General features: G+C 35.9%; 3 protein-coding genes across 9 annotated transcripts; 1 reads left to right on the forward strand and 2 right to left on the reverse strand.

Moving 5' to 3' along the window:
• Window positions 1–1,922: 1,922 nt before the first annotated feature.
• On the reverse strand, window positions 1,923–77,851 carry TOGARAM1 (TOG array regulator of axonemal microtubules 1). Of its 6 annotated transcripts, none has more exons than XM_055309089.1 (21): window positions 75,572–77,851; window positions 59,252–59,408; window positions 57,744–57,878; window positions 51,226–51,519; window positions 49,818–50,080; window positions 47,009–47,241; window positions 44,221–44,318; window positions 39,794–39,946; window positions 35,338–35,436; window positions 33,946–34,121; window positions 33,071–33,224; window positions 29,939–30,092; window positions 23,918–24,023; window positions 23,062–23,297; window positions 22,500–22,658; window positions 18,632–18,758; window positions 17,675–17,793; window positions 8,588–8,777; window positions 6,336–6,555; window positions 3,904–3,990; window positions 1,923–3,068 (listed from the first exon to the last, which is right to left on the reverse strand). In XM_055309089.1, the coding sequence occupies exons 1-21, from the start codon at window positions 77,615–77,617 to the stop codon at window positions 2,815–2,817; spliced, it is 5,460 nt and encodes a 1,819-aa protein (XP_055165064.1). In that variant the 5' UTR covers window positions 77,618–77,851; the 3' UTR covers window positions 1,923–2,814. The 6 variants fall into 6 exon arrangements, with proteins under 6 accessions (XP_055165064.1, XP_055165063.1, XP_055165066.1 ...); XM_055309088.1 differs by having other exon boundaries at window positions 51,214–51,519; XM_055309091.1 differs by lacking the exon at window positions 39,794–39,946 and having other exon boundaries at window positions 51,214–51,519.
• Window positions 77,852–78,071: 220 nt separating this feature from the next.
• On the forward strand, window positions 78,072–111,337 carry KLHL28 (kelch like family member 28). 2 transcript variants are annotated; one of them, XM_055309094.1, is made up of 6 exons: window positions 78,072–78,201; window positions 80,380–80,542; window positions 93,916–94,814; window positions 102,961–103,404; window positions 105,335–105,543; window positions 106,781–111,337. In XM_055309094.1, the coding sequence occupies exons 3-6, from the start codon at window positions 93,916–93,918 to the stop codon at window positions 106,942–106,944; spliced, it is 1,716 nt and encodes a 571-aa protein (XP_055165069.1). In that variant the 5' UTR covers window positions 78,072–78,201; window positions 80,380–80,542; the 3' UTR covers window positions 106,945–111,337. The 2 variants fall into 2 exon arrangements, with proteins under 2 accessions (XP_055165069.1, XP_055165071.1); XM_055309096.1 differs by lacking the exon at window positions 80,380–80,542.
• Window positions 111,338–122,056: 10,719 nt separating this feature from the next.
• On the reverse strand, window positions 122,057–131,937 carry CUNH14orf28 (chromosome unknown C14orf28 homolog). Its single transcript, XM_055309009.1, has 5 exons — window positions 131,660–131,937; window positions 128,363–128,887; window positions 126,403–126,492; window positions 124,902–125,036; window positions 122,057–123,955 (listed from the first exon to the last, which is right to left on the reverse strand). Exons 2-5 carry the CDS (start codon window positions 128,884–128,886, stop codon window positions 123,772–123,774), a joined length of 933 nt encoding a protein of 310 aa, XP_055164984.1. The 5' UTR covers window position 128,887; window positions 131,660–131,937; the 3' UTR covers window positions 122,057–123,771.
• Window positions 131,938–144,179: the final 12,242 nt, after the last annotated feature.

Below are 144,179 nucleotides of genomic sequence, written 5' to 3' on the forward strand. Positions count from 1 at the left end.
CGCATTACCTTTTCTTCAGATTCTCTTCAGACTTTCACTTATTGTAATTTAAATTATATTACATAAGCAATACAGTTGCTCATTTCTGAAAAAATAGAAACTGCCTAATAGTAAACTAAAAAAATTAACTTCTTTACTCATAGTTTACTATAGTTTAACATGTTGTTAGAGGTATATAATTCCAGTTCTATTTCTGTGTGCATATGTTAGAGAAACTGTATTTATTTTGAGGTCAGGCTTCTTTTTTTTAACACACTATGGATATTGCCCTGTGATTATTTAACATTTTCAACAACTGTATGATATGGATTCCACTGGTTATTTATGCCATTTAAATTTTTTTAGTTTTTAGTTGCACTGATGATGGGGATAAACTTTTTTATTATTATTGCTTGTACAAAGAATTCCTTCATTCCAATTTATTCAGTCTTTCGGCTCCTTTAGTTCTTTCAATCAGTGATCAGTCCCCCAAATTCTTTGTTGACTTCTGGATTGATAACAATTCTTGATAACAGAGTGCTAGATTTCTGAGTGTTCAATAAGTTACTAAAATAGAGGAAATCTTTAAGGCTTGGGACTGTTACACAATGAGTATTTTCTATGTAAAGTACTATTAGTAGTAGTGATTATATTTATTGTACTTTTATTTTTAAGATTTTATTGATTTTTTTTTTTTGAGAGAGAGAAAGATTGTGCACATATGAGCAGGGGGCATGGATTGAGGGAGAGTAAAAAGAAGACTTCCCGCTGAGCAGGGAAGCCCAACACAGGGCTCAATCCCAGGACCCTGCTATCATGACCTGAGAAGAAGGCCTACCTGACTGAGCCACCAGGCGCCCCTTTACTGTACTTTTTCAATGGAAAATTCGTAGTATACATATTTTTTTAAAGGGATAATTAAGCTTATACATAAAGTAATGGTCTTTTGCCTTTGAAATTTAAAATTTACCTTCAATATATCCAACAACCAATCAATGCAAATTTAGTAGGCACATTTACAATGACACAAGGACAATGGTCAAAATTAACAATACTTGGAATCTGTGACTATTGTTTCAATGGTGCATACCATTGAGAGCTAAAGCAAAATTTAATGATGATTTCAGATTTACAACTGACGTCAAAAGAGTCTAAACCAGGTGCTGACAAACTATGCCAGAGATCTATTTTTGTTTGATTTGAACTAAGAATGTTTTTACATTTTTAAAGGGCTATAAAAAACAAAAACAAAAACCAAAACAAAACAAAAAAAAATATCACAATCTCCTTGCCAAAAATATTTACTTTTTGGTCCTTGACTGAAGGTTTGTCAACTTCAGACCTAAATTATAGAAACATAAAATACACTTAGAAGAAAAGATAAACCATTTTTAAAAAGCATATATGTAACTATGAATATATATAACAATACCTACAAACAGAAAAGGTAACAAGTCTTTACTTTCCATTCAGCTTAGCTTCAAATTGCTGTAAAACCCCTTTTTTTCCCTCAGCAGTCATGGAGTAATACAAAGAATCACAATTTAAAAGGCAGCCAAATACATTAGAAAACCAGTCAATGACATAAGAAGTAAAAAAGAACGAGGATAGCTCACAATTCTAATAAAGTGATCACCAAGTAATCTACAACAGAAGCACAGAATTTTAGAACAAGATAGAACCTTAAAAATCACCTAATCCAGCCCTCACATTTTAGAAGTGAGAAAACTGGACCTAGACCTGGCAAGTGACTTGACCAAGGTCACACGGATCATTTCCTCTAAAGCTGGAATTATAACCCAGGTCTATTGTTAGGTCAATAGAAATAGGTCAGTATTATTATCAATTATACCAAGTGAAAGTAATAAGTCAATATTAAAATATATATATTTTTAATTTTAACATATCTGGAAGGTGGAAAAATAGGACACCTCTCACACATCTACAGAAATAAATCCTTTTATTTTTATAACATCCTTTTCTTTTTCAGATGCATACAGTACTTATAGCCCAAGAATTCTGAGAAAAGCTATAGAAGACCTGGCACTATTTTTGAGAATTACACAACTGGGCAGCAAAATAACACCTTTATAAATGTTGGGACATATAGAAATAAAATTTAGTGTTTGCACACAAAAATAGGGAAGTTACATTCAACACGTTTTCTTTAACGTGCATTTAAAATGTTTTAAGTGTTTTCTAAAACTTTGGTCATCATGCTTCATTATAACTTGTTAAATTTCACAATTATGTAGATGATTTAACCCAAATGGTAAGCAAATATATCACATTAACACAGCAGCAAAAGCAAGCTAATACTGCACAATCATATTAGCGAACTGATTTTAGAAATACATGTTTTTCACAAATAGCACACAAAAGTTAGTTTGTATTAACATAGTTCAATGACTTTTCTTTCACTTCATTAAATAAGGCTGAGTAATGAGACATAGCAGAACATGATTACATAATAAAAAGTATATTTTTAATTACAAATCTAATTGTACATATAGGGCAATGAATTGTGATTTCTATAGAATAGTGCAAATGAGCAGGACTTTCCTCAAAAATAATATAATTGGATTCATTCTATGTGCCTCAGATTTCATGAATATTAGGGTTATATTAATTACTTTAGGTTTTTACGTGATGGGTGCAAATGGTAGGGTTGATAGAAGGCAGATGTGTACTCACTGGCTGCAAATACAAATAACCATTGCCTTAATTTACTAGATGAAGTGCAGGCACTGAAAATGTAACTTTAAAAAAGTTCCATTTGTCATTATGTAAACAATTTTCTTCATATTATATTTCATCAAAGATGCATAATTCATTTCATATTGTCATATCAAGCAATTCTTCTAAACTCTTTTTGATATGTGGTGGTTGAGATGCAGCCTGATTTAATAGATTCTGGCCCATTTGTGCAAAAAGTGCTTTTGATAATTTAGCTGTGGCTGTTCGTATATTTCCTCCAGCTCCAGGCAAAGAGCCACTATTTGTCATGTTCCCTAAGAGATGCCATAAAACAACCAACACTTTCTGTTCTGTGGCATGGGGCTTCCTTTGATAAAGTTCCATAACAATATCTGAAATGTAAAAATAAATAGTGATGTTTAAAAAAAATTGAAGTTCTGTTAATTAAAAAGGATACAAAATATACTAAACTTCTTCCCTATGCCATTTGTTCTAAAATGTCAGGGATTTTAAAGAAAAGTAAGGTCAGAAACTTTCCTTCCAAAAATTGGAATCTTTAAATATTAGAATTTCATATATGTCAACTTAATTCAGGCAAAAGTAGTAAGGACAGGAATTAGATCCAAAACTCATCTCATGTAGTTACATAAAATAAAAACATATATATATATATATATTTTTAACTCACTGATCTTTTATAAAACACATCATTTGAAATAGTTTTCTAAGAGCACTAAACTGATTTTAATGTCTTTTTATTTTTCCTGTATTATTGCTACTGACAAGAAGATGAAATAAATACTTACTGGAAAAAAAAAGGTTAAAAACCTTTATAAAAATTTTTTTTGTTAAGTCTTAAAAGTTTCTCATACGGATCATTATGCAATTTATTTCTACACTGTGAGTGGTGATACTGAATTTGGTAGTTATCCCAAAACTAAATTGAAATGCCTATCAGTTTATCCTTAGTTAATAAAATATTTCTTTAGAAATAGCAATTAGGGATCCCTGGGTGGCGCAGCGGTTTGGCCCCTGCCTTTGGCCCAGGGCGCGATCCTGGAGACCTGGGATCGAATCCCACGTCGGGCTCCCAGTGCATGGAGCCTGCTTCTCTCTCTGCCTGTGTCTCTGCCTCTCTCTTTCTCTCTCTCTCTGAGTGACTATCATAAATAAATAAATTAAAAAAATAAAAAAAAAAAAAAGAAATAGCAATTAAAAAATACTTACCAGCAAGCTTTTCAGTCATATCCTGTTTTGCTTTTCCATTTAAAAACTGAGCTTTTGTGCAAAATGGCTGTAGAAGCAAGTAATTGTCTAAAAAAAAGAATACAGATATATAAAGAATTATGAGATCTTAGTTTCCATTACATAGCACTGAAAGGAAAATATACTCATGCAAAGATTTTAAATTTATGCAATCGCTTTAATATGATCTATAAAACCTTAATAAAATAATATAGCAAATATATAAAAATATCTCACAGAGTATTAAAAGAGATATCATACGGTATAAAAAAGCAAAAGAATTGCCCATCTTCCAGGCATCTTATTCCAAAAAATATTACATAGGTTTATCAAAAACAAACAAAAAAAGCCCCAAAAAACAGAAAAAAAAGGTTTTCTGAGAGTAGTTTTTATCTTTACTGATTTTTTCAAAGTTTTGATTTTGTAATAATTATAGATTCACAGGAAATTGCAAAGATAGTACAAAAAAGGTCCTGTGTACCTTTCACCAAAGTTACATCTTACATGGTCATAGTACACATCAAACAAGGAATTTGACATCAATACAATACATGTACAAAGTTCTAACCTGCGTCATTCACCTTCTTTATTAATTTTTGTTTTTTTTTTTAAAGTAAGGTCTACACACAATGTGGGGCTTGAACTCATGACCCTGAGATCAAAAGTCACATGCTCTAACAAATGAGCCAGCCAGATGCCCCTACATGTGTATGGTTCTGTCATTTTATCACATGTGTAGATTTGTGTAATGATCACTGTAATTAACATACAGAACTATTCTATCCCATAAAGATCTCTCTAGTGTTCTCTTTATTGTCATATCCAATCCCTGCTTCCACCCCTAAACCCTGATAGCCACTAATCTGAGATAAAATTTTGAGATGGAATCCTATGCATGTGAACTTTTGGGACTGTCTTTTTTCACTGAGCATAATGCCCTTTAGATTCATCCAAATTGTTGTGTGTATCCATCATACTACTTTATTATTTAAGTAGTTTTCTATGGTGTGGATGCATCACAATTTTTTTCACTATTAACCCACTGAATTACATTTAAGTTGTCTGCTATTTTTGGCTATTGCAAATAAAGCTGTTATGAACAATAGTGTATAGATTTTTGGATGAAAGTGAGTTTTCATTTCTCTGGAATAAATGCCTAAGGATGCAACTGATGGGTTATATGATAAGTGTAGTTTAGCTTTTCTATGAAATTGCCAAACTCTTTTCTAGAGTGGCTACACCATTCTATTTACATTCTCACTAGCAATGTAGCAGATATTCAGTTTCTCTGAAATCTTGTTAGCATTTGGTGTTATCCCGCTTTTTAATTTTAGCTGTCCTAATACTGTTTTAAACTGAATGTCTGTGTCCTCCAAAATTCATATGTTGAAACCCAATCCCCATTGTTATGGTATTTGGAGGTGAGGCCTTTGGGAGGTGATTAGGTAATGAAGGTGGAACCCTCATGAATGGGATTGGTGCTCTTATTAAAGATGCCCCAGAAAGCTTCAATGTCCCTTCCATCGTGTGAAGACAAAAACAGAAGATGGGGCCATCTAGGAACCAGGAAGTAGGCCCTCACCAGACACTAAAACCATTGGCATCTTGACCTCAAACTTTCCAGCCTCAGAACTGTGAGAAGTAAATGCTTGTTTTCACACCATCCAGTCTGTAGTAGTTTGTTATAGCAGTCAGCAGACTAACATTTGTGTAGTGATCATGATCTTAACTTGCATTTTATATTTCCCTAATGACTAGGGATGTTGAACGGCTTTTCATGTATCTATTCACCACCCATATATTCTCTTCAGTGAAATGTTTCTTCATGTCCTTTGTCCATTTTCTAACTGGATTGTTTGTTTTAATGTTCCATTTTGAGAGTTTTTTATATACTATGAGTTCTTCCCAGATATGTGGTATGCAAATACTTTCTTCCAATCAGTAGTTTGTCTCTTTATGTACTTACTAGGGTCTTTTGCAGAGCAAACATTTTTAATTTTGCTGAGGTCTAATTTATCACCTTTTATGGATCATGCTTTTAGTGTCATCAGTCATGTGTCATGCTAACAACTCTTCACCAAGCCCTCAGGTCCTATGGATTTCTGCCTATGTTATCCTTAAAAGTTCTACAGTTAAGTTTTACATTGAAATCTGATCCATTTAAAGTGAATTTTGCATCAGGTGTGAGACTGAGGTAGACAAAAGGAACTAAAAAGTCAAAAACAAGGGGAGATAAAGTCAATTTAATAGTAAAGCATTTTATCTCTAAAAATAATTTAAAATACTACTGAGACTATTACAACATTAAATGACAAAATATTGACTATGATTTCAACATTATAAAAAAAATCACGTGTAAAATCAGAAAATACAGAACTCAAAATAACTTGAGCGCCAAAGTAAAGATTTCTTACCTACATGCTGACTCAGTGCCTGAATAACACTTGTGGCAGCAGCATAGATGCCTGGATTCTTAGAATTCAGATTGTTATCTACTATTGCTGGAATTAGCATGTTGATTATAGGAGATAAGTTATCTCTAAGCAAAGGAATCATTTTGTGCATTGTTTCTAGAGCCACCAGATTTACTTTACTATTGGAATCATGAAGTCGAGATTTAAAAGCATCAAAGATCTGAAAGTAAATTGGTAAATTACTTAAAGTGAAGTAATGTTTATAATCATTTAAATTCTTTTTGGCATTCTTTAGTATTTATCCTGTTAATATACTGTTAAAAACATACACACAACATTCTATTTAACCTGAACTTAGATAATAGGAATTTTATAAAATAAAAAAATATATAAATATGCACATTTTAATATAATTTTACATACAAAATTAATAATATATAACAAATATAAAAGTTTGGATGCTAAATCTAAGTCTCAAAACTACTTATAGGAAACAGACAAGTCTTCAAAAATCACCCAAAAAGACATACTAATAAATTAAGGTTGAGAAATTTGGCTTAGGAGGAAGATGACTGGCTTACTGTAAATGTGACAAAAATGCTATTTTTTGGAAGGTACAAAGTTAGCCAACTCTAAGAACTCAAGAAAAGTTTCTACTTTTATCCCTATTCATAACAAAATTAGACATGTAAGTTTTACCGCAGAGAGCTGATTTAGTTTCAGTTTAAGTGAGTGTCTTATGAGAATTTTTAAAATAAAAGATTTTTATTTATTTATTCATGAGAGACACAGAGGGAGAGAGAGAGGCAGAGACACAAGGCAGAGGAAGAAGCAGGCTCCATGCAGGGAGTCTGACGTGGGACTCAATCCCGAGTCTCCAGGATCATACCCTGGGCTGAAGGCGGCGCTAAACCACTGAGCCACCTGGGCTGCCCTTAATACCTGATTACTTTAACAATTTGCTCTTTAGAATTCTTAACTTTCATAAGCTTAAGGTATATTAAGGGAATGGTAAGCAAATATTTATAAGCTTAAGGTATATTAAGGGAATGGTAAGCAAATATTTAGTCACATCAAGTGAGTGAAGAGCTAATCTGTGAGGCTAAGATATATACATATACATCTTTCACATAATACATATAAATAAAATTTTTCATGGTACAAATAGGCTTCCCAAAAGATTTATATTTACTCAACAGATATCAGAAAATGTAACTTTCTGGTGCCCATGGCATGATAATATGGTATTTTTCTTCTGAAAATTAAGACACAGCACTACTGGAATTAGTAGTAATGAGGGATGCCTGGGTAGCTCAGTGGTTTAGCATCTGCCTTCTCAGGGCATGATCCTGGGGTTCTGGAATGGAGTCCCACATTGGGCTCCCTGTGAGAAGTCTGCTTCTCCCTCTATGTCTCTGCCTCTCTCATGAATAAATAAATAAAATCTTTAAAAAAAAAAAAAGAGTAGTTACGGTACTTTGGCCAAGTTTAATGAACATAAATACAAATTTAAAATGGAATTCAGTTAATAAATTACTAATGGAATTAACTGAACTAACTCTGAAGAAGCATAAATCATCTACACTCATTTATTACTACCTCCTTTTCTATTTCTTGGTATCTTCCTAAAGGGTTGGTATATAAATTAATGTATACAAGATTTCTAATCTTGGGATGCCTGGGTGGTTCAGTGGTTGAGCGTCTGCCTTCAGCTCAGGGCGTGATCCTCAGGTCCCGCATTGGGCTTCCTGAATGGAGGCTGCTTCTTCCTTTGCCTGTGTCTCTGCCTCTCTCTGTCTCTCTGTGGCTCTCATGCATAAATTAATAAAATCTTAAAAACAACCAACCCCCCCCCACGATTCTAATCTACACATAAAAACTTTAATATCTATTCTTAAATAATATGAGAGCTCTTAAATGCCCTGGATCTTAAAATATTTATTGAAGCACTCAACATATAGTCACTGAATGTCAGGTCCCAAGAGCTCTGAGAATACAGAGCTTTTCAAGAAGTTACCACCTAGTGGGAGAATTTAGATAAATAAGCAGCTATTTTCTTATTTCTCTCCAATTACTTTGAATTGGTCTAGAATGTTTTTAATACAACAAAACCTAAACAATCCATTCTTCTAAGTTTAACATTTAAAAAAAATAATAATATATGTAAGGTACTAAGATTTAGGGCAATTTTTTATACAAATGAGCTGTTAGCCACATATTGAGAATGAAAATTAATTTTTATAGTTCATTACCTTCACAATGTTTCCAACAACAAGCTCTTGATTGTTTTCAGTATCTGATAAAAGCTGCTTAATCCCATTAATACGATCACGGAAGTCTTTTGCATTTAATAAACTGGTTATGACTTTAATATATTCAGCACTTTCTAAGGAATTGCGGGGAACTGATTTTCTGGTGATGTCACGGACTTCAGTTACTTCTCTAAAGTCAAAGAAAGGTAAATTTAATTTCATTATTAAATTCCAATAAGAAATATAAACATAATGATTTTTTTTAATGATAGTCACACACACACAGAGAGAGAGAGAGAGAGAGAGGCAGAAACACAGGCAGAGGGAGAAGCAGGCTCCATGCACCGGGAGCCCGACGTGGGATTCGATCCCGGATCTCCAGGATCGCGCCCTGGGCCAAAGGCAGGCGCCAAACCGCTGCGCCACCCAGGGATCCCTGAACATTTCTTAATACACATTTATTTTTCAATAATTCACAAAGTGATCTAACCGTTAGCCAAATAGCTGTGTTGGTGGCCCCTGAAATCTCCTGAGTTTGGTGATTTACTAGAAGGACTCATAGGATTCAGCACGTAGTTTTTACTCACAGCTAAGATTTATTACAACAGAAGGATACAAAGCAAAATCAGGAAGGGGAAAAAGTGCAAGGGTCAAAGTCTGGCTAAAACTAGATATAAGCTTCCAGGGGTCCTTTCCCAGTGGAGTCATACAGAACAAATTTAATTACTCCAGCAGCAACCCATAACAACACATGGGAAATGTTGTCTACCAATGAAGCTTATTAGAGACTCACTGCTCAGCGTTTTTACTGGGTGTTGGTCATGGTTGGTCCTCTGCCTAGGATATACTGAAATTTCAGGCTCCCAGAAGCAAAGCTGGTCTTCCAGCATAAAACATATTGTTTACCCAAATTATTGTGGTACAGTAAACTACTCTTACTAGTTAAAGAACAGTGGCAATCCTCCTTAAATCCTAGTTCCTGGATGCCAACCAAGGGCTAACATTGTAAGTAGGATTTTCCAAAAATAGTAGTCTCAGGCTTGCTATGTTAACTCAAAATATCCATTTGATTTTGCATGAGAAAACTAGAATCTTGACACTAGCAGGATTGCTATTCCAATGACTTACTATTACTAGTATATGTTTTTTATTGCTATAAAGGGGTGACTCAATACAGCAGAGGAATGATACCTTTGAAACTAAAGTGTCATGCAAATTGACAGATCTTAAAGACAGTGGTAAGAATTGCCAGTTACCATTTTTCTGCAAATTGACAGATCTTAAAGACAATGGTAAGAATTGCCAGTTACCATTTTTCTGACTACTATTATTAAAAATGGCACTAAAGTTGTCTTAAGAGCACTGATTAACGAATGATGCAGAATCATCCTAAAAGTAGGCACAGGATGGTGATCTAGAATGCAGATCTTACATGTATTTACTCATTATTTTTAATTTCCTTAAATAAATTGATCCAGGGATGCCTGCCTGGGTGGTTCAGCAGTTGAGCGTCTGCCTTCAGCTCAGGGCATAGTCCCAGAGTTCTGGGATCTAGTCCCACATTGGGCTCCCTGCAAGGAGCCTGCTTCTCCCTCTGTCTATGTCTCTGCCTTCTCTCTGTGTCTCTCATAAATAGATAAATAAAATCTTTAAAAAAATGATCTGAGGTTAATTTGTGAAATGATTAATTCTATACAATGATAAAAATAGAGGATTAAATTTATATTTAAACTGAGAAGTATGATACATAAAAGGTAAATAAATTAAAAGAGTAAAACAAGAACACCTCAAGAAGCCTTTTAATTACTGAAACTTGTGTTCAAAGATGGCCTTTTGATATTTTAAAACAAAATGAACTTGATAGTAAAATAACAGTGATTATATCTTAGAGGGAAAAGATACAGTAAGAGTGAAATGGAGGCAGGTACTCACTAGGTATTAATATCAATAAAATTTATTAAAAGAGAGTATGCATTAAAAATGATCATGGAGCACAGATGCAAAAACACCAAAATATTAACTGAATCAGCAATACATTAAAAGAATACAGAATGGCCAAGTTGTATTTATTCCAGGGATGCAAGAATGGTTCAACATCTCCAAGTCAATTAATGTGATACATCATATTAACAAAATGAAGGATGAAAATCATATGATCATCTCAACAGATGCAGAAAAAGCATTTGACAAAATTCAATAGCCATCAACAAACTGGATACAGATGGAAGATACCTGAACATAATAAAGACAAGTATGACAAGCCCAGAGCTAACATCATACTCAATGATGAAAAGCTGAAAGCCTTTTCTCTGATAACAGGAATAAGATAAGGATACCCACTCTCTACATTCTTATTCAACACAAGACAGGATGTCTTAACTAGAGTAATTATTCAGGGAAAAAAAAATAGAAGTCTCCAAATTGGAAAGAAAGAGGTAAAATTGCCTCTATACACAGATGACATGATATTATGCAGTCAACCCTTAAACAACATGGATTTGCACCATGCAGGTCCACTTACATGTGGATTTTTCACAGTAGAGTGCTGTAAATACATTTTTTCTTCCTTATGATTTTTATTAACATTTTCTTTTCTCTAGCTTACTTTACTATAAGGGTATAGTATATAAAATATTCAAAACGTGTTAATCAACTCTTTATTGTTTATCAAGTAAAGGCTTCTGGTCAACAGTAGGCTATTAGTAGTTAATTTGGGGGGAAGTAAAAAATTATACGTGGATTTTCAACTGCACGATGGCTGATGCCCTTAACCCCTGCATTGTCCAAGGGTCAACCATATATAGAAAACCCCAAAGACTCTACCAAATAAACTAAGAAACCAGTCAATCAATTCAGAAAGTTTCAGGATACAAAATCAATATACAAAAATCAGTGGCATTTCTACACACTAACAACGAACTTCTGAAAAAGATATTAAGAAACAACTGCATTTAAAATCCATCAAAAAGAGGGATCCCTGGTGGCTCAGCGGTTTAGCGCCTGCCTTTGGCCCAGGGCACGATCCTGGAGTCCCAGGATCGAGTCCCACGTCGGGCTCCTAGCATGGAGCCTGCTTCTCCCTCTGCCTGTGTCTCTGCCTCTCTCTCTCTACGTCTATCATGAATAAATAAAATCTTTAAATGTTTAAAAATAAATAAATCCATCAAAAAGAGATGCCTGGATGGCTCAGTGGTTGAGTATCTGCCTTCTGCTCAGGGCTTGATCCTGGAGCCCCAGGATTAAGTCCCATATCAAGCTCCCTGCATGGAGCCTGCTTCTCCCTCTGCCTATGTCTCTGCTTCTTTCTTTCTCTGTGTCTCTCATGAATAAATAAATTAAATCTTTAAAAAATAAATAAATATAATGTAAGAATCTTACAGCAGTATACTCCTCTTTCATCTTTTAAGCTATTTTTAGAATATTTTATTTATTTATTTTAGAGAGTGTGAGCATGAGGAGGAGCAGAGGGAGAGAGACAAGCAGAATCCGCACTGAGAGTGGAGCCCAATGCAGGGCTTGATCTTAACCCTGAGATCATGATCTGTGCCAAAATGAAGAATCAACTGAGACACCCAGGCATCCCCTTAAGATAATTTTGTCATGCATTTTACTTCTTATATGTATTATAATCCCCACAATATGTTATTGTTATAATGGCTTTTTAAAAAATATTTATTTATTTATTTATTTATTTATTTATTTATTTATTTATTTGGGAGAGAGAGAATGCAGGTAAGTTGGGGGAGAGGCAGAGGATATTCTAAGGAGACTTTGTGCTGAGCACAGAGCCTGACACAGGGCTCAATTTCACAACCCTGAGATCATGACCTGAGCCAAAATCATGATGGTCAACCAACGGAGCCACCCAGGCACCCCTATAATGATTTTTAATAGGCATATAAGGTATATAACTTAATGATTGGATATATTTATATATTGCAAAATGATTACCACAGTAGTTTAGTTAATATCCATCACCTCACAGAGTTATAATTTTTCTTATAATGAGAACTTTAAAGTTTTACACTCTTAGCAACTTTCAAATATACACTACTGTATTATCAACTATAATTACCATGTTGTAAATTACATACCTAGAACTTATTTATTTTATAACTGTAAATTTGTACCTTCTGACTACCTTCACGCATTTTGCCCACCTCTAGCCCCCTGGCTCAGGCAACCACCAGTCCGTTCTCTGTACCTTTGAGTTTGTTTTCTTTAGATTCCACATAAAAGTGAGATTATAGTTTTTGTCTTTGTCTCACTTATTTCATTCAAGGTCCATTCGTATTGTCACAGATGGCATATTATTATTATTTTAGTGACTGAAAAATATTCTATCATGTATATATACACATTCATCTGTCATGGGCACTTAGGTTATTTACATGTCTTAGGTATTATAAATAATGCTGCTAGAAACATGGGTATTTGAATGTAAGACCATAAAATTCATAGAATAAAACATAGGTGGTAAGCTCATTGACAATGGTCTCAGCAATAATCTTTTGGATATGACAATAAAAGCAAAAATAAAAAGTGGGATCATATTCTGCACAGAAGAAACCATCAACAAAATGAGGAGATAACCTACAGAATGAGAGGAAATATTTCCATATCATATACCTGGAAAGTGAAAGAGGCTAATAACCAAAATATATAAAGACCTGATACAACTTAATAGCAAAGCAAACAAACCAACCAGAAAACAAAAAAACCTACAAAAAAGCCCAAACAGAGATGCCTGGGTGTCTCAGTGGTTGAGCGTCTGCCTTCAGCTCAGGGTGTGATCCTGGAGTCCCGGGACTGGGTCCCATATCAGGCGTCCCACTTACATTATATTTAAACTGATTTAATATTATTTGAAAGTAGACTATGAGAAGGTAAAGATGTATATAAAGTATGTTTATTACATAGCCCAGAACAATCACTTAAAAAACAGAAACGGAAACAATGAGATACATAGAATACAACAAAACAATCACACACACACACACACCCCTCAATCAATCAATTCAAAAGAAGGCAGCACAAGAGACTCATTTTAGACATAAAGACACCTGCAGATTGAATGTGAGGGAACAAACATTTATCATGCAATTGGACATCAAAAGAAAGCCCGAGTAGCAATATTTAGACAAACTAGATTTTAAACTGTAGATTGTAACAAGAGATGAAGAAGGGCATTATTTCATAATAAAGGGGTCTATCCAACTAGAGCTAACAATTGTAAATATTTATGCCCCCAACTTGGGAAGATGCAAACATATAAAACACTTCATAACAAACATAAAGGAATGCATTGATAAGAATACAATAATTGTAGGGGACTTTAATACCCCACTTGTAGCAATGAACAGATCACCTAAACAAAAAATAAACAAGGAAACAATGGTTTTGAATAACAGACTGGACCAGAAGGACTTAACAGAAACATTTAGAACATTTCATCCTAAAGCAGCAGAATATATATTCTTTTCAAGTGCACACAGGGCATTCTCCAGAACATACTAGGTCATAAATGAGGCCCAAACAAGAACAAAAAGACTTAAGATTATACCATACATATTTTCCTACCACAATGCTATGAAACTTGAGGTCAGGGACGCCTGGGTGGCTCAGTGGTTAACCATCCACCTTTGCTCAGCATATGATCCTGGAGTCCCAGGATCGAGTCCCATGTCAGGCTCCCTGCATGGAGCCTGCTCCTCCCTCTGCCTATGTCTCTGCCTCTCTCTCTTTCTGTATGTCTCTCATGAATAAATAAAATCTTAAAAAAAACAAAAAAAAAACAAAAAAACAAACGAGGTCAATAACAAGAAAAAAATTGGAAAGACTAAAATACATGGAGGTTAAACCACATGCTACTAAACAAAGAATGGGTCACCAGGAAATCAAAGAAGAAATTAAAAAAAAAAAATACATGGCAACATATGAAAATGAAAACATGAAGGTCCAAAACCTTTGGGATACAGCAAAAGGGGTCCTAAGAGGGAAGCTTGGGTGGATTAGCAGTTCAGTGCTGCCTTCAGCCCAGGGCGTGATCCTGGAGACCCAGGATCGAGTCCCACATCGGGCTCCCTGCATGAAGTCTGCTTCTCCCTCTGCCTGTGTCTCTGCCTCTCTCTCTCTCTCTTTCTGTGTGTGTGTCTCTCATAAAAAAATAAATAAAATCTTAAAAAAAAGGGGGGCCCTAAGAGTGAGGTATATAACAATACAGGCCTACTTCGAGAAGCAAGAAATATCTCAAATAAACAACCTAACCTTAAATCTAAAGGAGCTATAGAAAGAACAACAAAGCCTAAAACTAGCAGAAGGCAAATAATAAGTATCAGAGCAGAAATAATAAGAGAAACTAAAAAAAGAGTTTCTAAAATAAAACTAAAAACACATCAATGAAAGCAGCAGTGGTTCTTGGAAAAAAACTAATACAATTGATAAACCCCTAGTCAGAATTAATAAAAAGAAAAGAGAAAGGACGCAAATAAATAAAACCATGAATGAAAGAGGAACGATCACAACCAACAGAGAAGAAATACAATTATAAGAGAATATTATAAGCAATTATATGCCAACAAATTAGGCAATCTGGAAGACATGGATGCATTCCTAGAAACATGTAAACTACCAAAACTGAAATGAGAAGAAACAGAAAATTTGAAGAAACCCATAACCAGCAAGGAAATTGAATCAGTTATCAAAAATCTCCCAAGATATAAAAGTTAGGACCAGGTGGCTTCACAAGGGAATTCTATCAAACATTTAACGAAGAGTTAATACCTATTCTTCTCAAAAGTTTCCAAATTCATTCTATGAAGCCAGCAATATCCAGATTCTAAAACCAGACAAAGACTGCACTAAAAAAGAGAACTACAGGTCAATATTCCTGATGAACGTGAATGCAAAAGTTTCAATTTGCTGGTATTTTGTTGAGAATTAACAGTACATTAAAAGAATCATTCACTGTGATCAAGTGGGATTTATTCCTGGGCTGCAGTGGTGGTTCAATATTCACAAATCAGTCAACATGATACACCACATTAATAAAAGAAAAGAATCACACGATCCTTTCAATAGATGCAGAAAAGTGATTTGACCAAGTATAGCAATGATTTATGATAAAAACTCTCAAGAAAGTAGGTTTGAAGGGAACATACCTCAACATAATAAAGGCCATAATGAAAAATCCAAAGCTAAAATCATCCTCAATGGGGAAGAATTCAGAACTTTTCTTCTGCGGTCAGGAACAAGACAGGGATGTTCACTCTCACTTAAATAACATAGTACTGGAAGTCTTAGTCTCAGCAAGCAGAAAATAAAAAGAAATAAAAGGCATCTGAATAGGCAAGGAAGAAGTCACACTTTCACTATTTGCAGATGACATGATACTTCAAAAATCTACCAAGAAGTTGCCAACTGACAGATTAATGAATGACAGGATACAAAAATCAATGTACAAAAATCTGTTGCATTTCTATACACCCATAATGAAGCAGCAGAAAGAGAAATTAAGAAAACAATCCCATTTACAATTATATCCAAAACTATAAGATAGTTAGGAATAAATCTAACCAAAGAGGTAAAAGATCTGTACTCTAAAAACTATAACACATTTAAGCAAGAAATTAAAGATGACACAAAGAAAAATATTCCATGCTCATGGGCTAGAAGAGCAAAGATTAATAAAATGTGTGTATCACCCAAAGCAATGTACACATTTAATGCAAATGCTAACAAAATACCAACAGCATTTTTCACGGAGCTAGATCAAACAACCCTTTAATTTGTATGGAACCACCGAAGACCCTGAAGAGTCAAAGCAACCTTGAAAAAAGCAAAGCAAAGCTGGAGGCATCATGATTCCAGACCTTAAGTTATATTACAAAGCTGTAGTGATCAAGACAGTATGGTACGCACAAAAGTCAAAACACAGATCAACAGAACAGAATAGAAAACCCAGAACTGGGAACATCTGGGTGGCTCAGTGGCTGATCCCAGATTCTCGGGATCGAGTTCCACATCAGGTTCCTTGCATGGAACCTGCTTCTCCCTCTGCCTATGTCTCTGCTTCTCTCTCTGTATCTCTCATGAATAAATAAATGAAATAAAAAAAAAAAAGAAAAAGAAAACCCAGAATTGAACCCACAACTATATGATCAACTAATCTTTGACAAAGCCAGAAAGAATATTCCATGGAAAAAAGATGTTCTTTTCAATAACTGGTGTTGGGAAAACTGGGCAGCAACATGCAAAAGAATGAAACTGGACCACTTTCTTACCCCATACAAAAATATAAACTCAAAATGGAGGAAAGAACTAAATATGAGACAGGAAACCATCAAAATCCTAGAGGAGAACACAGGAAGTAACCTTTTTGACATTGGCTGTAGCAACTTCTTATTAGATACGTCTCCTGAGGCAAGGGAAACAAAAGCAAAAAAAAAGCTATTGGGACTTTATGAAAAAAAATCAACAAAGCTAAAGGCATTCTATGGAATGGGAGAGGATATTTGTAAATAAATGACATACCATATATGTCACATGATAAATGTACAGACACATGAAAAGATCACTCATCATCAGGGAAATATAAATCAAAACTACAATGAGATATCACTTAGCACTAGTCAGAATGGCTAAAATGAACAACACTGGTTGGTGGCACCATAGGTGATTGGTTAAATTGGTTAAATTCTTCTTTTAATGTTTGGATTTTCTAAAGTTGGATTTTCTAAATTTTTTTCACTAGTCATAATTATGTACTACTTTTATAATCAAAGGGAAAAAGTAAAGGCTATAAATTAAAATCAAATTAATCAGAATTAGCCAACACAGGTCCAATATTGACAAGTTCAACAGCACAAAAGCTTTAATAATGGTTAGTGCATATAAAAGCCAGTTGCTGTGAGAATATAATTGCTTTATTAAATATAATTACCTCACACTTTCTAAGTTCTTACCATCTTTTAAAACTCCATTAAGTTTTGACAAATACCCCTGGGATAGTTCATAAAAACATCCAAATGAGACTACTATCACTGGGGAGTAATTTTTCTAATGATGTGGAATATCAAATGATCCTACCTTTCAGCTGAATTAAAAGCATCTCTAGAAATAGATGATGACCTTGTATTTCCAACAGTGCCAGTATGAGATCGTCTTCCTTTCGCTGAAGGAGTATCTAGTGGTATCTCTCCCAAGCCCTTTAAAAGTAATATAGAGAAAGGCAGTGTAATAAAACTCTTAAAACTAGTAAAGTGAAATAATTTACACTATGTAATTTTCATAGAAGACATTATTGATCTTTTTATAAATGAATACATTTTAATAATCAGCTATGCTTATGCTTTAATGGGTATCAATATATAAAATAAAAAAATATATAAAATACCTTCTAATTAGTAAATTAAACAAATATGTGATCAACTGATAGGAAAGATATTGGCTGGGTAAAATTTTAAAATTTTAAAAATTAATATGCTATATTTTATAACTATTCTTAAACCTATCTCATAAAAATAAAAAAATTCAGGTTAAAGAAATGATGTATCTAACGTTGTATAGTTGGCTAATTCTCAAATCCAAGTCTTTTTTTTTTTAATATATTTTTTTTAATTTTTATTTATTTATGATAGAGAGAGAGGCAGAGACACAGGCAGAGGGAGAAGCAGGCTCCATGCACCGGGAGCCCGACGTGGGATTCGATCCTGGGTCTCCAGGATCGCGCCCTCGGCCAAAGGCAGGCGCCAAACCACTGCGCCACCCAGGGATCCCTCAAATCCAAGTCTTGATTCAAACCCAAGTCTTGTAACTCCAATAAAGCACATTTATATTCTACTAAATATCAAACTTCTATTCAATAAACACTTAGTGACACTATGAATGTGGATTGCAAGTTGTTCACTTGCAGTTGTTGAAATGCTACTGTAGCTATATTCTGAATGGTTAACAGAGAAATAATCAAAGAAGTTATTACTTCTACCTTTAGCTTCCTGGTACTTGCTTTTAAAGATGTTTACAAAATAAACTTTTTCCACATACCTTTTGCCGTAAGCTTTTAACAGATTCCTTAATATATGGCAAATCTTTGGATGGAACATATTTTTCAAGCATTTTATCAAAGTTTGGATGACACATCATAAGGAAAAGCATCTTCCGACCATAGTACCTATGGATATTTGAGAAATACGCAAATAATTTCATATATCTTAAGCTCAATTTCTGTCCTTAGATGCAATTTTAATAGAAAAAAACCTGTTAATATCGTCATCCCTATCTTAAATAAGCCACTGAAATGTAGTTATACTAACTGAACTAGAGTACAGCATTCTCCTGCCCCTCACTTTTAAAACTACTAAGCTCCAAATCTTCAAATCTCTTTTTGGAGAACCAAAAGTTTGAATTCTACTTTTCAGGTACTGTGGTCCAAATCAGGGCTAATATTTGGCAGAACTGTGAGTTAGGAGAAGCTTGTCTTTGTCCTGGGCTCTCCGCTCAGTGAGCTTTTGCTGCTCACCTATTGGTCAGAGGTGTTCCGACCTAAGTTAACCTTCCCAAGGTCTGTATTTTTTATATTTCTTATCCTCTTTCCTTTTTCCCACTGCCAAAACTTACCTGGGTTCCAATTCTTTAAAAACCTATTCTTTGCTACCAAAAACATACCCAAAGTTACTTGATAAATCATGGATGATACATAATGAATGTGTAATGCTCTCCAAACTAAGTTTTTTTGTTATGGTATATAAACTTTATTTTTTTTAATTTTATTTATTTATTCATGAGAGACACAGAGAGACAGAGGGGCAGAGACACAGGCAGAGGAAGAAGCAGGCTCCATGCAGGGAGCCCGACGTGGGACTCGATCCCGGGACTCCAGGATCATGCCCTGGGCTGAAGGCAGGCGCCAAACCACTGAGCCACCCAGGGATCCCGGTATATAAACTTTAAAATAATTTTTTAAATAATTCTTTTTAGGATAAAACCTTATGCCAAGATACCGTTCTGATGGCAGAACCACAGATCTATCATAGAAGTGCATATTGGAGATATTTTTGGATAGAGAAGTCTTATAGTACCTTGTAATTATACCATATTACAATTCTTCAAAGAGGCTTGGTCCTAAAATTAATTACAGTTATGCTTTTTTCTGCAACTTGTAATATATGGGACTAGAAGAACCAGAGAAGGCAAGGGGATTGGGTGGGGAATACAGAATAATCTCAGGAATATGTGTTATCAACCAGGCCTCTTCGATTGTAATGAAATTACAGAAAGGGAGGTAGTATCAGAAAATAAAAATTACCGTTCTCTCCTCAGAATCAGAATAAGGTTCACACCTTGATAAGCAGTTCCTAATCAGTTATAGTTTCAAAGATGATTATAACTTTTAGCCCAGAACATTAAGGTCTATAGGTCCATTATAGGCCCCATGATAAGAGATTGGCTAAAACAAACAAGTAAACAAACAATAGGGACACTAAATGTGAGAAATAGTAAGACTGGAAAGTTGTAGCCATTCTATAATTTTAAAACTTCAAATAAGAAACCAAGAAATGACAAAATGGATTAGAAGAACTACCATGTCATTAAGGAAAAGTTACACATAACAACTATAAATTGTTTTGAACTTTACTGTGGTATACACAACTTCCAAAATGGCTCCCCAAAGATATCCTACTCTAATTTCTACAATTTATAAACATGAGATATAACTTCTAGGATTGGGGATACCTGGGTGGTGCAGCAGTTTAGCGCCTGCCTTTGGTCCAGGGCGCGATCCTGGAGACCCGGGATCGAATCCCACATCGGGCTCCCAGTGCATGGAGCCTGCTTCTCCCTCTGCCTATGTCTCTGCCTCTCTCTCTCTCTCTCTCTCTCTCTCTCTCTCTCTCTGTGTGTGTGTGACTATCATAAATAAATAAAAATTAAAAAAAAATAACTTCTAGGATTATGTTATGTTATACGATATAGTTGACTCTAAGTTATGGAGATTTCCTGGGTGGACATAATTTAATCAAATAGGCCCTTAAAAGCACAAAGCTTACTATGGCTGGTAGCAGAAGAGGAAATCAGAGATCTTCTAAGCACAAGGGGTAGGTATTCAACATACTATTGCTGGCTTGAAGATGGAGGGGGGGGCTGCACAAGAAGGAATTTGCGTGGCCTTAAGGAGCTGAGTGAGGACCGTGGTTAACAACCAGCAAAGAAACAGAGACCTAAGTCCTTTAACTACAAAGAACTGAATTTGGCGAACAACTAAAATGAGTTTGGAGGCAGATTCTTCTACAGAGCCTCTAGGTAAGAGCTCAGCATTATCATTATCTTGATTTCAGCCCTGGAGACTTCAAGCAGAAAAAGCAGTTGAACCATGCAAGACTTGTACCTTAAAGAACAGTAAGGTAAAAAAAAGTCTGAGTTGCCTTAAACCACCATGTTTGTGGTAATTTGTTACACAGTGACAGAACATGAATACACATTGACTTTATTAGTTTCTGGAATCATGATTTCCTTAAGATTAACTCCAATTACCTAATCATGGATACTTTTGTCTTAAAATGTTAATAATTTGTTATCCTTTACTTTAGTCTCTGAACTCAGGACCCACCCTCCTCCCTTTAATCTATCTTCAAATGTAACTGCCATACATTTTTAGGTTTCATATTAGACATTATCAATCATATTAGACATTTTTAGGTTTCATATTAGACATTATCAATCATGAGGAAACCTAGCCTAACAGACATGTAATTTGCTTAAGGATAAAAAGTGACTGGGGTTATGAATTGAACCTAGGCTCTTGACTATATCCAAAATTTCTGTCACCAATACAGCTAGGGGCACCTTACCCAGTCAGTCAGTAGAGCATATGACTCTTGCTCTTGGAGTAGTGAGTTCAAGCCTACATTGGGCATAGAGTTTACTTAAGAAAAAAAACATGTTATCAATACAGCTAATGTACCATCCACATCTTAATTATTTTGTTATTTTTCTCTGACTGTTCTTGACCTTCATAAAATTGTTCTTCAAGTACAGCAGAGATTTTTTTAAGATTTTATGTATTCATGAGAGACACAGAGAGAGAGGCAGAGACACAGACAGAGAGAGAAGCTGACTCCTCACAGGGAGCCCAGTGAGGGACTCAATCCCCAGACCCAGGATCATGCCCTGAGCTGAAGGCAGATGCTCAACCACTGAGCTACCCAGGCATCTCCAGCAATCAGAAATGTATGGGATTTTCTAAGAGCAGCCATCTCATGTCTCAGGAGACAATACATTATCCATTTTGCTTTCTGTCTTTTCCATGTGTACCTATTTCCTTGATTTCACCTAATTGCTTGGAAAATCTATCATTTCCCATAAATGCCCATAAGGAAGTTCTTCTGCCACTTTTCTGACCACTCCTATAGTCTTGTGTCGTTTTCCTGCAGTTCATCCCTGTGACATGGCATCTCACTACCCAGAAGTATGTAGTGTCATCTGTAAATCTGGAGAATTCACTGTGCACTCCCTCAACATCATTTACGAACTGGTTAAATAAGTCTATCCCCCAGCACCAATCCTTGGGGACCTCACTTGTTTGTTTGTTTGTTTATTTATTTATTTTTATTATTTTAAATATTTTTATTTATTTATTCATGAGAGATACACAGAGAGAGGCAGAGTCATAGGAAGAGGGAGAAGCAGGCTTCATGCAGAGTCCTGAGTTCAGAGACTGAGTCTGACGTGGGACTCGATCCCTGGATTCTGGGATCATGCTCAGAGCCAAAGGCAGATGGCTCAACCACTGAGCCACCCAGGTGTCCCCTCACTGTCCATTTAGAAAAAAATGTTTATTCTTTTTTAATCCTTGCTGCCTACTTTTAAGCCCTTATCCTAACAGACTCAGCAAATATTATTAGCAGCTATTCACCTGGTTTCTTGTGAACTGTCCTGAGCAAACCTGGCAGCAGCTGGTAATATGCGGTCAGCCATATCCTTTGTTCCAGATAAAATACGCTCTGGTTCCATATATTCTACTACATCTGATAAGTGTTGGGCTGTACATCTTCTTACTGCGATGTGTAAATGGCTACAAGGAAACATGATCAATTGAAACAAAGCTAATGTATGAACTACTTACCAAAGATTTAAATTTAAATGATTAAACTACACTTAACCCTCAACAATCATCTTTGAAAGCTAAAATGACATATTACATTAGTCACCACTCCTCAAGAAGTTAAAAACACAACAAAACTCATAATAACTGACATTTATTTAGTTCCAGATCTATGAATATAAATAAAATTATTGGAATAACAATATTATTATTTACATGCTCTGTATCTAATATGATGTTTATTACATAGGAATTGGTTGTTTTTTGACTGAAATAATACTAAAGTATTATTGCTTGTGTTTTTCCTATATCCTAGAGTGCAAACAACTGCATTTCTAGTTTAAGGATATGTCAAGATTATTTTGAACATTACCTTTGTCCTCCATTGATAAGAGAAACAACTGCACGTGCAGGAGTTACATTACTGACCATAGCTCTCAGTGCTTTGTCAACATCTTCTCTTATAAATGTATTTGATTCTCCAGCCTTGTGCAACAAAACTTTTACTGTAGTATCTAATTCTTGATCCATGCTTTTTTTCAGGTAAGTGAAAAGATCACTTAAACAGACCACAGCAGCACGAGAAACTCCAGAGCGTAAATTTTTCACCTAAAAAAAATTTCCAAAATGTACATTTTGCTGATATTCTGAAAGAAAATCAGTAATGACTTTGAAGCCAAATTTACTATTAAATAACATGTTTTAATACATATTTTCTTATGTCCTAAAAATAAATATTTAATAAAAATTTTTAAATGTTGCAAAGTGAGGTATAATCTACTTTTTTGCTTTTAAGTAAAATTTACCCTCAACATGGGGCTTGAACTCATGACCCTGAGATCAAGAGTTGCATGCTCTCCTGACTGAGTCTGCCAGGAGCCCCAAACCTGAGCTACTTTTAACTATATATAAGCCTACTCGTATCAGTTAGTACAGAGGGATTTTGTTTTGTTTTGTTTTTGAGAGAGAGCAGGGTTGGAGCAAGGTACAATGAGGGGCAAAAGGAGAGAAAGAGAATCTTAAGCAAGCTCAATGCTCAGTGCAGTGCCCCATGTGGGGCTTGATCTCATCACCCTGAGATCACAATCTGAGAAAAAATCAAGAGTCAGATGCTCAACCACCTGAGCCACCCAGGCATCCCAGAGGTACTTTTTAAAGGTCAAATAAATGTGGCATATTTCTCCTTTGTTATCCAAACAATACTTAATTCAGCTTAAGAATAAGTTTACCTCTTGAACTACTGCAAAATTTGTTTCATGTAACTTTGTATTCAGTATTTCAGAATGATAAGCAGCTAAGCATCTAATAAAATTCAGTCCTTCAATTTTCTTCTCCCTATGGGTAAAAGAAATAAATGACAAAAATCACTTATTAAATGGGGCCCAACTGGAATAGGATCTCAGATGTCTTCTTTTGTGTGTATAAAAAACTGCCAATGAGGAACTCTTGTTTTTCTCATACCATTTAGGAATTTCAAATAAAAAATATGTAAAATCTTGTTTGTTCAAATAGTTCTCTTTCATGATTCACAAGATTTTAAGAGCTAAAATCACCATTAACAGTCAAACTAAGTTAATGCTTTGTAAATAAAAAGGAATACTTCCTCCCTAGTGATAAGAATGTCATATTCTTTCTAGAGAACAGAAGAGAAAGGAATGACAAGAGGTGAGTGAAGCAATAAAAAAAAAAATGGAAGGAGAAAAGTAACTACCTTATTGGCAAATATATAATCCAACAGCAGAAACCACCAACAGATGGTTCTGTAATTTGTATTTTTCTTTCATTATCTGCCCTAATAAGGCAGATGAAGAGTAGGTGGATACTAACAAGACAGTGGGATTCAAGTGGGATGGATTCGAGTAGGATTTAGATAGAACATTTCTTTGTTTTTTTTTTTTAATTTTTATTTATTTATGATAGTCACACACAGAGAGAGAGAGAGGCAGAGACACAGGCAGAGGGAGAAGCAGGCTCCATGCACCGGGAGCCCGACGTGGGATTCAATCCCGGGTCTCCAGGATCGTGCCCTGGGCCAAAGGCAGGCGCCAAACCGCTGCGCCACCCAGGGATCCCAGATAGAACATTTCTAATGCGATGATTTTCATCTTGTAGGTTTGAAAAATGTGAGCCAAAATGAGTTCCATTAGTAATATTGTTATATTTCCTTACGTAATATTGATGGCAGCCATTTTTTTAAGCATTCAAATTCCCTGAATGACTTATGGAAAACCCAGAGAAAGGACAAGACCTAAGAACCCAAGGAAGCAAGAGTTAACCTATTTAATAGCTGTCTGATTCAAAATTCTTATTTTTTATATAAGCATAAAATAGTTTACAATTATAGAAACAACCTAGTTCTATACAAAAAGTAACAGAAAGTACAGTTAAGAGATAGAGGCAGGAAAAGAAATTAAGAAAAAGTGGTGAAAATTTTTCCAAATTTGATCCAAACTACAAAAACCCCCACAACATGGGATATCATAATCAAATTGCTATGAGAGGTATTAAAATACAAGGTCAGGGAGCAATATTAAAAATACAGCAGTATAAGAGGATAGAGAAAAGAACACTAATTTAGTTAAAGTCATGAGAGAAGACTTTTCTGAGGAGGTGACATTTGGCAGATACCCACATGAAGTGAGAGAGAAAGCACTGGTAGAAGGTTCAAAGAATTAAATACAAAGATCTTGAGGCATAAATGAGCTTAGGTATTCAGGAAATAGCCAGTTGTCTAGAGTAGATAAGTAAAGCAGAGCATGGTAGGGGATGAGTCTACAGAGAGGCAATGGACAGAAAATGAAGGGCTTGGTAAGCTATAGAAAACAGTTAATATTTTTTTTTCTAGTGTTCTAGGGGGACCCTAACATGTTTTAACAGTATCAGTCTGGCTGTTGTTATGAGGCAAGCAATAATAAAAGTATGCCAACCAGTGATGACACTACTACAGCCAGGTGTGACTTGGATTACAGGATCAGCAGCCAAGGTATGTTCTGAAAATAAAAGAATTGATGGAATGTGAAGAAATGAGAAAGTCAACACTGACTTGGTATGAACAACCAAATGTTCATGGCAGAGCTATTAACTAAGATGATGAACACCGAGGGAAAAGAAGATTTGGGATTAGGACGAGAGGAAATAAAAACTTGTTTTAAAGATTTTTACATCTAGCCCATTTGGGATCACATAAATTATTACAGTGTTTATCTTTTCATATAGTTAGCTGATAAAAAGCTTTCATCTGCACCCTGCATACTCATGATAATGGTAATAAAAGTCGAATTGAGACAGTTTTCATCCATAACTGAAACTCAAATCTTGATCAACTGATATCAAATCTCACATAGCCCAGTCACATTTATAAAATGAAGGTTAACCAGTCTATTCACAGCATGGGATTAGTAGAATCAAACATTTTGAAAGTCTGTCCTTGAAGGACTAAGAAAAGTATGTTCTAATCTTTACATGAGGACTCTACATTCTTTATCTCCCATTACCATGTAATGGAGTTATATTTGCAGTTCCCATACTAAAGACCTGAGAATTTATCCCTAAAAGCATGAGCTTAAAATATAAGATTGCCATATTAAAATTTTTGTTGACATTAGTCCCAGCAAAGGCTCTGGAAAAAAGAAACAAAAGCGCTGGCTGTCAATGTCTTCTATTTATCTAAATGTGGATTCCTAAGGAAACTCGACTCTCCATTAAAGGTATTTTTAATGAATTGGGCCAACTTGTAAAATGTATGCCACATTTAAAATCAGGTATACTTTCCTATATTAGTGTTTGCTCCTTTACCTAAGTCAAATAGACTTGAGGGAAGAAGATACTTAAAACTTTGTATTTCAGTATGAGTTATCTGATTTGAATTTTCTTTACAAAACTCGAACTCATTAGAGTCATGTTTATCTGCTTAGCAGTTTAGGGAACAATTTGGCAATTTTTTGGTTTTTTGAGATTATTCTCTTTTTTTTTTTTTTTTTAAAGATTTTATTTATTTATTCATGAGAGACACAGAGACACAGGCAGAGGGAGAAGCAGGCTCCATACAGGAAGCCCAATGTGGGACTTGATCCCGGGATCCTAGGATCACACCCTGGGTTGAAGTCAAGTGCCAAACCACTGAACCACCAAGGAATCCCCAGAGTATTGTTCTCTTAAAGTGCCAGTGTTGTTTTTTTTTTTTAAATTTAATTTATTTATGAGGGGGGGGGGCAGAGACACAGGCAGAGGGAGAAGCAGGCTCCATGCAGGGAGCCCAATGTGGGACTCAATCCCGGGTCTCCAGGATCATGCCCTGGGCTGATGGCAGCACAAACCGCTGGGCCACCGGGGCTGCCCTAACTTCCCTTTTGATTGCTTTCTTAGATCCATGCTTGCTTCTAAGTGTGCTAATTTCAAAACATTTAGAGATTTTCCAGGCATCTATTCCTAATTTCTAATTTAATTCCACTGTAGTCAAAGAACAAAATGTGCATAATCTGAATCCTTTTAAATTACTTATTTTATGTTTCAAAATATTATTCTTGGTTAATGTTCCTTGCGGACTTGAAAAGAATGTAAATTCTGTTGTTTTAAGTGGAGCATTCTCTAAATGCCATTAGGTCAAGCTAGCCAATCATGTCATTCAAGTCTTCTATATCCTCACTGATTTCTTTCTTCTAGTATAGTAATATCAATTAATAAGAGAAAGTTGTTGAAGTTCCAACTATAATTATGAAATTTATTTCTTCTGGCAGTTCTACCAGTTTCTGCTTAATGTACTAATAAAATTCTGTTATATGATATGATAAATAAAATCAGCATCACTTGATGAATTAACCTTTTTATCATTATCATTATAAAGTAATCCTTTTTATTCTCAATGTGAAATACAGAATTCTAAGATGGCACCCATGATTCCTGCCCCCTGATATATACCACCCGATAATACCCTCCCGCCTTGAGTGTGAATATAAGGGGATATTATTTCCCTCAGTCGTGTTATATTATATGGCAAAAGGGATTTTGCAAGTTGTCTGACAGCTGATTCTCTGTCCATGTCTTTCCTGTAGCTTCTTCAACACATGGAAGACAATTATTATTATAGCTATAATGTCCTTGCTAATTCTATCATCTGTATCATTTTTGCATTGGTTTCAATAGTTGGCTTTTTTTTCCTTCTCAGTATGGGTTGTATTTCCCAGCTGCTTTGCATGCCTGGTAATTTTTTTTTAAGCTTTTTAATTTATTTATTCACGACACACACACACACACACACACAGAGAGAGAAAGAGAGAGAGGGAGAGAAAGAGAGGCAGAGACACAGGCAGAGGGAGAAGTAGGCTCCATGCAGGGAGCCTGACATGGGACTCGATCCCAGGTCTCCAGGATCACGCCCTGGGCTGAAGGTGGTGCTAAACTACTGAGCCACCGGGGTTGCCCATGCCTGGTAATTTTTTATTGGATATCAGTCACATAGCATTTCACCTGAGATAGTTTTGTATTCCTAAATCATTTTAGAGCTTTGTTCTGGGATGGAATAAGGTTATTTGATAAATTTGATCCTTTTAGGCCTTGCTTTTATGCTTTGTTAATGAGCAGGGCCAAACCAGCCTTTAGCCTATGGTTTATTTTTCCACACTAAGAAGCAACTCTTCTGAGTTTTCTACTCGACGCCCTGTGAATTATGAAGTTTTCCACTGTGCTGATGGGAATAAGAAGTATTCAGGGATTGTTCCCTGTAATAACTCCATTCTAGCTCTAGCTTCGGGTAATTTATGTACATTTATGCCCTGACTAGCATTCAGCTAATATTTGAGAAGAATCCTCTGAAGGTCTTCAGAGTGTTTTGTGAAGCTTCATCCTCTCTAGCACTCTGCCTTGCAAACTCTAGTTACCTTGGAACCCTCCTAAACTCTCAGCTCCATTTTCAACTCTGTGGTATTTACACAGTTTTCCTTTCTTTGAGCTGTGACCTGGAAACTCTGCAGAAAGTAAGTCAGGGCAATTGTAGAGTTCACCTTGTTTGTTTCCTGTCTCTCAAGGATCACTATTTTTCATTGTCTAGTGAAGAATATTTTGAAAACCACCGTTTCATATATTTTATACAAATTTCTTTAGTTCTTTCAGATATGTAGACAAATCTTATGCCTGTTAACTCACCTTGGCAGGAAGTGGGAAATCAAGAGTTCTATTTTGGATATGTTAAACTTAAAATGTCTATAAGCATCAAAGTGAAACTGTCAAGTAGGCAGATGGATTATAAGCTTAGAGCTCAAGAAGATACCCAGTATCCAGACATACATTCAGCTGAATGTAATCATTTAGGAAAAGGGCTGGCAAACTCTGACTCACAGATCAGATCTGGTTCCATCAGATTTTCTTGTAAGCAAAGTTTTGGAACATAGCTATATCAAACCAACAAAAGGAATAAGAACATACTAAAGCAAGAAAAGAATCAATAGACTCTGATTTTTCCAAGGTGAAATCACAAAGAGTGTGTCGATTGTGTCAAATGTTGCTAAAAGGTTAAGATGGCTGCTAATAAGTAACCAGTATAGATTTAGCAAGATGATCACTTTCATAGTTTTATTGATGGAGTGTCATGGTAGGGAGTGTTAAGAGAGAATTAAACGTTGAGAAGAGAATATGAGAAAAAAGTAGACAATGAGCCAGCCTTTTGGAGGACTTGGCTAAAAAAAAGGGGAATAAAAGAAACGTGAAGATGTGCAGTTTAGGGTGGTTTTATAAAAAATAAGAGATATTACAGCACATTTTAATGTTGATGAATATAGTCTAGTAGAAATAAAAGTGAGGATATGGAGGATGGGGATGCAGAGAGATATTGGAGGAGAAGGAAAGGAAATGGGACAAGTGCAGCCAGTATACACTCCAACTGGGCTGGGTTGAGTGGCTGCTGCAGCTATGCTAGTAACAGATAAGTATTTCCAGGATTGTTACATGATGTATTTCACAAAGAGACACTTGGAGAAATAGTGAGATTTGTATTCTAGTAGCAAAAAGTTTATGTAATCCATAATAAAGCTAAACTATGTCCTTATGGTATATAAATTATAACTGGTAGTAATACAGTGCTATTAGGATCAGAGTTCAGTTACACTAATATGTTGAAACAAACACAGACTGTCTAAGAACTATAATAATCATTTCTAAGACTATTTTAATAGGAAATGTTTCAAAGTTTTAAATAAAAAATTTTCAGAAAACTTCTGGAACTCAGCCTAGTTTTAAGGTAAGGATGGTGAGCTTACCAATCTTCATCAGCTAAAAGCCTAAGGGCTTCTGTCAACGCTATTTCTGGTTTGGAAAACGGCCGTAGTTCCGATGTATCCATTATTTCTGGACTATGAGTGACAGAAGACATCCTTTCTTTATATTGTGGAACAGCTCCAGGAGAGGCTTCACCTAAAACAAACAAAAAAAAACATATTAAATAAAGCATCAGAGAACTCTGATACAAAGGATATTCTGACCAGATTCCATGAATATTTCTTATGGAAACTAAAATTATCAATTTAATCTTTAACAAAAATGTAATACCCTATTTAAAACTTTACTTTTTATATACAAAATTATTAAATTATATCAAATACAAATATGTAAGTGGTTTTTCACAGTCATGAGTCATATAATAAAAGTCTAGCTTTAAGGGATCCCTGGGTGGCGCAGCGGTTTGGCGCCTGCCTTTGGCCCAGGGCACGATCCTGGAGACCCGGGATTGAATCCCACGTCGGGCTCCCGGTGCATGGAGTCTGCTTCTCCCTCTGCCTGTGTCTCTGCCTCTCTCTCTCTCTCTGTGTGACTATCATAAAAAAAAAAAAAAAGTCTAGCTTTAAGAGCCAAAAATCAGTAAGAAGTATTATGGTCCCATTTTTCAAAAACCTGTGGATGTACACTTGTTTTACTATACAACTGACAGCTGAAAATGAAGCTTCATAGCACCCGTGTAAAATTTTTTTTTTAAGATTTTATTAATGAGAGAGAGAGAGAGAGAGAGTGTGTTCCAGCGCAGGCAGAGGAACAGAGGGAGAGGGACAAGCAAGACTCCACATTGAGGATGGAGCCTGCCAGGGGGACTAGATCTCAGGATCCAAAGATCATGACCTGAGCTGACCAAGAGTCAGATGCTTAACCCACTGCGCCACCCAGAAGCCCCAGGGTAAAGAATTCTAGCTGAATTCCAAAAATACCAATTTTTTTGTGTGACCAGTGTTAAATTAATGGTCTATTACAAATCCTAAGACCAGGTGTGGTAATAAGTGATATTTTTTCCATAATCAAACATTTATAAACTATTTTCCAGATGTAAGGCATTGTCTTACACAGTAAGGAAACAAATCATTGTCATTGAGTGCTTAGGGTAATGCCCTCGGGGCACCAAACAATGTAAGACACCTGCAGTAGAGGTGTTAGGAAAAGATAAAAAAGATCACATAAAATGTGAATTAGCATTTTTTAAAAAAGATTTATGTATTTATTTGAAAGAGAGAGAGAGAGCGCGCACCATGTGCAAGTGGGAAGGTGGGGAGAGGGAAGGGAAAGGGAAAGGATCTCAAGGATCTCAAATTCAGAGCAGAGCCCAATGTGAGGCTTGATCCCACAACCCTAAAATCATGACCTGAGGTGAAATCAAGAGTAGGACCTTAACCGACTGAGCCACCCAGGCACTCTTGTATTGGCTTTTGTAAATAGGTAAATATTTATTATTTTTTCATGTTACATTTTTTAAAAAGGTAATATCAGGCACTAGAAAATGACTATCATAAACATATTTATCAATTTGTACTATTTGCTACTATCTGCACTTCTCTTCCTACTGTTAACAGTACTAGCCAGTATTTTTAGGGTTTAGGTAAGAAGTTTGGTGGGTTTTCTCCCCCAAGATTTTATGACATTAATAAATAGTGAAATTATTTAAGAATGTTAGCAAATAGACTTAAACTTCACAAATGCCTACATTTAACTGGTTTTTAAGGATATGTTTAACCAGTAATTTTACAGGTCAATATCTGTCATCAGTCATACTTAACGATTATTAGTTTTGAGAATACAGAATTTTTTAAGAAAATATTTTATTTATTTATTCATGAGAGACAGAGAGAAGGAGAGAGAGGCAGAGACACAGGCAAAGGGAGAAGCAGGCTCCATGCCGGAAGCCCGACGTGGGATTTTGATCCCAGGATTCCAAGACTACACCCTGAGCCAAAGGCAGGCATCCTGAGAATACAGAATTTTAACAAGTTTTCTAAACTTCTTGCATTACAAAAGAAATACAAACTAGGATAAATCAGACAGTCATCTAGTTCAAATCTCTTTTACATTTATCTTTGAGAGCTATTAAGTATGTTGTCCAAGATCACATTTATATATTTATTTTTTTTCTAGATTTTTGTTTTGTTTTTTTGTTGATACCTAGACTTCAGAACCAACATAAATTTTAAAATGTTTATGATAGTTCGGTTTACTCTTCAGTAACATTAAATAAACAAAAATCATAAGCAATAATTCTTAATGTTTATTATAGTTCGTGTGATTTTTTAATTTCAATCTCTCTGATTTTTCCAAGTTGCTACTACACCTAAGACCTATTTAATATTTTTAAAAATAGCTCTGAAAACATGGAAGTCACTCTTCGACAGGTACAGAGAACCCAGTAAGTACAGAACAGCAGGTTGAATAAGTGATAAATACAATGCTTTTTTTAAAATCACGATCTAATATAAATCAACTTCACAATTTCTTTTAACCTCAGCTATAAAATGGGATACCACTCCCTAGTGAAACAGGACTATTTGTAGGGAGTACAGAGGAGACTTTTGAGATAATCTGGATCTTTGAGATAATTTGGATATTTATAGAGGCAGAATATTGAGGCCTATTTCCAGATTACAAAGTTCATTAAAAGGCAGGCCTGATAATTATGAAGCCAGGTCTGTGTACTGACTCCTACTAGTTTAGTGCTCTTTTCATCACAAATGCAATTAACCATATGGTTCTCTTCAGCTTAACCAGCATTTGTGACAGTATTCTTTATATTTAAATAATTTACTTGCCTGAATCTGAAAATACTAAAGATGGTGACCTTTTTAAATAAGTCCCCCCTTTCAATGGAGGCCTGAGGACAATATTTTCTAAAGGGGAACTCTCATTTTTGATATTCCCACCTCATCTCCAAAAATATTTAAGTCTAAAAGGGAGAAAAGGAATCAATCAACTTCCTTTTTATGAGAAATAGTATTTATTATAATAGAAGATACTGGGTCTTGCAAATTTCAGTGTTATAGTTCAACATATTGCATTATTAGCCTTCAGTTAAAGCACAGGTACACGATCTTTAGAATATTATCAGTTAAAAAACACACCAAAAGTTAAATTACACTTACTTTCAGATGTCATTTTCTCAGTTCCTGTATGTTTCATTCGCTCCCAGGAATTCTGTTCCTTCTTTTCACAATCTTTAATGTCAAAAAGTTCTTTTTCCTCTTTTCTCTTTTGTCTCATCTTGTCATAAGTAGATTTTGAAATAGAAATTTTAATCTGAATGAAAAAGTTGAAATATCTGAAAGCATTCAGGGAGTTTGACATTTAAAATAACTATCTTTATCTCAGAAAACTTTATATAAAGTGTCTACATATAAAAAATAAACTATACATTTTTTAGCCCTTATTTCAGGAATTCCAAAATTGAATTACATAGCACTAATATCGTAACTAAATTTGTGCTAAGGATACCAGTCTGTTAGTCCTAGAGTGTCCTAGAAGATTGTTGAATATGTACATACACACACACACACACACACACACACACACACATATATAAAGTACATGTATAGTATAAAATACACTAGATATTTTATACCAGAATGAGAATGTATTTGCTGGAAAGGTGAATAATCCATTACTTAAATGATTAAGGATCAGAAATTTCAATTATCCAGAGATTTTAAAAATTTTAATCAAAACACCTTCACAGGGAACCCCGGGTGGCACAGAGGTTTAGCGCCTGCCTTTGGCCCAGGGCGCGATCCTGGAGACCCGGGATCGAATCCCACGTCGGGTTTCCGGTGCATGGAGCCTGCTTCTCCCTCTGCCTATGTCTCTGCCCCTCTCTCTCTCTGTGTGACTATCATAAATAAATAAAAAATTTAAACAAAACAAAACAAAACAAAACAAAAAAAACAAAACAAAACAAAACACCTTCACCCCAAATCTGATGAACATAGGTCAGTTTATCCTAATAATCAGCAAATAACCTTACATCTTTTTCATTCTCAATATCAATACATGATGGAATACTTTGCTGGACTGCTCTTCCATAAATTCCTGATGGTGGTTCAATGCTTTGTTTAATTGAAAATGTATCTCCATTTTCCACAGAAGGTATTAGTGATTGGCTGCAGGCCGCTGGTGCTGAATTTGGACTTCCAAATACACCTGAAATTAACCAACCATCAAATTGCCATTAAGTATTTATGTGATGTCACTTTGATAACAAAGTTAAACACAAGGCTCTTGACTTTAAGAAATAAATAATATAGTTAGCAAGAAAAACATGTTAAATAAAAATATAAAAACAAATACCCTAACAGGACAATCACATAGGAGGTATCACTGGCCATTTCACAATATTAAATGAGAACTACATATTGCAATAATTAGTTCACATGAAGGAAAAGTTGGTATGAGCTGGGTGTTTAAAATTATTTCAAGGAGCAAGGATTTGAGCTGGGATTGGAAGACACAATGGATTTGGACAGGTAAGTAAAGAAGGAGGGGACATCCTATGAGATGGGAATGCTTACAAGCAGAGCTGAACAAGTATAAAGCATGTATGTGAAGTAAATAACTTAGTTTGGTTGGGTACAAGGCAAACAGAGGAATAACAGAAACTAAGTTTGCAAGGATAGGTTGAAGCCAATCTGAGAAGGGTCTCAAATTAAATTCATGAGACTCTACCGAACAATCAGGAAAGCTTTCCAAGCATTTCATTCTATTCCACTGTATTTACCAAAAATAAGATGTGTATCTTCAATGTCTATCATCACATTTTAGTTTTTTTATTAAAAATGAAACTAATTGAGATGTGGTAATTAATGATGGGGAAAACTTTCACAATGTATGTGGATATCAAATAATCATTTTAAATGCTTATAATTTTATTTGTCAATTATACTTAAAGTTTAAAAGAAGAAAGTTTTATTTGCAAATATATTGTTCCAAAGGTCCCCTAGCCCTCCAAAATATATATAACAAGTGTTAATTTTGATTTGTCTAGGCTCTATGGAAAATAATAAAATTATATTAATTACTAAGCTGATAAATGATAAATAAGGGCTATTATTTGAACTTAAAATATGATAAAACTGTCTTAGCTATCCTAAAAATATCTTAGAAGTACCTAGACTGAAGCTGTCACATAATACATCGCTCTGAAAATTACTAACATCAATTTACTGTTAGGTTAGAAGACAGAAATGTAAAATTAAGTACTCACTTCTAATTTTTTCAATATAATGATTTTTTAAAAAGAAAGTTCTAATAAAAAAGTTCTAATCAACACTTGAATCACACTCTTCTCTGTTTTTAATGATATCCTTTGCTTATGTGCGGAGAACACATATGATTAACAAGCTAAATAACTTGGAAATACCTTTTCCAACAACAACTACTGAGTCTTCTGGGAAGGTATTTGTGGATGTGAAGTCAAAACTGGGAATTTGCTGTAAATTTGATGATGACCCTGTAAATGCTAAAAAAAAAAAACAAAAAAAAAACCCCAACATTTAAAAATTGTTATTATATAGTATTTTAGGATGTTGTAACATGTCCTTTAAAACAGAAATTTTATTTCATATACAAATTCTACAATTTATTTGTTCACACTTATTTAGTAATTCAATAAATATTTGAAATTAGAGGGGATCCCTGGGTGGCTCAGTGGTTTAGTGCCTGCCTTTGGCCCAGGATGTGATCCTGGAGTCCTGGGATTGAGACCCATGTCAGGCTCCCAGCAAGGAGCCTGCTTCTCCCTCTGCCTCTTTATGTCTATCATGAATAAATAAGTAAGATCTCTTTAAAAATAAAAAAAAATTAAAAAAAAAAAAGAAATTAGAATACCTCGTATGGACTAGGCAGTAGAGAAAAAAGAAATCTTTCCCCTAAGGAGTTTACACATGCCAAAGTTAAGAATGAAAAATGTACATAATAATCACAGAATGATAACTGAGCAACAAAAGGGTAACCGTAACCATGAAGGAAAGCCTCTGACTTCTGAAAACAGACCAAGTCAATCTCACAGCAATCTGTACTTTTCTAGTAAAAAGTACAGATTAACTTTCTCCTCAGTTTGTGATTATTTATTTAATTATTCTACTACTAGACTGTAAGCTCTATGGAGATAGGGCCCATTTCTGGTTTTGATTATCATTCTTTTCCAGAGCCTCTTAGTAGGGCATATAGTATGTATTCAATAAATATGTTAGATGAATGTTACAGGACGAAAAAAAAAAAAGCAAAATATAATTAAATTAGGGTCAACAAAAAGAAACCTCAGGTAGCCTCAATGGTGGTCAGCGACAAAGGAAAGTCTACCTAAGTAAATGGAACAATTTGCTCAACATCCATCCGCAAACATAAAGTGTATATACATAGTCTGTCAAGAGATGACTGAATAGGGATCCCTGGGTGGCGCAGTGGTTTGGTGCCTGCCTTTGGCCCAGGGCGCGATCCTGGAGACCCGGGATCGAATCCCACGTCGGGCTCCCGGTGCATGGGGAGCCTGCTTCTCCCTCTGCCTATGTCTCTGCCTCTCTCTCTGTGTGTGACTATCATAAATAAATTAAAAAATTTAAAAAAAAAGAGATGACTGAATAATTAGACAAACCTCATGAGGAAATATATAAAGAACATGTAATCTTTAAGTAGTTTAATTTCATTTATCACAGAAGCTGATATAACTAGTCATTTTAAATGTTACTTCTATTTTTTACACTTTATTTTCTTGTAAACAAAGAAAATCTGAAAGAACGTTGCTCATTGAGTCTCAATTCTAAAATACAAAGAAAAAATAAGCTTAAAAGACTCATGACGTATAAACTACTTTTATATAACTTTTTTGTTACTTCTATCTCATTCATCCAAATAGAGAAAAAGAGAATATTAATTTATAACAGCTAGTTTACTAACACTCCAAGCAACCATCACTAATCATTTCTCAAGTCATTAACTAGGGCTCTACATTTGTATGTAGAAAATGGGCAGGTTCAAAGGAACAACCAGCAGAGGAGTGGAATGGGAAGAAGTGGTTCTGAAAGCTAATCAATCCTTTTTTTTTTTAAAGATTTTAATTATTTATTCATTAGAGACAGAGAGAGAGAGAGAGAGAGAGAGAGAGAAAGGCAGAGACACAGGCAGAGGGAGAAGCAGGCTCCATGCAGGAGCCCAATGTAGGACTCAATCCTGGGACTCCAGGACCACGCCCTGGGCCAAAGGCAGGTGCTAAACTGCTGAGCCACCCAGATATCCCCAAGCTAATCAATCCTAAAACTGTCTGGGGTTTCTTGCAAAATGAATCCATTCGCATATACCATCCATTGCTGATATTTCTTTCAGAAGTTGTTTTATTCCCTTTAGCACTGCACTCAAAATTCATTTTAACCTGATTATTCAAGGATGCAATGTTTGAATGACTGTATCCAAGGCTACATTGTTAGTTTGGGTTGGCTCATCACCATTTCATTCATTTAACATGTGACAACAGACACCATTACATGCAAAGCCTAACAGGAATATAAAGAAGACCATATCTTTACTTCTAATTTATACTATTATACTATTAATATTTTTAATTTATATTATTTATACTATTATTTGAACTTAAACTATGATAAAACTGTCTTAGCTATCCTAAAAATATCTTAGAAGTACCTAAACTAAAAAAAAAAAAAAAAAGAAGTACCTAAACTGCAGCTGTCACATAATATATTACTCTGAAAATTAGTAACATTAATTTACTGTAGGTTAGAAGACAGAAATGTAAAATTAAGTACTTTAGGCCAGTTAAGTGGGAAAGCTTTCTGAAGAAATGGATTTCAAGCCAGTATCCTAAAGCCCACATGATGTGAACCATTAAGATTGGAAACTGTATTTAGGCCAACCGCACATGCTAACTAAGAAAACTTCTAGTATTAAGAATGCCAGAGCACGGTGAATGAAAAGAGGAGTGAAAGAAAGTTAAGCTGAGGCAAGATCACTAAGGGTTTTAAAAATTATGCCACAGAGCACAAAATTTATTCTGTGGGAATTGGGAACTACTCAAGTAGTTCCATATTGAGAATGGAGATGGTAACTATATTTCAAAAAGCTAATTCTGGAAGGGTATGCAGTATGGAGTAAAAAATGGATAAAATAAGAGGCAAGATATCTTAACAGAAGGCTATTGCAATTAACCAGGAAAGAAGTAATGAAGGCGCAGATTAAACAGAACTGGCAGAAAAATAAAAAATAAAAAAATAAACAGAACTGGCAGGATGGGTCATTGCCTGAACTTGGAGAGTAAGGAGAAGTAGACAAAGATGACTCTAAAGTTGTAAGTCCCCATAACTGGGAAAATGGTAATGCTACTAATAAAAATGAAAACAAAGGAAGAAGAGCAGGCCTGGAAAGGAAGGTAAGTTTGGTTTTTAAACATGTTCATTCTTATTGACCAGACAGATATAGTAGGTATTTGGTTTAGAATCGGAAGTGTGAGTGTGAAGCAATTTTCTGGAGTAGAAATAACTGCTGGTCAAAAGATATAAATATTACTATGGTTCAAAAAAAAGGGTACACTAGTAGTAAATGAACATATTTAGCAATTATTTCAAAATAGTTTTTAAAAAAAGAAAATTAAGGGGATCCCTGGGTGGCTCAGTGGTTTAGTGCCTGCCTTCGGCCCAGGACGTGATCCTGGTGTCCCGGGATCAAGTCCCATGTCGGGCTCCCTGCATGGAGACTGCTTCTCCCTCTGCCTATGTCTCTGCTTTTCTCTCTCTCTCTCTCTTGAATAAATAAATAAAATCTTTAAAAAAAAAAGAAAATTAAAAAATTATATGTTAGGGTATGAGTTATACCCTCTTTACATGAGAAATAAAATATGTATATAAATAGGAAAAGAACTTTGTCATTCTCTTTTGTAAAAACAATAAGAGAAGAAACCTTCCACAAAGAACAGATACTAAATTATATCATGGATAAAACTTTAAAATTTTACAAAAAAAAAAAAAAGAAAGAAAGAAAATCATCCCAGCAACTTCCCTTTACTCAATTTATTTCCACAAAAAATACATGTGTCCTAAAATGTCTGACTGCCTACACATATATACATGACTTCAGATGATCAGAAATAATAAAGTTGACCTATTACACTCATAATTGCTACATATAAGAAAATGACAGTTCCTTACAGTTACTAGATTAAATACTTAAATACAGTGACTTCTAATTACACTGTTTAGATATTTATAGCCTTTAAAATAACTTCCTCTTTACCCTAAGGGTAAGTTTTAAAAATGTAGCTATAATAGGATCTCTGAAAAAATGGACAGAGCAGTCACAGAAGAGTTAATTGCTACACTAAATTTAAAGAAAAAAAAAGAATGTAAATTATTAATAATGGTTAGTGATAATAAAGAAACCTTCCCAGGTTCTACCACAGGAAAACTATATTTGTGTTTCCACAGTTTTATTCCATGGTTACAATCTAAGTAGGCATCTGGGCTTTATTTATTTACATGATTTTCCTGCCCCATTTTAGTGGTAAAATGTCTTGTAAAACGTGTGTGTGTATAATCTGAGGAGGTAGAGGTCAGAAGAAATTCCCTAGTTTTAATCTTTCAGGTAATCACCCCCTGCTTTGGCTTTTCAGGCCAGTCCATTAACCAATACATGAACCTGTATGTTCTATTTGACAAAATTATTGAAGCAATGACACATCAGCAGAAGGGTAAGAAAAATCTCAAAACTGAGAAATCTCAGTTTATTGGCATGCTTAGTGAGATACTCTGAGACATTTAATTCAGGATTTAGAGACATTCAATCTTAAAAATTAACCTGTGAAATTTACTAACCTTTTGTATGTTTATAGTATCTTGGGTGTTCCTTATTTTGTATTTTGAAAACACTAGGTGAAATGTCATGGGACCTATCATCTTCAAAATCACCACATCCAAACCCATAGTTCATACGTTGACCAATTATGCTTACATTGGATGTTGTAATCCCTATAAAATAAAATACATTAAAATATTTATGTATGTATGTAAATATTTGAAAAATGATTCAGGTAATATTACAGATAGGTGCATATCTCCCTTCTAAATCTACCTTGCCTTATAAACTTTTAAAGAGGTCAGTGACATAATCTTAGAAATTATAACATTATAGTAACTTAAAGTTTTATTTTAAATTTTGTTATACCTTTTACTAGCAGTTAAGAACATTTTTATTATTAGCTATATCTAAGACATTTTATAAAACAGGCTTTAAAATTGCAATGAAATACAAAATTCAGTGTTTGGAAGAGATAATCAAATATAAATATATTTAAAATGATAGGCACTTAATGTTTAAATGACATATGAAACTTTAGAGCAAAAAGAAAAATTTATAAATCTAGAATTTTTAAACTCTATCCTGAGAGATATTCCAATTCTCTATTTCCTCCCACTCTTGTGTAATGGGTCTATAGCGGTCTAGCTGGTGAAGGAGTATACTATACAATGACTGAGGTCAGAATCTAGAATCATGCCTCCTGGCTTTAAATTATAGCGTTTCCACTTAAACTGCTGAGAGAACCTGGGCAAGACACTTAATTTTATTTGTAAAATGGGGATGATATATTACCTCTTTCAGAATCACTGTGAGGATTAAGTGAAGAAAATACATGTAAAGGCCTCGCATAGTGTCTAGCATACTGTAAATACCCATGTAAATGTTATATTCCTAACTAAAAATAAAAGAAATCAGGGCACGTGAGTGGTTTAATCAGTTAAGCATCCAACTCCTGATTTTGATTCAGGTCATGATCTCAGGCTGTTGAGACTGAGCCCTGCATCAGGCTCCATAATCAGCAGGAATGTGCTTGAGATTCTTTCTCTCTCTCTGCCCCCCTGCCCATCGCCCAAAATAAATAAATCTTTAAAAAAAAAATAAAAACCCTAACGTGAGCTTCCTTTTAACAACATAATAAATTTTAATCTTCATTTGAATGTTTCAACTGACTACCCTATACCAATACTTTGAAGCTATTAAAACCACAAAATATCTACCTACTAAATGGAAAATCCTACATGATATACATTTAAGTCACCATCTATTTACATATATATAGCTCCTACAAATAGCATTACTTAATAATGACAAAATGAGCAAAATTTGTTCTTAATATTATTATTTTTTTTTTAATAAAAATAGGATCGTTGGGAGAAGGGGTGGCTGGTGGCAGCTGGGCAACAGAGGATTGTAGAGTAAAAGGCACTGAGTCAGTTCAAAGAGGGTCAAAAAATACCTAGTGTTAAATGATAGCTTTTGGGAGTAACATATCTATACACTCTTCTTAGTTTTGATAGTTAATTCGTAAAGGTAGCCTCATAAAGATACTGGCTTTGGGTGCAAATGCTTTCTGTTAATAATTGGTATTATTAATCCGATACTACAGGAAAAAAGTTTAGATAACATAATTCAGGAGATTTACCTATATAAATTACTTATAGCACATTTATCTGTGTTCTATAACTAGGTAGTGGTGGATTAGATGTGGAAATATTATTGGAAATGATGATATAAATTTTGATGACAAATTCAATTTATAGTTTTTACATAACTATTTTTTATTTTGTTTTCATATAGTCTTTATTCTAAGCATTACCATTTTTATGATTTGCCAATTAAATGATAAATTTGTAGGAATCATATGCTTACTGAAAACAAAACCCTGTTTTGTTTATGTAAACTCAAGTTTATAAAGTCGTAAACCATTAGCAACTTTACATTTTGTAAATGTAAACTCAAGTTTATAAAATCGTAAACCATTAGCAACTTTACATTTTGAGGGCATAATTAAATTTAACCAAGAATATTTCATAGTGAACTCAACAGTAAGTTTCCAAAACTTGATCTTAGAAATACTTATTTGTTAAAAACACAGATTTCTAATTCTGAAGATCGATTCATTAGTTGTGAGTTCCCAGAATCTGTGTTATAAGTATCCCTGGTGATTCCTAGGACTAGGCAAGTTTGAGTAATACTAAATATTAGACAAGTTTGGCAAACACTAAATACTATATATAGAAGTATGTACTGGCTTAAGAACTTTTTCACACTTCACTAAAACAAGTGACTTACTAGGACAGGGCAAAACTCAAATCTAAGTTTTCTAAATCTATTCTTTTCTAATTCCAAAGATATTCTTCCAATAAAAGGCTCCACTTTTGTAAACAAGACACAGCCTACCATAACTTATATATTTATAAAGTTATTAATAATTTACTATAATAATCAGGCTTTTAAAAGGATTAAAGAGGGATCCCTGGGTGGCGCAGCAGTGTGGCGCCTGTCTTTGGCCCGGGGCGCGATCCTGGAGACCCAGGATCGAATCCCACATCGGGCTCCCGGTGCACGGAGCCTGCTTCTCCCTCTGCCTGTGTCTCTGCCTCTCTCTCTCTCTCTCTCTCTCTGTGACTATAAGTAAATAAAAAAAAAAATAAAAAAAATAAAAAAAATAAAAAAATAAAAGGATTAAAGAATAAGCTTATATGTTATGTGTCTTCTCCTGTAAGAGAATACCAAATGTTCACTATGCATTGGGTGCTTATACTTATATGTTTATTACCCCTTCTCACAGTTTACATTACCAAATGAGGGAACTGAGTTTCAAAGCAGTTAAATAACTTGCTCAGCTCATGAATATGGCCATTGGGATTCTAGCTGGGGTGTTTCAGACTCCAAAGCACATATACACTGTCTTCCTGTGCCTAGATTAACTAACTCTTTGTGGAACAATAGGTTTGTGGAAGCCAATATATTAGGCATGCATGGTTGAATGAAACATTCATGATTATGAAGGCACTTGGTAGGTAATAAGAGGTAAATAATCTCTGGGAATCTGAGAGTCGAAAATAGTAAAATAATGGTAATATCACTATAAAGATGTCAGTGCAAAATATAATGATATCACAAAAGAGATAATAATCAATTTTGTTTGTGAATGGGAAAGGTTTCCAGAGAAAGCAACTGAACTGTTTTTACAGCTTAATCAAGTGTGTGTGGATTCCAGATTTCACCCTGAAGAAATGATACGTGCAAGTGCAAAAAGAGAGGAAACAGTACTTAAAATGGTCTGATTTAACTGGAATACAAAAATGCAAAGAAGGAACTAAAATATGAGGCTGGAGGGGTAGACGAGGACAGATCAAAGAAGAATGTCCAAAAAAAAAAAAAAAGAATGTCCTAAGTAAATTAAGGCTGGACAACACAGTCTGACTTGCATTGTGGGGAATGGATTATAGGGAATGAAACTGAAGCTGGAGAAAAATCTTAGGAAGCTAGGAAGGTAAGAAACGAGTAAAAGTGATAGTGGAGATTAAAAAGAGGAGATGAAATTAAGACATACTTAGGAGCAAGAAATTAAAAAACTTAATAGACAATTAAATACATACATATATATATATATATATATATATATATATATATTTTAGAGACGAAATTATAATGTAAGGTAGAGTAGCCTTAAAGTCATTAGGACTTTTATACTGAGATGTGAAAATAAATTCCAATTTGTTATATAATTCACTCATAATCCAATACAGTTTTACCAATCATAAAGAAGAATCACACAGTTCCCATCCTAAATAGATCAGAATCCAAATATTTTCCAATAACTAAGTCTATTCTTTTTTACATTTTTAAAATTTAAATTCAATTTGCCAACATATAGTATAACACCCAGTGCTCATCCCATCAAGTGCCTTCCTCAGTGCCTATCACCCAGTTACCCCATCCATCCCCCCACCCATAACTAAATCTATTTTCTGAAAAATTCTATATGTTACAGACTTCACGAAATTCTTAACAAGATACAAATGAACTTAACTACTAGTTAAGTGTTGTTTTTAAAACAAATTGTCTTTTGTGATGCCTAGTGGCTTCCAAACTATGCTGCATATTAGAATCATCCTGAGGGTTTTCAAAACTCTGGCAGCCAGGTCACATTCCATATCAATTAAACCAAAATGTCCAGATGGAAAAGCCAGAGATAGGTACACCTATGGGCTTAAAGGGGGATCCATTATTTAGGTAAATATTTTTACTTCCAAGAACAATACAATACTTATTCTTGCTTTTTGGCAAGTATAAGGCCTTTTAAGGAGTTGAAAAGATGATTAGTCTTAACTGGTAACTACAAAAATTCTACATCTGAAATGTATTTTTTTTTTTTTACCATTTTTGCTATTAATCATACTGTTTATAAATCACATTTTAAAAAGTTATAAAATACCTGCAGTGAGGCTTTGGTCTATTTCAGAGTTTTTATTCTTTGCAGAAGAAAGTCTTGTTGGACAAGGTTTTTTTCCAAATGTTGGAAATATATCTGACCTAGAATGAAACAAAGTAATTTTAATAAGCATTTAAGGCCTAAAGCTAATTCAACATTCTTATATAGTAAGGCAAGAGCATTATGAAAAACTATAGCTAAAAATATTTATTGGTATTCCTAGTTCACTTTTTGAACTCTCAACCATTTAACATATAAGCAATTCTTAATTATTCATGAGAGGATTGCCAAAGGCAGGGAAGATTCTCCAACTTGTACTTTATAATCTTTTGTTGGGTCCAAATAAAAAAAACAAAACAAAAAACTGATCCAAAGAAAGTTCATTCTGAAACTAAAGCAAATGATTCCTATGTATCTACTATACTATCTTTCCTTATAGGTAATAATGCAAAAAAAGAGACTTGACTACACTATATATTAGAGATAAGCAACAAGTAGGTTGATTAGCAAATGCCACTTTCTTCCTGGATTATTCTTTTAAACTTTCCTGACATTATAAAGACCTAAAGGCTTTTTTTTCCCCCCACAAAGAAAGCAACTGAAGAATGTTAAATCTGAATGTAAAGAAACTTTTAAATTAATTAAGCATTGTAATATCAAAAAGACAGTGATGGATATTACAAAGAGATTTTACAAAGGAGTATATTTCTTAGTAGGTGGGTAAGCATATTTGTTAATTGGCCTAGTGAGAAGTCAGTGCTAAATATTTTTAAAGAATAATTTCTCAGGGATCCCTAGGGTGACTCAGCAGTTTAGCGCCTGCCTTGGGCCCAGGGCATGATCCTGGAGTGCCGGGATTGAGTCCCACATCGGGATTGAGTCCCACATCGGGCTCCCTGCATGGAGCCTGCTTCTCCCTCTGCCTGTGTCTCTTATGAATAAATTAAATCTTAAAAAAAAAAAAAGGAATAATTTCTCTAGAATTGATGACAGGTTTTTAGTCAATTTACATTTATACTATGTATCTGACTTGAATGAAAGAAAATACTTTAATCTCTAGAAAAGTGATTCTCAAGAGTTTTTCCTTTCCAACCTACTTAAAGATGAAAGCTCCACATGAGGTAGTACTAGCTTTCTTTGCCATGATTTGTAAGGCAAGATGCAAGCTGGATAAGAATAGCTGTTTTAAATCTATTAAATTTAATGTGGAAATATGAAATTCATTAAAGGTAATTTGGTCCAGAAATGAAGGTATATTGAACTCTTTCTTACAGAGTTCAGTATCTAAGGGAATAATTCCATGAAACAACATAGGGAATAGCAAATTCTAAATATTATAGTATAAAATGAACTTTTCTACCCAGCTGGGTTCCAAATTATTTATAGGACCTTACAGCTGTAGGAGTATTTAACATAAAATTTCACATTCATAGAAGATAAAGGAAGGACTTTAGGTCTAAAAGATAAATACCTATTTCAAATGTCTGGTAACTAAACATAAATGTAGTCACTTCACTAGCCCATGTAGCTGTTCCAAATAAATTTTGTAAATATACTGCATTATTTTACCCAGGTAATTACAACAAAGTAATTTCCAGTAAGAAAACTTTCCAACTGTAAAATAAGCTGCTACTTAAGTTAAAAATGTAGAGATTGGTTCAGGATAAAATCAAAGGAAAATAAAGTTAAAAAGACTGACAACAACAAAATAAAAATAAGACTAGACTGACAACAACAAATATAAACAAGGATGTGAAACAACTGGAACTCTCATACTTTGCTAGTGAGAGTATAAAATTGCACAAGTATTCTGGAAAACTGTTCAGCAGTTATTTAAAAAGATAAATTCTATGACCTAACAATTCTACTCTTAGGTTTTTGTCCAAAATAAAGAAGGAAGATATTCCCCAAAATCCTAGAATAGAGTTACAGAAATTCTCAGAAATCAAGGTGGGATCACTGTTTAAGACTTAGAGGTCACTGAGGTAATCTGGAAAAGTTTGGTGAACTGCTATACTAAAAATTCTTTGTCAGTTGTGGGGCAGTCAAAACTCTAATTTGAGAACTGCAATAAAGAGGCTTCTGGGAAAGCTGCAAAAGCTATGGCATGGAATCCTAACCTTCTAACAGAAAATGTAACAACAAAATGTAAGAAATAGCGAGGTAATAGCTGGGTAGAGCTTATCTAACCAATTACAGGAAATTGGTGCTGAGTTTTCAATGAAAGCAGTAATATCAGGTATAGCTTTACTGCAAAAGATTCAATGATCCAGAACAGAGCTAAAGAACTCAGAATATTGGGCAGCCCCGGAGGCGTAGCGGTTTAGCGCCGCCTGCAGCCCAGGGCGTGATCCTGGAGACCTTGGATCGAGTGCCACGTCAGGCTCTCTGCATGGAGCCTGCTTCTCCCTCTGCCTCTCTCTCTGCCTGTGTCTCTGCCTCTCTCTCTCTCTCTGTGTCTCTATGAATAAATAAATAAAATCTTAAAAAAAAAAGTCAGAATATTAGGGTAAATCTTAGGCAGGAGAACAAATAGGGCTTGGGGAATATGGGCTTATATTATTGTAGGTGCTCTAAGTTGCACTAAAGGTTGTGTTCTCTCTCTCCATCTGTCCCAAGCGAAAGCCATGCAAGACAGTATCTGTAAATTTTTCCACTGTCTTTTAAATGTACTTCAACATTTTAAAACCTAGAATATACATAGTTTTAAAGTTTTTTTCCAATATGATATTAGGGGTCAGACTACAAATTAAAGATTGGCATTCATTTAACATGTCAAAAAATAAAATACATTATTCTCTTCCCCTGGGGAGTTGTAGACAGAGAAGAAGTCAATGATTCTTGGCTGTAAACTCCACTTTCACTGTAAGAGCTGATGTTTGGAGAGGAAGATCGAGATGGTGAGTCCATAATCAAGTCGAGCTTAATTGCTGAATCAGGGCTTTCAAGATCAGAAGTACTGCCACTCAGTTTTGCTCTTTTCTTAGCTGCACTATTACGAAGGGACCTAAGAGAGCTCTGCATCTAAGAAAAAAATAAAAACAATTAACTTTACAAAACATTTATGCGAGTAAAAGTTATCCTTAGATTTTAAATTCCATTCACTATACCTAGCTAGCCATTCTCCAATCTGGTACTAACAAGATGGATATTAACATATTTGTACAGAGTAAAGATACATATTTTATAAACAACCAATTTATAAACAAGACTGTAAGCGCCTTTAAGAAGAAGGATCTTAAGCTATTATTCACCATGGTATTTCCAGCACTGAGAACAATGACTAATATAATAAAATTATTTAGTAAAGGACTCATTGAATCAGATGGTAGACATCAGAGTTGAAGTTAGTGAGGTCTCGCTAATCTTAGGGCATTGGTGTATGGATGGTGGCCATTTAAAAATTCTGTGAAAAGTAATCAGCTTTATAAAATTTGAAGTTTAGGGGATCCCTGGGTGGCGCAGCGGTTTAGCGCCTGCCTTTGGCCCAGGGCGCGATCCTGGAGACCCGGGATCGAATCCCACGTCGGGCTCCCGGTGCATGGAGCCTGCTTCTCCCTCTGCCTGTGTCTCTGCCTCTCTCTCTCTCATTCTATGTGACTATCATAAATAAATAAAAATTTATAAATAAATAAATAAATAAATAAATAAATAAATAAATAAATAAATAAATAAATAAATAAAATTTGAAGTTTATATCAAGTTTGTCATTGTTAGAGTTCTGAGAACAACAGATGGCTGTATATGACTTATGAAGCCAAGTATTTCTAGAGATGTAGAGTAGAAATTGCCATTGCAAACAAATATATTAAAAGTCGGGAATGGAACCTTGAATGAATTAAGGAAATCTGTGCCACCTGGATGGCTTAGTGGTTGAGTGGCTGCCTTTGTCTCAGGTTGTGATCCTGGGGTCCTGGGATTGAGTCCTACGTGGGGCTCCCTGCAGGGAGCCTACTTCTCCCTCTGGCTATGTCTCTGCCTCTCTCTGTGTCTCTCATGAATAAATACATAAAATCTTAAAAAAAAAAATTAAGGAACCCAGAAATACATAAACTGTATTTCACTTACATTTTGATGGTTGATTCAACTATATGGTCACTTCCCTAGTAAATCCCTGGAAGGTTGAACATTTAAAAATAGTACTATCCTCCTATATTTACCAATAATTATATAAAAGAAATTACCCTTTCAATTATTCACTAAAGAAAAAGGGTTATTTTTAAGATATCATACAAATAACGCAAAAATACATAGCATCAGATGAAATTTATGAGTTATGAAGGAAAATGTCTCTTCTAGAACTTTCTTCCCTTTAAATGAATTCTCTTCCTAGTACCAGTGGAATAAAACTAGGAGTCGAGGGGAAAGGAAAGATTTTACACGCAGTCAGAAGTGGGAATGACTAATTAATTCATTAAGAACCAATTTTGGTACACCAGCTTAATGTTAAAGAAATGTCCTTAAAATGAATATGCATTAATACTAATTTTATTAAGCAAACTATCAGTATATGATGCTTACATCTTAAAAACAGGCAAAACTAAAACCACAAAATATCATTGTGTTCAGTTTACATATTTAATATAAAACACTTTTTTAAACCTGACATCAGGCAGACTAATAGGATAAAAAGAAAGCATCTATGGAAATAGTGCATATAGTAGTAGTAACATAGTAACCATATTCCTTCTCTGACATAATTAGTATGTACAGAGTTGTCATATTGGCAATGGATTTTTATAGTATAAATGAAGTAACTGAGAATTCAAAGATGAGTATATAGTATTTCAGTTTCATAAAGATAAACTTGTACGTATACAAAACAGACATACTCAGGAATGTTCAGCATTGTTTCCAATAGCAAAGAATTAGGAATAAGCCAAAATAAATTATGGTTATAAAATAAATATCAAAATATTAATATATTAAAAGTACAAAAACACATAAAACACAAGTTAATGGTGACAGTGGTTGCTTCCAGTGGAGAAGGGGGAGTAACTAGATTGGGAAGGAACTATGTTAGGTTTCATTTATTTAAAAATAGAAAATATGGCAGCCTAGGTGGCTCAGCGGTTTAGCGCCGCCTTTGGCCCAGGACATGATCCTGGAAATCCAGGATTGAGTCCCATGTCGGGCTCCTTGCATGGAGCCTGCTTCTTCCTCTGCCTGTTTCTCTGCACCTCTCTCTCTCTCCGTGTGTGTGTCTCTCATGAATAAATAAAATCTTAAAAAATAAAACTAAAAAGAGGAAACAAATATGCAAATTGTTCATTTGGGAGGAATTAGTGTATGAATATATTGCTGTATTACTCATACTTTTAACTTAAAAAGAAATAGTATATGCATAGAAGAAATACTGAAAGGAAACACATTAGATTGTTAATGGCAAATTATTCTGGGTAGTGGGATTTGGTATGATTAGTTTTCTTCCTAATACTTCACTATAGTTTCTGCATTTTCTATAAGGATCATGCAATATTTTTATAAAAAAACATGTTATGGAATTAAAAAGTACTTGATTTTTCCTTAAATAGAAGCTATTATATTATAGAAAATTACAAGCATTGAAAAATTATTAAAAATTATTATTTGGCTCTAACCTCTTCTTGATCCAAATCTTTATCTTTGATATCTAATTCTGAAAGATCAATTGTAAGACTATCTTTTTCACTCTTCCAAAAATCATCAGGCTCTTTCTTTTTGGGTCCAACTGTGCTTAAGTCAGCTTTATCAGGCAAAAGGCTGATTCCTCTTGGTATGGGAGGGACAGGTTTGGTTCCATTTAGGCCTCGTCGGGAAGATGGTGATCTCACCAAGGCAGGTGTAAGCTGAACTGGAGAAAGTTTTTCTTGAGAATTTTCTCCTGCATGAAAAAATATATTTTACTTACTTTTTTTTAATTTCAGGGAAGTGGGAGTTATAATTACAAGTGTTTGGAATACAGTGTTTTTAAATTTAAAAAAAATATCTTTTATTAGACTATTAAAATGAGATCAAAGTATCAGTGTCACCTAGCAACTAAAACAAAAATGAGTCATCAGAAATTCATATTAAATATAAGAAGTTAAATTTCTATTTTTATAGACATTGTCATAACCAGTATTTGTATGGTAAAGTCCACAAGTAAGCCAGAAGGACTATTCTCCTGGCTTCATTTAATTATGTAAGCAACATGTGAATGACTATTATATGCAAAGTAGTAATGCTGGGCACACAGGAGAACAAACTGAATAAACTCTCAGCTTTCAATACAATATTTGATCTTGTAGGAAAGACAAACATAGGAAGAAATTAATGGAGGAAATGAGGTTTAGTGCTAAGAAAAAGGGATATAACTGACTAACCATGCAACAAATTGACCTAATGGTAATGTTATAAACTGGAACACCAGTGTTACAGCGTAGTTTAAAGGTGGAACATTTCATCTAAGAGGATGGGGATAAGAAAGTATGTGGGATACAAGGGCTGCTTTTAATAGACTTTTTATTTTGAGATTTATCTGTCTTGAATAAATTTAAATGCTAATTTCAATATTTTGGAGAGGGCTCTTGGTAAGAAAATAATATTTTAGTTAACAAATAATAGAAAACCCTTTAAAATAAATTTAACATACACTAAAATTCAAAAAAAAAAGTAGAATAAATGGATACTAAACATTAATTATAATAATTATATGAATGACATTTTATATTTCTAAAGCTAAAATTGTTACTTAGGCTCTCAGGCTGTTCACATTCGTGTTCATTACAAAGCATTATTAGTTGCCTAATTCTGAAAAAGGATTTTGAAGTATAAAATTAAGAAAAGAAATAACAACTTCATTTGCATTTTATATTATATGTTTGATCTTTTTAACATACTATTAAATATTTTCCTAGATGCTTATTAATTCAGAGAAATAAAATGCAGTTTACTAGCTTTCAAAGATCAAACAACCTAACTCCAAAGCAATAATTCAAAAACACAAATAAATTTCAATAAAGTATTAATTTTTACCATCAGTTCTACCTGGAGGGTCAGATGATTTTTGGCTGACAAGCTTTTTCTGTGGACTTGGCTTTGGTAGTCCTTCAAAGCTTTTAAGAGGCCAGGAATTAGAGAAGTTTACGGAATTATCCTGAGACTTCTTTGGAGATACGGTAAGAGATGTGTGCTTTGGACTAGTTCGAGGTGATGAGAGAGGATAGGATGGAAGGATGAAGCCTCCTGGACTTGGATTTAGACCAGAGTGTGATGAAGTACGTTCTGTTTGGCCACCAAATGTCTGCTGTGTCTTAGGGGCAAAATTGAGGCTTGCATACACTGTAAAAAACCAGAAGAGAATATGTTATTTATGTATATATACCTAAGAGTTTAAATTGTTTTTGTTTTTTTAAAAGATTTATTTACTCATGAGAGAAAGAGAAAGAGGCAGAGACATAGGCAAAGAGAGAAGCAGGCTTCTCTTGGGAAGCCCGATGTGGGACCCGATACCAGGACTCTGGGATCATCACCTGAGCCTCAGGCAGATGCTCAACCATTGAGCCACCCAGGTGCCCCTGTTTTTGCTTTTTATGTTCAGGTTTTTATCCCATCTGGTGTTTATTTCTCCTTGTGTAGTATAAGGTAAAGATTCAATTTAACTTTTTCTGTATAGATAGTATAATTTTCCCAGTCCCGTGTTTTGATTTTATTTTTTAAGATTTTATTTATTTATTCATGAGAGACACAGAAAGAGGCAGAAACATAGGCAGAGGGAGAAGAAGGTTCCCTGCAGGGAGCCTGATACGGGCCTCGATCCTAGGACCCCAGGATTATGACCTGAGGTAAAGGACCCTGGGATCATGATCTGAGCTAAAGGCATATGCTCAACCACTAAGCTACCCAGGCATCCCCCAGTGCCATGTTTTAAACTGTTCTTTTATCTATAAAGCTCCCCCCAACACACACACGTGTGTATGTATACACACACACTTAGGGGCTTCTTATTGGTTCATAGTCTATCTTGTCTATCCCCACACTAGTATTACAATGTTTTATTTATCATGATTCTATCCAACAGGATTGGGTGTCCTTCTATTTTTTTAATCTTCTTTAACTTATTTTGGCAATTCTTGGCCTTCTATTCTTTTATATGTATTTCAGGGTCAGCCTGCCAGGTCCTATACAAGATCCTGGTTGGGCTTTTTATTATAATGACACTGAATTTAAGATCAATCTAGGAATAACTGCCATTTTCCTGATAGTTAGCCTCCCTGTTTAAAAATGTGGGATCTCCTTTAGTTTATTTAGGTCTTTTTTAAAGTCTCTCAGAAATATATTTTAGTTTTCATAATAAAAGGTATGTAAATATTGTTAGATTTCCATATACTTATTGATTTTGTTGATACTGTAATTTTTCTTAAAAATTGTATTTTCTGAAAGTTACTAGTGTCTAGTAACTTTATTAACCTTATATTCTGGCTTTATATTGGGCTACCTTGCTAAATTGTTTAATATTTTAACAGTTTTCTATATATTCTTTCAGATTTTCTTTGTAGATAATCTAGTAATTTTAATAATATAATTATGGGAGCTAATGCTTATTGAGCACTTTACTATGTTCCAAGTGGTATTCTAAACACTTCATGTATATTAACTAATTTTTTTAGAAAAGTGTATTTTTATTTATTTTTTAAAGATTTTATTTATTCATTAGAGCAAAACAGAGAGAGAGAGCACATGTGTGCACACACACACAGGGGAGGGGCAGAAGGAGAGGGACAAGTAGACTTCCTACTGAGCAGGGAGACAGACCTGGGGCTGGATCTCAGGTCCCAAAATCACGACCTGAGCTGACAGCAGATGCTCAACTAACTGAGTCACCCAGGCACCCTGTGTATTAACTAATGTAATCCTCATGACAACCTTGAGGGTACTATTCTTACCTTTAGATTTAAAGAAAAAATGTAACCGGGATAAGTAAATTACCAAAATCACATACTAGGAAATCATAAAGCTGGGATACAGACCCAGGCACTGTGGCTTCCAAGTTCTCTTAATTACCATATTGTATCACACTTTATTTGAAAGTAATGATAATTTTTGTTTCTTCCTCTACAAATTTTATACTTTTAAGTTTGAGCTAGGCTCTCCCTAGATAGAGAATACAATGACTCCCAAATTTTTAGCATGGATTTTCCTTTGTATCCAGATCTAATAACAAAATGCCACTCAATATCTTCATTAAAGAGACAGCTGTCCCAAACTAACATTTTCAAAACAAAACTCTTGATTTCACAGTCAAATCTACTCTTCTACTAAATTTCCTCTTCTTGGTAAAGGGCAGCTCTATTCTTCAAATTGCTCAGGCCAACAATATTGGACTAATCCTTGATTCTTCTCACAAACTTCACATCTAGTCCATTAATAAATCTTCCTGGTCCTACATTAGCAACACAAGGTGATTACTGAGTTTGAAAACTTCAGTGAATACAGAATAAATGGCGTATTCATATTATATTAGCATACATTATAAACTTAACTATGTTTCCAAACTTTATGGCCACCTTGTATATCAGAACCCACCTAATTCTCATCACTTTCATTGCTTCCTAATGCAAACCATACCATCTCTTATCTTTACAACTGCCATATCCTAACTAGTTTGCTTTGTACCCTGCCTCCATTGCTACCAAACTTATTCTCTATATAGCAACTCTGATCTTCTAAAAAAAATAGTCAAACCATGCTATTTTTTTTTCTCTCCATAACCTCTCATATCTTCCCTTCCCACTCAGGATAAACTCCCAAATACTATATCCTGCAAGGCCCCATGTTATCTTTGAATATTACTCTCCTCATTCCATTGACCTTGCTACTGGCCCAATAAGCCAATATGGTCCTACTTCAGAGCATTTGTACTTTGTTCTCTCTTTCTGGAATGCTCTTTCTCCAGGTATCCATGTAACACACACCCTCACTTCATTTGGGTTTCTGCTTAAACATTTTCAGTTCAAAGAAACTTTCCTTATCACCTTCTGTCCCCTGCCTTATTTTTCTTCACAACAGTCATTTTTTTTCTTATTATTCCTTTGTTTGTTTTGTCCTCTACTAGATTTTGATCTTTAGATTCTAGAACAGTGCCTGCTTCCCAATAAGTACTAGAGGGATTAATAACTAAATGTTCAAAAGGAATGGTAACAGTGAACATTTTTATCTTACTCTTGACTTTAAAGTAAATTCCAGGGGCACCTGGGTGGCTCAGTGGTTGAGTGTCTGCCTTTGGCTCAGGTGGTAACCCTGGGGTCCTGGGATCAAGTCCCACATCAGGCTCTCCCCAGGAGCCCTGCTTCTCCCTCTGCCTATGTCTCTGCCTCTCTGTGTGGCTCTCATGAATAAGCAGAATCTTAAATAAAAATTAATAAAAAAGCTAAGGTTTAAAAAAAATTAAGTGAATTCTAATATTTTAACACTAAATCTAGTTGCTATAGGTATTAAAAGATATTAATCCGGTTAAGAAAGTTATATATAGTTTTGCTATGAATTTGTAATCATGCAGATGTTGAATTTTAACCACATCCAGACACATTTATATGGTTTTCCTCCTTTCTGTGATAGCGTCAAAAATACAGGTGCTGAATCACTATATTGTAAACCTGGAACTAATACTACACTGTATGTTAATGAACTGGAATTTAAATAAAAACTTTTAAAATTGGAAAAAAAATAAACCAAAAACCTCCCAGCATTTCAATTTTAATAAATAAAACCATCTATGTTATTTATTTATTTGTTTATTAAAAAGATTATATTTATGTGTCATGAGAGACACAGAGAGAAAGAGACAGAAACACAGGCAGAGGGAGAAGCAGGCTCCATGCAGGGAGTCTGACGTGGGACTCGATCCCGGGTCTCCAGGATCAGGCCCTGGGCTGAAGGCAGCGCTAAACCACTGAGTCAACCGCGCTGCCCCATCTATGTTATTCAAATGGTAAGTTCTATCCACTGATATTTATGGTAACTACTGACATATTCGGCTTTAATTCTACCACCTTATTTTGTGCTTTCTATTTATTGTGTGTTTTATTACTTTACTTTGATTTTTCTTGATTTTTAAAAAATTATTCCTCAACTAATACAAAAGTCTATTCATAACCATTTATGGTTCCCTTAATTTTTCTTTAATATTTTTTGGGAAGATTTTCAACAACAAAAGGCCTAACTTATATACACTAAAAAAATTTTCTTCTGAAGACTTAAAGAACTACATATAATTATATATCATTTATTTTTAATTCATATACAACATGGTTAGGACTTTTATTTCTACCTAAATCTTATTTGGGTGGGAAAGGGCACTACAGGGGATTTAAGTCACAAGTTGACATGCAGAATAAAAACTTTCAAGTTCCTGATTTGAACTGCAATGCTCTATTAAAAGATTCTGATGCTTCCATGTCAGTGTATCATTATATATTCCTTTTATTAAGAGATTTAAAAATATTTCTTACAAAGAACTCAAATATCAAATCTTTTTATGCACATAAACAGAACCAATAGAATGCCAAAAAATATACTAATATTTTCAATGTTTGGTGTGAATCACTGCAACATTTAAAACTGGCATGGAAGCTTCTGGATGGTTTGGTATCTGGCATCTATACCCAGGTCTCCACAAAAATCCCACGGAGAATATTAGTTGACATGGTATTGGTCCTCATAGATTTTTAATCTACAACCTATTATTAAGTTAAATGCTGACTTTGGAAGAATATGATATCCCTTTAGTAGCCGGTCTTTTTCAGAGAGGTCACAGAAAAGCCAGAGCCTCTGTGAAGTTCTGATTAAACACTGAGAGTGGAGGTAGTTATCAAAGGTAATGAAATAATTTGGGGATATCCTAAAAAGGATGAGACTAAGCAATAGAGAGAATCCTTGCTGCTTCTACTAATAGATAATCCCAAGTCTATCTAGTCAAAATTCAGGAAATATCTGCATCATTAAGAAAGATGAACTGTTTTATAGGGAGTAACACCATAAAGAAAAACTTTATGTCGTCATGTGACCCTCTGTGATGAGTGGAGGACTAAAATGTAAGTGCTATATTAATTAAATCTTCCTTATCGATTTCAAATGAGCATTACTTTTCATTAACAAAGATGGGATACATCCCTATTATTCCAAAAACTTTAATAAAGGATATGCAACAAAAATTAAAATACCGCTAGAAATATTTCATTTGATCTACCTCTAAATAATAACTGATAAAGCTATTAATTAACATAGACATTAAAGAATTCCCTTCAAATCCAAAATTCATATAACTGTCAACCAGCCTGAAGTCCTTCCTTACGTTCTATATCTTAGAGACATATAAGATATCTGAAATGATAGCTAGTCAGGAAGTTATGGTTCCTTACAGGAGATTTAATAAATTCTAAGCAGCCTTAAAAGTTATAACTGCAAAAAAAAAAAAAAAAGTTATAACTGCTAGGGTGCCTGGGTAGCTCAGCTGGTTAAGCATCTGACTCTTGATTTTGGCTCAGGTTGAAAAAGTAGTTTTGTTTTTAGATGGAGGCCCTCATGCCTCCATGCTTAAGATTCTCTCTCTCCCTCCCCTGAAATTTGTACAGGCACACACACTCTCTCTCTCTCAAAAAAAGTTAAAACTGGTATAGAAAATAACTGTCTTTTGCTAACACAGTACTTCTTAATGAATAATGTTTTTAATCAGTTGGTATTAAAATGCTCATCTCCACCATGAGTTTCTATGGGCAGCCTGAGTGGCTCAGCGGCTTAGCACTGCCTTCAGCCCAGGGCATGATCCTGGAGACCCAGGATCGAGTCCCATGTCGGGCTCCTTGCATGGAGCCTGCTTCTCCCTCTGTCTGTGTCTCTGCCTCTCTCCCTCTCTCTGTGTCTCTCATGAATAAATAAATAAAATCTTAAAAAAAATAAAATAAAATAAACTCTCTAATTTTCACCATATTTATATTAAGATTATTATTATTTTTAAAAGATTTTATTTATTTATTCATGAGAGACACAGAGAGGCAGAGACATAGGCAGAGGGAGAAGCAGGCTCCATGCAGGGAGCCTAATGTGGGACTTGATCCTGGGACTCTAGGATCATACCCTGAGCCAAAGGCAGATGCTCAACCACTGAGGCATCCAGTGTCCCTACATTAAGATTATTAAATCTAACATTTTAGGGGAAATTATTTTTAAAAAATTATTAAAATTATTAAAAATACAACATCAGGAAGCCTGGGTGGCTCAGTGGTTGAGCATCTGCCTTTACCTCAGGGTGTGATCCTGAGTCTGGGGATCGAGTCCCGCATCAGGCTCCCTGTGAGGAGCCTGCTTTTCTCTCTGCCTTATGTCTCTGCCTCTCTCTCTCTGTCTCATGAATAAATAAAATCTTAAAAAAAGAAAAAAATACATTGTTTTCTTTTTTGCAATGAATAAAAAAAATTATGTTTCACAAAATAACATGCAAACAACATTTGGAAATCCCACATAATATTCATAAATCATTTATATTCAAATAAAGTTGAAATTTAAACCTTTATCTTGATGATTGTTAGTTGTCCCGAGGTACTGTAAGTCAGAATCCACACTTCCAGTTTTCCCAAATATCTGTGAAAATCCAAGTTGTCCATATTTGCCAGAAACATTTGTCTGATGAGTCCCAGTACTGCCTTTGGAAGGAAGAGAAAAACATAAAAACAAATGTTAACTTTATTTCATAAATACATCCAATTTCAGAAATATTGATTTCATTTGTATAGGAATAACTATAGGAGTAAATTGTACAGTGAACTAGGCAGGCAAGAAAGGGATAGTTTTGCTATTGGCACATCTGATTAGTATCAGGAGTTCAAGAACAGAAGAGAGACCAGAAAAGTACAAAAAAAGGTATACTGAAAGATATATACAAAAAACTTTCTTTCTACGTTTCCTCCTCTTACCAGGGAACATTTCCCCAGATCTGGCTTTTCTTCTCCCCTCCCAACCGAAGTTTGTATTTAAATTCCAGTTAGTTAAAATACAGTATAATATTAGTTTCAGGTATAGAATTTAGTGGTTCGTCACTTATATACAGTACATGGTACTCATCCCAACAAGTGTCCTCCTTAATATCCATCACCTATTTATTTTAAAGATTTTATTTTATTTATTTGAGAGAGGGAGAGAGAGATCACAAGCAGGGGTAAAGGCAAAAGGAGAAGCAGACTCTCCGCTGAGCAGGGAACCTGATGCAGGGCTCGATCTCAGGTGCTACCCCAGGATCATGACCTTTGCCAAAGGCAGACACTTAACTGACTGAACCACCCAGGTACCTCTATACCACATCTTTTTTTTTTTTTTTAATACCACATCTTCTTTATCAATTCATCAGTCAATGGACATTTGGGCTCTTTCCTTAATTTGGCCATTGGTGATAATGCTGCTATAAACATCAGGTGCATGTGTCCTCTGAATCAGTATTTTTATACCTTTGGGTAAATACCTAGCTGTGCAATTACTGGATCATAGGGTAGTTCTATTATAAACTTTCCGCCATAACCCCAGTACCTAGCAGAGTATCTGACATAGAGGAGACACTCAATAAATGTGGATTGTTGATTAAGTAAATATTACCTTACATTACTACTTAAAGGGTTTCAGTGAGAAGCCCTTCCAGGGTCTTAGGAAACAATTATATCAGTGTCCATTCTTACCAGATTTTTTTTTTTTTTTTTTTTTGAGATCAGGTGAGAAAAGAGCATGCACAAGCGAGTGGGGGAGGTGGGGGAGACGGAGAGAGAGAGAGAGAATTCCAAGCAAGCTCCATACTCTGCTGGAGCCCGACACAGGGCTGGATCTCCCAACGCTGAAATCATGACCTGAGCAGAATCAAGAGTGGGCCACTCAATCGATTTAAGCCACCCAGGCCCCCCATTCTTACCAGATCTTTAGCAAATAAACTGTCTACTAGATCATAAATCCTTTGAGCTCTTAAATGAATTATTAAGTTTAGCGAGCTTTAACTTAGTTTCTAACATGTCCATTACCAGCATCTTTTACTTACCAGCAGTACATACAGGAAGAGAATCTGGGTTATAATCCCGGCTATTCTGAAATAAGTTTCTTGACACTCTTTTTCTGCTAAAACATAAATCATCATTGACTGGCATTCCTTGAGAGGGCTTTAATTTTGGAGATGGGATGAAATCATATGCTGAAAACTATAAGAGAATAATAAATTAGCAAATTTGTGTTACATTTACTTGGTAATAAATATGACAGGATAATTTAGACCTAATTGTGAAATTCAGATTAAAAGAAAAATATTAAATTTATCAAGTATACAATAATATAAATAAACATCCACATATATTATGGTGAAATACTAACAGTATTTTTCATTCCATAATAGAAATTCTATAATTTTGCTTCTATTTATTACTTTACCCCAAACTTTTTCTGTACCTACCTTCCTAAAGTACACATCTGGCAGCTAGGAAGGAAAGAATGTAAATGACAGAATTAAAAAACAACTTGAATAGAGCAAAGAATATTTCTGATTTAGCAGCATAGACTGTCACACTAGGCCATCCTTGAGCATTACACAGTAAATGCCAACTAAAGGTCATTGAACCAGTAAGCACCCCACTCTACTAGTCTTACTGTGGCAAATTCAGTAGCCATATTCTATAGCCCAAATAAAAATGTATACATGGTAACCCATGTCACAGTTCCCTTAGGAGATTTTCTTATAATAGATCTTTTAGTTAAAACCAAGTGTCTGATCCTTTTATATATCTAGAATTTTACAGCATCCAAATTTTTTTTTCACATGCCCCTTTTGAAGGTATAAAACTGCCAGGATAGAATTTTGAAGTTAAAGAACAATCATAGTTAAAGAACTAAATGAGAGATGATTCAAGTGTTCAGAATTCTTCACCAATGATGACCTCAATTGTTCTGGATCACTTCATATTCAATATGGCTATAGCATATTTTAAAAACTGAGTGAACAGGGGTGCCTGGCAGGCCCAGTCAGAAGAGCATGTGACTCTTGACCTTGGGGTTGTGAGTTTGAGCCCCATTTTGGGTGTAGAAATTACTTAAAAATAAATAATCTTAAAAACTAAAAAAAAAAAAAAAACATTTTTTGAGTGAATAGAAATTATATTTATTATCTGTATATTTATTTGGAGCTTATACACAATCAAATCTAGACAAGTGGTAAACTATAAGCTTTTTCATTATGCTTCTTTGCAAACTTTGCCAAGTATCAAGTAACAATGAAAAACAATAAAATTAAAAAATATGTCTATTTGAAAACTTCTTAGCTACTTGACTCTTACAAGATATGAACTACTAAATCCTCAGATAACTTGTTACACTTCAACAAATTCTGTGAAAAACCAATTAACATCTTCAAAAATTAACCCAGAAAATACCAAAGAAAAATAAATAATGCCCCAAATGAAAAAAGGACTTTACTTTCTCAAAGTATTTCTAGGACTGATTATACAGTAGTTTGTATTAAATAGAATAAAAATTAACCAATCACAACAACTTTTGATTAGCTACATTAAAAGAAGACATATTAACCCAGTTAAAATAGTGAGTAATCCAGAATAATTCTATAGTATGGAATACATTTGGTTTTTTTTTGTTTTTTTTTGTTTTTAAGGTAGGCTCCACATGCCCAGCATGGAGCCCAACACAGGACAGGGCCTGAACTCATGACTCTAAGATCAAGACCTGAGCTAAGATCAAGTCGACACTTAACAGACTAGACTGAGCCACCCAGGCACCCCTGGAATACATTTTATTTTAGATTTTCTCTGTCATTAATTTCTGCTTAAAGGACAGAACATTAGTGTGTATGCCAGATACATATAACAACTAGTGATGGTGTTGGGGATGGGAAAGGGGGGGGGGGAGTGGTAGTGACAGAGAATGTATGTAAGTGGGGAATTTTCAAGAATGTAGAAGTCAGTCATGGATTAATAAATTTTGCTACCGAAAAATCTACAAATATTTGAGGAACCTGGGAGGCTCTGTTGGTTAAGCATCTGACTCTTGATTTCAGCTCAAGTCATGAACTCAGGGTCATGAAACTGAGCTTCACGTTGGGCTCCACAGTGGACGTGAAGCCTGCTTAAGATTCTCTCTTCCTCTGCCCCTGCTCTGCCCCCACTTGCTCACTCTTAAAAAAAAAAAAAAAAAAAAGAAAGTTTATTCTGATCGCTAAAGGCTCCTTCTGAAACATCTTTGTGTTTATTCAAATCACTTTTTATGTACACTTGAAGAAAATATAACTGTTACTAGATATGAAGTATTACTTCCCACTCAACATTACCATTAAAGTATTTCTCATGTTGTTAAACCCTCTTATAGGAGCTATAAACTTTAATTACAAAAGTAGTAAACAGCTTATTGTAAAAAAATACAAAAATATAGAAGTAAATAAGATATAAAATCAAATTATTCTTTGGTACCTCTTTCATTAGCTTTCTATTGATGAACTCTCTTTCTATATATAAACATATTTCAATAAGCTATTTTTATCCATTCATTTTAGACAGTGTTTTTAAAAAATAAAAATAGATCACATAATACTCTGGCACACAGTTAAGTGCTCATCATGTTGTAGACATCATTCTGTGTTAATCCATATATATCTGCTGATTCTAATGGTTGGCCAGTATTTCATATCATTATTGGACTCATAGTTCCTGACATTTTCTTTGTCACAACTTTTCACTATTATAATCTTGTAGCGAACATTATTATACACATATTATTGTACATTTTTATTTTTTAAAGATTTTATTTATTTATTCACAAGAGACACAAAGAGAGAGGCAGAGACATAGGCAGAGGGAGAAGCAGACTCCCCACAGGGAGCCCAATGCAGGACTCAATCCCAAGACCCCAGATCACGCTCTGAGCTTAAAGCAGATGTTTGACGACTGAGCCACCCAGGCGTCCCTCTTGTGCATTTTTAAAGGCTATCTAATATTTCATCGACTAGATATACCATTCTCCTATTTGCTTCCAAATCTTTTTTTTTTTTTTTAATGATTAGGAAGAAATTTCAATGAGGGAAATGATGCATATCTGGCTTAAAGTAGCAGTGCTAACTGAAGGTGACTGGCAGACCTTAGAAATGTTGTCATATATGTTATATAGCTAAAATATCTTTTTAAAACAACTAAAATGGTTTCTTTAATATCCTCAGGCTTCCTACACAAAGGCAGAATAACTTTTTTGTAGCTGTCAGCTAACCAGTTTACCCACAAAATATGCAAGCAAGATTATTTCTAGTTTTTCCTTAATTTAGCCAATTAGTTGATTCCCCTACATGTAAGAACACAAACTGCACCGCAAAATAACAAACTAAGTATTTCTGACTCCTTGGTTTGACGTTTATTTCTGGAGATTTCACTAATATGCTGTCTTTACAGGTCCTAAAAGAGAATCAAACACATGGCCTGAAAGCATACCTTTTCTGAGACTTAGGCCCTTGAGTCCTCAGCTAACCTTTCCTCATATAACTGACTGAGCAACATGGCTCTTGCATGGTAAATCTGATTCTTGGTAAAGCCTCATTCTGGTTCTGACTTTAAATGAACAAACGGATAACAGTTGCTACACATATGGCAGCAGGGCAGAAGTGGGTTTTGATTTCATGATCTATTATGTGATTTCTGCTGGATGACACAATCCTGGGCAGGTGACAGCTAAAAGGGAATCTACACTATCCTTTCCTTATTGGTGTGTTCTGTTTATGTTCATTTTTAAAGGTAGTGATGTTAGCTCCTTTACTCTCATAACCAGAACTCTCTTTCCCCATGTAAACCTTTCATGTTTACTTAGAATGGGCCCAATATCCACCTATCAATAAAATCTACCTGTCTATAAAAATCAAATTCCCAGACCAAAGATGAAAGAAGCAAAACCTATAATATTCAATGGTCAACTTCTTCTTTCAATTTCTCTAAATAACTGAGTAAGTATAAATTAAATATTACTTTAAAACTCTGAAGCTAAAGAAAGGATAGTAAAGAAATTATACAATAGGAACCCTCAGAGAAATCATGGTTTCCAAAAGCCAAACAAAACAATATTTAATAGTTCTCCAAACCTCAAAGTTTATCCTTTTTAAAAACTAAGAAAATTCAATGCCATTACTGTACAAGATATGGGCACTGGGAAAAAAATAAAGAATGTCTCTCCAAATTCTTGAGAATCACAATTCTCAGTCTATTAGTTATCTACTGCTATATAATGTGTTATCCCAAAGTATAGTAGCTTAAAACAATGAATATTTATTATCTTTTTTTCTGTGGATCATGAATTTACAAGTGGCTTAACTGAATGGTTCATATACCTTGGACACTGCAATCAAGATATTGATTGGCTAGGCTGTTGTCAATGGAAGGCTTGACTAAGTGAAGGATCCTTGAACTTCACTCAGTGGCTCCTGGCAGAAGGCCTTAGTTCTTTGCTATCTGGGTCTCTCCAGGGCTGCTCATGATGGGGCAGTTGGCTTCCTCCAGAGCAAGCAATCCAAGAAAGACAGCAACAAAGATGGAAGCTACAGTGCCTTTTTATGACCTAGTTTCTAAAGTCACACACCATTATTTCTACTTTATTTGGTAGAATTGAGTCATTAAGTCCAGACACGTGCAAGTAGAGGAGAATTGGATTGTAACTCTTCAAGAAAAGAATCTCAACAAGTTTGTGGTAGTTATATTTATTTATTTTTATTTAAATCCAATTAATTAACATATAATGTATTATTGGTTTCAGAGATAAGAGCTCAGTGATTCATCAGTCTTATATAATACTTGGTGCTCATTACATCAAGTGCCCTCCTTAATGTTATCACCCAATTACTCCATCTCCCCGCCCCCAGCGACCCTCACTTTGTTTCTTATGATTTAAGAGTCTCTTTTGGTTTGTCTCCCTCTCTGATTTCATCTTGTTTTATTTTTTCCTCTCTTCCTCGATGGTAGTTATATTTTTAAAAAAAAACAATCAATAATGATGAATCTAACAGTGATTAAGTATTTTTTTGTTTCTTTACCTGGTCAACATTAATAGACTGGCACCTGCTTCTATCTTAAATTTTGCTGCTCTATCATATTTAGATCTACTAAGTTATTCAGAAGGTAAAATTTTTCCATTTTATGAATATAAAATATTTTTTAGCAGATTGGTATATCATTTCTTTCTATAGATTCTATTAATCTATCAGAATAAAATCATGTTGTTTCAGTCGACATACTAAAATCTTTTAAGAGGGTAAGTGCTTATGTCACATTAAACTAAATAAGCCAAAAGACTTCTAAGATTTCTTTACTTCTTATGACTGTTTAAGGAAAACAACAGTCTTGGCAAAAGCTGTACATTCAAGAGAAAACAGACTAGCTGTGAGTTTAGTTAACAACCTTGGTTAATGAAGAAAAACAATGTTCTTTTTTTTTTTTTTTTGAAAAAAATGTTCTTAAACATACTTTAAAGTTTTAATATCCAGTATATAACTATACAGGAAAGGTTCATATAAAACCCTTTCAAAAATAGCACTTCGGACAAATAAAACTAAATTAAAACAGTTTTTTGTCTTTGCCCATATTTTATCACCATATAGAATAATATTGCACAAACAATGATATAATTGTGCCAATTTGAATTTATCTTCTCAGGAAAAGCCTAATAATATCAGTATGATATAATCACACAAACTTGAACTATCTTCTCAGGAAAAGCCTAACTAACTCAAATTTCTTAAATTTCCTTCACTGGCTCCACAAGTTGGATATGTTAATATCACTTCTTTTCAAAATAAAAATTGTAAAATCATGAGTTCAATTAAGTTTTATAATAGGTATCTTTATTAAAAGGGATCAATTCCGGGATCCCTGGGTGGCGCAGCGGTTTGGCGCCTGCCTTTGGCCCAGGGCGCGATCCTGGAGACCCGGGATCGAATCCCACGTCGGGCTCCCGGTGCATGGAGCCTGCTTCTCCCTCTGCCTGTGTCTCTGCCTCTCTCTCTCTCTGTGACTATCATAAATAAATAAAAAAAAAATTTTTTAAAAATAAAAAAATAAATAAAAAATAAAGGGATCAATTCCTATAAATGATTAATATGTTAGCCTGTGTTGTAATTTTCAAACCCTTAGTTAACTTTAAGATTTTAAATATAATATTTATAGATCCTGAACTTAAAATTAAGATAAAAATGCAAATCAGAGATCACCAAATATATTTTTAATTTACCCTTGTCTTTTACATATTATTAAGTAACTATCAAAGAAACAGGTTAAAGGATATGTAAATAACCTTCAGGTATGTTAAATACATGTTTTTATTGCCACTTAAATCACTGTAAAAGTATATGAAATATGTACTCATATAATGAAACATAGTTCTTGGTTATATGACTCTTGTTTTTTCTGCATCTATGAGGAAAGAAAGTTGGTTTTTTTGAGAAAGGTTGCATTTAATATATACAGTGATATGGCCCTAGGTAAAAATGTTACAGGGAAATGAAAATATGTATACAAGGTATGGATATGTGCTGTCCATTTATCAAGGGCATTGGGTTTTTTGTTTTGTTTTGTTTTTAAGATTTTATTTTTTCAGGAGAGACACAGAGAGAGGCAGAGACATTGGGCTCCTTGAGGAGCTCAATGTGGGACTTGATCCCAGGACCAAGCCACGGACAGACACTCAACCACTGAGACACCCAGGTGTCCCTATCAAGGGCACTGTTATAGCCTTTTTCGAGATGGGAAAATACATATAAGTATACATTGTTTTATTTAATATGTTTTTAAGGTTTATTTTTAAAATTTTATTTTAAAATTATTTTAAAGTTTTTAACTAGATCATCTACAGTGAGAACCCCATCTAGGGTTTTGGGTTGTTAAGGATTTTGACAAGCATTAAACTTAAAAAATTTTCAAATTCTTTCTTTCTCTCTCTCTTTTCTTTCTTTTTTTCTTAAAGATTATTTATTTATTTGAGAAAGAGGGCAAGAGCACAAGCATCTGGAGGAGCAGAGGGAGAGAGAGAAGCAAATTTCCTGCTGAGCAGGGAGCTGGGGAGGACTGGATCCCAGGACCCTGGGATCATGACCTGAGCCGAAGGCAGATGCTTAACTGATTGAGCAATCCAGGCACCCCTCAAATTCTTTAGACATCTAGTAAAAATAAAAAAAGAAAATCAGGGATGTCCGGCTGGCTCTATCAGTAGAGTGTGTAACACCTGATCTTGGGGTCGTGAGTGCAAAAATTACCTTAAAAACATTTTTTTTTAAAGGAAAAAAGAAATCAGTGATGACTACAATCTAACATCTGTACTGATATTGGATACTGTTTTCAGGGCTATTCATGATTTTGACATGCTTAAACTAAGAGGTTTTTCTTTGAGATATTCCAATCATTTTAAAAAGAAAAATAAAAAACAACTTATTGGGGCCGCAAAAATTACCTTAAAAACATTTTTTTTAAAGGAAAAAAGAAATCAGTGATGACTACAATCTAACATCTGTACTGATATTGGATACTGTTTTCAGGGCTATTCATGATTTTGACATGCTTAAACTAAGAGGTTTTTCTTTGAGATATTCCAATCATTTTAAAAAGAAAAATAGGGATCCCTGGGTGGCGCAGCGGTTTGGCGCCTGCCTTTGGCCCAGGGCGCGATCCTGGAGACCCGGGATCGAATCCCACATCGGGCTCCCGGTGCATGGAGCCTGCTTCTCCCTCTGCCTGTGTCTCTGCCTCTCTCTCTCACTGTGTGACTATCATAAATAAATAAAAATTAAAAAAAAAAAAATAAAAGAAAAATAAAAAACAACTTATTGGGGCAGCCTGGGTGGCTCAGTGGTTTGGCGCCGCCTTCAGTCCAGGGCATGATCCTGGAGACCTGGGATCGAGTCCCACGTCAGGCTCCCTGCATGGAGCCTGCTTCTCCCTCTGCCTCTGTACTCTGCCTCTCTCTCTCTCTATGTCTCTCATGAATAAATAACTAAAATCTTTAAAAAAAAAAAAAACTTATTAGAAACAATCAAGCCTCCAAGAAAAATCTCAATTTTTAAGATTAATTCACAATAAACGCATTAGAGCAGTGTAATAATTTTCACCTTTAAATTTGTAACATATTAACTTTCGTTTTAAAATATTTTATTTATTTAGAAGGTGAGTGAATATGGAGGGAAAGGTACAGGGAGAGGGAGAATCTCAAGCAAATTTCCCTCTGAGTACAGACCCCAATTCAGAGCTCAATCCCAGGACCCTGTTATCATTACCTGAGTCAAAATCAAGATTTGGACACTTAACTGAATGAGCCACCTAGGCACCCCTGCCATAATAAGTATTCTAAAACTTTCCCACATTCTTCAGACCCTTGACCCTTTATTTTTCATTTTCAGCTTGCCTCTTAAGTTTACCAGAATATGGAAGCTTAATATTACTTAAGCCTGGCTCTCAATATGTGGTTCACAAATAAGAGCATCAAAAATACCTAACAGCTTATTAGGCATGTGGTCTCAGATCCCATTCTAGACAAATTGAATCAGAATCTATTTTAACAAGATCCTAAGTCAACTCACATGCACATTAAAGTTTAATAAGCCTCGTTCTAGAGCCACATCTTCCTTCCTTTTGACTTAAAAATAAAACACATCCTTCTTGTTATCTCAAAATATTTCTGTATCCTAAGTCACCTTCTTTTTGTTTTTCCTGCAGTTCCAAAGGAAAAGACTTCCTCCTCTTTCCACAGCTAAGCTCCTTATGTATCCCTGTGTTCTTGACTCATTCAGTCCTTATTTAGAAACATTAATTCCTTGCCTTTCTCTCCCAAATATGCTTACAGGGAACAAATCTTATGTATTTTGCATATCTAACATCTATCGCAGTATAATACACAGAGTAAGCATTTTGAATTCATAGGAGACTCCTTTTTCTGCCTCTCTCAAGTCAAGTGTTTCCTATTCAAATATAAACCAGTAATAACTCATCCTGCTATATCTTGCTTGGTCTTTTCTTTCACTGTCAAATCCTTAGAAGTTTTCTCACTGAACATATTATTTATTGATACTAAGTGTGGATAGAGCACTATGATTAGTACAGTTGGGAAAACCAAAACCAAAAGAAACAGTCCTTATCATCCTAGTGCTTACCATCACTGAGGAGAAAGAGGGCAGGGCTCATATGTGTTAAATAACAAAAGAGGAAAAAATGCTAGGCAGTGCTTTAAAGAGTAGGCTATAAGCTCCTACTTGGCTTTACACATAGTGGAAGATCAAAACAATGAATAAATGCTTACTGCCTGTATTTCCTTATCAACTCACCTCATAAACTTTTAAATTTGGTTTCTAAACATTCTTCTAAAATCACTTTTCCATGTCCCAATGATCTTCCAATAACCAAATCCTCCATTCTGAAAAAGCTACAGACCTAGTAACTACATATGCATGAAACAAGTATACTCCTTATTTTTCAGTCTATGTTACTGACTACTAAGACACTCACTACATTGTTAGGAAAAATATAGCTAATATGGCAGCCAGCTAGTAAGCCTGATTACTGACCCTACTAATCCATTAAAACACTCACAAAGGGGATCCCTGGGTGGCGCAGCGGTTTGGCGCCTGCCTTTGGCCCAGGGCGCGATCCTGGAGACTCGGGATCGAATCCCACATCAGGCTCCCGGTGCATGGAGCCTGCTTCTCCCTCTGCCTGTGTCTCTGCCTCTCTCTCTTTCTCTCTCTGTGACTATCATAAATAAATTTAAAAAAAATTAAAACACTCACAAAAACAAAAAAGGAGATGCAAAGTTAGAATATCACAGGAACCTGGTTATCAGTGATTTGATTTGTCAGGTAATCGTCAGGTAATCGGAGAATCAAAGTAATCATCTAAATGGTGGAAACACAAAATCCTAGAGGAGAACACAGGCAACATCCTTTTTGAACTTGGCCACAGTAACTTCTTGCAAGATACATCCATGAAGGTAAGGGAAACAAAAGCAAAAATGAACTACTGGGACTTCATCAAGATAAAAAGCTTCCGCACAGCAAAAGAAACAGTCAACAAAACTAAAAGACAACCTACAAAATGGGAGAAGATATTCACAAATGACCTATCAGATAAAGGGCTAGTATCCAAGATCTATAAAGAACTTATTAAACTCAACAGCAAAGAAACAAACAATCCAATCATGAAATGGGCAAAAGACATGAACAGAAATTTCACCAAAGAAGACAGACATGGCCAACAAGCACATGAGAAAATGCTCCACATCACTTGCCATCAGGGAAAGACAAATGAAAACCACAATGAGATACCACTTCACACCAGTGAGAATGGTGAAAATGAACAAGACAGGAAACACAAATGTTGGAGAGGATGTGGAGAAAGGGGAAGCCTCTTGCACTGTTGGTGGGAATGTGAAGCTGTACAGCCACTCTGGAAAACTGTGTGGAGGTTCCTCAGAGTTAAAAATAGAGCTACCCTACGACCCAGCAATTGCACTGCTGGGGATTTACCCCAAAGATACAGATGCAGTGAAAGACTGAGACACATGCACCCCAATGTTTCTAGCAGCAATCTTCACAATAGCCAAACTGTAGAAGGACCTTTGGTGTCCATCGAAACACGAATGGATAAAGAAGATGTGGCATATATATATATATATATATATATATATATATATATATATACAATGGAGTATTACTTAGCTGTTAGAAACGATGAATACCCAACATTTGATTCAATGTGGATGGAACTGGAAGGTATTATACTGAGTGAAGTAAGTCAATCGGAGAAGGACAAACATTATATGGTTTCAGTCATACGGGGAATATAAAAAATAGTGAAAAGGATTAAAGGGGAAAGGAGAGAAAATGAGTGGGAAATACCAGAGAGGGTGACAGAGCATGAGAGACTCCTAAATCTGGGAAACAAACAGGGGGTAGAGGAAGGGTAGGTGGGCAGGGGGATGGGATGACTGGGTGACAGGCACTGAAGTAGGCACTTGATGGGATGAGCACTGGATGTTACACTATATGTTGGCAAATCGAACTCCAATAAAAAAATATACAAAATAATAAATAAATGGTGGAAAAAAAACAGAATTTAAAAATCTAAATACTGTAAATCTAAAAAATTTAAATATTCAAAAGTAAGAGAGTAGTTAAATAGACTATGATATTATATGATCTAATATTAAACGGGTACTAACGGGATCCCTGGGTGGCGCAGCGGTTTGGCGCCTGCCTTTGGCCCAGGGCGCGATCCTGGAGACCCGGGATCAAATCCCACGTCGGGCTCCCGGTGCATGGAGCCTGCTTCTCCCTCTGCCTGTGTCTCTGCCTCTCTCTCTCTCTCTGTGTGTGTGTGACTATCATAAATAAATAAATAAAAAATTATTAAACGGGTACTAACAATCTTTCTACAGATTATTGGATGTTAAAGAAAAAAATGTTCATGGTAAAGTGAATAAATGAAAGGGGGAACCTCTGTGTATGGGCAACAAAACACTCAGAGCATCCCTCTCTCAGTAGTGGGATTACTGAAAAATCTAAATTTCTTCTTTGTCTTTTTTTATATTTTCCAAATTTTCTATAATGAGTACATATAACTTTTTTATAATCAGAAAAATTAAGAAGAAATTCAGAAAGAAAAAAGTAAGAGGAAAGTGCCTTCAAAAATCATTTTACAAGTAACAGCCTGACTACGTAAGAACAAGTCCTGTTTCAGTCCTTCTTAACTTCTCCTGCATTAAATGGTACAGATGTACTTCCTGAAACTTACTGCTCCTTTAAAACTTTTAAAGTTTAAAAGTTCGTTTTTTCTTGATTCTCTTCCAACACTTAGGCACCTGTCTCTGCCTTGTTTGGTTCTATTTCCTATTGCTATTCTCTAAATGGGACTGTATGCCAAGAATGAGTACTAAGCTCTTGCTCTATATGCCCTTTTCTGGAGAGCCCATTCATTCTCAGTCTAAGCAATTACTTTTCAGAGCATTACTTCCAAGATCTACATCTCTAGTTCTTTCCTTGCCTGTTGAATAGTATACTTCAAATTCAGCTGGAATAGGGATCCCTGGGTGGCGCAGCGGTTTAGAGCCTGCCTTTGGCCCAGGGCGCGATCCTGGAGACGCGGGATCGAATCCCACGTCGGGCTGCCGGTGCATGGAGCCTGCTTCTCCCTCTGCCTATGTCTCTGCCTCTCTCTCTCTCTCTCTGTGTGTGACTATCATAAATTAAATAAAATAAAAATTATAAAAAAAAAAATTCAGCTGGAATATTCTATCTTCTTCCACCTAAAGTTCATTTTCCCCAAAATTAATTTCCTTGTTTGGGGCCTTCCTATGTGTATTCATTTGTGTATTCTTATGTGTATTCATGGATTATACATTGGTTATCTTATTTAAATCTTAGTTACCTCTCTCTCTCTCTTTTTAATTTTATTTGACAGAGGGAAAGAGAGAGAGAGAGAGAGAGAGCACAAGCAGAGGGAGTAGCAGAGGGAGAGGGAGAGATGTGGGTCTCAATCCCAGAATCCTGGGATCATAACCTGAGTTGAAGGCTCATATCAGACTGAGTTACCCAGGCATCCCATTAGTTATTGCTCTTTCTCTCTCTCTCCTCCAATATTTTGCCACTAAATGTTTTGAAATATCTCTAACGTCCATTATTTTCTTTCTAGTCTAATCCTGATACTCTACTAATCCTTATAAATTTCAACACCTCACACCAAGTAGTCCGGTAAGTATAAATCTAATTAATCTTCTAAGTCTCCAGTCTCTGTTTTTTTTTAAAAAAAGAAACAAAACACAACACAACCTATACATTGCTGCTGTTGTGATGAATTTTCCTAAAACACACTGCTTAAAAAAAAAAAAAAAAGTAAAACATGGACAAAAATAAAAACAAAAAAACACAACTCTTTAGTCTCAAACAACTGTCAAAATGACAAGCTAAATTCTTTGGTCTGTTATTCAACAGTCTCCAGTGTAGCTCCTGCTTCCCTTTTGTAAACTTATTTCCTAACACTACACTACAAAAATCATCTTTCTAAGCAAACTAGTCTATCTTCAAAATGAGCTCCAGGAATATGTAATGTAAACATTCATGAATCTTTCTAGAAGCATTGCTGTTTAATGTCACTAACCAATGCTATATGTGGACAAGACAGAAATAGCAGATTAACAGTAGATAGGAGATGTTAAAGCAGCAGAACTTGGGCAAGAGCCAGCACAAATCAGACCAGGGGCTGACTATGACATTCTGGAAAAAGCAAATTCAGTAGTTGCTGGGAGGGAGAAAAGGAGGGATGAAGATGCAGAGCACAGATTTTCAGGGTAGTGAAACTATTCTGTGCGATACTACTGGACATGGACTATGGACTTTAGGTGATAATGATATGCCAATATACATCAACTGCAATAAATGTACCACTGTGGTGACAGTCCAGGAGGTTGTGCATAGGTTGGGGCACAGAGAATAAGGGAAATCTCTGTACTCTCTCTTCAATTTAGCTGCGATCCTAATACTGCTTTAAAAAAAATGTTTATTAAAATATATACATACTGGGTGGCTGTCGGTTAAGCATCTGCCTTCAGCTCAAGTAGTAATTCTGTCCTGGCCTCTTTGCTCAGGATTTTATTTTTAAAATCGGATATTTTGGAACTGGAAGGAACAAGAGAATATTTAGTTCACCTCCATCCATCTGAGGTCTGCTGCAAAAAGTACAAACTCCATAAAAATGATCTCTGTATTTTTGTTTCTGACTACATTTCTAGTATCATCTTCTGCTACCTCTCACCAGTTTCAGCTGTGCAGAAACTCACCATTTCTTACTCATTTGCGAAGTCCTTTCATAACTCAGCATCCTAACATATATTCCCTCCATTTATGAGGAGGAAATGGAAATTTATGAGGACACATCCACACAGAGCAAACTCTTTACATCTTTTATCACACAGTTTAAATAATCATAATCACCCAGGAAACAATTAATTTAAGAAGAATTTGAACATAAAACTCTGTGGGATAATTCTAAGCAGAAAAAGAACCGCAAAGAAATCTTGACCTTTAGTAAGTAGTTAGTTGTTATGTTATTGGTGTAGTAATTATTTTTTTGTATTGTATGATACAGCATACAGATAAATATGACTGACACTAGGAACCAGGATTTTACTGTGGGAGAAGGGTCTAAATATGGGCTAAAGGAAGAAAAGGAAAAACCCTGTAGTGCTGGATTTGAAGTGGAAGTATTAATAAGATTTGGAAAAAAAAAGGTACTCCCTGGTTTTGTCCACTGAAAGGACCAATCCACATAAACAATAGCAATGAGTACATTTATACTTAAACTTTGGTTTTTAAATTCTACTCTTTTTTTTTAATATTTTATTTATTCATTTGAGACACAGACATACAGAGAGAGAAAAGGCATGAGCAGAAGAAGAGGCAGAGGGAGTAACAGACTCCCTGTTGAGCCAGGAGCCCATTGTGGGGCTTTATCCTAAGACCCCGAAGCAGATGCTTACCCATCTAAGCCACACAAAGGGCCCCTAAATTCTACTTTTAACTAAAAAAGTAGTTCTGGAGCTCTTGAAAAAAATGGTTGATTCCAGCTCTAACACATGAAAGGTACAAGGTAAGCCTGGGCATCCTGTATGTTTAAGTTACCAAAGTGTTCAAAGACTGAGTCACAGCAAGGGACGTAAGAGTTGGCCACTGGTCAACTGAGCCCATTTTAGCATCAAAAGTAATACTGACATACTTAACACAGAGAACAAAAAAAGAATGCCAGATAACAAATATAGAATATAAGAATAAAAAAATTATCCTTTCTTTGTAGCCCTTGATGTAATAAATGATACAGGTAAGGATCATTACTGGATGCCAACAACAGTGGCTGAAAGGTTGTTGGGTTATCCATAGGGTCTCAAAGTATCCTCCTACAGATCATGTGCTAATTACAAAGAGGAAGATAAACCTTACAATAGTGATCTGGTTATCACTACCTTAACCAAGTGGTAAAATTTAGCTCACCAGTAGCGGGACAACTCGACATTATATGTCGCCTGATGTGATGTCATGTGAAGTTCACATCTTCCATGTAATATTTTTGCTAAAATTTTTTATCTTGAATGTAATCATAAAGAAAACAATCAGATAAATTAAGAAATGTAGAAAATTCTACAAAACTACCCCTAACTCTTTAAATAAATCAATGTCGTGAAGAAAACAAAGAAACAAATAGGCATATTGTTCTAGATAAGAGACATATTAACCACATGAACCTTGATTGGAACCTGGATGATAAAAGTAACACACTATAAAACATATTTTATGGGACAACTGGAGAAACTTAAAATACAGACTATATATTAGATATTACTGAACTACTATTGATTTTCTGAGGTATTATAATATGATAAAGGAAAATCCCATTCTTAGAAGATACATGTGGAATATTTAGGAAGGAAATATCAAGATATCTGCACTTGCTTTCAAATAGTTCAGCAAATATGAAGCATATATGGGGCAAGAAAACATCTGGTAAAATATAGAAGGAGGAGGTGGATATTCCTTGTACAATTCTTTTCTCTAAAGATTTGGAATTTTCCAAATAAAAACTTGGGGAGAAGGACGCATGGGTGGTTCAGTGATTGAGCATCTGCTTTTGGCTCAAGTTATGATACCGGAGTCTTGGGATGAGTCTCACATCAGGCTCCCCGCAGGGAGCCTGCTTCTCCCTATGCCTGTGTCCTTGCCTCTCTCTCTCTGTGTCTCTCATGAATAAATAAATAAAATCTTAAAATAAAAAAATAACTTTGGGGGAAAAAAAACAGTTCTCATGTCACCTCTTCTTGGAAGGCTTTTAAACTTTCCTAGTGAAATTATTTTTTCTCTTTTCAGTATTCCCACAGGATTCTTTATATTTCTACTTTAGCACTTAACAAATTTGAAACTGCCTGTTTACAAGTCTGCCCTTTTCTCCAAACTTCATGGAACCAACCTCATCTTTATTACTAGAATTCAGCTCTCTCTCTGACATGTACTAATCATTTAGTGTTTGTTGCATGGATCAGATAACCAATATGCCAAATTGACAGGACAAAACTGAAATCCAGGCATTATTACTATCATATTGTTACTCAAATTCAATGAAATCCATTAGGCAGTTAGCCTATTAAACGTCCCTACGTGATTTGTAACACTAGTATAAGTATATACAGCACCATTTAAACCAAATTAAAAACAAAACATAAGCCTAAAACAGTCTCACCCTTAAGTCATTAGAGGCCTATTTTCATTTTAAATTCTTTCTAGTCTCAACTCAAGGCAATTAGAAAAGATGCATACCTGTTCTATATCCTTAGAATTGGAGGTCTGATTTTCTCCCATGACTCCAGGCTGCTCATTTTCCCATGGTAATTTATTTTTTCCTTTTCCTGCACTTAATACCCTTCGGGTACAGATAGTTGGACTGTAAGATCCATAAATTTGCATGTTGTCCCGCGTGTTGTCACCACAGTGACAGTGTGCACTCTGAGTTCTGTTACCAGCCAAAAGCCAGTCTGTATCTGCTCCGTGTGCCAGATGGCTTGACCTACCCTGGGCAGATGATGGCATAAGAATTGCATATTCCACAAATCCCTGTTCTGTTAACCTGGGGAGGGTTTTCCTAGCCAGTCTGGCCTGCACAGCATTCATCACTCCATCTCCATTATCCTGCAGTTCAACAGTATCCACAGCTTTGAAAAGGATGCTGGTTTTACCTGAGCCCATTGACGATGCCAACACCGCAAAGGCTTCAAGAGCTGCTTGGCGTACCCTGCGTTTGCTATCCACAAGAGCTGGGGCAAGACTAAAAGACAGTTTGGGTAAGTCAAAATCCTCGCTGGGATAGGTCAGTAGAGAGCAGATGCAAATGTTCACTACCTCCTCTCTCACTCTGGAATGCTTATGTTTGAGATGTTCCAGGAGTAAACAAAGCACCTGTTGAGGACCTACTTCCTTCATTAGCTTGAGGAAGATTTTCATGTATTCTTGTTTGATTACCAACTTGTTGTCTGCCAGCACTTTGACAGAAGCTGCTATAACTGGTCCTAATAACTGTTGTACCTGCTCCCCAAGGCGAATAACCAGTAAATGCAGGACCTGGAGGGTGCCATGAACCACTTTAAAGTTGGAATCATCTAACAAATTATACAGCAAGCTAATGAAACCGACAAGACTGGAATGAGGGGTAGAGCTAGGGTTAAATCTTCCCATCACCTGTTTTAATTCCTCAACGGCCTGAGTCCGGTTCTTATAGTCTTCCTGATCTAACAGTCTTGAATGCAGCTCTTGAGGAATAATCCCAAATTTAAGATTGCTGTTAGAAAGAGTCACTGCACCGGGGAGAGGATCTTCAGGAAATCCAGAGGCTTCCAGTTCCAAATAATAAGGAACCTGACTTCCAAACTGGGACTCTAGGCGGCGATTGTAGCGTCTCCTCAGGGCAGATGGCAGGCGAGAGATGTAGGACTGAAATCTCTCTTGGCCAAGTCGTTCTCCAATTTGCTGAAGTGCAGAGAAAGCAGTCTCAGATTCTTCTTCTATCTCCTGTTCTCCAAGCTTTCTGGCTAGGGCTATTATTACCTCGGTAAGATCTAGACTGAGCAACAAATCCTCAGGAGTAAGCAAGATCGGGAACAGCAGTGCTGTGGCAGCTCGAAGCCGGGCATCCGTACTTTCTAGTCCTTGTTGTATAAGTGTTCTCAGCACCTGTCCAGAACTACGTTTCAGACATATATGGAGGATCTGCAGCGCGTCTTTCCGTAGGGCTGGATTCTCTTCCCGTAAGGAGACAACTAGTTGAGGCAGAAGTGCTAAGCTAAAGGCCTCTTCCAGCTGGCCTGCCTCCCCCTGACCCCGGAGAACGTCCGAGACGAGTTGCAAGCAGAGTCGCTTCTCATCACTACCTCCTTCCAAAAGCACTCGGCCCAGGGCCCGATACAATGCTTCCTTCCGTCGGGGAAAGCCGAGTCGACCGCCCCGCCGCGGCAAAGCAGCCTGCAAAGCCTGGAAGGCCTCGGAAGGATCTGGCGCGGACCGGAGGAGTTGGAGAAGCCGAGTCTCCTCTTCATCTCCCGCAGACAAACCACCTCCAGACCCAGACCAACTACTTGTGATCGCCTCCGCGGGCATTAAGAAGGTCGAGGCCAGAGGCGAAGGTGTCGTCGGCGGGCAGGAACCGTGGTCTCCGGCAGCTCCACGGCAATAGTTTTTCTCGCCTCTCATGGCGCCCCCACCTCGACTATCATCAGTCTCTGGGGCGGAAGAACGACTGCAGCTCTGGAGGCGATACGCAACGAGGGCTGGAAGTTGCGGCAGCAGGAGGGGCGCAGAGGGCACAACCGCCATGGAGGGTCGTCAGGTGGCAGAGGCTAGAGGAAACCATCATCTCTGAAGGGCTCGGTGGAGCCCAGCCTTCCAGTTCCTCTCCAAGCCCCAAGCTGCAGAGGAGGAAAAGAAAGAGCTTCAGTTAGCTGCCAAGCCACCCCCGAGTCTGGGAGGCTGCCTTCGGCAAAATGGCCCCTGCCTGAGCCCCAGACCCCACAGCAGCCACCGGGCGTAACCAGGGCCACCACGTGACCAAACCGATGGCTTCCATGGTGATATAGCCAGCGCGGAACTCTTGACCCGGAAATCAACCTGCCGTGATGAATGCTGGGTCATGTAGTCCACATCAGGTGTTACGCCCAGACAGCGGTGTCCTGGAAAAGGAAGTGAGAACGTTACGAAAGTAGCAGACGTATCTAGAGCGGAGCAGGCCAAGAAGGGTGAAGGCATTAAGCGGAAGTGACGTTTCCGCTCCAAGCGGAAGATCCCCGCCCCACCCGAAAGAATTGGGGTTTGACTGGGGAGAAGTGAGGATCCTGCCCCGACTTCGGTGGTCCACGACTCCTCCTCCTCCTGTCTTTGCCGGCGTGATTCCTGGGACTCAGGTATTTTCCATTTGCTGTCTTCTTGCGGTGTAGGCTTTTTGGTAGAGTTTTGCCAGCGTGACGCTGGTGCTGCAGTAAAAGGTAGAGAAATGACGGGAGCGAGCAGGGAGAGAGGCGACATCTTCTTGTGCACGGCTTGTTACCCTTGTAAATGCGTTGCTTTCTACCACCCTGAGTTAAGTGCGATTCTTTTAGCCTGCGGTTCCCGTACCCTGACAGGAAATTCGGACTAAGGCCAAGCTCATAGCTCCCGTAGTTTTTTTGTTTTTGTTTTTGTTTTTTTTTTCAAATTCTGGTCTTTAGGGCCCTTACACCCTCTTGCGCCCCCCCCCCCTTTACCCTCCGGTCGTGGAAGGTTAATGATTTTCTTACATCTTTCCTTACTTTTACCACTCAAAATTCTCTTTGAAAACGTACTTAATCTGTCCCCCCCCCCCCCCCCGGTATCTCACCACCTCTCCCTTAAACGTTCTCAAAGTCTCCTAATGCAGTTCCTCTCTGAGACTTACTCCTTCCCTCCTCCTGCGGCCTCTGCCACCCCAACCTCCCTGCAGGATCCTTGCGCGTCTCTGCAGCCTCTCAGTCTCCTGGAAACCGAGATTGCAAAGACAATTTCAGTTGCGGTTGAAGTTCTTGGCATCATGGTCCTAGGAGAATTCTGCTCTGTAGACTTAGGGCTAATAATAGCCATTTCATTGTTTTAGGCGATGTCTGAATTGGTGAGCGTTCTCTCCTTTTTGTAAATGAAACTTCAGCGGACACAACTGAAGAGCAGGAGTGTGTGGTCTGAGGCTGAATTCTTTGGAGTGTGGAAGAGTTTTTTTTTTTTTTTTTTTTTAGAAGGGATAACGCAGTAAATTACTTTAGAATTACCCCCTGAGAAAAGGCTGAGTTATCATTTGAAATCTCAAATTTATGCAGTTTAAATACAAGCGAAGTCTTAGGATAATTGAGTTACATATGCCAAACCACTTTATAATGTTGCTAGATAATGCAAGTTCAAACATAATTTCTGCTTTTTTGTCTTAAAGCAAAATTTGAATATCATAGGTTTCTTTTTTGTCATTCGGGAATAGAGTAAATGTAAATGAGGTTTGTGTAAACATCCTTATGTTTTGGTTTCGGTTTTAGGTTATTTTGACTTTAATCATTTTGGTGTTTAAATGAATCTGCCTAATTTGGTTTAAGTATTTCAGTAGATCAAACCCCACCCCCAGCCCCGTGCCTTTTTGTCTTTTTTTGTTTTAATTTTAGGGACAAGGTAAGGGCTGGGGATTGAAAACAAGAGATTGTAGCAGTAGCGGTAAGAAGGAATGTCCGTCTGGTTCTCATATTTCCAGTGTAAGCACCTCCTATCTATACTTTACTCATATATGCTCAGCCTTCAGGAACCCAGTTCAAACTAAACTAAATAAGAGAATGATGTACACATTAGAATGTACATATTAGAATGCCAGTTTATGTTGGAATAAAAGATAATCCTTTCCAACAATCAGAATTTTCAGGTTGAAAAATCCTGGGTGCTCTTTCCTGTATTGAAGAACTTGGGAAGTGGAGGTTGTGTGGTAATCATGAAATCAAAGAAAAGGAACTTGAAAAGTCTTGAATGATATGTCATCATCATAGTTAATGGTAGAAGCTTAAGAATTACTCCTTTTCTCCAGAGAATACATTTCAAGGGTTGTGGATCCTTAAACCAACCAGTTATGATGTCCTTTCTCTTAGAACAAAGGAAAATGAGTCTTCATTTTGACCCCTTTTCTCAGGACTCTGTAGATCACTATGTTATAGATTGCAATTTATTTTGTATCTATTACATTTAATTTCTTTGATAAAGACTTGTTAGATGGATTAGCCTCCATGGTGGGTATTCAGGAAGTGAGACCTTATCAGCATCGTGTATCTTACTAATTATCTTTTAAGATTATTTTGTGGTAGATAAATCTCATTCATTAATGTATATTTTATTTATTTTACAAAGCAAATTTTTAAAAAATCTTATTCATGAATTCCAGGAATCCAGGGAATTGTAGGGATTGTGTATTGACTAGAAAAACCTTTTATATTAAACACAGTTGCCTTAACAGCATCTTTTATTTCCACAGTTAGAGAGATAAGCTATCAGTTGGTTGAATAAACCACAATAGTTTTTTCCATGTTTTTACTCAAATTTTACAGACATCCAGGAATATTGGAAATCAGTGTGAATTCTGTAAACTCTTAAGAGTTTTGTATGTTTAAGAAGTTACTATGAAGAAATGCTATGCAAAGGAAAGGTGTTACTAACAGATTGTGATAAGACTACCATTTATTGATTGTTTGCTGTGTGTCATACAGGGTGGTAAGTACCTAATGAATATTGACTCATTTCATTTTCACAATTTTTTGAAGTTAAATCTGTGTTTGTGCTGTGGCACATGTTATGGTGTATCAGAGATAGCATTTTCATTTATTTAGGTTTATGTTTCAAAGCCATTGTGCATTTCTGACTGAGTCAAAACTATAATTTTAAACAAAAATCCAATTTTCATTGCATTTCTGGTACTAATCTATATAAGTTAACAGGATTTCACTTTCATTGCAACTGGTTTTTCAGTGCACAGATTAATTATGTAACTTACAGCTTTAGCTGGATGTAGAAGAGGCTTTAAGGACTTTCTTTTGTATTATTTCTGACTTCATTATTAATGATTTATATTAGAGCAGGCTTCTAATTTTACTTTTGTTTTTCCAGACGTAATGAAAATGTCTTAGAGAACAAGAAAATATGCCAACTTGTTCATAGGGTCACTAATAAAATAGTTGCCATCATTATTTGAATTCTTCTATAAGGAGAGTTTAGCTGTGGGGAAAAAATGTAAGAAAAGAACTGATCTGATAAAATATTCTCATTTTTCATAAATCACACTTTTTGCAGCAAAGTATATGTGTGTTTGGATTTTTTTTAACAATTCTTATTTCTCATCACCATTTATTTGCTCTCGTCGTAGCAGATAATTGCCTCCCAACTGATTTCAGTACCACTGTTTTGTAGCTTAGGTGTCAATTAAGTAGCTACCAAACTCATAGCTTGACCTTCATTAGCTTTGTTTCAGAACCTAAAATTATGAAGCTGCTATACACTATGGAAAGTTTGATTTTATCTTAAGTTGTCTTTGTATTGTATATAATTATGTAACAAGAATGCTGCCATTATATAAATAACAGAAGGGAATGATCCATAGATCCCTCTATATTTCATTTTAAAACCCTGCTGTACTTTTGTATCTAATCTACATAGTATGTGTATATATTCTATATATGTGTATATTTGTATGTGATCTATCCTTTTTAAGTTTCTGTCCTGCACTTTTTTAGATTCTTGTTTAAGTTAAAAATTTAATAACGTTAAGAAATTATGAGTTTATAAGTGAGACTTTATAATATAGTCATGAAGAACTCTGGAGACCGCATGCTCAGATTTAAATCTTGCCTGAGCCTAATTTCTCTGTGCCTCAGATTACTTGTGTAAAATAGGAATAGTAACAACAGTACTTATCTCATGCTGTTATTCTGAGAATGACAGTAGTTAATACATGTAAAAAGCTTAGAACGGTAACAGGCACATTTTAAGTCAAAGGTCTTCCAGTAGCTCTTTATAGAACAATTTAATTTTCTCAAGAGTGGCAACAATTGTAAATTGGTTCACTAAATATTTTGAGCAGGCCTACATTGTTCAGTATTGAAATTTTTTAATGTAATGTATAGAGAATATTGTTCTAAGATTAAGGAAACATTATTATAGTCCTAGTAGTGTCTCTTACTACTTGTGTAATCTTTATTAATTCATTTAAACTCTCTGAACTTCAGATTCTTCATCTCTAAGTCTTAGGGCAAGTTTAGCGCCCTATACATACATTCTTTTTCTTCTGTGCAAAATTTCAAAAACATGCAAAAATAGAATACTACCATAAGCCCTCATGTACACCCAGCCTCAGCAGTTAGCAGCTCATGACATCATCTACATCTCCACTTATTCATCCCATATTATTTTTTTTAATATTTATTTAGAGAGAGAGTTCGTGCACACATGAGTGAGGGGAAGAGTAGAGGGAAAGTGGGGGAAAGAGAGAGAGAATCTCAAGCAGACTCCTCACTGACCATGGAGCCTAACATGGGGCTAGATCTCAAACCCTGAGATCATGTCCTGAGCCAAAATCAAGACTTGAATGCTTAACTGACTAAACCACCCAAGCACCCCTCAGTTCATATTACTTTAAGCAAATCTCTAATATATTTTTTCTATAAATATTTTAGTATGTACAAGATAAAAACTCTTAAAAACATAACTACAGTTATCATTTTTCAGCAACTAAGGTAACAGTGATTAATTAATATAATCAGTATTCCAGTTAGCATAAAAATGTCTAGCTCTCTCCTTAATGTATGTGTCTGGGTATATGTGTACCTGTCTGCATACATGCACACACACCTATACCAAGTTCCCAAGTTGTATTTGTTTTATATGTCTTACAAGTTTATTTTTATCTGTAGATTCATTTCTTTTAATTTCTTTCAGTTTATTTGTGGAAGCATCTGGGTTATTCTAAAAGTTTTTCTCAGGATGTTTTTGCTGATTGCATCCTTCTGTTACAGTTTAACATGCTTTGTCTGTTCTCTGTATTTCTTGTTGGATCTAGACTTTTGACTGTATGTTTGATTTTGGTGTGTGTGTGGGGAGGGGTTGGGGAGTTCAAGAATATCCATAGATAATTTTACGGTCTTCTATCAGAAGGTCCTGATGTCTGGTTGTCTCTGTTTTTGTGATATTAGCAGTCCTTCATAATCACTGCTTTTGATCAATACTTACATTTATTCATTAAGATTATGAAATGGTGACACTCTGTCATCCCTTCTTTACTTACGAACTGGAGTACTTTTATGAAACTTCCCCTCATATGTTCAGTAACCCAGTGGTACAGTTACTATCAGAAAGATGTGATAAATATTCGATTCTTTCCCTTTATATACTAGGCTTCTTTCTTTTTCTTTTTCTTTTTTTATTTAGTGTCCTCCAGTGGTGATAAATTAGTGTCATAATTGTATTATAATTATGGACTCATGGATTTAAGCATATCTGATATGTTTTAGTCAATTGCAGTTATTGATATTCACTTTGTCCCATCTTTGACTAATAATAGCCTATTCAGTTTCTCCTGTTTTTTATAACCTTAGTTGTCATTGATAGCTTTTTTGCTACCTACTATGTAAAGATTCCAATTTATCTTGATATTTTCTTGCCCAGGCCTTGAATCAGCCATTTATACAAGGAGTTCTAATTCCTTGGTGGGGAATGGTATTTAGGGACCACATCTAGGTGATAGGAGTGCTCCTTGCTACTGGGTTGGTCATAGTTTCTTTTCAGTAAATAGAGCTAGGAAATAATAATTAACTTTTTCCTTAAAATAATGTATATGTTTTATACATTTGTATATCTCATATGTATCTTATATACATAAAATATATATTAGTACATATAATTAAGGTTGTTTCTGTATATAGATTTGTTCTTATACTTTTTATTCAAAATCTGAGTACAAAGTTTGTATTATTTAATATCTTAGTCTTATAAGATAAGTCATCTCTTTTCTCCCCTACTGAGAATTACAGATCACAGTGACCCTAGGGATGATGATATTAGAAATGCCATGTAATTATGCAAGGCACACATAAAAGTTTCAGAATACAAATAACACTTTCATCGACAATGTGATTACTGAAAATTGGGCCACTAAGGTAGATAAATATTGGATTCTTTTGCTTCCTTTTATTTTCAAGTTTCTTATGGATTGTGTTTTTTTAAGATTTGACTTTTGTTTTATAATTACGTAAAATAGTTTACTGATTCCACAGGCAATCTATAAAATGGGATATATTCAGAAATGTCTAGCTTCTATATCTCCTCTACTCTGTACCCTCCCTCGCTCCTGTAGATAACTTTTTTAAGGATATTTAATATTTCCTTTGTTCTTTAAGATAAGTAAATCTGTATACTTGTAACCTCCCCTTAGATAAATGGTGATGTACGATACACATATTTCTATTCCTTGCTTGGATCAGGGAGATCACTCTAGAGCTGTACGTGCAGAGATTCCTTATTCTTTTTCCACAGCTGCATTTTTCCATTGTATGGAGTCGTCATAGTTTTTTTCAACCATTCTTTTGTTGGTGGATGTTAGAGTTGTTTTAAAATTTGTGGTCAGTTACATCTTAGTCTCTCAAGCATGAAAATAAGCATAAAGAATTACTATTTTGCTTTTATAAATACACTTACAATTACTAGCTCTTTGCAATTGTCATTATATATTTTTGCCATTGTATTTTTTGGGTAAATTCTTAGAAGTCAGATTGCTGGGTCAAAGAGTAAATGCAAATGTAATTTTGCTAGATTTTCCAAATTTACCTCCAGAGGTCTTTTATCATTAAACATTTGCACAGCAATGTGTGAGAGTGCCTATTTCTCACAGTCATACCAACAGAGTATATATTGCCAAGGAAGAATTATTAACTTGTTTTACTCTATTTCATCATAGGTGAATTTGAGTGATTTTTCATATAGTTATGAACTATTTGCATTTTTAAACCAACTGTTCATTTCTTTAGCCTATTTTTACTATAGGGCTAGAGTATTTTAGAAACGTTATAAATAGGGATGCCTAGGTAGCTCAGTGGTTGAGGGTCTGCCTTTGGCTCAAGTTGTGATGCTGGGGTCCTGGGATCAAGTCCTGTGTCAGGCTCCCTGCAGGGGGCCTGGTTCTCCCACTGCCTATGTCTCTGCCTCTCTCTGTGTGTCTCTCATGAAAAATAAAATCTCTGAAAGAAAGAAAGAAAGAAAGAAAGAAAGAAAGAAAGAAAGAAAGAAAGAAAGAAAGAAAGAAAGAAAAGAAAAGAAAGAGGGAGGGAAGGGGAGGGGAGGGAAAAGAAGAAAGAAAGAAAGAAAGAAAGAAAGAAAGAAAGAAAGAAAGAAAGAAAGAAGAAAGAAAAAGAAAGAGAAAGAAAGAAAGAAAAAGAAAAAAGAAAAGAAAAGGTTATAAATAGAGTTGCCTGGGTGGCTCAGGTTAATTGTCTGTCTTCAGCTCAGGTCATGATCCCAGGGTCCTAGGATTGAGACACACATTGGGTTACCTGCTCAGCAGGGGATTTGCTTCTGCCCCTCTTCTCTGCTTGCATTTTTCTCTTTCTCTCTCTCTGTGTCTCAAATAAATAAATAAATCTAAAAAAGAAATGTTATACTCTAATATATGTTTTACATATGTTGCAAATATTTTTCTCAATCTCCTATTTTTGGCTTATGATTTCCTTAGCTAGTCAAAGTACTGTAGCTAGTTGAAGCTTTGTAATGTAATCAAGTTGATCTGTCTTTTCACTTGTTACTTCTGGGTTTTGTATAGTGGTTAGGAAATTATTTCTAATCTTGGTTACAGAGGAATTCACCCTATTTCATTGTAATAGTTGTATGATTTCATTTTTTACATTTATACCTCTGGTCCATTAGGAATTTGTACTGGTGTAGATAGATTTGTGGAAGAGGTCTAATTTTTATAGTTTTTATAAGGCTATTCAGTTATTCTACATATTACTTAAAAGCCCTGTTTTCCTCATTGATTTGAGATAGTACCTTTATCATAAGCTAAATTTGCATATGCTAAAATGTTCTTTTTCTGTATTTTAATTCTTCTCCAATGGTCTGTTTCTCTAAACCAAAGATTCTATTTAATCCACAACAAATTTTACAAATGACATAGTTCAAGTCAAGAATGAGTAATTTGTCCAAAGTATACAGCTGTTAATTATCAAATGTAGACTTGAACTCAGATCTCTCTGGTTCTGAAATTCAAACTTTTGTTCACTGTTCTTTGCTATTTTCCTTGATACTTGCTTTTCCTTCTGTACAGGGTTGTTATTGAGATGCAATGGTCAATATAAACCATCAAAGGTGAAGTTTTAAAAATTAGAAGTTAATGCTTCTGTGAGTTATTGTTAGCCACTTAGAGGTAAATAGCTGAGAACCAAATATAGTCATTGTTGTAATTTATAAGTTTGAAGAAGTTATAGTATGACGTAGAATAAGTTTTTAGCAGTTACACTTGTGCTAGCATATTTTAACTGGTTCTCAAACATTAGCATGCATATCACTTTGCTTGGAGGGCTTAAAACCCATATTGCTGTCCCTTTATACCTATGTGGTTTCTAGTTTCTTAGATATGTGGTTGGGCTCAAGAATTCGCATCCCTAGCAGGTCCCAGGTAATGGGCAGTACAAGGATCATATTTTAAGAACTGTTGTTTTAAAGCTTCTAAAAAGATTTAAAGTTTTGTGAATTTCTCTTAAGTCAGATTTCTACAGAGAGGAAAGGGTTCAAATTAAAAATTTTAGGAGTGATGTTATGACAGACTTCTGGTGTAATTCATTTTAAGTTCCCTATTTTTACCTTGCCCTTTTAAAGTTTTTAGTTTGAGTTGTTTTGGTTAACCATTAAAAGTATTATTTATTTACTTATACTTTATTTTCAGTATTTTTTAAAGGGAGTGAACATCATGTTATTTGTATCCTGTACAGTGATGTGCAGAAGTATGTATGGGTGTTCTTTTACAATGTCTTCATTGGTACCCTTTCTTTGAGTGGTTTTTAAAACTTTGATCATTTTTATTATTTGAGGGGATACTAAGAAAGTAGAATAAAGGAGAAATACTATAGAGGGTATAAGTGTAGGAAAACAGCTTCATCATGACCTTCAGTGTAACCTTGTATTTGTCCACATAGGCAAAAGCTTAGATCCTGGGGCCACAGCTTATTCTGAGTTTTGGAACACCTTGTGATTCTCCTGAAACACAGGAAGTTGAGAGGCATTTAAGGAGATGCTACAAAGCCATCTCCCCTTGACTCTTAATAATCCCTGAGAGTCTATCATGAGACAACTTCCTTTCAGTTCCTTGATTATGATGAGATGTGGGTCTTTCATGTCCCCCTACCCCAAAGAATAGACCTGCAGAATATAATAGTGCCTAGCTGCAGTCTAGTTTGTGTTCTTCACAACTTGTGTTGCCATCATCCAGCCCCTTTTGTTTTGGTGTAGTACTTTTTGGTGTGTGGGACAAGGACTCAGGAAGCTTAGTCTTTGGCTTACTCTTGTTTCATTGTAATTAAACTCTTGAAATTTAAGAGTGGCTTGTATCTTTTTTGGCCAAATTAGTCAGGCTTTGGTTATGTTAGTTCACTTGATAGTAAGTAAGCTTTGTTTCTTTTTTAGCCATGAAAGGAAGTCACATGCTGGCAAAAATTCAGCCTTTTTAAGGATGATAATAGTAATAGTCTCTAACAGTTATTGAGTTCTTATGTGTACTGTATTGTCTGTGTTTTACAAATGAGAAATGAGAAAACTGAGAATTTAAGATCACTTTCCCAAGGTCATATAGCTAGTAAATAGTAAAGACAATGTTGTAACCTTAGGACCTTCATTCCTGGGCCCAGTCTCCTCAAATCATACTGTTCTGCGTATGTGGATATTTGTGATATAAGTCAGTATTGTATCATGCTTTCATATCATATGTTAATGGTAATTTGTCAGTCTTGAATACACAAAAATTAGTTTTATGTAAGGATCTGTCACTATATGATTCCTTTTTTTGTAGATTTTATTTATTTGTTCATGAGAGACAGAAAGGAGAGAGAGAGAGAGAGAGAGAGGCAGAGACACAGGCAGAGGGAGAAGCAGGCTTTTTTATTTTTTAAAAGATTTTATTTATTTATTCATGAGAGAAACAGAGAGAGAGGCACAGACATAGGCAGAGGGAGAAGCAGGCTCCATGCAGGGAGCCCAACGAGGGACTCCATCCCAGGTCTCCAGAATCAGGCCCTGGGCCAAAGGTGGCACTAAACCGCTGAGCCACCCTGGCTGCCCTATATGATTCCTATTTACATGAAAACGAATGTGGTCAGTAACTCGTTAACTTGTTTTAAAAATCAACAATTCAAGGCCCCTGGGTGGCTCAGTGGCTGGGATCAACCCCCCAGGGCTGGGATCAAGTTCCACATCAGGCTCCCTGCAAGTAGCCTGCTTCTCCCTCTGCCTATGTCTGTGCCTCTCTCTCTGTTTCTCTCATGAATAAATAAATAAAATCTTTTAAAAAATAAAGAAAAATAAGCAATTCTGCGGTACTCTGTGGGGCACAGGATATCAGTAGTACAGGGTGGATTTCTTACCTAGTAGTGAAAGATGGTGCAACATAGAAAGCAGAAAACTCTTAAATTGACAATTGAGAAATTCACTAGTAATACAATAACTTATTGGTAAATTCAGTAATATTTATCAAGAGCTTTCTTAGTGATAAACACTATTCTAAGCACTTTATATGTATTTAATTAATTTAAATAAATTAAATTTAAATTTAAATAAATTAAATAATTTAAATAAATTAAAGTGTGATTAATACACTTTAAATGTATTTAATTCTCAAAACAGCCCTATGTTCTACGATTATTATTGTTGTTGTTGATGGTAACTTTTAGGTTTTTCACATGATAACCATCAGATTTCCTTCTCTTCAGACTCAACATCCTCATTTCCATTACCCATAAGACATGTTTAAATTTCTTCTTTTCATCATGTGTCATACTTTGTTTAGCTTCCTTGTAAAGGTTGGTACCCAAGATCTGTACTCCAGATGTGGTGTGACATTTGCAGAGCAAAGTGAGAATATCTTCTTTAGTTCCGCATGTTACAGTTCTATTATTGCAACTTAAACCTACATAAGCTTAGTATACTAAAATAATACTGAAATAAAAATCCCCGAGTCCTTTAAACACATCCTACAGATGACTCTTTTCTCTCTTAAGCTATACTTACGTAGTTGTTTTGGAATCCACTATGAAATCTTAACATTTATCCCTTTTAAATTTTTCTTGTTAGTTATCAGGTCTTTTTGAACCCTTGATTTGTTAACCAATGATTTTCCTGTCTTTGGAAGCTTCATGTCATCTGTAGAGCTGAAGGGCATGCCCAAGTATCTTCATTTTGGCTTTATAGCATACTCTAGAAGCCTTCCTCCAAGGAGACCTCATTCCATTAAGTAGTATGCTCTGGTAATGCTAATTTAACTAACTGAACTAACTTATATTTTTTTAGTTTTACTGTCAAGAAAATCATGAAAGTCATTGTAAAATTCTTTACAAACATCAAGTTTATTTTCTTTATCTCCAAGTCTTTTAAATACATCAAAAAAGAAACAAGATTAGTCTGTGACATGTGTTATTATTAGTTCATCCATCCTAGTCTTAGAGGTCACTGTATCCTCTTCTAAGTATTCACAAATCAAACCTTTAATAATTTATTTTATTTTTTAAAAGATTTATTTATTTATTCATGAGAGACACAGAGAGAGAGTCAGAGATACAGGCAGAGGGAGAAGCAGGCTCCCCGCAGAGAACCTGATATGGAACTCCATCCCAGGATCCAGGATCACACTCTGAGCCAAAGGCAGATGCTCAATCACCAAGCCATCCAGGCGTCCTAATAATTTATTTTAAAATGTTATCTGAAATTAACATTAACCTTACCAGCATGTTTAGAGTAGAGTTTACTGTGTTATTTTTGAAAACCGTCTCCAGTCTTGTGGCCCTGGCAGTGATTCAGGGAGTTCATTTGCAGAATCTTTTTAAATATTTTGCAACATTTTTTAGTCTGGGAGAGATGTGAGCTTATAAAGTAGCTAGGTGTCTTTTTTTTTTTTTTTTAAGACTATTTTTTTTTTTTAGAGCAGTTTTAGGTTCACAGCAAAATCAAAAGGAAGGTACAGAGATTTCCCATATATACCTTGCCCCAACACATGCATACTTTCCTCCATTACCAACCTCTCCACTGGAGTGGTACATTGTATTACCTACCTACATTGATACATCATTATCACCCAAAGTCCATAATTTACCTTAGGGTCACTCTTGGTGTTGCACATTCATGGATTTGGACAAATGTATAATGACATGTATCTACCATTACAATATCATACAGAGTAATTTCACTATGTGCTTCACCTGTTCATTCCTCCCTTCCCTCTAACCCCTAGCAACCATTGATCTTTTTATTGTCTCCACAGTTTTGCCTTTTCCAGAATGTCATATAGTTGGAGTCATGCAGTATGTAGCCTTTTCAGTTTGGCTTCTTTCGCTTGGCAATATTCATTGAAGTTTTCTCCATGTTTGGGTGCCTGGGTGGCTCAGTGGTTGAGCGTCTGCCTCAGCTCAGGGTGTGATCCCAGGATCCAGGATTGAGTCTCACATCGGGCTCCCTATGAGGAGCCTGCTTCTCCCTCTGCCTATGTCTCTGCTCCTCTCTCTCTCTTTCTCTCTCTGTCTCTGTCTCTATGAATAAATAAATAAATCTTTAAAAAAAAAGAAAAGTTTTCTCCATGTTTTTTCATGGCTTGATATGAAGCATTTAGTTTTATAAGAAACCATCAAAGTGTCTTCTAAAGTAGCTGTACCATTTTGCTTTCCTACAAGCTATAATGAGAGTTCTATTGCCACATATTCTCTCCAGGATTTGGTGTCCTCAGTGTTGTAGATTTTGACCATTCTAATAGGTGTGAAGTAATATTTCATTCTTATTTTAATATGCAGTTCTCTAATAACATGATCTTGAACATCTTTTTGTATGCTCTCTTGCCATCTGTGTATCTTGTCTGATGAGGTGTCTGATAAGGTTATTTATTTTTGAATTAGGTTTATTTTTATATTGTTGAATTTTAAGAGTTGTGTTTTTGAATAATAGTTCTTTTTTTAAAATTATTTAAATTTAATTTAGTTAACATATACTGTATTATTGGTTTCAGGGGTAGAATTTAATGATTCATCAGTCACATATAATACCCACTGCTCATTATATCAAGTGCCCTCCTTAATGCCCATCAGCCAGTTACCCCTTCCCCCCAACCAGTTCCCCTCCAGCAACTCTGTTTCCTAGAGTTCAGTGTCTCTTATGGTTTGCCTCCCTCTCTACTTACATCTAATTTTATTTTTTCTTCCCTCCCCCATGTTCATCTGTTTTGTTTCTTTAATTCCACATATAAATGAAATCATATGTCTTTCTCTGACTGACTTATTTCGCTTAGTATAAGTTACATCCACATTGTTGCAGATGGCAAGATTTCATTTTTTTTGATGGCTGAGTAATATCACACTGTGTGTGTGTGTGTGTATGCACATATATATACATCTTCTGTATCCATTGAATAGCAGTTCTTTATCAGATATGTCTTTTGAAAATATTTTCTCCCAATGTATGTTTTGTCTTCTTGTTCTCTTGACATTGTCTTTTTCAGAGCAGAAGTTTTTTTTTTATTTTGGTGACACCCAGATTATCAATTCTTTCTTTAATGGATGGAACCTTGGTGTCATATCTAAAAAATCATGGTCATACCCATGGTTATCTAGATTCTTCTCCTATGTTATCTTCCAGGTGTTCTATAGGTTTGTATTTTACATTTAGGTTTATGATACATTTGGGTTAATTTTTCTTAAAGGATGTAAGTTCTGTGTCTAGATTTATTTTTTAACATGTGAATATTCTAACATTTTTTTTGTTGGAGAGACAATCTTTTCTCCATTGTATTTTCCTTTCTGCTTTGATAAAGATCAGATGACTATATTTATGTGATTTTTTTTTAAGATTTTGTTTATTTGAGAGAGTGTGTGTGCACACGAGAGCACAATCAGGAGCAACAGAAGGAGAGGGAGAAGTAGACTCTCTGTGGGGAGCCCAATGCAGGACTCCATCCCAGGACCCCAGGATCACTCCCTGAACCGAAGGCAGATGCCCAACCACTGAGCCACCCAGACGCCTCTATTTATGTGGTTCTATATCTGGGCTCCCTATTCTGTTTCATTAGTCTATTTATTCTTTCACTAGTGCTACCTTGTCTTGATTACTATAGCTTATAAGAATTCTTAAAATTAGGGATCCCTGGGTGGCGCAGCGGTTTGATGCCTGCCTTTGGGCCAGGGCGCGATCCTGGAGACCCGGGATCGAATCCCACATCGGGCTCCCAGTGCATGGAGCCTGCTTCTCCCTCTGCCTATGTCTCTGCCTCTCTCTCTCTCTCTCTCTTTCTCTCTCTCTGTATGACTATCATAAATAATTTTAAAAAATTTAAAAAAATTCTTAAAATTAGGTAATGTTAGTTCTTCAACTTTGTTCTTTTTTTCAATATTGAATTAGCAATATGCATCTTTTACCTCCCTATATCAACTTTGGAATCAGTTTACCATAGCCATAAAATAACTTGCTGAAAAAAAATTTTTTTAAAGATTTATTTATTTATTCATGAGAGACAGAGAGAGGCAGGGGCACAGACAGAGGGAGAAGCAGGCTCCATGCAGGGAGCGTAATGCAGGACTCGATCCCAGGACTCGAGGATCACACCCTGGGCCAAAGGCAGATGCTAAACAGTTGAGCCACCCAGGGATCCCCAACTTGCTGAAATTTTTATTCAGAATGTGCTGAATTATATAGTTCCAAGTCAGGAAGAACTGACATCTTGATAGTATTGAGTCTTCCTATCCATGAACATGGAATCTCTTCATTTATTTAGTTCTTTGATTTCTTTCAATAGAATTTTATAGTTTCTCTCATATAGTCTTGTGTACATTTTGTTAGATTTGTAGCTGTTTCATTTTCTTAGGTGTTAATGTCAATGGTAATAGATTTTTAATTTCAAATTTCACTTGTTCATTGCTGGTATATAGGAAAGTGATTGACTTTTGTATATTAACTTCGTATCTTGCTACCTTCCTATAATTGCTTATTAGTTCCAGGGATGTTTCTGTTGATTGTTTCAGATTTTCTGCACAGTCATGTCTCCTGCCAACAAAGACAGTTTTATTTTTTCCTTTCTAATCAGTTTACCTTTGTATTCCCTTTTCTTGTATCATTAGATATAGCTCCGTTTTCAATCCCTTCTCTTACTTCCTGTATCCAATCACCTTTCCTGTTTATTCTGAACTTTCCAGTCTGACTTGTTAAATCAGACAAATGAGAATTGAGAGTCTCAGACAATGGAAGAGTTGTTTATGTTATCCAAAGCAGCACAATTAATTGCACGTAAAGGAGTTGAGTACTTAAATGTTTACAGGGTTACCCATGAAGTTAATTTTGACCCAGCCTTTTTAGAATTTGAATTGAATGAAAAGAAGATGCGAGGAGAAAGGTTATAGACAAAAATCTGGCTTATGGGAAGAAAATATTTGCATAGAGCTATAATAATTACATAAACTTTATTGGAGTGAAAGGTTACTGTAGAAAGGGTGAGAATTAGTGGAACTGAGGATATGAGAAGAGGCAACTTAATAAAATGACACTTAAGTACTGTATTCACGGCACTTAAAGTTGTGTAGAACTTTACATTTTCTTGGCAGAGTCGCAGTCCAAAAGTCCATTGTCAAGAGACTTGTGGTTTAGGGCATTCCGCATAATCTTTGGGCCTCTATTTCTTAGTATCTATAATATAGGAATTTAATTATATAATTGCTAAAAGCCCTGTCTAGTATTTAGCATAAAGTATTTGAAAACCAACAAACAGGCCAATAAATAACAAACTTCGTTTATTTTGTACTGTTTGAAAAAAGAATCATACTGGCAAGATTATTTTGAAATAATTGTTCATGCTTTTTGTTTTTCTGCAGATGGACCACACATCCCCGACCTACATGCTTGCTAACTTAACCCACTTACATTCTGAACAGCTTCTGCAGGGCTTGAATCTTCTTCGTCAACATCACGAACTCTGTGACATCGTTCTTCGAGTCGGTGATGTTAAAATCCATGCTCACAAAGTGGTACTTGCCAGCATCAGCCCATATTTCAAAGCTATGTTTACTGGAAACCTTTCTGAAAAAGAGAACAGTGAGGTTGAGTTTCAGTGCATCGATGAAACTGCTCTCCAGGCCATTGTAGAGTATGCCTATACAGGGACTGTTTTTATTTCACAGGACACAGTTGAATCTCTCCTTCCAGCAGCAAACCTGCTCCAGATAAAGCTTGTCTTGAAAGAATGTTGTGCGTTTCTTGAAAGCCAACTTGATCCTGGTAATTGTATTGGAATTTCTCGTTTTGCAGAGACATATGGTTGTCATGACCTTTATTTGGCAGCTACTAAATACATATGCCAGAATTTTGAAGCTGTGTGCCAGACTGAAGAGTTTTTTGAGCTTACACATGCTGATTTGGACGAAATTGTTTCCAATGACTGTTTGAATGTAGCTACTGAAGAGACTGTTTTTTATGCGCTTGAGTCTTGGATCAAGTATGACGTACAAGAACGTCAGAAATACTTAGCACAGCTACTTAACAGTGTGAGATTACCATTGCTGAGTGTTAAGTTTCTCACTAGACTATATGAAGCAAATCATCTTATTCGTGATGATCGCACTTGTAAACATCTTTTGAATGAAGCCCTAAAGTACCACTTTATGCCTGAACATAGACTCTCTCATCAGACAGTCCTGATGACACGACCTCGCTGTGCCCCCAAAGTACTTTGTGCAGTAGGAGGAAAATCTGGACTATTTGCCTGTTTGGATAGGTAAATCGAAGGCTTTCTTAAAGGATTTATGCTAAAAGATTTTATATTTTTTAAGTGTGCTAATTTTCTCTATTTTTTAAATAGTTTGATTTTGCTATTTATTTGCTTCTTTCTGTTTATTCTTTCTGAATCACATAATCTGGTTGTTTTAATCACATTGTCATTGATTCCTTTCAGTACTCTCTGTTATTAACAACCTCCCCCCATCCCCCCATGCACAAACTTTATGAATTTTGGTTACTTTTCTACTATTTTATGTCTTTTTTTTCTTTTAATTTGTGAAACTGCTTACATTATTATTTGACCAGGTCAGCAGGGATTTATTATTGCTAACTATAACAGAAGATGCTAGTAAGAAGGAGAGCTAGGAATCTTTGATGAGGGCAGACTGGGGACAAGAGTGAGTTTGAATGAATATCATCAAGGAGAAGAATCATGAAAGAAATAAAAAGTTAGGATACTGAATAAAAATCATGGACCTACAAATTTATTTTCTTCAGTGTAAATATTTTTAATGACAGTAGTAAAGAGTGCTTTCTTTTCTAATAATCTACAGTAAGAACTGTCGGACTTTTTCTATAAAGTAAATATTTTAGACTTGGTGGCCATATGGTCTCTTACATCTACACAGCTCTGCATTGTAGTGTGAGAGCAGCCACAGACAATACATAAACAAATGAGATGACTGGGTTCCAACAAAACTTTATTTACAAAAGTCCCTGGTGGGCTGAATTTGGCCCTTAGTCATAGTTTGCCAGTCCCTGATTTGGAACACTATACAGGTAACTTTCATACATTGAAAATAAAGCTGGATGTTACCTTTCCTTTATTCTTGAATGGGAATGCTCTGTGAAAACATTCATGTTTGATAAGTTTATTTAAATTATGATTTCTTTCTGGCCATTTCCAAAAATTTAGTAGAGTTTTCTCCCTCCAATGGTAGGAAACTGTTGATGTCTTAGCAGTGTCAACTAACTGATATATCTGTATCTTTTAGAAAGTCTCAGTTAATTTTTAATTGTCTAAATTAAATTAACTGCAAAGTCTAAAGTTAGTATCATTGAGATTGGATTATAGGTAGAATATTAGTTATGGTCACTACAAAAATTGTTGACTTATTTTTAAGGGCATTAATTATTGGTATAAAGTAAAAAAATATTAGTAAAATGTCATGACAAAAAATTCCAAACATGAATTTACATGGTAAAAACTCTTCACCAGTTGCCTCTTGGTCTCTCAAGTATTAAAGATGATATACATAAATTATTAAAAAGTTATAAGAACTGTTCATATGTTTATAACCAGTAATTTTTTATCGTATATCTGTTTTTTTTAAAAAAAGAAAGAAACCTTTTTTTAAAGTAGGTTCTATGCCCAGTGTGGAGCCCAACGTGAGTCTTGAGCTCATAACTGAGATCAAGACCTGAGCTGAGATCGAGTCAGATGCTTAACTGACTGAGCCACTAGGACCCCAGAAAAAAAAAGTTTAATGTCTTTGGACAGAGCCATTTATTGCAGTATTATTTACAACTATGGAAAAATTGGAATCAGTGTAAAAAAGTCTATTTAATTCTACAAAAAATGTTAAACATATGTGTGCATCAGATACCATGCTGGATAATTGATCTTTAACATGTTTATAATTTACTTAAGGAGACAGATATTTAAGTAGATAATTATAATATGTAATGTTAACGCAGTGATAAAGATAATACCATGAAAGTATTAAGGAAAGGCATTTATCCCATTTGGGGGGGATTAGGGAAGATATTGTGGAGAAGTTAATGATGTCAAAAAAAAAAGAAAAAGAAAAAGAAGAAGTAGTAGTAGTAGTAGTAGTAGTAAATGTCCAAAGTGAAGTGTTGAAGGCTAATAAGCAAGACCCAAGCAAAAGGTCACAGGACGTGCACAAAGACACAGTGGAATAATAAAATATAGGATAGGAGGTGCAGGAGACTAAAAGCTATTTGGTATTCTAGAGTATAAAGTTCAAAGATTGGGGCCCCTGGCTGACTCAGTTGGTGGAGCATGCAACTCTTATTCTCAGGGTTATAAATTCAAGCCCCACGTTGGGTATAGAAATTACTTAAGAATAAAATCTTGGTGGGGGGGTGGAAAACCAAATTAAAAATAAAGTTCAAAGATCTAAACAGTAAGGGGTAGACAGTGGTCAGTATGGGCCTAGTCAAAGAAGTATTGTGTGCCATGGTAAAGAAGGTTTTTCTTATGTGGATCAAAAAACAATTATAAGGAGGGTAGTGAAATGATCAGATTCACATTAGATCATTCTTTGCTGCCTTATGGAGAAATATTAAAGAGCCAGAATTAGTATCTAAGTCATTAGTAAGTGGCTGTCATAAAAGTATAGGCAAGAGATTATGAGGTCCAAAGTAGAAATAGCAAAGATAGGAAAGGGGGCATTAATTTTAAGAAATGTTTTAAAAGAGCAAATTGACAGGATTTAGTGAATGGATATGGGAGGATAATGAGAGGGAAAAATCAAAAATAAGTTAGATTTCTTGGTTAGATATTGGATGAATGGTTATATACCAAGAGAGAGAATATAGGAGGAGGAGCCATTTTAAAGGGGGGAAATAATGTGTTCAGTTTTGGACATACTGAGTTAAGAGTGCCAATTAAATATCCAGTGAAGGATGTCCTACTAGCTAGAAAGTATTGCAAAGCTCACTGAAGAGATCAAAGCTAGGTATTTGGAAGTTACTGGTATATAATAGCATTTGGAGGTATAAATTAAAACCATGAAGTCTTCTGGACTTCTTTACTGCTTAAATGTCCCTTCTTTCTACCCATTGAGAACATATAGAAAGGAAAAAAGATTGTTTCATAAATGAATCTCTGGGGAATGTTAATATTCAAGATGAAGGCCTCAAGAACAGTCTTAGAGGTAGGAGAATCAAGAGAGAAAGGTGTCATGGAAGCCAAACAATTTAAATGTGTCAAGAAGAAAGAAGTGTAATTAACAATGTAAAATGCTAAGGAAAGTTCCAGACAGATAAAGGTAGAAAAATGGCTCTTGTACTTGGCTATACGGAGATCATTAATGACTTTTGGTGGAGTAATTTCAGCAGAATTGTAGAAATGTTGTGAATATATTATAGCAGATTGAGATGTGTATAAAAATAAGGAAATAAACTGTGAAGACTTTTAAGAATCTTGGCTGAGATGAGGAGAGAAGTAAGGCAAAATGATAGAATCGGGAAGTTTTTGTTTATTTTGTTTTTGAAGAGAAAGAGACATGAATATGTTTATTATCAGATGCCAGTGAAGAGAGGTAAGGTAAAGGTACAGGACAGAGGATTGGTCATTGATAAAGCAAGATTTTAGAGGCAATAGGAAGGGGTTGGTATCAAAAGCAAAGATAGAAGGTTTTAAATATGAGGAAGAGGGACTCTTTATGCCCCCAAACCAGAATATGAGGATAGGTTTACTGGAGGGGGGAGGGATGGGAGAAGGAATTTAAGATAGATGCTGTCTAATAGCCTCAGTTCTTCCCTTTAACTAGGAAAGGAAGAACTGCAAAAAGAGGAAAGTAGAGATTGGGTAGTTGGCTTAAGGAATCTCAGGAAGCTCTGAGTTTTGTTTCTATTTACACATAGGGAGTCATAAGGATGACAATACATTAGAAGTGATTTTGAATAACTGTCCAAATACATTAAATGTTACATGGACTTTTAAACCACTCATGACACTACTCACCTCAGTGCTCTAAGTTATAGGTCATATTCCAAGAAAGAAGCTCTCGTTACAACTAATTATCCCTTTGCCCTCAAAAACCATAAGGACTAATACCTTTATATCTTATATCTCTGTTTACCTAAATCATCTACAAAAATCCATCCTCATAGCTGAACTCTTACTATCATTGAGAAGTTTTTTCTCACACCAATCAATTGTCCAGTTCTCCAACACTAACTGCATGTCTAATAATTCTGACACTATCCAGAGTTATATGAGACCCCACTGCTTAGAGTCTTAGTCCCAGAAGACTGTCCCCATTAGAGAAGCTGGCCACAAATAGGGTGCCCAGGCTGCCCACATTTCTGCCTGGAGGACAGAACACTCCCCACTTCAAGTTTGCTAGAATGACTCTTAGAACTTAAGGAAAGTGCTGTACTTACCGGTTTATTACAAAGGATATAACTGAGGAACAATGAAATGTAAGAGACACATAAAGCAGGATGTGGGGAGGAGAGGGAAGGACAGAGCTTCCATGCCCTTTCTGGGAATGCCACCCCCTCCTCCCCCAGCATCCCAGTGTGTCATCAGCCTAGAAGCCCTCCAAACCCCATTGTTTAGGGAGTTTTATGGAGATTTTCTTATGAGGGTTTGATTGAAAATCATTGGCTTTGGTGATTGAGCTCAGCCTCCAGACTGTTAATTACACAGTTGATACCTCTGGCTTCCAGCCCCCTGCTGAACCTATCTGGGTGGCCACTGGCAGTCACCTCAGTAGCATAAACTCAGGCATGGTTGAAAAGGGCTCATTATAGGGCAGCCCCAGTGGCGCAGTGGTTTAGCGCCGCCTGCAGCCCAGGGCGTGATCCTGGAGACCTTGGATCAAGTCCCACGTCAGGCTCTCTGTATGATGCCTGCTTCTCCCTCTGCCTGTGTCTCTGCCTCTCTCTCTCTGTCTCTATGAATAAATAAAATCTTTAAAAAAAGAAAGAAAAGAAAAGGGCTCATTATAAATAACAAAAGGCATTCCTATTACTCAGGAAATTGCAAGAAGTTTAGGAGCTCTGTGTTAGGAACCTGGGACATAACCTGAATATATTAGTTTTATTGCACCATTATTGTATGGTCCTGTATGTCATCAAATTTAACCTAATTACCAGGCCTTTTTTTATTTATTATTGTTATTTTTAAAGATTTTATTTATTTATTCATGAGAGACAGAGAGAGAGAGAGAGACAGGAACAGACACAGGCAGAGGGAGAAGGGAGCCATGCAGGGAGCCTGACGTGGGACTGGATCCGGGTCTCCAGGATCGCACCTTGGGCTGAAGGCGGCGCTAAATCACTGAGCCACCAGGGCTGCCCCAGGCCTTTTTTTTTGACTCCTCAAATCTGCCTGCCATATCCTAGAGAAATCATATTCAGTCATAAGAAAAATCCCCTTTATTTTCAACTTCTTGTTCTAATGAAAGATGACTGATGCTTAAGGATACTGTTTTTGCCGAAGCCTCTCCAAACTGTTTTTGTTCTGTTTCCCCATATCTCATGTATCATAGGTCCTAAAGGTTGGGTAAGTGTTTTCTTTGTTTCTCATATCCACTTCCAAAATTTTTTCATCTCCCCCCTCAAAAATTTCAAATCATTCCAAGCATTTGCCATCAGGCTATATCATTTGATACCCCTTCTTGTTGCCAACATCTATCTCTTTAGTAACTTCATTTATTGAAAATTTTTGTAGCTGGCTTACTATCTTTTTCATCATTCTGTATAAACAGTCATTTTTTGCTGATTTCAACATTGCCATAGTATGACCCACAGTTATCCATTAACTTTGGCTCTTTCCTTAGTCTCACTTCTAACAGTCTTTTCTGCCTTACCATAGGCACCTGTTCTCATGATTATACTTCAACTTTGTCATTACTCGTGTCTTTAGACTTTGAAAATCTTGGTTTCATACCTTCCATTCTCGGACTACCATTCCTTTCTTGCCAGCTTATTTATTTCAGTACATCCACTGCAATCATTCTTTATTCCCTTCCAGACTTTTAATCCATTGGCCTTATTATCAGAAAACTTACTGCTCACTAATAACTACATGTCCTCACCTTCTCCTTACCTAGCTTAGATTCCAGAAACATCACTGCTATCATTCCTTTGAATACGCTTAGGGCTCTCTTGCCCTTCTTCCATCATACTCCTCTAGTTAGGATCTGTTCTCCACTTGTGCCATGGCTGTACCTGAGCAGCAGTATGAGGCTAGAGAAACATATATCCGTCTTAAGTGGTCTCACTTAGGGCTCTGAGCACTGGCAACAATCCCTTTACTTTCCCTAAGCAGTGTACTCTTACTTTCCTGGAGGACTGTTTTATACCTCTTTTCCCCATTAAAATAAAACGTCCAAACCCCCACAACCCTCACCTTCCAACTCTCAGCTGATGACTTTTGTCTCTAACTCTACTATCATAGAAATGGAAGAGAACTATCTCATCTTCTCATCTCCAAATCCACCTAGTTATTTCTATCTAAGACCAATTCCTCCATTTCTTTACTTACTGGCTTCTATTCCCTCTCCACTACACAAGGACTCTGCTCTTGGCATTGATCCCATCTCTCTCTTACGTTACCTTCTCCCTCTGTACTACATCATTGCCATCAGCATGCAAACATATTCTGGTTTAAGCTCCCAGGTTCAACCAATCTTCCCTGGACACCATGGTCTTCCTCTGCTTATCCTTATATCTGCTTCATCTGTTTTACTCTTTATAGTAAGGTCCTTTGAAAAGTCAATATCCACTGTTTTCACTTCATCTCCCATTCTCTCTTGATCCACTCTAGTCAAGATTTGTCCCCACTACCTCACTGAAACTGCTCTCATTAAGGTAAAATAATTCCTTAATGTATCATTCTCATTGGAGCAAATTCATTTTTAAAACTAGCAATATAACAAAACTGAATAGAGGCATTCAATAACTATTGAATGAATAAATATTCTTTGATCATTCTGGATAGAGAATATATATTTTTATGCTATTGCACTTTTGAGTTTGGAGACATGGAAATGAAACATGTATACTTGAAAGAGACTGTATATAATTTGCATGCAAGGTATAAAGAATAGAAACCCAAGGACGTATCAACCAGTTTAAGAAATAGACAACAATACCTTTAAATTCCTTTGTGTCCCTCCTTGATGCATCTCCTTTCTTCCACAAGAAGTAACCACTATTTTGAATTTTCTGTATGTTATTTCTTTGCTTTTCATTACAGTTTTGCCACATATTTCTGTGCCCCAATACAGCATTGTTTCACACCTTTTTAATATAAATAGAGTAATGTTATACATACTCTTTAGAGATGTGTTTTCTTCCTGAACAATAAGTTTATGAAATACATCTGTGAGATTGCATGAAGCAATAGTTCACTTAGTTTCATTGGTGTATGATATTACAATATATGGGTTTAATACAATATTTTCTTTCTACAATGAACATGTTAATTATAAGAGTTACTTAAAGTGTTGCACACATACAGAAGAGTGCACAAATCCCAAGTGTACAGCTCAGTGAATTATCACAGAGTGCATGTTACAAACCAGTTCAAGAAATAGCATGGGACCAACACCCAGAAACCACTCTGGACTTCCCTTCCTGCCCTCCCCAAAGGTAACCACTATCCTCATTTCTAATCTCTGGATTAGAAATGTTTTTGAACTTGGTGTAAATGAAACTATGCAGACTATATTCTTTTGAGTTGGGCTTCTTTCCCTTGGCATTATATGTGTAAGATTCATTCCTGTTAAAAGGGAAGAAAAAGATTCATTCCTGTTATATGTAGCTATAATTTATTTTCATATTCTCTGATATGCCATAATTTATTTATCTATTTTTTATGGTTAATGAAAATTTGAACTGTTTCCAGTTTTTGACTGTTAACAAATAATGCTGTTGTGAGCATCATACATATACATGTGTGCATTTCTCTTGGGTACATATCTAGGAATGGAATTGCTCAGTCATAGGATGGATATACCATATCTTATTTATTCATTCTCCTTTCAATGGGTGATTTTTGCTGTGCTGCTATAAACGTTTCTGTATGTATGTCTTGATGCAAAAACTGACTATAACAGGTATTTAATAGTGTAGATACAGATGAACGAAATTGCTATGTCAGAACATTTGTATATATTCAATTTACCATATAATGTAAAATTGTTTTCCAGCATAGGTTGTATCAGTTTATGCTCCCACCAACAGAGTATGCATTCCTTGCTCACATTCTTGCCAAGAGTTATGATTATCTGACCTTAAATTTTTGCCAGTCTGGAAAGTGTCATAGTTTGTTGTGGTTTTGATTTGCATGTCCCTGGTTACTAAAGAGATTAAACATTTTAATTTGGTTTTGGGTCATTTTGATTTTTAAAATTTAATTTTTTCTGCTTATTCTTTAGTGTGGAGATGTACTTTCCTCAGAATGACTCTTGGATTGGTTTGGCACCCCTAAACATTCCTCGCTATGAATTTGGAATATGTGTTTTAGACCAAAAAGTGTATGTTATAGGTGGTATTGAAACTAACGTGCGTCCTGGCATCACTATCAGAAAACATGAAAATTCAGTAGAATGCTGGAATCCTGATACAAATACCTGGACTTCTCTTGAGAGAATGAATGAGAGCCGAAGTACTCTTGGAGTGGTAGTACTTGCAGGAGAACTTTATGCTTTAGGTGGTTATGATGGACAATCTTATTTACAATCTGTAGAGAAGTATATTCCTAAAATAAGAAAATGGCAACCTGTGGCCCCAATGACTACAACAAGAAGCTGTTTTGCTGCAGCCGTGTTGGATGGAATGATATATGCCATTGGTGGGTATGGTCCTGCCCACATGAACAGGTATTTAACTTAATGAAGTTGTATATGCTTGTAGATTTTTAAAGTCTCATTAACAATGATTCATACACAACTTGTATGTATGAATGAACTTCCCTTTTTAATTTTTAAAGTAATATTGTTAGGCATTTAAGAAATTTAATCTGCTCTATGAGTCTAATTGTTTTACATGAGGATTTAATGCAAACTTAAGAATCAAATCCCTCTTACAAATTTTTAAATACATTCATTTAATATAATTGGATTAGGTTTTAATTCAGAGATTCAAAATAAAATGAAGTTAGTGTTAGGTTTTGGGTGGTGAATATAAATAAATATGTATATGTCTGTGTACAAATGGTCTGTTACTGCATTGCTTAGCAGACTAAAAAGTGAAAAATGTAATTCCTGTATGCTTATATATTATGCAACATAAACGTTAAGCCTTATTTAAATATTCATTTTTGGATTCTTATTCTATAATCATGTGTGTATCATTGTGTACCTGAGTTCTGCTGGTGTCTGAATTTGAGATTTCTGTATTTTGTAGTATTCTCTTAATAAAAGAGAAAAAATATATGAGAAAAATAAAAGCATAAAGTGATTTGCTTATATGGAAAAATAATTACAATTCTGAACTTCTTTTGAAAGTTGCTGTTCCAAAGATTTTCTCTGATAATGACTAGAGTGATGTGTGTATTATTGATTGTGAGCATTTAATGGAAGAGTATATTGTGGTTTGTTAACTAAGAAAGCAAGGGCACAACAGCATTGTATCTATGAATTTTTATTTCTCTGTAAGTCAAAGTATTCGTATTTTTTATTGCTCCCTTCATTGAAGGAAGAGTATTTGGGGCATAGACATGCATTTTTATTTGAAAATGTGCTGGCAGAAATTTGTAAGAAAAAAGGTTGAGTATTTCCATTGGGAGATCATACTCTTGAAGTTTAAATTCTTACTATAACTTATCAACTCTTCTTGTCCAGTAATTGGATTCTGATGGCTTTTATCCCAGTATCCTTTCAGAAACGTTTATAGTTTAGTATATGTTCTAGTCTATAGTCTAGTCTTAGTCTTGAATTCCAGAATTATGCTGCTCTCAAATGCTTCAGGCTTTTTTTGAGAAGTTAGGTTGGGACCATAACAAGCTCAACAAGCCTGCCTTTGTGCCCACTCAGGGCAATATAGAGATTTAAAGGCCTTCTGAGATTTTTTTAGGGAAACTTTTTAGGACATTCTGATTTGATTTAGGTATCAATAATACAGCCTGGAAATGTCAAGAGTTCCCTGGAATGCAGACTTGACTTAAATCCCTGAATTCTCCTAAATCACTGAGATTATTGTGATTAGTCAGTTTGTGTTATGAAATCTTCAGTGTTTGCAGTAAACCATCATGACTTCTATAAAACAAAAAATTACTCTCCTTTTTTTCATCTTCCCTTTTCCTTAGCCATATAGATGATCTTTAGTGTCTTTAGAAAACACATTTAATTTGTGATTTTCAAAGTCCTTTGGGAACATGCATACTCATTTGACTGTATTCTTACATGAATTATCTGAGGTTAGATTATCCCCCTTTTTGCAGGCGAGAGGAAAGGGCTTATCCAGGATTACATATACCCAAAGTGTCAGGGCTAAGTTCATTTGCTCTAAGTGTATAGCATTAGTACTTGAATCCAGGTGTCCTGACTCCAGAAGCACTATGTCCTTAATAGACCTTGCCCCTAGTATGATATAATGGAATAGCACATGGGTATTATTGTCATGGTTCACAAGGTAAGCTTTTATCCCTCCAATTTTATCAGCAAAATGTAAACCTCTGAAACAAGCTACTCTTGCTTTACAGCTGTCTGTTAGAACTTCTAAAACTATGGTAGGTTTTAATTTTACTTTGGTAAGAAGAATGGCACAAAGAATATGCAAATTAATTCTTTCTTTTGTGAATATTTGCAGTGTGGAGCGTTATGATCCAAGTAAGGACTCCTGGGAGATGGTTGCATCTATGGCAGATAAAAGGATTCACTTTGGTGTGGGTGTCATGCTAGGCTTTATTTTTGTGGTGGGTGGACATAATGGTGTCTCACATTTGTCAAGCATTGAAAGATATGACCCTCATCAAAATCAGTGGACTGTGTGTAGACCAATGAAAGAACCCAGAACAGGTAATAATAACTAACAAATATCTAAACATAGAGGATATTTCTTATATTGATATTCTTAGAATAAAAGTTGGAATATAATAGTATTGTCCAGCAAAAAGACCTTTTTTGTGCTAAACTTGAGAGACAACTAGTCAACAAAACTACATCGATTTCTTTACTGTTCTTTTAATAGGCCAGTGTGCATATTATTTCTTAAAGTTGGGAGAAAACATTTTTAGAAATGGTACGAATAGAATGTCTCTTATAGAAGCTCTTCTGTCCATATAACAAATGTCATCTTTTTATATGTTATACACACACACACACACACAGAATCTTTGGATTGTTCTGTTTTATTACTGTGCATCAGCAGTCTGTATGTTCACTTTCAAATGCTCTCACCTACGCAGGGGGTTGGGAGATCTAGAAAGGGTTGGATTTCAGGTTCCCAGAGAAAAACAAAAACATCTTTGAGAATTGGAAGAAATTACCTTTTAACCCAAACCCAAATCACATTATTTTAAGGGGAAATCTTTTAAGTTGCTGATGGAAATGCTTTAGGGATATTTCTTGCATAAGAAATGACAAAATGCATAAAATGACAAAAATGTGAAAAAACGTTGGATAGTCTTGTTCTCTTCAGAATTGTGTATAACAGTATATGTAGTAGAATTTTTTTTTAATATTTTATTTTATTATTCATGAGAGACACACAGAGAGAGGCGCACAGACACAGGCAGAGGGAGAAGCAGGCTCCATGCAGGGAGCCCGATATGGGACTCAATCCCGGGACTGAGATCGTGCCCCAGTCAAAGGCAGATGCTCAACCACTGAGCTACCCAGGTGTCCCTATATAGTAGAATTTTTAAAGCAGAAGTTATATAGTTCAAGATATGTTTCAGATATTTCAACATATTCAAAAACCTGGTAAAAACGAATGATTTGTTGGAAAGTATGTAAATATAAATTGAAAAAGCATATAAAAAGACATATACTACATTCATTGTATTTTCCTGTGGGGGAGGAGAGGAAGAGTAGGATTGGGGAGGAGAGGTAAAGGAGGACTTCAACTCTTGCTTTCATGTTAAGGGATTTTTTTTTTCCAGTAAGTACCTATGGCGATATTGCTTGTATAATTAACTAGAGAGTATTGAAACATATTTTAAGAAAACATTAAAACACAAATTTATTTTTAGTGAGAAGTCTACTTAATTCATGGTTAACATGTTTTTTCCCTATTTTTACCCATTTTTCCTAGGGGTTGGTGCTGCAGTAATTGATAACTACCTTTATGTAGTTGGTGGTCACTCAGGGTCTTCCTATCTGAATACCGTGCAGAAATATGACCCTATCTCAGATACGTGGCTGGATTCAGCTGGCATGATATACTGTCGCTGCAACTTTGGATTAACTGCACTTTGACAAGTGTGGACTGGTGGTAGTAGTGTGGTAATGAACCTTGTGCCGCATGAAAGGATGCTCAATTTTCTGAAATCCAAAAGCTACATTACTTTTCTTTTTAACTTGAAATGGCATGAAGACTCAAAGTTCTGTTGGGTACTTTGAACTGGCAAGTAGCTTTGGTTGCTCTTGATTACACAGTGAATCAATAATCAAAAAAAAAAAAAAAAGAAAGAAAAAACTTGCCAATTTAATTGTGCACTTTTCCCCCCTAATACTGGGATAGAGTAGTTTTATGTTCAAAAGTATACATGTGGAGAAAATCTTGCTGCTTTAAAAAAAATTTTTAGCTCTCTTTCTTCCTTAATATATGCACCATGATTTACTACGATGAGAGATGCTGATGTTGGAGTGTGTTGAATGACTAGACAGAGTGCTGATACTGCCTGTTGGATATAAATTCATATGCTTCACATTTTAAACAAATAAAGGGCTGTTTTTTTGAGGGGGGTACTTTTAAGGGTTGTAAATTATATACCATAGTGAGTCACCTGGATACTCTTCCTACGAAATGGCTTTAGGGCTGGGGATGTAATAAGTTTGCAAAATAAATGCTTTTACTATTGTAATATTTAGGGGCTTATTTTAAGAAGTCAGATATTTACTGTTTATGCCTTTTTTTATATGGGCAGGCTAATGCGGGATGAATTTAGTTACCCACCTGTGCTATGCTGAGCATGGATAAAAAGTTAAGCATATCATTTTGAGTTTTATTTTTTTCATAGTACAGCAGGCTTCCCAGTGTTGATGTAAATATTTGACATATGTTTAGTACCACCCTTAGTACATACTGATTTTTTTTGCAAATCCTTATAATACTTCAGTTTTTTAAGACCTTTGGTTGCTTTTTCAGAGTTCAGATATAAAAATGGTGCTAACTGTAGGATCTATAACAAGGCTATAATAATGTTCTTTTGGATGTTCAGTATGAGATATGCATGACATGTTTTGATAGTATTTTTTCGTTTTTACTGGCTTGGTTCATTTGTGCTTATTAAAAATGTTAGCGATTATGCTAATGTTAACATCTAAAAATCGTCTAAATGGCCCATGTTATGCTTTTCATGGTTCCTGAGTAGTGATTTAAAGAAAGATGCACTTTTTAATCTTTCTTCTTGTACTAGATAGATGTCCTTTTTAAAAACAAATATATGCATTATATATAAAGCACCAGGCAGTTATGCATTACTTTGTACATTTCTTAGGTAATTGAATATTTTAAAGTTACTGAGGAAAACTGGAACTCAATGTTTACTTGAGTAATGGTTCTAAATTTGGTTCTATTTTGACTGAAGAAACGAGCAAGACTGTTTGCTATAGCCAGTGACAGCTTATTTAAAATAAGTGGTTATTAGCTCATTTTGTTTTAGCATGTTTTAGTAAATACCTGTTCGTCTTGAACATATTACTTTGGATTTTATTAGGATGTCGGTACTTGTATTTTGGTACTGTAGTTTTTTCTTTTCCTTGATTTGTTTTTTAACCTGCCTATTATCTCTTTATAGTCTCTGCAAAGCCAATGTAAATTTATTTCCTAAGAAAAAATTCATACTGCATTCTTAAGTGCCATAATATTCCAAACTACTGTTAAGAAGCCATTTGTAATTATAAAACATAGGTTCATTCATTAGCATATTTGTTATTTCTTGGAAACTGTTTATAGCCTGGCAATTTGCAGTTTTTCTTGTTCTTCCATAAACTGCCAATGTAGATTTAAATATATAGTACAAAACTATGTAAAGTCATCTTAATCATGTAAGTAGTATGCTTTATGACTATTTGCACAGATTATAAAACCTTGCAAGTGATTTTTAGTCTCTTCCAATTAAGAACTCAACAGGAGCTACTAATAAAATTGACAGGCTGAGTATTTTCTATGTTGCTTGTTTGAATAACATAATGATATATAGCAATAACTTTTTAATTGATTTGAATAAACCTATTGAATAGAAACAAGGTGCACTATTGTGATTGGCCTAGACTTTATTTAAAGAAAAGCAATTTGAAGTACATATTTGAAGTACATATTCATTACATATTTAATTTTAATCTTCAACTCAATTTTTTTGTTAATATTAAATGCATTCTATTAGTACTTTTTAAATCTCTCTCCCAAAGATAAAGGAATTTGAAAGACTATAGAAATTTATTTTAATTGTAAGCAGATCTATGCTATACATTTAAACAGTGTTTTACTCATATATCATCCCCACTATCAAATTGTTATAAAACATGTAATCAACTTGGTAAATTAGACAAAAGGCATATATTGATCATGGTTTTGGAAAAATCTAAACTTTATCCTGCTAAAGACTAAATGTGAAACATCTTGGGCGATAGTGGGAACCATATGCCAGAGAATAAATTAGAAAAACCTTTAAAAAGAAGAGAAGAAACCCCAAACTTCAGAAATACTATTTTTGGGTTTACTAAATCTACGGTACTATTCCTAATAACCAGAGGTATTGTAACCTGACAACTGATAACTTTACAATAGACCTTCTCATACAGATTTGTGAGAAGTTTCATCATGAATATTTTGCTGACAAAATTTTGTATTTAAAGTCACGTTTCTTATGTTAAAAACCATCAGAATGTTTGGTTATAAATTCCCACAATTACAGATAATAGAAATAATTTTATATACTCAGGCAAGGAGAAGAAAGCTATTTAAGATTGTCCAGAAATACTTTGGAAAAAAGGTGACAGTGGAAATACAAATTAATCTTATCACTTGGAAGATTCTTGCCTTCCATAATTATGAAGACTTCATCTGGTAGGAATGTTTGGCTATTTAATATTTGTTAAATATAGTAATAGAACTTAAGTGATTTTTAATATAGCCCAAAGGATGTTTATGTAAGTTCTATAGGTTATTGCTAATATTGTTTTGAATATGAATGAATAATGAACTATAGGAAGTGGTATCTAATGATAGGAAGATGGCATTAGGTTTTAAAAAATTATTTTCATAGCTTGATAAATTATGGATCTGTGTGTATGTGATATTGTGCCAGATTCTGTCAGGGTTAGAAATATTATAAATAAGATATAAGTCTTCATTCAAAGAGTAAAGTATGGTGAGGGAGACCTGTACCCAAATAACTATTATGGTTAAGTGTGAATTTAATTCCTTATAGCCAATATCACCAGAAGTGATTAGAGACCTAATTTATGTATAAACATTTGTGTCCTTTTGTGTCCAATTAGGTTTTATGGACATGAAAAAGAATTATAGAAAACTTAATGTTTATAGAACTCCAAAGTTCCTGGAATTGGATAATATATTTTCTATTAGAAAAACAAAATGATAGAAACTTTAAAAAATTATTCACTATATTATCAAGGCTCTGGCTAGCACTGAAGGAAATATATGTACATAAAATGTTGTGTTTGTTTTCAATTTTGGTGTTGGATTTCTGGTATTGTCACCTAAGTGCTCATTTTCAGGAAAATCAGATTCTACAGCAAATATACTGCTTAAAAGTTCAATAAACTTGTGATAACCTCTATAACCTCTGTAGTCTGAAAGTTAAGAAATTATAAGATGTCACATGTCAAGTTAACATCCAGTTCTACTTCTTAACCTTTTTTTTTCCTTTGTAAAACAGCACTTTAATTAGACATAATTTAATTAGATATATTCTGTGGCTGGATACATATTGGATTTTCACTTATAGTATATTGATTCAGTGTTGATACACATTTGAAAAGAGTGCAAAATACAGTTAAGTTTTAAATACTTTAGGTTTACAAGTTTCTTACTGGTGTGAATATGGAGTCAATAAAAAATCCAGTTTACATCTCTGTAGAGAGAAAAATTGTTTTCCATATGTCTTTTATATTATGCATACTTAACTAGAGATAATTTATTGTTAATTTTGTCAAGTTATCATGTGTAAGTCCCGTTTATTTTAAAATACTAAGCAAAAAGTTCCAAGTTTGCCTTAAAATACAAGTGAAATTAAAGAACTGGATGATAATGCCTCTATTTTTGCCTTATGAATTGTGCTGTATCATAAACCAGAGATGGTTTTGATTTTAACAGGATTCTGAAATTTTGTAGATGTAGAGTACAAAATATTTGTACTCTCTTGCAAAGAATGTGATCTAGTGGATTATGTTAATGTTTAAGTGTTTTTGTAATGTATTTTACCTCTGAATATGTATCTTTTTAGCATCAGGGTTTTATTTTTGTTTACATGGTAAAGTGGCATTTAACTTGTTGAAGGTTGTATTCTTTTGTCTTTTATTTTAAAAGTTCTTTGTGTGTACTATTGTGGTGATGCTCTGTAATGACTACGGTTAAATTTCATTTAATGTGAAATGTTTAAAATAAATTTGAGAAACATGACTTTCTGTGTGTCAGTTGTTGTGAACTGACCCAAGCTAACTTTATCATTCTCAACTCTTAGATGCTTTTTGGTAGGTAAGTGGTGGCCACAAGTGTCGAAGTGGGTGTGGGATAGCCAGTCTTTTACATCCTTATTACCAGGTTATAATGAAAACATCTGTTAGGCTAAATTCTGCCACACGTTCAGACACTTTTTAAGGAAAACATTCTGTAGCAAAGCTGGCACAAAAGAGTTCAATTGGTAAGTTCAGTGCAGTCCCAGGTTTCTATCCTTTTATAATCTTTATTGCCTTGTAAGAGGGGTTAGTTGAGGCAGACAAGGCAGCATTCCAGAGGATTCTGTTATGTTTATGGCCAGCAGCAGATAACCAGCAGTCCTAAAAGAAAGGGTGTAAACAAGAGGTTAAGCCGCAGGTTGCATCTTTAAAGAGATTGTAAACTAGAGGCCTGCATGGATTCAGATAACCTGTGCATGCAAGGATTGGAAATGTATTTAGACAATCCATATATCTTAAAACCCTAATTTCACCAATAAGAGCAATGTTTTGATTTCACGTTAGTCTGTGAGCCACTATTCCCCAATAATGTCCCTGACCTTTAATATACTACTGAGTAAAATATTGGATGCTGATCAAATCATGGATAACAGAAGTGTTTGTAACTGCCTTGAGTATGAATTTCTTGGTTAAAATACCAGCTAACCATCCCTCAACTACATTCTTAACAAGGCAACTCCTAGAGTTTAAGTAGAAACTTAACAGATATATACTGAAGTATATTATAGAAGATGAAATATGCAAATATCCATTTTAAGAGTATTAAAATACTGAAATTAAGATTTCTTGACTGAGTGGATGGATGCATTTGAAATTCCGCTTGTGACTTCTAAGACATGCGCAGATAGCTTTCATGTTACTCAGAAGTCATTGTAAAATTTTCAGAGAAAGGGGACTCCTTTTAAGTGTTAGTGGGATTGCAAATTGGTGCAGCTACTCTGGAAAACAGTATGGAGGTTCCTCAAAAAGTTGAAAATAGAGTTACCCTCTGACCCAGCAGTTGCACTACTAGATATTTACCCCAAAGATACAAATGTAGTGATCTGGAGGGGCACCTGCACCCCAATGTTCATAGCAGCAATGTCCACAGTAGCCAAACTGAAAGACCCCACGTGTCCATCGACAGATGAATGGATAAAGATGATGTGGTACATGTATATACACAATGAAATACTACTCAACCATCAAAAAAAAAAAAAAAAAAAAGAAATCTTGCCATTTGCAACAACCTGGATGGAACTAGAGGGGATTACGCTAAGTGAAATAAGTCAATCAGAGAATGACAATTATATTATTTTACTTGTGTGGAATTCAGGAAACAAAATAGAACATAGGGGAAGAGAGGAAAAAATAAAATGACAAAACCAGAGAGGGAGACAAACCATAGGAAACTCTTAGGAAACAAATTGAGGGTTTCTAGAGTGTTGGCGGGGGGGACGAGGTAACTGGGTGTTGAACATTAAGGAGGGCATGTCATATAATGAGCACCGGGTATTCTATAAGGTTGATGAATCACTAACCTCTACCTCTGAAACCAATAATACATGTTAATTGAATTTAATTTTTTTAAAGTTAAATTATAAAAATATGTCAGCAGAGAGTTGTTAGTATGTGTAGGATGTGATGGAAGGTGCAAAGGAGTAACAAGCCATATTCTACAATCTGCTTGAGGGATAAAATATACACCTAATTTTCCCCCTAAGGAGAGAGAATAAAAGAAAGAGTGCTACTGTGGCAGAGCTCTTAGCTGTGCCTCTTGTGTACTTTCATAAAATTAGTAGATGGTTCTCTTATCTGGGGCCAGTGCAGTAATGAGGATAGAAGTTTCAACTTTAATTTGGATATGATAAGTGGATTATACAATAGACTTTTTTTTTTTAAGATTTTGTTTATTTATTCATGAGAGACACAGAAAGAAAGAGAGGCAGAGACACAGGCAAAGGGAGAAGCAGGCTCCATGCAGGGACCCCCGGGACTCCAGGATCACGCCCTGGGCCAAAGGCAGGTGCTAAACCCCTGCACCACCCAGGGATCCCCTATACAATAGACTTATAATGGAAAGCAAACATTATTCCAATGAAGAGTCCAAACTCAGGAGGCTAGGCATAAAATTCAGCTCTGTGATAAGACAGTATTAGAATAGCTCAAGTGGGTTTTGATGTTTTCCAGGCCTTTTTTCCTTCATTTTTATTTATTTATTTTTTTTAATTTTTTATTTATGATAGTCACAGAGAGAGAGAGAGAGACAGAGACACAGGCAGAGGGAGAAGCAGGCTCCATGCACCAGGAGCCCGATGTGGGATTCGATCCCGTGTCTCCAGGATCGCACCCTGGGCCAAAGGCAGGCGCCAAACCACTGCGCCACCCAGGGATCCCCTTCATTTATTTTTTTTTTTTTTTATTTATGATAGTCACACACAAAGAGAGAGAGAGAGAGAGAGAGAGGCAGAGACACAGGCAGAGGGAGAAGCAGGCTCCATGCACCAGGAGCCCGACGTGGGATTTGATCCCGGGTCTCCAGGATCGCGCCCTGCGCCAAAGGCAGGCGCCAAACCACTGCGCCACCCAGGGATCCGCCCTTCATTTTTAATAGTAGTGGGACCTCCATGTGCCCAGCCCATCACCCAGCTTAGAAAATTAACCTTTTAGCAATTAATTTTGCTAATTAATATGTGCTACTCAGTTATTATTTCATCTATTCACACTACCTTTTTTTTCTAAAATATTTTTAAAGAGAATCCCAGACATGCAATAAAATATTGACAGTGAATAATTGAGACTACATCTCTAAATAAGGACACTTAAATTTTTCATCCTATAAACCACATTGATAATAATCTCACTTAAAAATATAATACTTTTAAAATACTTTGTACACATCTATGTTCAAATTTCCCTGATTGGGCAGCCCCGGTGGCTGAGCGGTTTAGTGCCGCCTTCAGCCTTGGATGTGATCCTGGAGACCCCAGATCAAGTCCCACGTGGGGCTCCCTGCATGGAGCCTGCTTCTCTCTCTGCCTGTGTCTCTGCACCCCCCCCCCGTCATGAATAAATAAATAAAAATTCTTTAAAAAAAAAAAACAAATTTCTCTGCCCCAATTTTTTATCATCATTGTTATTTGATTGAGGCAGGATCTATATAAAGTTTGTACCTTGCATTTGATTGTTAAGCCTCTGAGTCCCTTTCAATCTCTACCATCACTGCACCCCTCCCCTTTTTCATGCCATGAGATCATTTGTTGAGTAGATTGTCCCACATTCTAGATTTGGCTACTTACATTTTTGTGGTATTGCTTAGCTTATTGTCCTATTCTTCAAATTTTCTGATTGTTGGCTGTAGAGTCTTGATTAAATTCAAGTTCGTTCTTCTTTCTTTCTTTCTTTCTTTCTTTCTTTCTTTCTTTCTTTCTTTCAGCAAGCGTGGTTGATGCTGTGTATTCTTCCTATTGCATTACAACTGGGGCACATTATGTCTGGTTATTCCACTTTTAATACTAACATTTAATCATGGTTTGCATTTATGTCTTGTCAAGCTGACCCCTCCATTATCAAGTTCCCCATCAAACTCTCATTTGATGGTTTTGGTAGCTATTAATGACTATTGCTGGATTTATTATTATATTGAGTTGCAAAGTAGTGATTTTCTTTTCTTTTTTTTTTCTTTTAAATTTTTATTTATTTATGATAGTCACACACAGAGAGAGAGAGGCAGAGACATAGAGCGAGAAGCAGGCTCCATGCTGGGAGCCCTACGTGGGATTCGATCCCGGGTCTCCAGGATCGCGCCCTGGGCCAAAGGCAAGCGCCAAACCTCTGTGCCACCCAGGGACCCCCAAGTAGTGATTTTCTAACTGGCATTTTTTTTCTGCATTAGCTGGAATTCTATAAAAGAAAACATTTCCTTATCACTTATTTGGTTATCCTGATAAGATCCACTGGAAAGGCTGAGGAAGATGTTTGATTCATTCGCTTAATCTTTTTTTTTTTTTAAGATTTGATTTATTTATTCATGAGAGACATACAGAGAGAGAGACAGAGACACAGACAGAGGGAGAAGCAGACTCCATGCAGGGAGCCCGATGTGGGACTCGATCCCTGGATCCTGGGATCACAACCTGAGCTGAAGGCAGACGCTCAACCCCTGAGCCACCCAGGCACCCCATTCGCTTAATCTTTAGAATAATGAATTGATGCTCTAGAGACCTCCAAAGGTGATCAAGTATCATGAAGTCATGATTTTTTTAAATATTTGTTTTAATATGTGTATTCCAATTAATAGTCCCATCTTAGTCCAGTGAATATCTCCATTAAGTTCCATTGAAAATTTCCTTTTAAAAATTTTTACTAAAATTATTTTGACATGATTTAAAATCATGTCAAACTTAGAGAGAAGTTGTAAGAATAATAAGTTGTAAGAACTCTTAAATACCTTTTCCGAAGTTCACCAATTTTTAAAAACATTTTGCCACGTGTCTTACTATCCTTTCTCTTATTTTTTTAACCATGCAAAAGTTATTTGCATACATTATGTCCTTTAATACTTTTTTTAAAAGATTTTATTTATTTATAACGTGGGGCCTTTGGGAGGTTATTAGGATTAGATGAAGTCATGAAGTCATGAAGATGGAGCCCTCATGAATGGGATTAGTGCCCTTAACAAGAGTCATGAAAGAACTTGCTTCCTCTCTCTACTCTGCCTTGTAAAGTTGCAATGAGAAGTGGACAGACTGTAAACCTGAAGATGGTATCATCGGAATTGACCATGGTCTTGAATTTCTGGCATCTGGTCTTGGACTTCTAACCCCCAGAACTGTGATAAATAAATTTCTGTTATTTATAAGCCAGCCAGCCAATGGCATTTTTGTCATATAGCAGCTTGAACTAACTAAAGCAGGCAAAATTCAGTAAAATTACATTTCATCTACCCTTTGGCCGAGTGATTCCACTTCTAAAAGTCTATATCCATGGGATGCCTGGGTGGCTCAGTGGTTGAGTGTCTGCCTTCAGCTTAGGACATGATCCCGGGGTCCCAGGATATGAAGGAGGTAGGTTTCAGTAGTATATGAAAGTTGGAGAGACACAAACATTCAGTCCATAATATTTCTCAATTCTCCCAAGATGTTGCATTTTGAGTTCCCATCAACAATAGAGTATCTCATAGGCAGTTTTTATTAATTTACCTACTCAGGGCCTTATTAGAAGGTTACATTTTGCCTTAGGTTCCTTTTGGCTCAAATTATATATAACATTAAAATAAAATGAAAGAAAAGCCTATTTTTATGAAATATGAAAATCTTTAAATCTCTTATGGAGTAAGGTAGGGTTTAAATAAGGATGCACCAATCACTTCCGCCATCCTGATTAGGAAGACAGTTTTTTTTTTTTAAGATTTTATTTATTCATGAGAGACATACAGAGAGAGGCAGAGACATAGGCAGAGTTGGAGAAGCAGGCTCCCTGTAGGGAGTCTGATGTAGGACTTGATCCTGGGACTGGATCCTGGGACTCCGGTATCACACCCTGAGCCAAAGGCAGACGTTCAACCCCTGAGTCATCCAGGCATCCCAGGAAGAAAATCTCTTAAAGAATATTCTTGTGTATGTGGCCTGAGGAGAATTAATAGTTTGAGACTAACATGTTGCTGCCTACTGTGCTAAGGAGGCCAATTGGAATTTAAATAGGCCAGGGGTCCTAGAATCTAGGAGCATAGGTGGTTCCCAATGAATAGAGGACGATATCTCAAAAAGTTTTAGAGCCAAATGGTAGATAAACTGTTTTGGTCAATAAATGATGTTAAGCAGGAACAGCATGTGATATTTCATTTTTATTGTCTGGGAAAACTTAAGCAATTTACTTTCCTCCAACACTTCCTTTTTCTTTTTTTTTTTCCTTTTTCCTCCAACATGTGTAGTTTTCCTTTTTTGCATTACAAACTAATGAATTTAATATCGTTTTACTCTTTTAATATTATAATTTGTTCTGTGAGCTTAATTGGCACAGAAATACCAGCAATAGTTTTCAGCAACAAACTTGAAATATTCATAGAGGATTTAGTTCATTTTCTGCAGCAGCATTACTTACCCACTAGTTTCATTTCTTAATAAAATATTGAAACAGGAATCAATAATAATGGTGGATAACACTTTCATGGTGCTTACTAACAGGAATCAATAATAATGGTGGATAACACTTTCATGGTGCTTACTATCTGCCAGGCACTAAGTTTTATACGTAATCATTAAATCCTCACCACAACCTTATGAGATATATTCTATTATCATCTGCATCTTACAGTTAGGAAACAGGACCAGTGGGGTCAAGTAATAGGTTCAAAGCCACATAACCAGAGTCCCAGTTTGAACCCAGGCAATTGGCTTCAGGGTCAAGGCATTTTTTTTAAAAAAGAAAGATTTTATTTATTTATTCATGAGAGATACAAAGAGAGAGGGGCAGAGACCTAGGCAGATGGAGAAGCAGGCTCCCCGCGGCCTTGATCCCAGGAGCCCAGGATGAGGACCTGAGCCACTAAGCCACCCAGGCACCTCAGGGTCAAGGCATTTGGCAGCCATATTCTTGCCTTTTCTTGACAGAATGAAAAATTAATAGTTGAGAACTGATAATAATAGAGATAATCCAGTGGTAATTGGTGATCACATGTGATTCACCTGAAACTGCAATTCCATGATTTTTTTTTTCTTGGGTGAAAAATGTCAATTCTGAATCAGGTCTTCTGGCATTTCTGTAAGTTCTTAGGGGACAGAAATTCCTAATTCTTTTCAAAAGGAGAGGTCAAGAAAGTTGGAGAGGAGTCTAGAAACTATGAGGGTTGAGGAAATAGGTGAAGAAACCTAGGAGTCAATTTACAAATATTATTTTAGTTGGGGTGTTGCTGGCAGAAAGCATAACCAACCTCGTCAAAGATGTCTCCATTGTATGTTATCCCCAAGCTATAGTGTGTACCGTAACATAAAACAGAAGGAAAACTGTAGTTGTTTCACCCAGATTATAAAGTAGGTTAATATCTTAAAGCCAAAAAGTTCAGGCGTGGTTCTTTCTCTCGGTGTGTTTGTTCCCTGCCCATTCCATACTGTCGAGCTTCCGCCATCTGGTGTTCATATAGAAAACTGCAAGAATTGAGAATTTCCCATTCCTATCCCTCCAGTTAACTCATTCACCAAGTATTGAAAGAGAACCCGGCCCAACGGTCCTTTCACTTTTCTCTCAAGTCTCTTCCCTTCTATTTGAAATATTAAATATTTGACATTATTAATCCTTGTGGAATACTTTAGGTACAATAAATTCCTTTTTAAATTTGATGTTGTTTGAAACTTTTATCTTTATTTTAGGATTTATAGCTTTCTAATGGGAATTAAAGTTGGTTGGGGGTAGAGAGAGAGGAAATAGGAACTTACAATCAACCTGAAAGCACAAATCAGACAATCTGTAGTTTCTTTCCTCACAAACCTCTTCTGGGGATGCTGGACAGGCAATTGTGAAAGGCTCATTTCAAAGACCTCACAGTAGTTATGTGTGGAGCTGTTCTTCCTCTGTACTCTCAAAGCCTGAGGTGCTAACTCTGCTGTAGTCCTTCCTTCTGTACAGTCATCACTGATGGACTCATCTTTCCCCTTTTCTAGGCATGTGGTCAACTCCAGGGCATAAATATGTACTTCAACTAGCAAATACTAGTATGTATTAAATAAATGCTACAGAGAATGTCTGCTTTTAACTTCTAGCTTGTAGAGCCTAAATCAAGCTTACCCTCTCAAAGATTTCTTTAGCCAGCTAGTTATTTCCCTCCAAGGCTTAACCTAGTCTCTCCTTGATGTGAGCAAAATTCAACTTTTCTGTGTTTCCTGTTGCTTGCTTTCCTCTTTTTTTCTGACCTAAAATTCACATATGCTAGATGTGCAGAGCTATTTATCATGCCCGCTTTTCACAAAGTCTCTCTGTAAGCTTTTTTCATACTCTACCCTTAAAGCAAGCCACTTGTGCTCAGTCTATTTTAATCTTTGTTATATTGTTAGGTTAGCAGAGAAACAGAAAATCTATTTGGCTGTATTTGCTTTGGTACAAATTATGTCACCGGGTCCTTGCTCCCCAAATGCTGGTACCTGGGATACTAGTTTTGAGGTTGAGGGATGTAGAGGAATGATATCCTTCATAAAACAAGTTCTTGAAGGTTTGAGAAGATGAAAGCTTTTTTTTTTTAAATGGTATTTTTTTCATTTTTATTTATTTATGATAGTCACAGAGCGAGAGAGAGAGAGGCAGAGACACAGGCAGAGGGAGAAGCAGGCTCCATGCACCGGGGAGCCCGACATGGGATTCGATCCCGGGTCTCCAGGATCGCGCCCTGAGCCAAAGGCAGGCGCCAAACCGCTGCGCCACCCAGGGATCCCAAGATGAAAGCTTCTATAGGCAAGTGTCCAGCTATAAAGAACTATCTAAACAGGTGGCCACAGCAGTTTTCTTCAGTTTTACTTTCCTCTCGAAGTTTCTCCATGTTGATAGCTTGCTATCACCCCTATGCTGGCCCCCTAGAGCATACACTTCTTCAAAGCCCTAACTCCTTGGCTCTTGGTTCTCATCAGTACTATGAAGTCATGCTGGACTTTTCAAAAAGGCTTTACTAATATGAACTAATGATTATCATTGGGTGAAGAAATCATGGTTGATCATTTTTTTATTTATACTTTTTTGGATTTACTGATTGTTATTGATTTGCATATTATTATTATTTTAAATATTTTATTTTTATTCATTAAAGACACACCGAGAGAGGCAGAGACATAGGCAGAGGGAGAAGCAGGCTCCCTTCAGGGAGCCTGATGCAGGACTTCATCCCAGGACCTTGGGATCATGACCTGAGCCAAAGGCAGATGCTCAACCACTGAGCCACCCAGGCATCCCTATATATTATTTTTATAATCATATTAAAAATGGGACTTTACAAAATTCAAAGGGAAAACAAGCAGTATTGAAACTATAAACAAACATATAAACAGATGTCTAATTCTACGATGGCTAACTTGTTTACACAGCTCTTTTGCTCTCCAAGCTGCTGTTCCATTCCACATCATTTTGAGTGTCCTGCCGGGCAGCTCACTTTGCCATTTTCCTTTTTTTTTTTTTTTTTTTTTTTTAAGATTTTATTTATTTATTCATGAGAGACAGAGAAAGAGAGAGGCAGAGACACAAGAAGCAGGCTCCATGCAAGGAGTCTGATGAAGGACTCGATCCTGGAAATCCAGGACCAGGCCCCTGAGCCAAAGGCAGATGCTCAACCACTGAGCCACCCAGGTGTCACAACTTTGCCATCTTCAAATGATATTCCCCTTGGTACCTTCCAGAAGACCTCACTGAAAAAAACAATAGATGAAAACTATGGAACTGATTGCTTACTGAGTGTATGTAAATAATATACATTATCAGACAGAAATCAGCATATAAAGAAATCATCTAGCCCCAGAGGCCTCCCCACTAACTTCCTCTTCAACCTAAGACAAAATCAAAGGTTATGTTCTCTCTGGGATCAAATAAAATTCGAGGCTCAAGGCTGTCCCCATGACCAGATAGTGAACCTTGGGCCAGCTGCATGGGTAGGAACCTGTTAGGCATCAAGCCATTGAGATAAACTTCAAAAGCGGATTGTAGCTTTTAAAGCAGAATTTGGTGATTTTAAACATTAGAACACTGATAAAGATGAGAATATAAGTGTTTGATTTGGCTTTAGTTCAGCAATAATTGCAGTCATTTTTGAATTGCTTACCTTTTATGCCTATAGCACATTACAGTTATTTTCAAATAATTAAATATCATTAAATCATTTAAAGACTAAACTGTTGATGTGCTCAACATGCACAGCTTTTTGTTTGTGGGTCATAGGAGTTATTTGCTTATATAGCTTACTTGTTTGCTCATACTCCAGGAATGAAATAGAACATTAGAGTCACCCTAGTAAGCATGTCCAAGGTAGTTATCTTTAGTTTTTCTTCCTCTTTGTTTGGATCAGATCCAGTGACAATGCCTCAGATATTAAATCAACTCTAATAATAACGAAAAGCAACTTTGAAGGATAAATATAAGATTATTTGCTAAACAAGGGGCAGCGGTTTCTTTTCTTCAGAGGTTTGGACATTCCTCCCTAAATTTGCTTTATTTGTTCTTTATCTCCCTCTGATTGAGGCCAGGGTTTTCAAATCATTTTTTTTTTCTTCCATGAGGTATAATTACGTGTTTGGCATTTTTATTAAAAATATATTACGATTATTTCCTCATATCTTTCACTGCTCCCCTAACCCCGTCCCCCACACTCTAGCAGTCCAAATTTTTCTAAGGGTGTTTAAGGTTGTAATTTTCCATACCCTCACTTCACATTCTGCAGATAATTTAATTACTTTTCACCTATTTTCTACCCACTATTTAGTCAGCAGGGGAAATTGCTTTTTTCTACAAACCAACCACTACAATAACAATAAATTACCTATTATCTTTAAAATCCAACCCTCTTGGAATCACGGTCCAGAAGGCATACTTAAAATCTACTACACATTAAGTTCATTACTGATAGAAGCAACTGCCCAAATAAATACTTTAAAAGAAAAGATCTAAAAAGTTCATTAGTAACACAGAATCTGGGAGACTTACTTGTATATAAAAGAGGTAGAAAAATATATTTTTTATTTACATATTCAAGGTAGTCAAGATTTTAACAAACATATTAATCCTCACAACAACCCTGTGAGGTAGGTAAGTCATTTTTTTTTTTGTGATAAACTAGTATTATTTCAAATAAAGTGCAATTCTTAAAAGAACAATCTGCATTAACAAACCACTTATGTATATGCTAATATTTGTTTTTGTATATTTTGATTCATGCAATAAGGTGTCCCCAGAAAAACTCAATATAAATCAAATTCTATGTAAATACATGTGGGAGATTATTTAAATAAACTCTGGGGTAGATTTTTTGTAAAATAAATCATTATTTTTTATCCTATGTAAGACGTAATTTTCAAAGTATTTGCTCAAAGTGAGACATTCTCAGCATTATATTCAAATTTATTCATTCTTTCCTAAGTTCTTTCAATATGGCACAAAGCCAACGTAAGACTTAATTTACTGAATTAAATCTTACCAATTTGGTATACGGCAGTGAATTGTGTTGTCATGTAGTAATCTCCAAGTATACTGCATGCAATCTCAACCCAAAACCTAAGATGGACTGTAAACTGAAATTAAACACTAAAGTGGATGTTGATAATTGCAAAAAGTATTTTCCCTTGAGATTACTTTTTCCCTTAAAATTGCAAAAGGAAGAAAGATCTTAGGGTTTTGAAAACAAACATAATTTCTGATAACTATAAAATTCTAGTGATTTATATTGCAAATCAAACCCTCATGCTATCAGTTTACTACTTACAAGGAAGCCAGTAGTTACTCTAAAAATTTAGGTATTCTTTTTCTCTGTGCCAATATGACTTACAAGGAAAAAAATATTCCAGGCACCATTTTCTCTTAAATATATATTTAAAGTACATTTCTATTGTTAATTCAGCATTAGTAAGCATCCAGTCAGTTGCCAGATATTTATAGTTGTCTTATCTTCAGAATAGATTTTTATTATATTTCCATTATATTTGTTTAATTATATAATTTATTTGTAACAATAATTATAATTAAGCTTGCAAAGTTTAGTTAACACTTAAAATCTGCTGACAGGTTTATAATACTTTAGAGCAAGTGGTTAAAATAATTTGCCATTATAAAGAAATAATTCAAGTCCATAAAAACACTCTCACCAAAGTATTTTTAAAAACAGCTGCAGGGAAATTAGGCAAATCAACAGATAAAAAAGACTAAGCCATCTCTAAGTTCTACATTCAAATCCATACTAGATCCAACAGTGCACTTTGGATTTTAGTGAGGTAGGGCAAAAAATATAGTCAGATACATTTTGAACTGTTAAATTTATATAAACTGAAATACTGACTTGTACCCAGGTTTTATTTGAACAACCAAAAAGAAAAACTGAGAATTCAAATGGTGAAGTATTTTCTTGGTTTTAAAGACAGAAATGTAAAAATCTTTTGAGTACATATAAATAAAAAATACAAAGGCTACAAGATATATTTTATTTCAACATAAAGTATGCCTGTATAAAAAACCCAGGACATAGAAAAAAGAAATACAAACATTTTTGCATAGATTTTCTATATATAATATTTACCTGGGGCTAAACACCGGAAAATATACCTCTGAAACTAGTATAGTTTAATTATTTCCTTGGATACCAAGTATATACAAAATAAAAGCCCTTCATCTGGGGGAGGATGGGCAGGCGGGAAAACAATTTAATTTAGCATCAGTCTATATTTATTTCTCTGTTGCTCGAATATAAACCAATGATGACAAGAGGAGAAACTCTGGGGGTTTATTTAACAAAATTAAATTCACATTTCTGAGGCCATCATAGTGCATCCAATGTCCATCAATCTGGAAAGCTGCAGAATAATGATGTTCCTCTTTGTTAAATAATGTGGCACCTTCCAACAAGTACCTGCAAATTAAATGACAAAGTGTAGCAAAAAAGACAAAATTCTTGAACATTAAGTTTTTTTTTAAAGTAGGTTTCATGCCCAGTGTGGATCCCAACACGGGGCTTGAACTAACAACCCTGAGAACAAGACCCGAGCTGAGATCCAGAGTTGGATGCTTAACCAACTGAGCCACGCAGGTACCCCTTAAATTCTTAATTAAGGAATAAAAATATTGATAGTTTGCATTCTAGTCCCTAAAAAATATATCCGTCTATAAAAAAATCATGTACTATAATTAATTGGTAATTTGGGGTAAAATATTTAATAATTTAAAAAATTGATATAATTTAAGAATTTCGAAAAACATTTTAACAGATTAACTCTTAATCTGTATCATTCTATTAAATAAGAGAAAGTACACACATACAGAACCTAATTTTAAAGGCAAAAAGTTAAAAGACCCTGTATGTCCTAGCTTGTATGCAGACATTTTTATTTATGATGCTGAAAGTAACATTTTTTGTTTAAACGATAACCTTGTACTATACACTACTTTGACCTGAAATACAAGTAATAGCCAGTTGTTACTGTTTATGACATATCAGGTACTAAACACTTTAAATGCATTGCCTCATTAAATCCTCCAATAATGTACCAGATAGGTGCTGTCATCTCTGTTTTACAAGATAAGAAACTGATCTGTAAGCCCCAAGGTTACGTAGCTTATAAAACGTGGGGCTGGGATTTAAACTCAATTCTGTTTCATAGTCCACCACTATGCACACTGCCAGTGACTAACCCCCTGTAGTGGATTCTAATCTTATTCAGAAGACACAGAATTACAGATAGCTATGATTTTTTTCAACAGTATGCCTTTAAGGGCTAGCCATAGTCATGATAGAATAGCAGAGAAATAGAATCAATTTACTTTTTATTAATTTTATAAAACACAAAAAAGCCACCTACTTGTGATCAGATAAATCCAAGTAATATGGTACGTATGCCAGATCTTCAGATTTCCAATGCTGCATATTTAAGACAACAAAAGGGGGTGCCCCATGGCAGAAAACTCGCTGGGAAAATTCTCTTAAGCCACCACACCTAAAATTGAAATAGGCATGAACTTTATTATACTTTAAACTCAACTGCCTTTTATCAGTTCTGGGTTGTCTTTATTACTTAATTTCATAATAAGTATAATTAACTATTTTAGGTATAGGTAATGGTGTGGCTATGTTAGTATTTTATATACCTATACCCAGAAGTATATAAGCTGTGAGATTCTATATATATAAGAAATAATACGTGCAGGGACGCCTGGGTGGCTCAAGTGGTTGAGCACCTCCCTTCGCCCAGGGCGTGATCCTGGAGTCCCAGGATCCATTCCCACATTGGGTTCCCTGCATGGGGCCCGTGTCTCTGCCTCTCTCTGTATCTTTCATGAATAAATAAATAAAATCTTTAAAAAAAAAATACTACTTGTAAAACTCCAGGAAAAGCTCTAGCTATTTTTTTCTAAGCTTATATAAACATGTAGTGTTTTGAAATGATATAAAAGCTTTCATGTGTAGATACATTTTTTTTCTCAGCTGGTTTCAAAGGAAAATACTGGCAGAGAGATAAATGGTAGGACTCTTCCAGTCCTCTTTATATTGCATAAAATTCCCTAATTGCATCTTTTTGCCATTAGGATGAAACAAATTCTGTTTTCTTAGTAGTATCACATATTAAGCATATGGATCAGAATACCACAAATCAGAATATCACAAATACAGTAAAATCTCGATTAACCGGAATACTCAGGGCACAGTATTTTGATTCACAAATTTTACTGACTAAAGAATTAACCAGAAAACCATTTTGTTTCAGTATTTCCTGTTAAAATACATTAGTTCACTTTCTGGACGTAAGTATAATTAATTGAATGTATTTTATTCTTCTTCCCTTCTTTTGTGATTAAATTAGCTGTAAGATCATCCTTCTAAATCTTAATTCGCATTGTACAATACTGTAGATGAGAAATTGTTAAGAGACTGGGATGAATATGTTCTGCCCCTTTTGAATTTTTTTTTAACTATGTTAAATGTTTTGGTTTCCATTTACCTCTTTCTCCTAAATGAGGAATGCAGAAAAAAATCCAGTTAATTGAGGGTCCGATTAGCTGGGTTCCGGTTAACCAAGGTTTTATTGTACCTACTCAGCAGTGGGGAAAAAAAGAAAAGGCATTTGCTTTGTATTCATCAATTAAATGTAGTATGATATTCTATATAGTGAAGATTGATAATGACAACACAACATAAAATGGCATAGTAAGCTACAGTAGGTGTTAAGATTCCAAAAACATTAGGCTTCCTAAATACTTGTGAGTTGCTATTTCATAAAGTGTTAACATCAAAGAGCATATCTGTTCAGGTTTCTTTATAAAAAACAGAAATACTTTCACCTTAATTGTGTATTATATACTCACCCACTCTCTTCACACAGTTCAATCCTGGAACAGAATAACTCATCCACAGCCAGTCGTATCAAGTTTCCATGAGGAATTTCTTGGGGAGGACTACAACATTACAACATCTATGTAAGAATTGCTTTGGAATTTTACATGTTGAATACATTATTAGGATAACAAAATTTTACAGGTCAATTCATTAACAGCAAACAAAGTATAACCTCTATTTTTCATCTTTGTATTTGTTATAATTATAGAAATCAGTTGAACTTAATCAACATCAATGCAGGAAGCTTTCCAAGAAACATTATACCTTTCTGTAAAGTGATCCTGAAATATGCAGTTGTTACTTTAAAAAATTTTTGAGAGATTTCAGTAGAGGAGATTGTGGTCTTGGGAGAAGGAGGAGGACCCAGAATTATGAGAGCTGCCAATTAATTACATGACTAAATGCAAGCTATAGCGATTGTTGGCTTCTGTTACCTGATTTGTTAAAAAATTTCTTCCTACATATTTCAGAGATTGTTTTATTTTTATTTATTTATTTATTTTTAAATTTTTATTTATTTATGATAGTCACACAGAGAGAGAGAGAGAGGCAGAGACATAGGCAGAGGGAGAAGCAGGCTCCATGCACCAGGAGCCCGACGTGGGATTCGATCCCGGGCCTCCAGGATCGCGCCCTGGGCCAAAGGTAGGCGCTAAACCGCTGCGCCACACAGGGATCCCTCAGAGATTGTTTTAAATATAGGATTAAAATATAGGCAAAAGCCTTAAAAAGTTATATAGAATATATATGGAATATGATGAAAAATATTTCCTTGAGATGCTTAAAATATCAGCATTAATACAGTATTATACATATTTAATTATAGCTCTAAAACATATATAAATTGAAACTAATTTTTTAAAAAACAAATTTCTAAAATGCTTTTTAGTCCATTATAATTTAGAGTAACAAAACTTTTTTCCCTGACAGAGATTTTAAAATCAACCTCATCATATCAGCGGTATAGGAAAATGGACAAAGTGTATTTCAGAAACAAGAGAGGCCTTAATTGGCAGACTCTAAAAAGAATAAAATACCTTCAGCTTCCCATAAGTAGCATGATATTACAATATTAAACTAAAGATGCTAAGAAGAAATGCGAATAAGTTAGGGTATCACATGTATATCTTCAAAAGGGAACATCTATTAAGCTGCTTTTCTGGACCACAGGGCCAAATATACTTTCTGACAACAACATGTTTGGGTTTGTTTTTCTGTCCTGTTTTTCCACTGGCAGTTATCCTTTTCCCAGCTCATGTCCTTTGGGGGCTTTAATATTTCCCAACACTCCACTAGAGCTTGCCAGTTTGGCCTTCCTCCCTATCATTTACCAGTCTAGAGGTCTGCCTTCTCTCTCAAAGCCAAAATTCTCAGCAGGCTATCAGCACCTCTCCTAGTCAATGAAAGAGCTCCTCACATCCTATCTTCTCCAGGTATGAAGATTCCAAGTTTGGGATTTCTGTCTATAATTATGCCCTGGCCATGAAAAGAAGGAATATTTTCAATCTTTTTGTTCATGTAGAAATACCCTATTCAACAGAAATCCATTCCAGAGATGACACACTCCAGTAGAGTATTAAATGTTCTTTAAGAGGTTATGTTTGTGACACAAAAAATTATCTACAGTCATATTAGCAAATTCAATGCATGAGTAAAACATTTTGCATACTAATTCATTACTATCCAAGTTAAATAATAGTTACCAGTTGGTTTTCTAAAGTCAATTCTAAGATATTTGGATTTAATAAATGGTAACACTTTTGTCATGGGACTTAACTACAGTCCGGCCTTTGTGTGGTTGCTATGTGTAAGTAAATGCACAGGATCTGTACTTTAGGAAACACTTTGACTATATTTATTTATTTATAGCAACATTCATTTAAAAATATATTATTTTTGCTAAAAGTGACAGACTTTGAAGAAACTTACTTTATATTAATTGTGCGTTGCTGATCTTCCTGCACTCGAGTTGGACATCGCCAGTTGGAACAGTAACTCTCTTGTATGGTAGACATGAGATTTTCGAGATTTTTTGTAAAATTATCATGCTCATTCCCAAATAAATCAATTATTAATGAAGCTTTATGAACTTCAGATTTGTATTGCTGTTTTTCCATCTTGTCCCAAATCCAAAGTAGCTTCACAGTTGTGAAACTGTAGGTGTCCATTAAATAAAGGAAACAGTCTACAAACTCCCGACCTAAATGAAGAGAGAGTTCCCTGGGGAAGTTTTCATTTTCATTAAGAATGACATATAATAACATCAAGAATCCATCTATGGTGCAGGTATTTTTCAGTCTTATTTCAACATAGAGTGGCGTACAGGATACTGCTTTGCGGCCAGCTTTGATAGTAAAAACACCTCCCCAAGGAAGAACAGGCCTCCAAAATGAGCGATCTTGGTTATAGTTATTTTTAATTGATGCTTTGATCTCTTCAAACAGTGTCTTCATCCTGCATTTTAAAAGTTTAAAATAGAAGATGTAAATTTGTGATTTCATATGTTAAATGCATGAGATATGTTTAAATGAAAACAAAGCTATATAAAGATTCAAATTAGGGGTGCCTGGCAGGTTCAGTTGGTAGAGCTTGTGATTCCTGATCTCCCGGCTGTTAAGTCTGAGCTTCATGTTGGGTATAGAGATTACTTAAATATAAAATCGTTAAAAAAAAAAAATCAAATTAAATTTGGTTAGAAGGTCTACCAATATAACGAAAAAATTTAAAGTGATTCAAGCTGAGCCTTTTTTTTTTTGCAATATGCATGGCCTCTGGAAAGACCACTTAAGAAGTGCAATCTTTTTTGAGGTGCAGGATGAGCATTTGATAGACTTTTATACTAATTATATTTTATATAATTTTATCTGTGACATAGGAAGACCCTGAAATAAAAAATCCTAAATAAAAACAGAGCTATTTGAAGATGCAATCTAAATTTGGTCGGGCTCATTCCTCATGTAAACCTCCTTAGCTCTTCAAAATACAAGCTGTGCTTCATTTCCTTTTTAATATACATGATTCCACTTATGAAAATGCTATAATGGAATTCTTAGCTGGGCTACAGAATAATGGCCAATTATCTTTGAAAGACCACATATGAAAAGTAATCCAGAGTACTTAACTGAATAGTGCACAGTTGATACAAAAATCATTTCTATGCACTTTGGGATTTTTCATTTACAGTTTAGGACTATTCTGGATATTCTATTTTAACTATAGAGGCCCTGCTGTAAAGATCTGACTTGGTAAGTAATCTGATTCCCCTCTTTGTATGTTTTGGGAACGAATGGGGGTGTCCTCCTTATTTAAACTATTTATCCTTCTCCTAACCTTGAAGTTAGCTAAGCAATTTGTTTTTAGTCACTGAGAGTATTCTAGTAACATGTTCAGGTCATGTGTATCATACAAAGCAAAATTCTAAAAAGTTAAAGAATGAGGTCCAAATGAAACTGAATTGAAAAAGAAAAAAAAAAAAACTGAATTGAAAATACAGCTTTACCTGAGATAATAACTGCCTAAACTAAAAACATCATAGGGCTCCTCAATGTTGCTTCTATGGAAAAGTATATTTTCATGAAAAAAATATTCATGAAAAGTATATCTTCATGAAAAAGAAAAGCAGGCACAACATAAATCCAATATTCAGAAGTGCAGACCTATGTGTTTTTGTGTAAGAAATGAAGCTCAGAGTACAGACTTGCAGAATCACCATGTTGTGCGCCTGAAACTAATGTAACTACCGTTAAAAAAAAAAAACAAAACTGTTTTTACACTTTAAAGAAATTAAATTTAAACCGATTTTACAATACTAGCAGACTAAAAGTTCAGTTCTACAATATATACAACGCGGGCGCACGCACACACAGTATTTTCAGCTTGAGGCAAGATACTGTGGGCTCTAAAATATTCGACACTATATTTAGTCTTCAGTGTAGCTGTTTATTCATAGTCAGTAACGTGCTGGCTCTAGTCAACCATTTAGGAATAAGAGGGCGTGGCAAATCTGGAGCCTTAGGCAAACACCAACTGTTTCTTAATGTTTTTGGAGATTTTTCAAAAATCCCATGGCATTCACATGCTTTAAAAATGAAAATAACTTTCTTCATGGTTTCATTTATTTCTGTGTAATTTTAAAAAACTTTGTAGCAAGGTCACAACCCTGAGCTCAGATTCCCAAATGTCGCACTGGGAAGGAATCGTAAATCTGTGCACTGTTTTTCTTCGAACTATCTTTTAGACATGACCGAATAAAGAATAACTACAGCAATGGATATACTTAAGGAAGGTAAACTACAATTTTATATATATATATATATATATATATAAATATATATATATATCTGTAAAACGAAACTAACTTCTTTAGCCTTTTTTGGGGGGGGAAGGGAAAGACAGGGGTAGAGAGGACTGGAAGAACCAGAGGACACTTAATCGTTTCAGCATTAAGGTGGTGATTTGTTACAAAGAAAATTACAACAAAAATGGGTAAAAAAAAAAAAAAAAAAGAAAAAAGTGGGGAAATGGCTGCCAAGAGCTTCACTAAAAACTGTTTCTAAGATTTCACCACACCGTCGAAAAAGACTTCCGTTAAGCACTGCATCAGAAGCCCTGGAGGAGGAGGTATGCTGCTGGCATTATTGTCAGGACTCAACAGGCCCTCCAGCTTAAGTCGGCCAGGAAGACTCCACCGACCTCTGTTTCCTTGGCAAAACGACACCTTTCTTTTGCGGTCATTTTCAAGGGTGACAGTCTGTACTCCAAGCCGGTCGTGAGAACCTAGACCGCTCGCCCTAGGCACAGAATGCTGCACTCCCTAAGAGCTCGGCGGTCCTAAGGGTCCTCTCTGGAATCAGCACCCCGAGATAACCTGGAAAACGGCCACGCGCTCCGAGCCCCTTGAAGCTGCACGGGGCTTCGCGGCCGGGACCCGCTGGCCGCGCGGCGGGCGCCCGCCTCGGGCCCCCGCGCTCCGGCCCCGCCTACCCCGCCCCCGGCCCCCGGCCCCCGGCCCTCTGCGCTAGCCAAGGCCTGGCACCGAGGGCTGGCCCCGCAAGGCTGGCGCGTCCCCGAGCCCGGAGCAGGTGAAACGGCTGCGCGGCCTCGCCCGCGTCCAGGTAATGGTCCCCTAAGCGCCTGGGACTGCGGGCGCTGGGCGGCACAGCCGGGCCGCGGAAGGCGGCCCCACGCCGGCCAGTCTCCGTCCACCAGGAAGCCGACTTCTCGTACCTCCCCGGGGACCGAAAACCGCCGGTGCCGCCGCACCCGTCGCCGCCGCCGCTGGCTCATGGAGAGCCCGTGCCGCCGCCGCCGCCGCCGCCTCATCTACTAGCACCGTCCGCTGTCGGGGCCTCCCCGGCGTGAGTGCTGGGCTCTGGCACGGCCTCCATCGCACCCGCCGCGGCGGGAGCCACAGCAGCTCCAGCGCCCAGGCCCGATCCGACCGGACCCACGGAGCCAGGACCGCAGGACGCGTAGCTTCTTATTACGGAGGAAGATTCGGCCTGACCTCCTCCCGCCCCCTCCCCCCAGCCCCTAGTACCCAGCCGCCTGACGGCGCTGCTGCGCAGGCGCGAAGACGCCCCTGCCGAACGTGCGTGTGTCGGGGGTGTATACAGCATCCAGATTCGCCCAATGGGAGCCAAGATCAGGTGCGGGGGGGCGGGACCTTACAGAGAGGGGCGGAGTTCCAGCGTCAGAGGGTGGGTGGGTGGGGCAGCCGGAAGTGGGCCGGGCTTGCGTGGAGGCGGAGCTTTGTTGGCAAACCTGCTTGGCTGTTTTGAGGTCTGTGTCCTTTTAGGACCTTGGTTTTAGTTTGCTTCTAGGTCTTGGCTTCTTATGGGCTTAACTCAGAAGGGAAAGCCTCGTTTTCCCAGCAAATTTTAATTATGCAAGCTTTTGATGTTAAGTATGTAGTTAAGAAGAGGTGAATTAGTGGGTTAATTAGCCTCTCTTTAGTGTTCATAATTTGGCGAGGGTGCTGTGATTTGCAGGAAGTTAATAACGTGGATAGACATTAGATTGCTTTAGCCCCACTGTGGGGACGAAAAAACTGAGTGTTGGAAATGCTCAAGTACCACACATTAGGTGATGGCTGGGAATTGAAGCCAGAGCTGCTTAGTGCTGGAGTCCGTGGGCTCAACCACTGTTCTATTCAGTAAGCCCTAGTTCTTGTATCCTCGCTTAAAGGGTCGGCGCTTATATGGCTTAGCTCCTGGAGAACCCAGGCCACCCTGGAAAACTACCTTACCCCCCATTGCAAATGCAGATACTGTTGAGATATTACCCATCCAACTGTTCAACGAATAATGATTGTCTGGAAAGTGAAACCCAACCCCCAGAACATGCACTACAGAGAGCTCAAGGCCCGCCCAACACATCACTGGGCTCCTCGGTCACCGCTGAGTCTGGTGGGTCTCTTGACTAGTGTGATGGTCGGTCAGGGCTATGACAAGGACCTTCCTTGTGGACCTCTCTCAAAGAGTCTAGTGATAGAGGAATGGAGGGTACAAGTTTGGCTTTCTCAAGGTTATTACTGCAGGTGGTGATAGGAGGAAATGGACATCGCTCAGAGGAGGAGGAAAGAGGCCCTGCCCAAAAGGGAAGAATTAATAATTCTGGCACAGTCTGTTGTTTTTAGTTTCTCTGTTTTTCTTCTTTCTTACGGAGTTTCACAGATGAAGAAACTGAGGTTCTGTGTGATTAAACGACTAGTGTGTCTGTATTGGAATTTACATGCAAAAACTTTAGTCTCAATATTAAAACTATTCTGCAAGTAGAACACCCTTGAAAAATGTTTTAAAATGTGGATTATATGCTCAGTTGATAATCTTTCACAAGACGTGGAAATTAATTTTATACTGACTGGGTTATTCTCTTCCTGAAAACAAAACCCAATAGTGGTGGTTGTCACCATTTCTGGAGAATAGCAGAAACGTGACTCATGCTGAAGCTTAGCTAGGCGAGGGAAGCATGGATTCTTTGCATACTTGGGTAATTCACAAACCTCACTGAAGCCTTTAGCCGAGATTTCCATTCCGCTTCCCCTGTACTCATCTTAAAATCTGACAAACTGAGTTGCAGGGCTTTTTTTTTTTTTTTAAGATTTTATTTATTCATGAGAGACACACACAGAGAGAGAGAGAGGCAGAGACACAGGCAGAGGGAGAAGCAGGATCCTTGCAGGGAGCCCGACGTGGGACTCGATCTTGAGTCTCCAGGATCGCGCCCTGGGCTGAAGGCGGCGCTAAGGCACTGAGCCACCCAGGCTGCCCAGGGCTTTTTTTTTTTTTTTTTTTTTTTTTTTTTAAGACAGCTTAATTAAGGTATAATTGACATGTAATATGTGGAGCATATCTAAAGTATGTAATTGTGAAATTTTGAGGTATATATCCCTTATATATAAGTCAAGTGAATAGATTTATCATCCTCAATTTTCCTTATGCCCAATTGTAATTTCTTTCTTGCATTCCTCCTTACCTCCCACACCTAAGCAACCACTGATCTAATTTCTGTCATTATACACTCATTTGCATTTTCTAAAGATTTATGTAAGTAGAATCAGATGGTTTTTTTTTGGGGGGGGGCTCTAGTCTCTTTTGCTCAGTATCACTATCTCAACATTTGTCCATATTGTTCTGTGTACCAATAGTTCATTCCTTTTTATTGCTGAGTGTATTCCATTATATGGTTGTACTGCAACTTACCCACTCATCTGTTGGTAGACATTTGGGTTGTGTCTAGTTTGGGGCTATTACGAATAAAGCTGCTACGAACATTTGTGTACAAGTCTTTGTGTGGACATACATTTCCTTTTTTCTTGGGTAAAAATCTAGAAGTGGAATGGTTGGGTCTTATGGTAGATATATATATATTTTAAAATTGCTAAATGGTTTTCCAGAGTGGTTGAACTACTTTACATTCCCATCAGGACTGTATTCAGAGTTCCATTTCCTGCACATCCTCACCAATATTTGGTACGATCATTTTTAACTTTAGCCATTCTAATAGGTGTGTAGTGGTATCTTGTAGTTTTAATGAGTTTTCCTAATGACTAATGATACTGAATATCTTTTTATGTGCTTATTCACTATCTGTATATCTTTTTTGGTGAAGCACCTGTTTAGATCTTTGTTCCATTAAAAAAAAAATTGGGTAGTTGTTTTTGTCTTGAGAGTTCTTTATATGTTCTGGAATATATCTAATATATTCTTTATTAGATATATGCTTTGCAAAGATTTTATTACAGTATGTGGCTGGTCTTTTTGTTTTCAACAAGAATTTTGAAGAAGTTTTAAATTTTAATGAAGTCCAATCTGTTCTTTTATGGATTGTGCTTTTAGTGTCATTTCTAAGAAATTTTTGCCAACTCTAAGTTCACAAAGACCTTTTACTATGTTTTCTTCGAGAAGTTTTACAGTTTAGGCTGTATATTTAGGTTTATGATGCATTTTGAGTTACTTTTTTTAATGGTTTAAGACATGGATTCCAGTTCATATTTGTTACATATGGATATCCAGTTGTTCCAGCAATATTTCTTAAAAGGCTATTCTTTTTCCACTATTCTGTCTCTCTGCTTTTGTCAAAAGTTATTTGTTCAATATCCTTTTTAAACATTTCATATTTATTTATCACCACTATATGTCAAACTGTGTGCTAACGCTGGAGATATGTATGTATCAGTAAGTGTTCTTTGGTTGCAGAAACTAGAGACCAAATATTCCTAACTTAAATAAAATAGAAATTTATTAGAAGGATGTGAAGAATTAAAGGAAAAGTTGAGCAATTGAATCTCAGCTGACCTGATTGATCAGAAGGCAGATACTTCCACCAAGGACAGTAAGATCCTATTAACAAAGGAAGAGGGAATGGTGGTGGGCAGATATCTTCTGTAGCAGTGCTTCCCAACATTTTTTACACCCCTACATGATAAATGATCAGCTTGGGCAGTGTAGGAGGGTAAACTGGTGGAGATTAGGAGGTGTCTAAATTGGGCATGGTGAAAAAATCCATCACATTTTCTTTATATAATGTAAGAAAAGGCAAGTATTAGGGAGATATGAAACAATGAATTTATATAAAACTTCTCAATAAAATATATTTAAAAATTTTATGAGAAATTTGAACTTGTTTCCATGATACAATTTTTATTTCAAACCTTTATCCAAACTTAATTATGATAATATGTTAGGAAAAGTGCATATATCATAATTATTTAGCTTAAAGAATTTTTATTTTATTTTTAAATTTATTTTATTTTTTTCTAAGATTTTATTTATTTGACAGAGAGAGAGCACGCAAGAGAGCACAAACGGGGAGAGACAGAGGCAGGCTCCTTGCTGAGCGAGGAGTCTGATGTGGGGCTTATTCTGAAAGCCCTGGGATCATGATCTGAGCCAAAGGCAGATGGTTAACTGACTGAGCCACCTAGGCAGCCCTTGAAAAATTTTTATAAAGTGAGCACACCTGTTGTGTGTTCCAGTTATATGTACTTGCATAACAAATTACCCTTAAACTTAGTGGCTTATACAACATTTGTTTTGCCTTTGAATTTGCAATTTGAGCAAGGCGTGGTAGGTTAACTTAAAGGCTTGCGGCTGGAATCAATTGAAGGTGCCTTGCATCAGTTACATGTTTGGCTGTTGATATTACCTGTTGGCTGTGATTTTAGCTGGGTCTATGACCAGAACACCTCCACAGGGCCTTTCCATGGAATTCCTTGATTTTTTCATAGCATGGTGACTAGGTACCCAGGGTGAGCATCCCAAGAAAGAGGGCCAGGTGGAAGCTCTAGTGCCTTTTCTAACCCTTCATTGGAAATCATGCAGTGTCAGTTCCAGTGTATTCCACAGTAGCCAGTTTGCTAGAGGTGAGTTATAAAGAGCAGCTCATACTGAAGTGGAGGAATTGAGCTCTACCTTCTAATGGAAAGGGTGTCAAAGGATCTCTGGATATGTTTTTAAACTACTTTACTTACCTAACCAGCTAGCTCCCTGATCAAGAAGCAGAACAATACCAGTGCTCCAATGCTGCCTTCCTGTCATTACCTGCTGCCCCAAAGGTAACCACTATCCTGACTTCTAATAGCATAGATTAGTGTTGCCTGTTTTTGTAATTTATATAAATAGAACCATACAATATGTACTCTTTTGTGTCTAGATTCTTTCAGCATTGTGAGGTTCATTCATGTGGTTCTGTGTAGATCTCTGCTTAGTATTCTATTTTGTAAATAGCAAATAATTTAAGTATGTGCTATTTATGCATGTGTATGTATAATTTATGTATGTGTATGTATCCAATTTATAATCAAATATTTGGGTAGTTTCCAGTTTTGTGTAATCTGAGTTCTGATTTAAAATTCTAGTACATATCTTTTGGTACTTGTATATGTAATATACATGTACATTCCTGTTGAAAATACACGTGGGAGTTGAAATGATTGGTTTTATGGTATGCATATATTCAATCAATTTTAATTGATACTGCTAACCAGTTTTCCAAACTCTGCCACCTGCAGTGAGTAATCATGATCCTGATTTATTAATGCTACGGTTTGTGCTTGAAATGACTATACACAGTCCCCTTTCAAGACCTATTAATAATTATATTCTCAGATTCTTGATGGTTACATCGACAGAAGGCTGGTCTCAGCTGGCTCCGTTGAGCAGTATTGTAAGAACAAGTGTTTTCAGTCAACAAGGCAGACCCTATGCGACCTTTTTTTTTATGACCTAACCTCAGAAGTCTACCCAGTTTTTGTCCACATAAGTAGGTAATGACAAAAAGAGATGATTTTTTTTTTCAATTGACAAAACGTCTTTTATTTGTCATCAGTCAGAATTCAGATATCTTGATCTTTTAAGATTGTAGTCTAATCGTTCTTTCACTGACAGGTGTAAGGTTGAAATTCCTTATGGTAATGACAATGGATTTACAGCCCATTCAAATTTTTCATATCAAGGACCTCAAAGTAATAACGATGTTTTTCCCTAAACATACACAGATGTTGATTTACTCATCTTAATAAGCATTATGTGGGATTCTAATTAGTAGTAGTAGTAAACTATTTTTAATATCATTTTTTCCAAAAGTTGAACTTTTGCTTTGAATGTATAAACTTTGTTGGTAGATGTTAAAATAGGTCCAGAGGAATAATGAAGTGGAGTATCCTGGGATAGTAAAAGTTCCTGAAAAGGCAAGAAAGAGGAAAAATTTGATATTTGAACTTGGAGACAGAGAACCCATCTGCAGAAGTCATCTTACATAGCCAGCTCATGCTGACCCCTCAAAGGAGAGACCTAGTGGAATAAACACCCGGATACTATTTTTCTCCCCTCTCTGATATTGTGACGTGTTGTCAATGCTTTTACTATTTTATTCTTTGAGAGTGGTACCTTTTCTATCTCCCTGGCTTCATTGGTTGACAGTATTGATAATTTTCATGTTGGTTGATAAAATGGGTTGATTCTGCAATTGCATAAGGTCAGATCCATTTTACTCCTGTCTTTTGTGTTGTGGTTGTCATATGTTTTTACTGCTACACAGAAACTTAAGAAATAAGAAAAAAACACCTCTTTTTATTTACCTACAGGTTTGCAATTTCCAGTGCTTTTCATTCTTTTCTGTAGCTCTAAGTTTCCATCTGGTTGATTCACTGCAGACTTAAGAACTTCATTTAATATTTTCTGTATTACATATCTGCTAGGTTAGTTTTAAAGAATGGCTGCACATTCTTTGACACCTTTTCTACTAAGATACTGAGTCTTTATCCCCTCCTCTTGAATCTGGGTAGATTAGTGATTTCTTTGACCTGTACAGAACAGCAGAAATGAAACACTATGGCATCTAAGGCTAGGTCATAAAAGACTGTGAAGTTCCTGCTTTATTCACTTGAACGCTTGCTTTTAGAGCCTTGAGCTACCATGTGAGAAGACTGTCATTCTGGAGAGACCATATTCTGGTCAACAGAGCACGCTGAGCCCAGTGGTATAGTCATCCTTGCCAGGGTGCCAGATATGTGAGTGAAGCTGTCTTGAATCCTCTAAACTTCTCACTCACCTGGTGAATACCCCTGAGTGACTTCCTTTGATGCCACAAGGAATATAAAGATCACCTAGCTGAAACTTGCCCAAATTCCTGATTCTCTTAATCATGGGATATAATAAAATCATTGTTTTAAGCAATTATTTTTTTGAATAGTTATATAGTATGAGATAAGTGGAACAAAATTTGGGGTGCTGTTGTAACAAAAACCCAAAACATGGCACTGGCTTTGGGACACTTGTGAGGCAGAAGTTGACAAGATTTTGAGAAGACTGTTAGTGGGATCCTGACAGGCATTGAGGAGGGTGTCAATGAGAACTTAGAAAATAAGGGCAGCCCAGGTGGCTCAGCGGTTTAGGCCACCTTCAGTCCAGGGTGTGGTCCTGGAGACCAGGGATTGAGTCCCATGTCGGGCTCCCTGCATGGAATGGAGCCTGCTTCTCCCTCTGCCTGTGTCTGTGCCTCTCTCTCTCTCTCTCTCTCTCTCTCTCTGTGTGTCTCTCATGAATAAATAAAATCTTAAAAGAAAGAAAATAAGAAATAAGAAAAATGTTATTGGAAGCTGGAGGAAAGGAGGATCTTGTTCTGTTATGGCAGGTGGTTTAGCAAATGTATAACATGGACAATCATAAAATATATTTAATGAACTGATGGATCTGGCTTAGAAGATTTTCAGGCAGAATGCTGAAAGTGTAAACTATATTTCATTTATTTGTTTTAAAATTATGTATCATAAGGTATGGATAGGCAGAACAGTACTAGAGAGAGAATTGTTCACCTTCCAAACATAATTTAGAGGAACTATAGGAATAAGATCTGAAAATGAAACTATTTCTTATCCTTAGTTTCTCTCAGCAGAAGATACTCAAAGAGCCACAGAACAAAGATCAAATTCAAGGCTCTGTTAGAAAATCATGGACTCAAGGTAAAAATGAAGGCAAGAGTATTATTGTGAAACTTTTTGTTATGAGTTCAGAAAGAGGTAAAAAGGGATCCCTGGGTGGCGCAGCGGTTTAGCGCCTGCCTTTGGCCCAGGGCGCGATCCTGGAGACCCTGGATCGAATCCCACGTCGGGCTCCCGGTGCATAGAGCCTGCTTCTCCCTCTGCCTGTGTCTCTGCCTCTCTCTCTCTCTCTCTCTCTCTCTCTCTGTGACTATCATAAAGAAATAAAAATTAAAAAAAAAACCTGGGTTTTCTATAAAAAAAAAAAAAAAAAAAAAAAGAAAGAGGTAAAAAGACTTGTACGGTTCTTAAGGGGTTGTCTGTACTACAGTAAGCCTTCTAAGAATCTTAAGGGTTTTGTCCCACAGAAGCTTCACAGAGAGCCCAAGGCAGAAAAGATCTTATCTAGAAGATATTTGTGGATGTGGCTTTTTATCTAATGGAATAGATTATAAATTGATATTCAAAAAATCCATGAAATTTTTATAGTAATAATATCAGCTTATACTGAAAAAAAAAACCCAAACAGACTGTACAAAATGAAGAAAGACTTTTGGATCCTTAAACTTCTGTGGACAGGAAGTAGGCTCAGTAGGCTACTCAGCGACAGAAATGGGTTAGTTCTATGGAAAAGGAAGGATGACTTAGAGGGCAAAAATTAGATCTCAGGGGTAAGAACCAAAAATTATGGAGAATCATTCCTAGGGAGCAGGATTAGGTCCTAATCATGACTGGTAACATACACTCAGCTGGATTTTATAATTTCAATGGATTGGTGACTTTCTATTTTATTCCTTTACTAATTATTATTATTATTATTATTTATTCCTTTATTAAATGATTATCTATTTATTGCAGTAGTTCTATGTCTGTCACATCACCCTCTCTGGGGTATGTGTAGGGATAGATAACTGGTCTCTTTAGTTTGCAGATTTCCAGATCAAGGTCTGATCCAAGGAAACTACATGGAGCCTCATCCATACCTGCACTTGATTTAGATGATAAGATAATGGACTTTGAACCTGAGCTTGATGTCATGATGGAAAAAGACTTGTATGGCATCTAGAGAAGGGGCAAATATATATACATGTTGGAGGTATATAAACATTTTTGGCTAGAGGGTAGATTCTGCTATTTAAAATCATTTCCACAAATATTTTGGCATTCCTATTTTTTTTCTCATTAAAGTTTTGTTTTAATGGGTCTCAAAATTCTGTGACAGATTTTTGGTCAAGTTGTTTCCATTAAAAAGTACTGATTTTTAAAAAATAATAACTTAAAACTGCCACACACAAACACAAATGGTCCACGAAACATTCTCCTTTCCTTCTGAAGGTTTTATGATGCATTTTATCATTAACCAGTCTTTTACTATTAAACTTAAATGGCCAATTGACACAAACAGTTCTGAGACTGTTCTTCCACCACTGATTAAGACTGGGGTGGCAGGTATTGGGGATAATATTCATTTAGCCTTCTGAGCTTTCTGGGCAGACTTGGTGACTTTGTCAGCTCCAGCTGCCTTCTTGTCCATTGCTTTGATGACACCCACAGCAACCATCTATCTCATGTCACGAACAGCAAAATGGCTCAGGGGAGGATAGTCAGAGAGGTTCTCAACACACATAGGTTTGCCAGGAACCATATCAACAATCTTGAAATCTGGCAGCATCCCCAGATTTCAAGAACTTGGGACCATCTTCCAGCTTTTTTTCCAGAATAACGATCTATCTTCTTCAACTCAGCAAACTTGCAAGCAATGTGAGCTGTGTGACAGTCTAGCACAGGTGCATATCCAGCACTGATTTGGCCTGGATGAGCCATGAAGCCAGCTGCTTCCATTAGTGGGTCATTTTTGCTGTCACCAGCCACATTGCCATGATGAACATCGTTGATAGATAAATTTTTGACATCAAAGCCCACATTGTCTCCAGGAAGAGCTTCACTCAAAGCTTCATGGGGGCATTTCAGCAGACTTTACTTCAGTTGTAACATTGACCACAGCAAAGGTGACCACCATGCCAGGCTTAAGAACACCAGTCTCCACTAGGCCCACTGGGTCAGTAGCAATACCACCAATTTTTTTTTTTAAAGATTTTTTTTATTTATTCATGATAGTCACACACACAGAGAGAGAGAGGCAGAGACACAGGCAGAGGGAGAAGCAGGCTCCATGCACTGGGAGCCCGATGTGGGATTCGATCCCGGGTCTCCAGGATCGCGCCATGGGCCAAAGGCAGGCGCCAAACCGCTGCTGCCACCCAGGGATCCCCCAATACCACCAATTTTGTAGACGTCCTGGAGAGGCAGACGCAAGGGCTTATCAGTTGGGGCGAGTTGGTGGCAGAATGCAATCCAGAGCTTCAGGCAGTGTGGTTCCACTGGCATTCCCATCTTTATGGGTGACTTTCCACCCCTTGGACCAAGGCGTGTTAGCACTTGGCTCCAGCATGTTGTCACCATTCCAACCAGAAATTGGCACAAATGCTACTGTGTCCGGATTGTAGCCAATTTTCTTAATGCAGATGCTGACTTCCTTAACGATTTCCTCGTATCTCTTCTGGCTGTAGGGTGGCTCAGTGGAATCCATTTTGTTAACACCAACAATTAGTTGTTTTACACCCAGTGTGTAAGCCAGAAGGGCATGCTCATGGGTCTGCCCATTCTTGGAGATACCTCCTTCAAATTCACCAACACCAGCAGCTACAATCAGGACAGCACAGTCAGCCTGAGATGTGCCTGTAATCATGTTTTTGGTAAAGTCTCTGTGTCCTGGGGCATCAATGATGGTCACATAATACTTGCTGGTCTTGAATTTCCACAGGGAGATACCAATGGTGATACCATGTTCACCTTCAGCTTTCAGTTTATCCAAGACCCAGGCATACTTGAAGGAGCCTTTTCCCATCTCAGAAGCCTCCTTCTCAAATTTTTCGACAGTTCTTTTGATCCCACCACATTTGTAGATCAGATGGCCAGTAGTGGTAGACCTGCCCGAATCTACGTGTCCAATGACGATGATGTTGATATGAGTCTTTTCTTATCCCGTTTTGGTTTAGGTTAAGCGGTGGTTTTCACGACACCTGTGTTCTGGTGACAAACCCATTGGGAAAAAGCAGCATTCCTCCTATTTGGAAACTATGTTCTTTCCCTTTGAAATGCATAAGCCTGTGATTGCTTCAACTATAGTATATGTCAGAGGTTATGCTTTGTGACTTCTGGGTCTAGGTCATAAAGACCATGTAGATTCTGTCTCATTTGCTAGAACTCTTGCTCTTAAAGGCAGTAGGTAAGAAGTATGAGTACCCTGAGGCCCCATGTTGGTGGGGCTGCATATAGTCTCATTGATCTACATACAGTTCCTGCCAACCCTCGCCTTCTAGACATCTCTGCCAATGTGGTAGATATGTGAGAAGAACCATGTAGATAAAGCAAGATATGTAAATGAATATATCAAGAGAATTTGATGCCACAAGGAAAAGGTTCACCCAACTATGTCTTGCACAAATCACTGAAGATTTTCTCATTATCTTTTATTTTAAAAAATGTGATTACAGTATGCTCCCCCTCCCCAATCCTGTTTTGCTTCATTGAGCTTGGATCTATGGGCTTATGTTTTTCATCAAATTTGAAAAAGGAAACTCCCATTATCTTGAAAAATGTATTTTTCTGTGCCAATGTCTCTCTCCTCCCCAATTACAATTATGTTAGCCACTTAATATTATCTCATAGTCCGTTGAGTATTTGTTAATGTTTTTCAACTGTTTGTCCTTTCTCTGTTTACTAGGATAATTTCTGTTGCATGTCTTTAAGTTAACTTGTCTTCATCAGAGTCTAATCTGCTATGAGGTCCATTCAATAAAATTTTCATGTCACATATTGTCTTTTTCTAGTTGTAAAATATCTTTTGCTTTCTTTTTATACTTAGGTATTTTCTATTTTGAGATTTCTTATTTTTCCTTAATTACACAAATGTTTTCCTTAAATCTTTGACTTCATTTATTTATTTATTTTTAAGATTATTTATTTATTTATTCATAGAGATGCAGAGAGAGAGAGAGAGAGAGAGAGAGAGAGAGGCAGAGACACAGGCAGAGGGAGAAGTAGGCAGGGAGCCTGACGTGGGACTCGATCCAGGGTCTCCAGGATCACACCCTGGGCTATACAGGTGGCACTAAACCACTGCTCAACTGGGGCTGCCCCACCATATTTATAATAGTTATAGAATCCTCTGCTAATTTCATCATCTCAGTCACTTCTATGTCAGTTTATATTAAGTTTTCTTTGTTATAGTTTATATTTTCTTCTCTACATGCCTAGTAGTTTTTAAAAAGATTTTATTTATTTTTTAGAGGGAGAGAGAGAGAGCATGTGTGAGTGCATGAATGTGTAGAGGGACAGAGGGAGAGAGAATCTCAAGCAGACTCCACACTGATTGCAGAGCCAATGCAGGGCTTGATCCCAGGACCACGAGATCATGACCTGAGCCAAAACCAAGAACCAGAAGCTCAACGGACTGAGCCACTCAGGTGCCCCTAAGCAACTTTAATGCATGCTCTAGGTAATGGATGCTATGCTATTGTGAGTTTAGATCTTGTGGTTAATGGAGTATTTTATTATGGCAGGCAGTTAATTTATTTACATATCAGTTTGATTTTTTTTTTAATAAAGAGCATTTTTTTTTTATTTATTTATGATAGTCACACAGTGAGAGAGAGAGAGGCAGAGACACAGGCAGAGGGAGAAGCAGGCTCCATGCACCGG

Source organism: Nyctereutes procyonoides, unplaced genomic scaffold, assembly GCF_905146905.1.
Source record: "Nyctereutes procyonoides isolate TBG_1078 unplaced genomic scaffold, NYPRO_anot_genome, whole genome shotgun sequence".
Taxonomy (NCBI): domain Eukaryota; kingdom Metazoa; phylum Chordata; class Mammalia; order Carnivora; family Canidae; genus Nyctereutes; species Nyctereutes procyonoides.

Coding starts and splice junctions, on each gene's coding strand:
- TOGARAM1 (XM_055309088.1), bottom strand. CDS start 77,617: ATGGCGGTTGTGCCCTCTGCGCCCCTCCTGCTGCCGCAACTTCCAGCC. Junction 47,242..49,817: donor AAGATTTGGATCAAGAAGAG/GTTAGAGCCAAA, acceptor TTTTTTTCTTAG/ATGCAGAGCTCTCTTAGGTC. Junction 6,556..8,587: donor TTGTTGGAAACATTGTGAAG/GTAATGAACTAT, acceptor ATTTACTTTCAG/ATCTTTGATGCTTTTAAATC.
- KLHL28 (XM_055309094.1), top strand. CDS start 93,916: ATGGACCACACATCCCCGACCTACATGCTTGCTAACTTAACCCACTTA. Junction 103,405..105,334: donor GGTCCTGCCCACATGAACAG/GTATTTAACTTA, acceptor GAATATTTGCAG/TGTGGAGCGTTATGATCCAA. Junction 105,544..106,780: donor AATGAAAGAACCCAGAACAG/GTAATAATAACT, acceptor CATTTTTCCTAG/GGGTTGGTGCTGCAGTAATT.
- CUNH14orf28 (XM_055309009.1), bottom strand. CDS start 128,886: ATGAAGACACTGTTTGAAGAGATCAAAGCATCAATTAAAAATAACTAT. Junction 126,493..128,362: donor CAACGCACAATTAATATAAA/GTAAGTTTCTTC, acceptor GTAATGTTGTAG/TCCTCCCCAAGAAATTCCTC. Junction 123,956..124,901: donor TTGGATTTATCTGATCACAA/GTAGGTGGCTTT, acceptor TTTAATTTGCAG/GTACTTGTTGGAAGGTGCCA.